Below are 115,765 nucleotides of genomic sequence, written 5' to 3' on the forward strand. Positions count from 1 at the left end.
ATTAACGAAAATTTATTTATTTATAGTTAACATTTGCATTAGAATATGCTGCTAAAAGATAACATAATAACTAATCGAACCTTTTTTTTATCAAAAAAAAACTAATCGAACATTTTTTTTCCTCAAACATAAAAATTAATTCAATGATATAGTGCTAAAAGATTAGTAATAACTAATTGAAGCTTCTTTTCCTATAAACAAATTGGAGTCTTTTAATCATAAAATAATATCGTATATATAAACTTTGTTGAAAGTATTATGTGTAGTTTGTTGAGATATTTCTGCTACATAAAATATTAGAAATTCAATAAAAATTTTAAAAAAATACTAAGTGCATAAGATCAAAAGTTTGTTGAGATATTTATGTTAAATAAAATATTGGTTTTTAAAAATAGAAAAAATAATTAAAATATTGAGAATGAATGTGGAAGTGACACATGACATAAAAAACCTTACTATATATATATATATAAGAACGGTCTAAATGTTCTTACTGAAGAACAAGACAAAACTCTAAAAATTTTAGAGTCTATTCCAGATAATAATCTGAGAAGAAAAATGATTGAGTTTCTTATAAAAGACAATTCTAGAAAAGAATCTCCTCAAATTATAGAGGCTCCCTATCAAATTAATGAAGTCTTATCTAGATTTCGAGAATCTAATAGTAGAGAAACCCCTGTTTCTACTAATGATCTAAAAAGAGAAATAAAACTCTTAAAATCTGAGATAGCCCAGATCAAAAAGGATAATATATATATACACTATTGATTGATTGATTGATTGATGTGGAGTTTGTTGAGATATTTCTCCTACATTTTTCTCCTACATAAAATATTAAAAATTCAATAAAAATTTAAAGAAAATACTGAGTGCATAAGATCAAAAGTTTGTTGAAATATTTATGTTAAATAAAATATTGGTTTTTAAAAATAGAAAAAATAATAAAAATATTGAGAATGAATGTGGAAGTGACACGTGACATAAAAAACCTTACTATATATATATATATACACACACACTATTGATTGATTGATATTGATTGATTGATTTGTAGTTTGTTGAGATATTTATCCTACATAAAATATTAGAAATTAAATAAAAATTTAAAGAAAATACTGAGTGCATAAAATCAAAAATTTGTTCAAATATTTATGTTAAATAAAATATTGGTTTTTAAAAATAGAAAAAATAATAAAAATATTGAGAATGAATGTGGAAGTGACACGTGACATAAAAAACCTTACTTTATATATATACTATTGATTGATATCTCTCCTTCCCTCCCCTCCGTTATTAAAATCCCCCCCTCCTAATTTTCGAACGAAACGGACCCTAAGGCTTTGTTTGGATTGATGGAATATGGTGGAATGGAATGGGATGGAGTGGTATGGAATAGAGTTCCATCGTTTAGATATTTAAAAAAAGAGTGGAATGGAGTGGTACATGATGGAATCCATTCCATCCCATTCCATCATCTTCCTTCATTTTTCATTGCCCCCAATTTGGGGTGTATGGGATGGAATGATGTCTCATAATTATACAATTTGGGGTGTATGGGATGGAATGATGTCTCATAATTATACAATTACATAGCCAAAGCATCAAAACTCTACATTATACAACATGTAATCATGCCGTTAAAATACTTCCTAAAATGACAAACCTCTCTCTCTCAATGTACTTGCTTTCTAAATAAAAAAACTCAACAAGTTATGGAGATAGTGGGGATAACGTCATGGACAAATTTTAAAAACAAAATTAAACATTTTTTTCTACTATTTTTATTATAAGTATATATAATTATATATATGATAGTATTTTTTAATAAGGGTAAAAATGAAATAAAAAATTTATAATGTATTCCATTCCGCCCGTTTCCCAAACAATGGAATAGAGAGTTTGTACCGTTCCGCGTAAAATACCCAAACAACCAAATAGAAACTCTATTCCTTCCGTTCCGCTCCGTCCCACTCCATTCCATCCCATTCCATTCCATTCCGTTCGTTTTAAAGTATCCAAACGTAGCCTAAAGGAAAAAGATAGAGATGGTGAATCCCTCCCCTCCTAATTCCAAGTGTGACTAAACCCATATTCTCTCTCTCAGCGCTCTCACTATCTCGATTTCTCTCTCTGTATGATTTCTCCAGGTTCATGATTCTTCTTCTTCTTCATTTTATTTGCTCTATTTTTCGTTGAAATTGTTTCATTCATTTTCAATTTTGTTGTTATTAGGTTAACAAAGCTTGCTTGAAATCTTCCAGATTAACGAAACTCTTTTCAGGTTTGTGATTTTCTGTTTCTAATATATATTCTTTGGTTATTTTTATGCAATGGTGAAGCTGTTTTTATTCTTCCCCTTAAAATGAGCATATTAGATTGTATAAATCACCCTTTTGATCATTGTTTTCAATTTTGTAATCAAAATTTGATTTTGCTTTTGTTTTGTCATCTGGGTTGTTTTCTAATTCTTATTATCAATCAATATTGTGTTTCTTTTTATTTTTTGTTGTTGATTTCTTGAAATTGTTGTAGTTGTTAGGTTTGAAACCACTCACCCTTTTCATCTTAGTTTTCAAATTTGTATTCAAAATCTGATTTTTCTTATGTTATGTCAAAGCAGCTTGCCTGCAATATATTATTACAGTTGCTGGTGTTGAATTTTTGTGTTATTTAGAAAGAACTGTTTGAAAAGAGTTGTAATCATTGATCAATCTTATGGAATAAATTGACTTTTTTTCTCTTGCATTATTGAATTTTCTATTAAGAATTGTTATTATTACATATAAGAAAAATGCTACAATACTCAGTTTAAATGGAACAGAGTTGTTACTTGTCACTGATTATTATTATCTCAATATAATTTCATGAAGAAAGCAACCTTAGTAAGAGGCTCCATTGTCTTTAATGGTTTATGTGTTGTTGCTAACAAAAACTAATTTAATAATAATTACTTTAAGGTTGTCAACCTCATAACTTATATATATATATTTTTTTTAAAATTTTCTACTATCTTACAAGATTTCTTTCTGTAAAAGGTTACTTTAGGATTTTTCTACTATCCTAAAAGTAACTAATTTAATACCAATTACTTTAAGGCTGTCAACCTCATCACCTATATACTTTGATTAGTTTAGGATTTCTTTATGTAAAAGCTTAGTTTAGGATTTTGAATAGTTTTAGGAAATGTGAGGAAGGATATGATGGATGACTAACATGTTATTTATCCTCTCAAAAAAAAAACATGTTACTTATATTTAGCCTTCTGTTGATCTAATCACGTCATGATTCTAATAGCAGCAACAATTGTGGATTGTGGAGTGTATAGACAATGCTGAAGTATCAGCTTACATTCAAGTTTTCTACCACTTCATTAACAGCTCCCAAAATAGCTAGTATGATTTCTCAAATAAGCTTATATAATTGAAATAGAAATTTAGCTTTGGTATCAGCTTATAGTCCTCAACCGTATTTCCCTTTCTTCAAGCAATTAACATTGATGTCTAGTTATGAAATAGTGGATAAGTTTTGGTTGAGTTTTTTACTTGTTGATGATAATGCGAACTTCTGTTAAGTGGGTGTTGGAATTCATCTTAATTAGTGGATAAGTCTGTGTTTGGCATTTTAAAAGTACTTGTTGACGAGACTGTTTGGAATGTTTCCATCGTAGAAGAAGTCTGTGGTTTTATTTAAGCTGTGTCTTTGTACTAATATGACTTAGCAGAAGAAAAGTACACTCACCAACTCTTCATTTAGGCTGGTAGTAACATACATATTTTTCAAGCCAGCACATTTTTGTTGTATACAAGAAAAAGGTGGATGAGTTTAGTTTTGTGTCTTGCTTTTCTAAGGACATGGAAAACTAGAACATCTTTTGCTTCTATCATCACTTCAATTTTGGAAACTTTTTGTTCTGGCTAAATTAGGATTCTATTTTGAAAAACTACACTTTAATAGACCATGCATAATAGACCATGTTATAGCGTTGTGATAGACGCTATTTGACAACATTTTGCACTACGGAAATTTGTTCAAATTCCACTATGCTATAAGTGCTATATCTATCTGGTTATAGCTGCTATTTAACAACATGGTTACTTATATCTGCTTATGGTTGAGCTTATCTACGGACTTAAGTACTTGTGAGACTATTTGGAAGAGTTTATGAAAACAACTTCTAAATTATTTGAAAACAATTCGACAGATGTTGAAACGGATGAGCAATAACAATGGCTACTCATGGCTATCATCCTTAGTGAGGCACTACTCTAGAGTTCGGCCCCCGAGGCCCGTTTCAGTTGATAAAGTAATTACCAGTGCACCTGGAGATCGTGATCGTGTTACTGCTGTCAACTGGATTAAGTATTACTTTAAGGGCTCGTCCGGTTCTGTCATTGAGTCACATTTCAGAGAGGGTCTAGTAAGTATCTATTGTTTCTTCGTATTTGCATTTTTTATCCTCTGCCTTACATTGGTCGTATTGTTTTTTGAGAAATGGTTTTTGTACAATCAAATTTAGATAATTTTTGAATCAATTGTTGAAGTGGGTAATGCAATTCAAATAATAGGTTAATTACATTCAGTCGAAACTCATTAGCCACTAGTGTAAGTTCATTACCTGCGAATTTGGACGTGGTTAATTAATTTTCAGGTGTTCAATTACATTTAGATTTGAATGCTTGACTATTGTGGTTAATCACTTCCGAATTTGTGGTTAATGAAGTTACGTTTATGGTAAAATGAGTTTTGACACCTAGTATAACTATTAACTATATATTGAATGGAATTAACTACATATTTGAACCACGTTAAGCATTTAAAATGTGTTGCAAAAGTTGTTAATATGTAGTTGTTTAAATAACATGCTAGCAGAATTGATAAGAGGTTAATCAACATGACCTTGAGGGATGTAGAAAGTCACAGTAAGCGTACTAGTAGACGCCAATGGGGTTACATTCAATTGCAACCACCTACCTAGGTGTTTACATCTCTAAAATATCAAAATAATAATAATAATAATAATAATAAGTGATTTAGAGGTAAGGTGACTCTGATCTGGTGGTTGACTGCCTTAGTACTGCACTATGAGGGAAATGCTTAAAAAGTTCTGCATGCTTTGCGAGTTGGAATAAGATAGTACGATCTACATTTTCCAGTGTTGTTAAATAGCAGCTGCTGAGGCTCTATGCCGCTTTAGCGTTGTGGAGTTTGGAAAAACCTCTATTGCTCGGCGATACGCTATTTAGTACAAAATTTTGTAAAATAGCGGCTATAATGGCGCTATAACACTATTTTGTAGAAGAATTATAACAATCTGCCATCTTCAACGCTGACATTTTCTTTGTCAATTAATTTTTATATCATGCATTAAGGCCAAATATAGATACAGTAAGTAACTGAAAATATACTTGCATACTTTGTTGATGATTTCCTATTATAGGTGCAAATGGAAGACCTGATTTCTGATGACTCTTTCACTCTCAATAAAGAGCTGATGAAACCTACGCGAAAGGCATTTCATGTTTACATCTATCCTTTTAGCGCCATATCATGTGACAAACTTTGCTTTGTAATCTGTCTTCGTCTGTGTAGTTGTTTAACAATAAATATATGTCTATTGCTTATGATTTGTTTTAGGTTTAATAATACTATAACTATGCAGCTTAACTACAGATTAGACCCAATGATGTGATGAAACCCGGGTCCAGAGTTCATGTCCCAGTATCAATCGCTGAAACTAGGATTTCCAAAAGATATGATGCTATACCAAGTGGAACCCTATATCCAAATGCTGATGAAATTAAGTATCTACAGAGGCTTGTGATGTACAAGGTATGTTTTTCATCTTACGCCGCATTTATTTCCATTTTACAGTTTTGCGTTGCCATTTTTTTATAAGCTTTTGTTACTCTTCTTATTATTCAATTCATTTCAATATCTTGTATTCATTGCCTATTCAGGACTTCGAGATTATTATTCTGAATAAACCTCCGAAGTTGCCGGTTAAGGTCTGAATGTCTTTTTCACACTTCTAGATATTCACTGAGTTGGAGTTTGCTATGAGATTTTGATTTCCTGCTGATTATCTTGTTAGGGGAATCTTCTAGTTCATAATAGCATGGATGCATTGGCAGCTGCAGCACTGTCCTATGAATATGACGAGGGTCCTAAACTGGTAAACTACTCTTTTATACATCATTGACATTGCTATGATATGCAAACAATTTGATTTGCATTTGCAACTAAATGAATCATCATGCACCATATGAAGTTTTTCTCGTATAGCTATGCTGACACTTGCATTTTAACTGAATGATCAAAGATTAAAGTCTGCTGAATTTTGTGAATGTCTAGGAGAGAGAGATATAACTTGGCTCTGAAATTTGTTTAATAAAATGACAAGGTCTGTGAAAATGCTAGATGAGTGGAGAAGAAAAACATTCATTATTTATAAGAATAAGAACTTGGGATATACAAGAAATGTGATGACTACATATGGCATTAACTCACAAGTCATACTTCTAGACTATGTAAAAGAGCAATTGTCCGGAGATCAATGTAACCAAACATAAAGGCACCATTTGATTTGTGAAGGTTACCAAACTTACTAGGAAAAGTCTTTGGTTGTTATGGTAAATTACCCTTGTGCATAAATTGATCTCCATAAAAAAAATCTTGAAATTTATAAAAATTAACATATTGGAAGAGTGATTTGATTAGTAGTTGTATTGTTTGTGGGCTTGGGCATGCACCTTGTTTGGATTGAGGCATCGTTGTTTTGTTTCATTTTTCACTAATAATTACAAAAAATACAATTGGTTTTATTTTGTTTCTTTTGTTCAATCGGCCTCTCAATTCTATTTTGGACTCTGAAAGTGCTATAGAAATGGTTGGTGTCTACTGCTCATTTACAAGACTGCACATGATAGGAGCATAGGGCCATTAAACGGGTCTGTAGTGGGTGAAGATCCTCTCCATTTTAAGTTCTCTCCATTTGTTCCATTACCAAAGTTTTGGTGTATAAATGTGCAATTAATGTCTTCAATTCTTGAAATGTGTGCATTTATATCATATATTTACTTCAAAACTATTGTAATTGACATTTCCGTTTTATTTAGGAAATGGAGAGGATATTCACCCGTCTGTAGTAGGGGATGAATTAATTGAGGAACAGGGTACAATAGGATTTGGAGTTTGGGAAAAAGAGGGTGAGTAACAGATTGGACATGTGGCATAAAGGGATTAGGGGAAATGGTTTGGGAATTAGAGGGCGTAATTGACTTGGAGAGGCATTTGGGACGTTATCAATTGGGCGTAAAAGACAAATAACGAATTGGCTCCCTCTCAGTCAAAGGGAATTTCGGCTTTCATATTTACTTCTCCTTCATCTTGTAAGGAGCTAGCTCCAATGTTTGCCATCTTAGTCTTTAAATATCAGATACAAAAGTTCTTGGTCATTTAATATCAGTTTGTGTCCTGTCAAATCAATTCTTATGTTAGTTTTTTCAGGTCCACCGTCTTGACAGAGAGACCAGTGGCATCCTTTTAATGGGGAGAACAAAAGATAGTGTATCTCACCTTCAATGGTTATTCAGTAACACAAACAATGCAAAATCTTCTTGTAAGGTGCATTTTCTACTTCAACTGTTGTTTTCATACACGTCATTTTCAACAACAATTTTATTTTTCCATTTGAACTTTAACTCTCCCTGGACTATTTTAGGCTTGGAATGATGCATGTGAAGCTACATATTAAAGATATTGGGCAATGGTCATAGGGACTCCCAAGGAGAAGGAAGGCATAATTCATGCTCCTCTTACTAAGGTTTGTGCACTTTCTCTTGTTTAGTTTTTGTGTGTTTACATCCAATGATAGTCTGTAACATGCTTAATGTCATTGCTATCTTCCAATGTGTTATTGATTGTGTTTATATATGCGATCTTATGTCAGGTGCTTATGAATGATGGGAAGACAGAGAGGGTAATGCTAGCTCACCATTCGAGTATAGAGCCTCACCAAGTGGCTGTAACTGAGTATCGGGTGCTTGGTCCAAAGATAAATGGATGCTCATGGATTGAGCTGCGTCCACTAACTTACCGGAAGCATCAGGTATTTTGGACGCTGTTATAAATTCTCTATTCAAATGAACTGTACTGGTAAATAAAAACATGGAATTAGGCATAGACATACTTTTTATACCTGTTTGAATATAGTTAGGACTTAAACTTATCATAGATTATCATTAGAATATGATGTGGAATCACTAAAAGGGGTGGCTCACCGAGTCAACACTAATTATAAAACAAACTAATAGAGTAGTTGGCCAAACACTAACAGTCTCTTCTAATTTGTAGCTTCTTGCAAAGTTAAAATAAATTTATGCATCTCAACATTTTTAGAATTTCTTTTCTCTCCTTTACTTCTCCATAGCCATTTATAAACTTATAAGAACGTTTTTGGAAGTTCGAATGAAGTACTATGTATCTGAATTGAGAAGCTTTCATAAGCCTTCAGTTATCCGAATTGCCCTTTTTCATGAGGCCATGGCTGTTGGATCTTCTATTTAAAGTTTTATGTAAAATTTTCATATCTACTTGTACTATATATCTTTTAGTATTATTAAGATGCCCCGGTTAATTGAAATTATATTCCCTTTCTAATTTAATAAAGAGGAAAATTCCAAAGTTGTTTATTATTTGGAAGAAAGTATTGGCTTGATTCAGGCTTGTCTTGTCCTTGGTAAAAAAATAAAAATAAAATCGCCACTTTCAAGTGGCATTTGAGATTAGCAGTGAGTTTGGCGGAATAACAATGTGCTGCCGTGATTTTGACAAAAGCTACACTCAGGAACTTCAACAAAATCACAAAGAGACCCTTTTTTATAAGTAGCTTTTCACACCGTAAAAATTGTTAGCGACAGTTATACTATATTTATAGTAGAGAAGTAGGAACAGTACTATAGGCACTAGAACTAAGTTTTGTCCTTAATATATATGGTGATTTTGCTGAGTTAAAGCAACTTGTTCCTAACTTAATTTGATTTCTGCTCCTTTTTTTACCAGCTACGTGTCCATTGCGCTGAAGCACTTGGAACACCGATAGTTGGTGACTATAAATATGGCTGGGTTTAGGACTCAGGTTTAATGTTTAGGGTTGAATGGGTTTAGGGTTCAAGATTAGGGTTAGGGTTAGGGTTTAGGGTTAGCGTTTAGGGTTCAGGGTTATGGTTCAGGTTTATGGTTTAAGGTTGAATGGTTTTAGAGTGTAGGGTTTAGGGTTTATGGTTTAGGATTAAATGGGTTTAGGGTTTATGGCTTAGGGTTAGGTTTTAGGGTTAATGTTTAGGGTTTAGGTGTTAAGGTTTCGTACTTAGGGTTTGATGTTTAGGGTTTTGGGTTTTGGGTTTAGGAATTAGGGTTTAAGGTCATTTGATTTAAAACCTTGGGATAGTGTCGAAAAGACTAGGATCCCATAATTTTTCTCTATCCACAAACTCATGTGCCCCACTTGAGTCAAATGTCTTTATTTTTAAAAAACACTTCCATTGTTTCCACTTAATATTCATCTAAAATTTCAAAAAAAATCTTGCAGCCTCATTCAAGGGAGGAATAAACTCAAATGCTTTCTACACAGATAGAGATGTGTTAAGTAAATGCAGCGTTAGTAATAAAAAAAAATTGGGTACATAATGATTTAAATTAAAAAGTGGTTATAATACATTTAATTCTGCCAACATTTCATTATTTTCCTTATCAGGCATATCTTTCCAAGATTTGTATTTTAATTGAAGCTTATTGTTTCCTTCGAACAAATGTCCCTATGAAACGTGTAAGAGTCGTCCCTTCTGGACCAATTGGTCAATGATACTTGTCCAACTAAACAAGTATGTAACTGTCAGGGTCCATTTCCCATACATCTAAAATTCTTGTTGGACCTATCTTTTTTTAGGTTGAACATCTACAAGTAAAACAGAAGACGTCATAATTCAAACATAAACTATATATAGAATAAATTACAAAAACAGAAACTATATATAATTAAGACCTTTATTAATTTCTAGCTCTTCTTCCTCTATATCAGAAGGAATAAAGTAGGAATCTTCAGACTCATGCATGCCAACTTCCACATGACATAGGTTGGGCTTAGTTTCTTCTAACATTACTTCCTTGGACATGAGTTGAGGTTGTATGAGTTTCTTCAGCATTACTTCCTTATGCATGAATTGAGGTTGGATGAGTTTCTTCAGCATTATCTCATTGGGCATGAGTTGAGGTTGTATGAGTTGCACTAGATTATAATGCTCATGTGATAATTGAATCCAAGAGCTTGTATTGGATAACAATACGTAGAAAAACACAACTTAGTTGTTTTTCTGGTGGATTTGTCTTTTGCTCACATTCAATTGTTAAGGAGTATATAAATTAAATAAACAAATCATTTTGAAAGTTTGTTTCAACTTCCTTTGCCTAGTCTCGGTTGTTCACATTGAATTGGGAGAGGTCCTTAAGTTTTGCTCAGGAGTGGTATATTTGGCAGTGGCCCTTATTTTCTTTTTGCTCAGGTGTGGTTTTGGTGTTTGTCTAGAAAGCAAAATATTGCTTGTATTTTCCAACAAAATATAAAATAAAAAATTTTGCTTGTATTTACTCTTTTGTTTATCAATAGTTGTTATAAGAGCATGAATATCGTCTGACCTTTGATAGTGGTTTCACAAGGTTAAATTGAAGTTTTCAAAGTATATTGTGAAATTAGTGAAACCTCTTTTAGAGTTTTGGATGAATAGTATGAATATTTAAAAAAATGTAATTGAATGGTTTAAATAATTAAAAAATGTAAAGTAATATAATACATTGAGTGGGGCCCAATTATACCACCAATATGGATGGTATGAATAGTGCTCTAATGGAGTTTCCTTGTCCGCTTCTTGCTATGGTGAGGTGTTAGCGTTTCAACTCTCAAAACTATAATTTGCTTGTAAATCCCTTTCACCCACAAAGTACTTCTTGTTCTTTGTGGTGTATATTTTTAATAAATTCCTTAGCGGATTAAAAAAAAAAAAAACCGATAGATTGTGTACATCAATATAATTATAGGGTAGTAAAAATATACAAAAATGCTAAACTGCACGGCATCAATTTGTCGTGTACTATAGCATTACACACAAATATATTATTTTTTTACGCAGGATTGTTGGAAATAATTTAGAATCCGTTTCTATGGACAGTATTCGATTTAATGTAGTAAACTATATGATTGAATGAGAGTAATAAATTAATCTATCGAGTCACTTGATAAATATTCAAGTTGTCATAAGAATAACCAACCTTTTGCCTTAGGAATTGCACATTTTGAGTGTTCTTTAATCTTTCTCACGTGTAAGCCTGACTCCATCACCTACTTTACAGATAACGTGCTGAATATAGTATCTCCAAACAAGAATAATGTGATCTTTTTTATTCAAAAAAAAAATAATAATGTGATCTTTATCTATGTCCACCCCTGGTTTGGTTCTACAGAATATTCTCTGTAAAGGCTAATGACAACGAGGAAAAAACAAAGGGTGCTCACATATGTAGGTGTAATAATGCTTGTTTTGTACTCCCTCCGTTCCATATTACTTGACCTAGTTGACTCTGTTACGTATCCCAATGCACAATTTTAAACTTAAATTTCTTTAATAATCTAGTAGAAAAAATTACGAAAATTTGATATTTTGAAAATATTAATCGAGACGAATCTAACAACATCTTATATGTTATATTTTGTTTTTATATATTAGTAGAAAAATAGAGTCAAAGCATAGTACATGAATAGTGCAAATATTCTAAATAGGTCAAGTAACATGGGACGGAGGGAGTATTTGTTTTGCATAACTCAACAATTTTTTATAGTTGTTGTAAGTTTGGAGATTAATTAAGTTTTTACATACGAATTGTTCTATAAATTGGGAATGAGTAGTGGCTTGATTGGTTTGAGAGTTGGAGATTCTGGTTTTAACCGCAAACCCCAGGTACTGTTTAAGGAATCCAAAAATAGAATTTTCTGTCTTAAAACTATAAACTGTCACTTTTCATCAAGTAATAATTACATTACTTTTTAACAAAAACTTGATTCTTTTGGTGCTTAACCAATGCCACTGGGGTACTGGTTAACATTCTCCATAGTTTAATTAACCAGAAAATAATTAGAAGATTAATAATTTTTAATAGAAATTTGTTGAATACACACTCAAATTTGTTTAATAATTTACTAGCTGATTTTTTTTTCTTTCTATTTGATCTAATGATCAATACACACTCAATTAAATTAAATACACACATGGAGGGGGAATGTTTCGACTCGAGTTTGAATATGGTCCTTCAAATAAAATGTTGTCACAGTCAAACCAAAATTGCAAGAAAGAGAACGAATAAGTAGTCCATGATTATCTAAGTTAAATATTAGCTACTCCCTCTGTCTCTTTTTATAGAAATAATTTACAAACAACGAGGGTATTAAGAAATGAGGAATGCTTGTAAAAGTTTTGTGAATAGCGTAATTGATAGATGTTTGTGCTAAAGCATGAGCATTACCATTTGCTTGTCGCCTAGTAAACACAACTTTGTAGTTGCTTTTGAAAGACAAAAGGGTCCTACATTGAGAGATAATTGAACCATACTCGGATCGATCCAACATTGAATGATGAAGGTCATCCACTACCCTTTTACAATCAATCTCTATAATAACACAATCCAAATCCATAGACATGAGCCACTTAAGGGTCTGTAGCAGCCCCCATGCTTCCCCTTCACTAGCAGCCATAAAAAATGAACACCAAGTGGAGAAAGCCTTTTTGAATTGACCCGTTCCATCCCTAAGGCACGCTCCAACGCCCACCTGCTGTTTTGACTTGAAAATGGCAGCATCAATATTACACTTAACATAGCCATTTGATGGAGGAACCCAGCTGTATAATTGTTCCGGATCTGTTCCGCCTGGTACACTCTGACTATTACGAACAAACAACCATGAATTCAACACTTCACTTGCTCTCGCCATTACTTGCTTAATGTCCTCTAACGTCCCTTCCCAAATTTTTGTATTTCTCCGCTTCCAAAGACTCCATAAAAGTATGCTAAAATTGCTTAATTTGTCCCCATCAGTAACTTGACATACCTTGAAAAAGAGTTCTGTAAAACTGTCTACAGTGGCCATGACAGTTTCCAAAATGTCATATATGCCAATTCTTCTCCAACATGCTACACTAAATGGACATTCTAAAAAGACATGGCAATTATTCTCCATTTCATTATCACATGATACACAGCTTGGAGAGCAATGAACACCTTTATGCTGCAGTTGGATCCGGTTAGGTAAGCAGTTTCGAACCAAACGCCAAAGAAAAGACCGAACCTTAGGGGGGACCTTTAATGACCAAATACAATTCCAATTCTCTCCAAATAACAATGTCTTGCTCTGTTACATTTAGCAGAGGTATTCCTAAGATTTCAGCGGCATCCCTCGGTTCAAAAATGTTCCTGATTAAATTCTCATTCCAACTACCATCTATATAATTCATAATTTGACTTACAAGCATATATTGAGACTGTGTTGGTGCTGCTGTTTGGACCTGTGGATTCTCCATACATCGCAGCCAAGGATCATTCCATATACTAATGAGGTGATCATTTCCAATCTTCCACTGATGACCTTCAGCTAACAACATTCGAGAAGACCAGATGCTACACCAGACATAACTGGGGTTGTGCCCTATCGCTACCCCGATAAAATTCTCTCTTGGGAAATATTTAGCTTTAAAAACTATTGTAACCATAGCATCCGGGTTGGTCATGAACTTCCAACCTTGTTTCCCCAACATTGCAAGATTAAAGCCATGTAAATCTCGGAAACCTAAACCTCCGTACTCCTTTCGCATAGTAAGTTTCTCCCATCGCATCCATTTAATTCCTTTGCTGCCATTTTCCGAACCCCACCAAAATGAATTCAGCATTTTTTCAATCTCATATTTAAGGACAAATCTTTTTTATAAAGTAGTCTTATAAAAATGGACGGATGGTGTATATTATAAAACTTCAAAATAAAAATATTGCAATAAATTGGGATCTAAAAAGTTGTAATATGAAGATAGGAAAGTATAAATTGGGAGTAATTTGCACTTTTGTTTTTGTTCTTTCAGAAGTTTTCTTTATTTGATGCAATTAAATCTATGGTGCTATAAATAATAACCAATGATGTTTGTATACCTATTTTGTGAGAACTTTTGTGACAATATTCTTTTTCTTTATTTTTATTGATCAAAAGCAATAGAGAAAAAAAGGAAGAGGAAAAGTAAAAACACAAAGTAAGTATAAGAGAGACTTTAAATCTTAACTTGTCATATTGTGCTAGTGTAGTAAATTCTACTCTACTTGTTATCCATCCGTTGGTAAGATGATTTTTGAGAGTAAGAACACAATATTAGGTTATAAGTTCATTGTGCTATTGAAACACAACTTTGGACACCAACACCGTATACCTACCGCTACTAAATACACCGTTAGTCTTTCTCTCTTCCCTTTCCATCTGTTTCTTCTATCTCTCTCTTTCTACATTTGCTAGAGAGTGAGATACATTTTAAATTTTGCATAATAACCAAGTCTAATCACTTCCATAACCTAACAACATTCTATAAATAGTCCTAATTGTTTTCTTTAAAATCATAATCAGTTTATTATTAATATTGTTCCCAACAACACAACATAAGCAATAGACTTCTTAAATCTTGTTTTAGGCTACAAAGCTCTGTTGGTGGCATACAATTGTTGACTCTGATAAAGAAAGTGATGGGATAGATATGAAAAATTGATGATGTGATCGAAAAATAGTTAAAAAAAATTATATATTGAATATATGTTTGAAAATAAAGAGTGTATAAATCTCATATGGATAAGGCTAAATAATGTTTTAAGGACATGCGTTAAGCATTTAAAAATTTATAAATTTTTATAAAAAAGTGGTATAATCATTACATAATTAAAAGTAACCTCTCCGTCTTAAATTAAATGAGTCATTTTATTATTTCACACATATTAAAAAAAAGTGTACAAGTGAAAGAACGGAAATATAGTTTTAAGTGACTTTTTTAAGTATTGATACATTTGAGTTATGATAACATGACGCAAAATAATAGACACATATACGACACCGCTGTATTATTATATTTTTTATTTTTATTTTTAATTTTTTTCCTTTTTCTCTTTCTTTCCTTTCCTTCTCTCTCTTGTATTTGTCTCCATCACAGTCGACGACCAACATCCTTCATGTTTTCTATCACACCTCACTTCTCATCGACAACCAACCATCTACGCCATCTTCGTCGTTCTCTCTCGCACACACATGTGAGACCTCTTTAAAACCGTCGAGTTCTCACTGGAGAAGACCGGCCGACGTCGTTCTCGGTATCTCACACCTGATTTCTCATCGGTGACCACTAACAACATCGGCGTTGTTCTCTCTTTGCTGATCTAACCGTCGTTGCTGACTAATCATATAGTAGTAACTCCATTGTCTTCAACACAACAGTGGTTGTGTGTGGGTGAGAGGGCTATGAGGAAGGAGAAAAAGATAGAGGAAGGCATGTGAGATTCAGGCTAAATGGGAGAAAGAAATGTAGTTTGCAATTACTCCTTTACCCTCGCTTATATGTCAAAATTACAGGAATACCCTTAAACTGATACAGTGTTTGTATTGTGGCTATTTTTATGTTTTCAATTATCATTTCTCATGCATTTACCATTATCATAAATGTAAAGTTAAAGATATGGAATCAGAAATAATGAAAATAATATTAATTAAAGTTATTTTTTAAAAAAAGTAACTAATATTCTATGAAAAGTGAAATGAATCAGTTAATATAAAATGATTGAATAACATTTTATACTTGTAAGTAAAAATTTCTATCTGGTTTAGGGTTTGTTTATGGGTCTTGTTACCCTTTATTTATATACTACATCCGTCCCAATTTAATTGACACAATTTTGTTTTTCACACATATTAAAAAAAATGTATAAATAAATGGGAAAGTGGAATATATTGTATTGGGAATGATAAAAGTAGTATTATTTAGTGTTATATTGTATTGGGAATGATGAAAGTTGTATTGAAAATTGAAATGGGTCAGTTATTTTGGGACACTTTTTTTTAGAAAATGGGTCAGTTATTCCGGAACGGAGAGAGTATTTGGCATGGGAACCTAGTGGGATATTTTTATTCAAAAGAATATTTGGGGAATTTCATTGACCACTGAGAGCATAAAGAAAAGTATGGTGATATGATATCTAGTAGCTAGGATAATACTTCAGTGACATAATGTTACGGTGACATTAAATCTGGGTCACACAAAAGTTTATGTTGTGTGGCCCAGATGTGTTGTATGGGTGACATTAAATCTGGGTCACACAAAAGTGTGTGTTGTGTGGCCCAGATTTAATGTCACGGTGACATTATGTCACCAAAGTGCCACTGCTAGTAGGTAGGATATCTGACATAGTAATAATGATGTAAATAGTGTACTCTGTTCCTTCAATCCTTATTATCGCATCACTCGGTGTGTACAACGAGGTTTTTTATTTAAAGATGGTTTTTTTTTTTTTTTTATTTACCAAAGAGTACAACGAGACTTAATAATTTTCTTTACAGAGAATTCCTTCTAAAAAAATCCTTAGAGAGAATATTAACCCACTCTTACCTTAATAATAGATCTAAAATAAGAAGAGATAATATTAACCCACTCTTACCTTCAAAACAATTATTCTCACCTTATAAAATTTATTCTAATATTTTTGGTGTATTTTGGGAGTATGTAACATATGGTCATACTGTGGTCATACTGATGCAGTTATATTTGCAATGACTTCCACTCACCTAGGGTTCGTGGAACATGTTCAATTAATTACTACTATATGATTGTCCGTTCTTTTTAAGGAATTTAGGTTGGTTTACTATCTTAAAACTTTGCGGTGTTTTCCTTTTAAAGAGCTTTGTTCTAAATATAAATGGGGTTAATCAAGTTGTTTCGGTTCAAGTGGTAAAAAACTCCTTTCAAGAACGTACGTACGAGAGGAATATTGGGTTTGATTTTTAGGAGGAATAACATTTGACCAGTCCACATGTCTCTAACTACGAATCAGATTAATCGCTTATCATTAGTGGGTCGGGTACGAAACCAAAAAAATAAAAAATACAAACGGGGTCCAACAAGATGGTGTGGTTGCACCCGTGAGATTAACGAGTTTTCATTAAAAAAATTATTTATTATTCTATGAACATCTCATATTCCACATGCTTGTACCTTAATAATTAAATGAATTATTTACTTCTTCACTTGTATATATATAGAGCAGAGGTAATTGATCAAAGCACCAAAACACACAAACAATCTTCATACTCATTAAGTTAACCATGAAACCCGTTTTATCCCTCACCCTTTCCTTATTCCTATTTGCTTTTATCACCAATCTCTCACCAAGCAACGCTGTTCAACCAGTATTTGACAAACATGGTAACCCTCTTAACCCTAGTAGCCAATACTACATTTTACCAGCAAGTGATAACCCTAGCAGTGGAGGACTAACCCTAGACAAAGTCGGTGATTCAGAGTGTCCACTAACTGTCCTACAAAACAATGCTATAACTGGTTTACCAGTTAAATTCACCATACTTGGAAACATCACTAGTAACATCGTGACAGGTACCGATCTTGAGATCGAGTTCACTAAGAAGCCAGATTGTGCTGAATCATCAAAATGGTTGATGTTTGTTGATCATAATACTCAACTAAGTTGTGTTGGTATTGGTGGTCCTGGAAACTATCCTGGTGTAGAATTAATTGGTGGAAAATTTTTAATCTTGAAACATGGATCTGGATATAGGGTTGGATTTTGTTTGGATACAACTGGAGATTGTGCTTATGTTGGACTACAAAAGTTCAATTCTGGTGAAGGTGGATCACGTTTGATTTTGACTGTAACTGATGCTTATTCTGTTGTATTTGTTGATGCTGCTTCTATTAATACTATGTCTAATGAAGGTAATGCAAATAGTGCATTGCCTATTTAGTATGGATTCTAATGAATAAGTGGAGTAATTGTATTTATTCCCTTCTTAATGAATAATTTCACTTTCTTTGATCGAAGAAGTTTATCTTGTATTCCATTATCCTATCTTTTATTTTTTTATTTTTTTTTGTTGATGTAGCATATATAATTAAGACTTTGTCCAAGATTTATGACATAGAGTGATAACTTTATCTTCTATTCCATTATCCTATCTTTTTGTAACTTTAAATGACATTATTTGAATACCATGGTGTGTGTTTGAAATAAAGTTGAAGTCCTAAAACATCAAAAGAAAAAAAATGGAAGGAGTACTCCTTTTTCAATCAATTTTGGTGGATAATGACTTCATTACAATTAACCCTAGAGTACTTTGTGTTGGAATTAGGTCTAAATAAAAATCAATTTCACAAGATATCTTGAATACATGACAAAAGTATAAATTATTAGTTGAAGTGTATAAAACATTGTACATGAATTTGATCGGATCAACAACATCTTTGATATATCAAAGATATAGATTAAAAGTATAAATACAAAACAAAAGTATAAATCATATGCTTATCTATCAACTTGATGTTTTTATTTTCTAAAAGTATAATTTGCACTAATCAATCTTTAATATTTGCCATGAGAGCCACGCGGCGGGGTTATCATATTAAAAAGAATATTTGGGGAATTTCGTTTGACCACGTTAAAAGCAAGAGCATAAAGAAAGAAGAAGTAAAGAACATCTCATTTCTGAATTCTTACATAAATAAATATGGTGTGGTTAGGATATCTGACATAGTGACGATGTAGACAGCTCGATAGTAATAATGTCTCCCACAATCCTTATAGCATCACTCAGTGAGTACAACCAAACCATATAGTTTAGCTTAAAAAATATTTTGATTTTTTTTAAGGGTTAATTATGTTTTAGGTCCCTATAAATATGCGCGTTTCTAATATTAGTCCCTACTTAAATTTTACTCCCTCCGTCCCGGAATATCGGACCCATTTTCTAAAAAAAAGTGTCACAAAATAACTGAGTCATTTCAATTTTCAATAAAACTTTCATCATTCCCAATACAATATAACTCTAATTAATACTACTTTCATCAGTCCCAATACAATATATTCCACTTTCCCCTTTATTTATACATTTTTCTTAATCTGTGTGAAAAACCAAACTGGCTCAGATAAAACGGGACGGAGGTAGTATTAAATTTTTGGTCCCCAACGTTTTTTTTCCGTTAGCAAAATAGGTCTTCGCTGTTAATTGTTGCTGATTGAGCAAACAGTGAAGCACACATGGATGCCACATCTGACTTTTTTTTGTTGGGTTAAATATGTTTTTAGTCCCTATAAAATTGAAGCATTTTAAGTTTAATCATTACTTAATTTTAAAAGTTGTTTCAATCCTTACAAAAATACTATGCACTCAGTATTAGTCTCTGCTCAATTCAAATTTGTTTAATTTATGCTTAAACTCTTAAGTTTTTTAACAATTTTTTGTAGACGTGCTAAAAACATTACTAAAAGTTCCTCCGCAAAAAATTATCGCAAAATTTGATTTATATATCCAGATTTTATTAATTTTATCTTTAACTTTTATCGTTTTCAAAAATTCATATTTAATTCGGTTCATGTTAAAAAATTCTAAATTTTAGTAATTGAACCTTTCATAGTGTTCTAAACTTGTCTCAAAAAAACCGTTCAAAAACTTAAGAGTTTAAGGATAATTAAACAAACTTTGTTTTAGCAGGACTAAAATTAGAAGTAATTTTTTTTTGTAGGGACTAAAAAACCTACTAAAACTAGTTATGATAGTATTTTCATCATGAAAAGATATTTTTGAGTAGTAATTATTCCAAAAAAAAAAAACTATCAATTAAGCAACAAAACCACTCATGCCCGACAATGTAAGAGAAGTCATCGATAAGATAGTGAAAATCGTGAATATTTTTGGCATTGGGATAGCCATTCCACCCATTTCGTCAAGATAAAGAAGACGTAGTCTATCATAACTAGTTCCTGCCAAGAAAAAAAAGGGCAGCGCCAATAAATCCATGAGATATTATTTGTAAAACTGCACCGTTGAGCCCATTATCACTTATAGAACCAAGATTACTGCTCTCCCCCTGCACTTTTCTCTCGCACCCAGCTAAACTGACCAAAATACCCCAACGTTAGTTAACTAACATCGTTTTTCTCACAATCACATAATCACACATAACGATCCAAACGGTCCAAATTACACAAATTCGCCGGTAATGACCCGTAATCACTTAAACACACTTAATGACACGTAAACGATCCAAATTACACAAATTTGTCCATAAATTTCTAAAATTACATTATCTCACGTAAACGATCAAAATGACCCAAATTCATCGTTAAATTACAAAAACACAAATACATTAAAAATCAACAATACAAACACAAATTCGGAAAACATTAACTCTGCGTTACTTAAGTTGCGCAGGGGTATTTTGGGCATGGCTGCAGGGCGCGAGTGTTTTGTGCTGGGGGAAGAACAGTAGTCTAGAACCAATTCCTAGAATTATGAAACCCATATTAATTCGAACTAACCCATATGCTCCCATTTCATGCAAAACTAGTGGCAGTATACAAGATGCCTACAGATCAACCAAAGAGTAATGCTTCGTTCAATTCTACAAAACCAGATCGTATTGCGAGGGATGCATCCTACTTATAAACACCTTTTCAAGTTATAGTTTAGTCCTTACTTAATTTTAAAATGTTTTTTAGTCCCTGCAAAAAAAATTACTTCTAATTTTAGTCCCAGCTAAAACAAAGTTTGTTTAATTATCTTTAAACTCTTAAATTTTTGAACGATTTTTTGAGACAAGTTTAGAACACTATGAAAGGTTCAATTACTAAAATTTAGAATTTTTTAACATGAAACGAATTAAATATGAATTTTTGAAAACAATAAAAGTTAAAGATAAAAGTAATAATGAAATTCTGGCACGTTAGACTTATGATGTTCTAGGCGATGTTCCAACACCAATTACACAGAAACAGATGTTGAACAATATGTTTGGAACATTAAGCTAACAAAAGACAAGTAAAGCAATAAACAGAAAAGTAAAAGAGGCACAAAGAGATTGTTAACCCAGTTCGGTGCAACGTCGCCTACATCTGGGGGCTACCAAGCCAGGAAGGAAATCCACTAGTGTAGTCCTTATTCAATAGCTCTCAGCAAACACTTTGTTTGCACTAATGACCTAGGACCTACCCGTACTGACTTCAACCTAGGAACTCCTAGATATGAGAATCTAGGAGCTGTGATTCTCAGATTACAGACTCAATCAAATATGAAGTAACCTTCAAAACAAACAACTTTACACTGTGCTTCACAGCTTTGGTGCAGTGCACAAACTACCTATCTCTTTGCTTAAAAGCTTCAGAGGAGTGAACATAATACAACTCAAAACACAGCCCTAAACATGCATCAAGGTGATACACGAAAGGCTCACAAACAAAGACTCAAAACCCTAGAAATGATCTAATCTTGTAATAATGGCTTCGATAATAAAAATGGTCTTGTAGTCTTCTATATATACTGAAGCAATACGGGTCAGAACAACTTGTTGGGCTTCAGAACAAATGGTGATCAATGAGAACCAAATAAGGAAAGTCCTAATATGTAGGCACATCATTAGGAACATCTTCATACACATCCATACTTTCCTAAGTCGTTAGCACTCCTTCAGGAAATAATAAAAGTTATGATTCTGAACATAAAAACACGCGGCTTGACCAACAAGAAATAAAGGCGTGGATTCCTTAAATATAAAAAGTGTGCGTAAATCAAGGCACAGGTACAGGGCGCACTAAGCCTTGCTAGAATGTTGGAACATCGTCTGCAAAATTACATTTGAATATTTGTTTTAGACAAAAGTGAAGCCAACATACAAATATCCAACAAATAAAATCTGGACATATAAATTAAATTTTGCGATAATTTTTTTGCGGAGGAACTTTTAGTAATGTTCTTAACACGTCTACAAAAAATTGTTAAAAAACTTACGAGTTTAAGCATAAATTAAACAAATTCGAATTGAACATGGACTAATACTGAGTGCATAGTATTTTTGTAAGGACTAAAACAACTATTAAAATTAAGTAAGGAATAAACTTAAAATGCCTCAATTTTATAGGGAATAAAAACATATTTAACCCAACAAAAAAAGTCAGATGTGGCATCCACGTGTGCTTCACCGTTTGCTCAATCAGCAACAATTAACAGCGAGGACCTATTTTGCTAACGGAAAAAAACGTTGAGGACCAAAAATTTAATAAAATTTAAGTAGGGACTAATGTTGGAAACGCGCCTATTTATAGGGACCTAAAACATAATTAACCCTTCTTTTAATCTACTACTATACTTTGTGATATTGTTTTCTTGAAAAAGAATACATTTTTTTTTGAAGGATGAAAAAGAATACTTTGTACTCTTTTTTTTAGGGAAGAATATTTTGTACTCTATTCGTACCAAAGTGGAGTATAAGTTATTTTGACTATTTCATATGTATTAAGAAATGTAATTAATTTTGTATGAGAAAGAGAAATTATGAGTTGATTTACAAAATTATCCTTAATAATTGAAAGAATATAGAGTAATAAATTGTTAAGGGTATACTATAAAAAACATCATTAATGTTTCATTGGAAAAGTAACTTATAATTTGGGATAATTTTTTTTCAAAGCGACTTATTGTAAGTTTAGATTATTGTAAAATTTCCACAATAAATTATGGTTTCTCATTCAAAAATAATTTCATGTAAAATCACTATATATGAAAATCGATGTGAGTGTGTGATTTATTTTAATGAGATTTTTAGGCATTTCTTCAACAAATACCTCGAATCAAGTTGTTTGGTTCCGCACCCTCCTCAGCACTCAAAGCAAACACCTTCCCATCTAACCTCACCTTCTTCGGCTTCAAACACTTTATACTAACATGACCAGATTCTCCACATTTGAAGCAAACTATCTCCTTGCACGAATACTCAAAAGCACGGTGTCCGGTCTTTCCACACTTATAACAAGTCATAGTAGGGTTCTTACAATCAGCAACATGATGTCCCACTCCACTACAATTGTAGAATCTAACTTCTCCCCCACTTGGATTAGATCCACCAGTCACCTTCTTCTTTCTTTTATCGCCTAAAGTTCCATAAGGCTTACTACGATCCTGACCCTTGCTCCTCTTATCACTTTCACTCTTATAGTATCTTGCTCTAGCCTTTCTATCTTCGTCATAAATCTTACACTTGTTCACCAAAGTCGAAAACACTCTAATATCATGAAATCCAATAAAATGCTAAAAATCAAGACGCATACCACTTTCAAATTTGATACACTTAGATGTCTCTGTTCCCACATCATTATAATTCGGGAAAGAGCGAGAAAACTCCTCAAACTTAGCCACATAATCAGCCACAAACTTGTTTCCTTGCTTCAATTCCAAAAACTCAATATCTTTCTTGCTCCTGACATTCGCTGGAAAATACTTTCCTAAGAACTCTTCCATAAAAACTCCCCAAGTGATAGCAACCTATTCAACTTCCAACCTCCGTCGAGCGTTCATCCACTAATGCCCGACCTCCTCCTCTAACATGTGAGCCGCCAATCTCAAGTAATCGAATACCACAGGGAGGTAATCAATTACCTCAAGTGAGAAAGTCAAAAATCAGCTTTTTCAAACGTGAATTTCACCAATTAAGCACTTATAAGGCCCCTCAATTAACCCCAACACACACAAATCATCAATTATGTATCCAAATTCATGAATTATGTATCCAAATTCATGATTTCTACTAACTTTTTCATAAAATTCTAAAACACCACTTAACCACAATTAAACCTTGAACTTATCACCTTAAAATCATGAGGACAGAAACATTAATACCTAAAATCATAACAAGAAGGTAGAGCACAAAATCAACATCACTTCATCATCAAATTTCATGAACTTCATTCATTTTAGCTTAAAACTAAAAAACACTAACTCAACATAATCAAAGATGGATTTTCACACAACAATGAACTACATTCATTTTAGCTTAAAACTCAAAAACACTAACTCAACATAATCAAACATGGATTTTCACACAACAACAACATGGACTCACAAATAATCTCATACCCAACATAACAACAACAACAACTTGAGCATGGAATTGATACTAGTTCATCACAAGATTCATGAAAGTAGAGAAAAAATTATACAACCCATGACTACCCAATTGCTCAAAAATCTCATATGGTGAAAATAATCTACCCCTGTATCTCTTAACTCTTTAAAATTAGGCTCGCTCTAGCTTGGGCCACCCCCTCCTCTTGATTCCTTAAGCTCTCCTCTTATTTCTCTCTAGATATATCCTCTTGTCTCTACTCTAGTTTCTTTCCCAAAAGTTTGCAAATGATTTTCTACCCTAATTCACAAAGACTACCACTTATTTATATCCACGAGTTTTGGGGTTGGTTCACACAACACTAAATGAGCTTAATATCTATTCATTTGAGAAATTCTATCTTGGACACAAACTCAAATCAAATTTATTTGGGCACACACTCAAATGAAAAATATTAAAAGAGAATAGATTTAAATGATGTGACTAGATAATTTCTCTTTTAATTTTTTACATTTGTGTATGTGTGCCGAAATAAATTTGATTTGGGTTTCTGCACATGTAAGAATTGCTCCTATTCATTCTTCATAAAGAAAACACTACACAATTACTTCACTTAACCTCCCTTTTACTCATACACCGCTATTCTATTAATTCTTCAAAACTCTTATTTTTTAATAACACTTCACATAAATACACTTCTCTCCTAAATTGTCAAAAATACCCTTTACTCCTCAAGTTCTAATAAAAATAAACTAACCCATTAATTCAAACACATCAAATAAACAAATAAATTATCAATAATTAAAATAATAATAAACTAAAAATCGGGATGTTACAAAGTCTGAGAAGGAGATCTTCTTCACACTTATAATTTGGAAAAGAATATTAATTAGAATTATAACGGAAAAAAAGTAATTAATGTTGTATTGAAAAGTGAAATTGGTCAGTTATTTTGGGACAATATTTTTTTTACAAAATGATTGCTTGTTATGGGACGGAGGGAGTAGTATTTATGATGAAATATGGATTACTCATGAGTATTTTCAAAGTATTAACATTAATGTACTATGTTTATAAAATAACTTTTTTTATTTCATATGCAAAAATCTCTTAAAACATTTAAGTTGGGCTTATATTTATGGGAATAGTTGAAGTAGCAATAAATGTCGCAGGAAATGGAGGGTTTGAATTCTGACCCTTTTTAAATTTAATTCTGAAACTTAACAAGTTTATAAATTCAAGAAAATTCTTGGTAAATGTTAGACAAATAATATTAGAATGTCTTAGATATTAGGCAGTCTTATTATCGAGGACCAAAATGTTATGTAGATTGATTATATAATTGATTTAGAAGCAGAATCATAAAACAATTTTAAAGATATTAATTAAGTGTGAAACGTCTTTAGATATTTAACAATCGTTTTATCAAGGAACATAATGTGCTGATGTTTACCGGTGTTTTTGGCATTTTTCGACATCTTCAAAGGCTACGTCGAGTTCCTGTTCACTATCATATGTTTATATGTAAGCAACCTTTTCTCTTTTATATTTGTGAGTTCTAGTTTTTCCAGCCCTCAGTCTTTCGACCCGTCGAACTCTATTGGCTAAATGTGCCATATCTCTCAAGTGTTGAGTATCTAATTTCTTCCTAACGGAATAATCTAAGCCACCAGCAGCCATTTCGACTACCTCATGCCCAAGCGCTTGAGTAAAACATCTAGCCTTTAACAATCTGAATCTGTTCAAGTAATCATCAAGATTCAGTTGTTCTTCTCCTAACATTCGCCAATTCTTTCAGACTTATCTTAGATTGGCCCATGTAGAATTGTTCATGCAAAAGCCTTTCTAATTGAGTCCAATGTTAGATTGAATGTGGTGAACCAAGTAAATGCATTTTTTGTTAGAGAATTTAGGAAGAACTTCAATCTCAAATTGTCATTATTTTGTATATCTCCTGCCTCAGTTAGATACTGTGCAATATGTTTGACAGTAGATTCACTGGTATCACCTTCAAATTTGTGAACTTAGGAATTTTCCAACCCCTAGGAAGTTCGGTTTGTAAAACATATTCTGACAAAGGAGATACAAATTTTGGCCTATGCAAACCTACGTTCAAGCCATTTTGAGCCATTATGGTTTCAACAAAATTGGCTATGTTATTCTGTGCCCCAACATTTTGTTGTTGGACATTCCTAAATTGGCCTCTGGTTGTGCCTGAATTACTGGTTCAACAGGTTGAGGTTGAGGAACAAGTTGTTGTCTCTGAACCACAGGTTCGACAACTTACAGAGGTTGAGGATTTTGGATTTGTGGGATATTTTAGATTTGAGGAATCTGTTGATAATCATGTTGTGGAGGGGCGAAAAATCTGCTATTCTCCCCATTTGAGTGGCTAATGCTTGGTAACTTTGGTTTGTGCTTTGAATCAAAGGATTAAACACTGTACCAATTTGTTATGTTAACAAATTAACCATTCCATGACTGGCCCGCTAGATAAAAGATCAACACTCAGGCCTGCGGATGTTGTGGTGTACGGATGGGTAGGAGGAAAACATGCATGTGTGGACTTGATTGGCATTTCACCACTTGTGGGATTTGGTGTCGGGCTTTTACTGTAGGACAGGGAGCCCTAAAAGCTGCGTCAAGCAAAGTGGCCAAACATGAGAAAGCGTGTTATGACAATCAACATGCTTTTATACTTTTTGCTTTTGACACCTTCAATTTCCTAGCACCAGAGACTATTGACCTTCTACATAGAGTTCGAAAGGTCATGTATAGCAATGTCATGTCTCCTAGGTCATGAATGTTGTGTTTACGAGGATTAGTTTTGCCATCTAAAAAGGCCTAACGGCGCAGCTTATTGATAATGATATTGAAATATGCTTGTTTCTCTAAAAAGAAGTAAATCATCCTTATTTATTAATTTTATTAGGTATGCATCAACTTAACCTAATAATTTCCCTTTAAAATGCAGCATTAGGTTAGCAGCAATTTAACCTAACAAATTTCATCTAAAATGCAGTACACCAATTTAACCTAACAAATTTCCTATAAAATGCAGCAATCCCTAATATTTCTCCTCACTGATGAGCTTTTCATTTTTATCCTGTTGTGTCATCGTTTGTATATCTATACAAAGAAAATTACCCCTTTCAGCACACTTTTGGGTTGGACTTTTCTTTCCAAAAATACCCTTAATTTTAAATACAAATAGCCAATTATAAAATAACACGTAGATTAATAATCCATGTCACTAATGATCCCCGTTAACCCTCTTTTACCTCAATTAACCAAAGATCAAACTCACAAAAAACTAACAAAAAACAAAAACTCATGTTACTTTTTTATCAGCCGCTTTTATGTTGTACCTGTGTTGTTCCCCTCAATACAACCAATAAAGATTGCAAAGTATTTTCATATCCCTTCCACAAAAAACAGTATTTCCATATTATTTTATTAATATAAGTTAATCTTCCTTAGTCTTTGATCAATTGTAACAAACGTGAGCAAAAAATAATGGTAAAGAGTGGACTTTAAATCCTCTAAAAAAGTATTAGTAACAAACGTGAGCAAATAATAATGTTAAATATTGGATTTTAAATCCTCTAAAAAAATATTAGTAACAAACGTGAGCAAAAAATATTGTTAAAGATTGGACTTTAAATCCTCTAAAAAAAATATCAGTAATAAACACGAGCAAAAAATATTGTTAAAGATTGGACTATAAATCCTCTAAAAAAAAGATTAGTAACAAACATGAGCAAAAAATAATGTTAAAAATCGGATTTTAAATCCTCTGGAAAAAAATTAGTAACAAACATGAGAAAAATATAATGTTGAAGATTGGACTTTAATTCCTCTAAAAAAAAGATTGGTAACAAATGTGAGAAAAAATTAATGCTAAAGGACATACCATTTCCAATGTCGGAATCTATCTTCCACGGTATGTTTTCAGCCATGGTCAATTATATGTAGCTTTATCAAGAGGAGTTTCTCAAAATTCAACAAAAGTTGTCATTAAAGAAGGGAAAATAGAAGAAGAAGATGAGGACTTTACGAAAAATGTAGTTTTTAAAGATATTTTTTTATCGCAATCATAGCAATGTTTCTTTTACATAACATGTCATTTATACATTTATGTTATGATGTTACTAATTACGTATTAGAATAAACAATAAAAGATCATTATTTTATCTCTATTTTATATGCAATCAAACTAAAATATGTTGAGTTCATAAATAATTGTTATATGCCCGGACAATATTTTGTTTATAAATCAATATATTAATAATTTTCATTAATATTTAAAAATTTAAAAATTTTAATCAAAATTATACAAACAAACATAATAAAATAATCACATACGTTAGCGCAGTAGAAAGAGCGGACAGACGGGCACGATAGTGCCCGTCTTTCCAGACAAAGAAGAGAATAACAAGATGTTACATCAAAATAAAAGGTAGAATAAAAGATGAAATTATTCTATAATGGAATGTGTTTGAAGTTCACAAAACTCCCTAAAACACCACAAATATTTCATCCACCAAGAGAGAGAGAGAGTAAAACCTTGATTATGTTGAAATTCCATTCTAATTGGATTTCTATGTGGAGAATTGATAGAGTTGTTGTATCTGAAGAGTGGGTGAATTTGTGGGGAGATTTTTCTCTCTGGGTTCTATCAAGAGATGCGTTTGATCGTTGTCCGTTGGTGGTGAAAGTGGGTGGTTGGATTAGGGGTCCAAAACCTTTTCGATTCAATAATTATTAGATTGAGAACCGAGGTTTTAAGGCGGTGGTGGAAGATTTTTGGAGTCGTCAAAATAACACGAGGAGGATTGGAATTTTGTTGAGGGAAAAATGTAAGGCGTTAAAGATGAGATTAAAATAGAGGAATAAGGAGAAGTATGGAAGTATGGAGGAGAGAGTATTGATTTTGGTGGAGGAAATAGCTTTGTTGGATGAGAGAAAGGGGAGAGAGGAGGGTAGAATCAAGAAGTGGTGGAAAGTAGAAACTTTAAGTTTGGGGATTATTGAAGACTTTTAAAGGCATAAGACACGGTAGTGGTTTGAAGATCTAGATCGAAGTGGTTTAAATACGGAGACCTTAATTCAAAGTACTTTCATAGGTGAGTTAAGAAGGGGAGGAGTTCTAACACTATTAGAGCGTTAGTTTAACGATGTGTGGGTGCAATCACCTTTCGAGGTGTGTAAGGAGGTTGTGATATTTTTAGAAATCATGTCAACTCATTGGGAAAGGCCGAAGTTAGATGGAGCTCCTTTCTCTAGACTATCTACGAAGGAAAACAAATTTTTGATTAGACTGTTTTTGTTGGAAGAAATTTAAAGCGTGGTCAAAGCAAGTGATGGCAATAAAAGTTCGGGTTTAGATGGCTTGAATTTGGCTTTTATAAAAGAGTTTTGGTATTTGATGAAAGATGAGGTGAGCATTTTGTTTGATCAATTTTATGGTAATGAGGTATTTCCAAGATGTTTATTGGCTTATTTTTTGGCTTTAATTCCAAAAGTTGTTACTCTGTTCACTTTGAAGAACTTCCGACCAATTTCTTTACTAGGAAGCCTCGATAAATTACTTTGGAAGGTGTTGGCAGCGAGGTTGTCGGGGATAATGAATTCTATTATATCATCTTCTCAAACAAATTTTTTAAAGGTCAAAAATTTGGTGGATGAGTGTTGGTAATTAATGAAGTGGTTGATTTTGCCAAAAATAAAATTCAGAAGAAGTGTTTGATTCTTAAAGTTGACTTTGAAAAGACATATGATTTGGTGGATTGGAGATTTTTGGAGTATGTGATGGTGAGAGTGGGTTTATGTCCAAAGTGGGTGGCGTGGATGAAGGTTTGTGTGTGTGGAGGAAGTATGTATATCATAGTTAATGGAAGTCCAACGGAGGAAATTAACACGTAATGGGGGTTAAAGCAAGTAGATCCTCTTGCTCATGTTTTGTTTCTTCTAGTGGCGGAAGGTTTTAGCGGGATGATGAGAAATGTGGTGAACATTAATATGTTTAAAGCTTTTAAGTTTGGTTCGGAGGGGATGGAAATATCACACCTTCAATATTTTGATGACACGTTTTGTATAAGAGAAGCAACAGTGGAATTCTTTGGATTTCAAAGGCATTGTTAATGGATATTGAGATGAAATCCGGGTTGAAAGTAAAAAAAAATCTCAATTTCAAGTACTTTTTGCAATTCCCTAGACTCTATGTTTGCAATTCCCTAGAATTTTTGCAATTTCAAATCATCAGGAGGTATTTGTTCGAGACATGTGGGTGTTGTCTAATGAGTTCGGAGATTTTGCTTTGTCTTCGAGGAGGAATTTATTTGTGTGCGAGGAGAGAGTGTTGGAGAATTTCTTAGAGGTGTTGGAGGGAGACTTTTATACCCAAGAGGAGGATTTTTGGAAGTTGAGACCGAAGATTAATGGTTTGTTTTCAGTAAACTCTATGTAGAAGAAGGTGAGGGGATACTTTTGGAAAGGACGAGCTCCTTTAAGGTGGCGGTTTTTTACTTGATCGTATTTCAGGTGGATATTTCTTGGAAGCTTTTACTTGATCGATTTTGAATATGAATATTTCTCATAATATTGAAAGGAATGAAAACCAACTATTTATATACATGAGATCTGATCTAAATAGGAATGCAATGCTATCATAACTCCTAATGATACTAACAGATCATACTATATTAAATATAATAAATATCAATATCTCAACACTCCCCCTCAAGGTGGAGCATACATATCATATGCATCCATCTTGTCACATATGTAAGTTATCCGAGGACTTCGTAGAGATTTAGTGAAGATATCTGCAAGTTGATCCTTAGAATTGACAAATGAGGTTTTGATGACTCTAGAGAGAATCTTTTCCCCAATGAAATGACAGTCGACTTCTATATGCTTTGTTCTCTCGTGAAAAACCGGATTGGAGGAGAGGTGTAAAGCTGATTGATTATCACATACGAGTTCCATCTGACCAACCTTACAAAAACTTAATTCTTGCAGTGAATGTTTTAACCATACAAGCTCACTTATAGCATGAGCCATTGCTCGATACTCAGCTTCTGTACTTGATCGAGCAATGACTGTTTGCTTTTTGCTCTTCCATGATATGAGATTACCACCCACAAAAATACAATAACCAGAAGTAGACGGTCTATCACTTGCATCTCCTTCCCAATCGGCATCTGAATACCCAACGATATTAGTGTGGCTTCTATCAGTGAAAACAAGTCCTTTTCCAGGTGCTCTTTTGATGTACTTAAGAATTCGAATAACTGCATTCCAATGACTGTTACACGGAGAGTTAAGGAACTGACTTACAACGCTAATTGGAAAAGATATGTCAGGTCTTGTTAGGGTAAGATAATTCAATTTTCCCACTAGTCTCCGGTATCTTCCTGGATCGGAATAAGGTTCCCCTTGATCAGGAAGGAACTTCACATTAGGATTCATAGGAGTGTCGTCTGGTTTGTAATCTATAAGACCTGTCTCCTCTAAAATATCAAGGGCATATTTTCTCTGAGAGATAGCAATGCCTGACTTTGATTGAGCCACCTCAATCCCAAGAAAGTAATGTAGAGGACCTAAGTCCTTAGTCTGAAAGTTTTGAAATAGGTGTTGTTTTAAGGCTTTGATACCTTCATAATCATCACCCATAATCATAATATCATCAACATAAACTACAAGATAGATATATTGATTTGATGATGAACATTTAAGAAAGACAGAATGATCTGATTCGCAACGGATCATCCCAAACTGCTGCAAAACTTTGCTAAATCGACCAAACCAAGCTCGAGGTGATTGTTTCAGGCCATATAAGGACTTTTGCAATTCACATACCATACTACATCCTCCCTGAGCAACAAACCCAAATGGTTGCTCCATATAAATATCTTCTTCTAAGTCACCATGCAAGAAAACATTCTTGATATCCAACTGAAATAAAGGCCAACGTTTCATGGCAGCCATTGCTATAAAGAGATGAACAGATGTCATCTTCACAACTGGTGAGAAGGTATCGTTGTAATCTTGACCATAGACCTGAGTATAACCTTTAGCCACTAATCGAGCCTTTAATCGATCAACTTGTCCATCTGGTCCCACTTTTACATTAAACACCCACTTGCAACCAACAACAGATTTTCCAGGAGAAGGTGGAACAAGCTCCCAAGTATGGTTGGATTCTAAGGCTACCATTTCATCAACCATGGCTTGTTTGCATCCTTGGTGAGATAATGCTTCATGAACTGTCTTAGGAATTGAGATAGATGACAGAGCAGAAACAAAAGCAAAGTAGGAAGGAGACAGTCAGTGATAACTCAAAAAGTTGTAAACAGAATGAGGATTAGCAGTTGACCTTTTACCTTTATGAAGAGCAATAGGTAAGTCATTAGAAGGCTCGGGTGGGACCACAATAGGAAAGGAGATTGGAACAGTAGCCGAATCACTAGAATCAGTAGCAATAGTCTTTGTAGCTGAATCACTAGAATCAATAGAAGATGTTTCTGGAGCTTCAACATGTCGACGCTCATAAATATTACCGTAACGGCGGAACTCAGGGTTACCTTGTACGTAATTGTGGAGAACTTTGAGTAGAGACAGGTGGCTCAAATATTGGGTGAAATAGAGGAATAAGTATCACCTGAAAATCGGTAACATCTGTTGTAGAACAAGATGTAGTGGGTGAAGCAAAGAATGGTGTATTCTCGAAGAAAGTAACATCTGCTGAAATATAAAAGCGATGTGTAGATGGAGAATAACACCGATAACCCTTTTGGGTTCTAGAATAGCCCAAAAACACGCATTTGACAGCTCGTGCAGACAATTTATCGCGAATAGGAGTGAGATCATGAACAAAACATGTAGAGCTGAACACACGAAGTGGGACTCTGTGCAAAGGGTCATTAGGAAATAAGAGTGAGTGTGGAATCTCATTATCCAATACTGAGGATGGCATACGGTTTATCAAATAACAAGCAGTGAGAATAGCATCACCCCAAAATTTAAAAGGTGCATGAGCATTAATCAATAAGGTTCGAGCTATATCAACTAAATGACGATGTTTTCTTTCAGCGACGCCATTTTATTGTGGTGTGTGGGGACAACTGGATTGATGCATGATACCAAGAAAAGCCATGAAAGAGTTGAATGGTGCAGAACAATATTCTTTTGCATTGTTACTCCGCAAAATTCGAATTCCTTTTCCAAATTGGTTCTTTATCTCTGAACAAAATGTCTGAAAGGCACTAAATAATTGTGAACGGTCCTTCAGTAAAGTGATCCAGGTGCATCTAGAAAAATCATCAATGAAAGTGACAAAATATCTATATCCCAAAGTAGACAGCACCCGAATAGGACCCCACACATCAGAATGAACAATATCAAAGGGAGACTTGGATCTTTTGTTAGGACTGCTTGGGAAAGATGCTCTAACATGTTTGCCAAGTTGACATGACTCACAATCCAATGACTTCAAATGTGAAAGTTGAGGAACCAACACCTTTAACTTATCTAAACTTGGATGACCCAAACGACGATGAATCATATCTGGAGATGCAAAAACACCACAAATAGTGGATGATTGACTATGAAGGTAATATAGACCCTATGATACAGATCTTGTTCCAATTGTCTTTCCTGTATTACAATCTTGTATACAGAAAGACTTGGAAGAAAATGTTATGGAACAATTGAGAGAGTCAGTAAGCTTACTGATTGATATCAAATTAAAAGGACAACCAGGTACAAATAACACATAATTCAATGGTAGAGATGGCAGAGGTGAGGCCTGACCAATACCAGTAACTTGTGCCTTAGAACCATTACCAAGGGTAATACTGCGAGGTATATTTGGAGGTGACAAGTTAGAGATAAGAGAGGGATTACCAACTACATGATCGGAAGCACCGGAATCTAAAATCCATGATCCGATGCAGTGAGAAAGACAAGCTATAGAATTACCAAAAAGAGCCAAAGTGGCCGGAGATAAAATCGGTTGGACAACCATCATACCACTAAACCAAAAACCTTTGAATGACGTCCAAAGACAAATCTCTAAAAAGTGGGACCCAAGTGTTGTTGATGGTCCCCAAACAACAAAGAACAACAAGGTGAGTCAGATGATGACAATAACGATGGAAAGGCGGCGCGTCGATTGACGTTTGATGGCAGAAAACAAATCGACGCCCTCTGATTCTAATTCCAGAGCGCGTGTCTATGTCGGTGGCTCCGACAACTGTCAACGGTGGTTGTGCTCTCACAGCTAACTTGAGACCAAACAAAAGAGAAAAAAAACTAGGGTTAGCCTTGTCGGCAGAACCTAAAGAAAAACCTTGCTCTAGATACCATTTTGAATATGAATATTTCTCATAATATTGAAAGGAATGAAAACCAACTATTTATATACTGATCTAAATAGGAATGCAATCCTATCATAACTCCAAATGATACTAACAGATCATACTATATTAAATATAATAAATATCAATATCTCAACAATCGTATTTCAACAAAAGCTAATCTTGACATTCGTAACATTCTTCCTCTAGAGGATTTGGGGAATTGTGTGTTGTGCGATAGTGAAGGGAAAATCATTTGTTCTTGTGCTGTGATATGTAAGGTGTGGACATCGATTATGCATTGGTTAGATTTTACATTTATCACTCTTCCGAATTTGTTCGTTCATGTGGAATGTTGGAGTAGTGAGGCGTCAGAAAAATTGCGATAAGGGTATTGGTTTATCTGGCATGCGACGAATTAGTTGATTTGGAAGTGCGTAATCAGATAATCTTCAAGAATACAGTTAAGGAGGAGGAATTTGGTGGAGGAAATTAAGGCTTTGTCTTGACAATAGACATTGGCTAGATTTAAGATTCCAACTTTTTGGGTTATGAGTGCTTTTGGAATCCTAAAGATTGCCTCCTAAGATGATATGGAGTGGTTATGTTGCTGCGTAGTGGTTTTTACTAGGCTTGTTATTGATTGGAGGGTTAGTTCACAGTGCCGGAGGGATGTGTTCTTGGAATAGGCAGCTTTCTGTTGTGCACCTTTTGATAGGGGGCTTCTGTTATGCATTGTGTGTCTGTTCCGTTTTATTTTTGGGGGTGGGGCAGTACTCAGCAGCAATGTGGTTTTGCCGCTCTAGATACTATAAGATTTATAAAGAATTTTGTAGTATGATGTTGCAGTGGTCTCGAGAGAAAATCTGTCATGGACACAACCACAAATTAATATTACTTAGGCACTCACACATGAAATGAAAAAAATTAAAGAAAAAAACATTATTCAATTGTATTCTCTTTTATTTTTCTTTTAGTTGTGTGTGTGCCGAAATAATATTTATTTGAGCTTGTGACCAAGCAAGTATATCTCGTATCAATAGTTAGGTTAAGGGAGGACTGGTTTTCGAGCGGAATGGTTTTGACTTTGAAATTTTTTATGCTTCAACCGTCAAACTAGACCTAATTCAATACATTGAGTCTAAATTCCCCAACAACAACTAAGTCTTATCCCATTAAGTGGAGTCGGCTATATGAATAAAACGGCGTCAAAATGTTCTATAAAAAATAACGTGTTTCGTTAACTCATTTATCTTTAGATCTTTCATACTAGTTTCTCTTAACATTCAAAGATTATGTCTTTCTCCAACTCTAGCAGTGGAGAACTAACACTAAACAAAATTGGTGATTTAGAATTTCCAGTAATAGTCTTACAAAATATTGCTGCAACAGGATTACCAGTTAAATTCAGCATATTAGAAAATATAACTAGTAATATCTTGTCAGGTACCGATCTTCCAAATGGTTGATGGTTGTTGATCATGAATCATGATACTCAACTAAGAGCTTGTTTGGCTATTTATATTATATAATATAAAGAAGTTTGCAATGGAACAATCAGAGGAGGCGTCATTTTTGGAATAAAGCTAATAAGCTGACCATTGCCATATATATTTATGGAGATACGATCATCACAACTCGATAGATAGCTTTACGTTGACTTGGGTACCACGTTAAATTTGCAAACTCATGTTCATGCCCAAAAGTAACAGCTTAATCTCCCAAATCCGAATCGAATTTTGCTCCCCACCCAGCACATTTTGCTCGCACCCTGCAGCCTTTCCAAATTTACCCTTGCGCAAGTTAACTAACGTAAGTTTAATACTATGCGTTAGTTAAGTTACGCCACGTGAATTAAGATGCGCAAGTGTAAAACTATGTGTTAGTTAACTAACGCATAGTCACGTATATTATAAAACACTACGTGAGTTAACTCACACACTACTGATATATCAGTACAACATTAAATGCTGTACTGATGTGCATTGAATGCAGTTTGGGTCCAAACCTTAATATGCTCGTAGTTGAACCTACTTACGCCAGTTTAACAACATTATGGGATAATACGACACAATCGATCAAAATTGCACTAAAACTTCGTTTTTTTCACAATCACATAATCACACATAACGATCCAAACGGTCCTAATTACACAAATTCGCCGGTAATGACCCGTAATCATTTAAACACACTTAATGACACGTAAACGATCTAAATTACACAAATTTGTCCATAAATTTATAAAATTACATAATCTCACATAAACGGTCAAACATTACACTATTAAACTTAAATAATGATTACACTTCAACGAATCGGACAAAAAGATACAAAATATTATTCTCAACCATTACCCTAAACATGAAATCAACGTCGCTATCATCTTTGAGAAGTTGTGGATAATACTCGGTCTTCCAGAAGTGCTCTTCCTTATCCTCCCCCAAGTCCAGGCCTGACACATTTACTATCACATCACATGTTCTATGATTTGAACCAATATGGATAAAGAAGTCATCAAGCTTTCCTTCAACTCGTCCAACTTGTCGGTGGGGTTTACAGTGAACCAAGCCCTCTTTTTCACATCTACATAACGAACTTCAAGTTTAACCGGATCTTTTGCATCTTCAGACATGTTTCACCTCTCAAACTTCACAAAAATATAATGAAAAACAAATATGAGATAAATGAGATAAAATAAATAGTTGAATAATTAGAGACAAAGTAAGTAATGCAAGCAATAATTGGTGTGACATAACCGGTCACCAAAAAAATAATTCATTTCATTTAATATATATAATATTAGTTACATATTGGCCACAAATATACAAATTACATAACCGGCCACCAAAAAATATGTCGGGGTGTAATACCACCAAAAAATAGGACGAACACTGACCGACCTATAACTGTCCTAACCTATAATAATCTATCTAAGAGGTCTAGTGACGTTCCTAAATTGTCGTCCTCTTCCATGTCTTCCGTCCATTCAAATTCTTGTTCCTTTTTTTTGCGGGGTGGGAGTATCATCACAAACAATTGGATTGTGCTCATTTGTTGGTTTCTTTGGAGGCTTAGGCTCCTTAGACATGAGTTCATTGAAAGTGTTTTGTCTATCCAAAGACGCAAAATGCCAATTCTCCGCCTCACCAATCTTGTTGTTCATCCACCCCTTACAACTCGGTGGTAACGGACAACCTTCCTTCAAAATCACATGAAGATAGTGGTCGGGAATTAAGCAAAGACACATGATGTTGGAATGTGGATTAAGTGGAGGAGCACTTCGGATTGGGAAATATGTCTCACATACACCACCCGTTTCGGGCAAAGTCAATAGAACAACGGGTTTTTTGTAGCAAGAAACAATAATGTGACCCATATCCGGAGTGGTCATCCACTTATCTTGAGGCGCAACACCAATTGTACGTTTAGGAGGGTATAAACCATTCAAGATTATGTTATAACGCTCCTCCGTGTCATATATCGGCATGTAGTCACTCTTATGATTTCTCAACTCTTGAATAAGTGCTTGACAAACCAATACATGATCTTCCTCATCCATCCCCAAGTGCCTAGCTATCACCCGGAATCCACAATGACCATCCCCTTTAACATTCACAATTTCTTCAACAAAAGGCCTCATGATATTTGGAATTTGTGAACTGTATGGGATATTCCAAAACGGTTTTGAAGTAGAGGATGAAGCTTGTGAGCGGGAGTAAGTGCCAAGGCGTGCATCTTTCCTCTTTGGAAGTGACCTCTTTGGTTGTGAATGTTGACTATCCGGATTTTGAGAATCAATGGTCTCCCACTTAGAGGGGATTTGACCCGTTGATGACACTTTGAGTGTAGTCCTCTTCCTTTTATGTGCTCCCTTGGTTACCACCTTTTTCAAAGGCGGAGACAAAAATGTGGTTTCCGGAAATGCAATTTGACGCATCATCTCTTTTATGTGGAGCTTCATATTGTAAGGGCTTTTCTTGAGAAGTTCTTGAATACCATTCCACTCCTCCATCACGAAAAAATCATCATCAATCTTCTCTCCTTGTACACACAACCTTTTCCAATGATGGTATATATCATCCAAGACAAGAGGCAATTTTTGCTTGCTCTTCATGGCAATAATACACGCACAAGGTAACCCGTAGGATGTCTTTTGAACACAACCTCAATCTTCCTCACCAAATCCGAATGTCTTGGAGAATTTCAATTCATCATAGACAACCTCAATCTCAATCTTTCTAGAAACATAACCCTCCAACTCTTTCATCATCTTGATCTTTTTGTATTTGTGCTCAAAGACCGTTTTGTTCCTCCCGAATCTACCTTGTATCTCACCAAATTGCACCGCCAACATCTTGTGAATTTCATCCCAACATGATGCCAAATCACCCACGCTGATCCTCAAATATTTTTTCAAAACTCCATGAGCGGATTCAACAATGTTGGTGGTTCTACACCCTAGATGCAAAACTTTATCTGTCCATGCCCTTTCAAATTTCTCCTTAAGGTTCACAACCGTTTCTTCGACATATTTAATGAATTCCGGAAATGGCATGCATACCTCTTTGAATTTCAATAAATTACTTGCATATGACTCCTCCGTAGGAGATTCAACCAACTCTCTCCAAGCATTCACCACTTTCTCAACAACATCGCTATTCTTCATCTTGTTCTTCTTCAATTCTTTCTTGTCAAGTTTTGCACCCATAAGAGGCTTTGGCACCACTTTACAATCCGTGATGCACTTAGACCTTACATTCTTCCCAATATGAAAATAACAAAGCATGGTGTATGTTTCAGGAAAAACTGTGCCAACGGCCTTCATCAAAGCACCATCCCTATCGGTGACAATCACCTTAGGCATGTTGTCTTTTGAGTACAAGAGACCTTTCAACATGGTAAGTGCCCAAGCAAAGTTATTCTCTAGTTCAAAATGAAGAAAGGCGAAACCAACGGAATACGTCATTTTTGTAGAGGTGCAACCAACTATCTCAAACAACGGCATTCGGTAGTTGTTGGTTTTGTATGTAGAGTCCATGACCAAAACGGTCGGAAAGGTGTTGAGCAATTTACTTGACTCTGGATGAGCAAAAAAGATGTCTTCAAGAGTGGTTTCCTCACTATTGCATCTTGTGTAATAGACGTACTTATGCTCCACCAACTTCGAAATCAAGAATTGCAACTCCGTCATGTCACCTCTTTCCCCCTTGCGCCATCTTGTTCGCACATTGTACACTTGCTTGATTGTTGTCACACTTTCGTTGTTGTTTTCCTTCAAATTGGTGAGAATATTCCTAGGCACCGTCAAGCTCTTTGTCATTTCGATAACTTTTTTCTTCTCCTCCGCACGAAGTCTACCCACAATTAGGTGTCCTTGTAACTTTCCCACCTCCAAGTCATGGTTGTGCATTCCACAAAGCATTGCAAGCCACCAATCATTTGTATCTTTATCAAAGAAACCTTTCAACCTAAACGGACAATTACATTTCCTTGAGCCAATGCCTTCAATGTTTGGTTTCTTCTTTGTCTTAGGTGGCTTGTATACCCCACTCCTTTCACATTGCATCGTCAAGTACGACCTTTTTATAACGGATTTATCTATACAAACACCAAATCCGGCCTTTACCCCTTGTCTGCGAACCCAAGTAAGTAACTCTTCTCGCTTTCTCCATCTTGCATTTGTTGTAAAAAATGAGGCGGTGTCACGAGCTTCACAAATAACACCGGTAGGTACCGGTTTAGGTTCTTCAATTTTACCAATTCGAGCTTGAATTGGAATTTGGACTTTAAATGGTTTCAAATTAAAGTTTGGTTTGACATCGCCGGAACCTACGCCAGAACCTTCACCGGAACCTTCTTTTTTGGCCGGTTTCGGTTCAACGTCATCATCCGCGACTTTGTCAACCATCTCCATATATATATATATATATATATATATATATATATATATATATTGAATACAAAAATTTACAAAGGAAGAATAAATAAATTACTTGCGGAACAAGCTAACCAAGAACAAAAGTGGCGCTAAAAATTCAAAAAACATGACTGCACAGTGGCGTGACTTAAGTCACGCATGGCTTTAACACTTGCGCCAGTTAAGTCGCGCAGCAAGTTAACTTGCGCAAGTTAACTTGGGTACCTAGCCCTAGTGCCTACAAAACCAGACGAACCAAGCTCAAAAACCAGCAAAATAAGATGAGTTTAGATGGTACAGTACCTGATATTTGATGCTTGATGAGCGTAGAAACTTGCTTCCTGACGATTTGCAATGATTTGGGATGATGATTTTGACCTAAAAAATCGCACTTTTTGGGGTTTTGAAGGTGGAGGGAAAGAAAATGGTGGTTGGAGTTCGGACTGATGGGTTTTGTTCGAAAACAGGAACATTGCGTGAGTTAACTTACGCAGCGTGAGTTAACTTGCGTTGCGTTAGTTAACTTGCGCAGCGTGAGTTAACATGCGCAAGGGTAATTTTGGCATGGCTGCAGGGTGCGAGCAAAATGTGCTGGGTTTTTGCCAAATAAGTGATGGATCGCTTGAACATGGGCTCTAGTTTTAGAGTAACTTACAAATTGAAGGAAATTGTACCCTATACCCCAACACATGTACTTTCACCCCTACATATTTTCAAAAATTCCAATTTTATCCTGTTTATCATTAACCTATTACACATTAATTTCCCACCCTTACTTTTAACATTTGCCATGAGTTCACCCCACATTAATTTCTCACCCTCAATTTTTCCTCCTATAATACATTATCTTTCTGAAATTTTTCCAGAACCTCCTATATTATGTGTCCAATATTTTTTCGGAAAGCTTTGCATATCCTTGACACACATGTACACAAGAGCTAATATTTGTAAGTATGCAATTTTGTTGTTCAAGAATTAATAATATTTAAAACCATTCCTCTTCTAACAAAACAACTACACAATAGCTTATACACAGTAACAAATTAACAAATATCAATTCTTAAAGAATATAATTAGAACAACAATAATTCCCAATTTGGGTATCAATTTTAATGGTGCAGTAATTCCCATCACAATTTCTTTTTATTTAAAAAGTTTGAGAATAAAAAAAAAAAAGAACTTAAGAAAAAAGTGGCTGCACTGAAGAAACAATTCTGAGAAGCATCAATCGGAACGATTCCGAGAACAATGATTCAGAGATAAATTTAGGTAATTAGAACACGATTTTGTGAACGATTCTGATAAGCCACTAACCTAGAAAACCTTGTAAACCTAGAAAACCTCAATCAATAATTCTGGTAAATGATTAAGAGAACAAACACATGAACAAATTAAGAGAAAGAACACAACGATTAAGAGAACACATGAACGAAGGCTTATTGTTTGTTGGGAGAAGAAGCACCAAAGTGTTTTTACAGGAAAGGTAGGTGGGGTGAACTTTTATCGTTTTTTCTTGGAATCGTTGTTTCCAGCAGCCACGTTTTTTTTTCATAAAAAGGTGGGGTGAAAAGTGAAATGGTGATTGTGTTTTATTTTAAATGAAGGGTAAATTTGGTAGTTTATGTCAAATGTTGGGGTGAAGGTATAAATGTAGGGGTGTGGGGTATAACTTCCCAAATTGAAGTGATTAGCATTAATCTTACAAAAAAAAGTCATTAGCAATCATTTTTTTTTTCTTTTGGTCAAGTAGCCTAGTGACTAGAATTCACCTTTTTCAAGGGGAATAAATGGGGTGTCTAGGGTTCGAACCCCGACCCCTGCATATAACAATTCATGTCCCTGCCAACTGAACTAGACTCACGGGGACTCATTAGGAATCATTTTAATTAAGCTTTTTTACATTATAAAAAACATGATAGATTAGCTAATCATTTTAATTTTTGTATTTGGTTTTCATTTGTGGTGGTCAAATCCCTTGGCTTGTTTGGGAATTGGCTAATCTTTCAGACTTTGTGTATTTTTAACTTTGGGGGGTCTTCTTGGTACACCTTGTACTTTGAAGATCCCTTGGTTTATTAATATATAAGCTTCATTTTTGATTGTTCAAAAAAAAAACATGATAGATTGAAAGAAAATATTTTTGAATTAGTGGAGAATTAAAAAAATTATAACATAGTTTATCATCTCTAATATTTTTTGGATTAAAACTTTTTTCATTATACAAAAATATACATAAATAGAACGTTATGTTAGAAAATTATTTTCTAACATAAATTTGCTTAAATTTTGTTAAAAAAAGAGATATAAGTAATGCTCAAAGTATAGGATACTACTCTAAATCAAAGATCGGTGTTACGAGACTCTTTTCAATACAATTATAAAAACAATTAATTCAAAATAGATAGCAATCTTATCGACAATACTCTCAAAATGAACTATCTAACTTATTCCTAATCTATCTATATATAAAAGTTGTCCCAAGCCAATTTTGAAGCCCTAATTTTTCCAAAACCCTAATGGCTACAATTACTGTTTTACCCTAACTAAATCGTTAATCTATTTATCTATAAAAGTTAACCTGAAAGCTTATTTTAGCCCTAATTTTAACCTAAACCCTAATGCTTAAATTTACTGTTTTAACCCTAATTCTTAATTCCAATTTGTTTAACCCTATTAACCCTAATTTTTCCAAACCCCTAATGGGTACAATTACTGTTTTACCCTAACTAAATCGTTAATCTATTAATCTATAAAAGTTAACCCGAAAGCTTATCTATCTATATATAAAAGTTGTCCCAAGCCAATTTTGAAGCCCTAATTTTTCCAAAACCCTAATGACTACAATTACTGTTTTACCCTAACTAAATCGTTAATCTATTTATCTATAAAAGTTAACCCGAAAGCTTATTTTAGCCCTAATTTTAACCTAAACCCTAATGCTTAAATTTACTGTTTTAACCCTAATGCTTAATTCCAATTTGTTTAACCCTATTAACCCTAATTTTTCCAAAACCCTAATGGGTACAATTACTGTTTTACCCTAACTAAATCGTTAATCTATTTATCTATAAAAGTTAACCCGAAAGCTTATCTATCTATATATAAAAGTTGTCCCAAGCCAATATTGAAGCCCTAATTTTTCCAAAACCCTAATGGCTACAATTCCTGTTTTACCCTAACTAAATCGTTAATCTATTTATCTATAAAAGTTAACCCGAAAGCTTATCTATCTATATATAAAAGTTGTCCCAAGCCAATTTTGAAGCCCTAATTTTTCCAAAACCCTAATGGCTACAATTTCTGTTTTACGTACCCTAACTATGAGAATGATGCTTGATTATATTTTGCTTTCTTTAGTCTTTAGATATACATTGATGAATAATTTGGAGGCTTATTACTTATCATGTTTTTTGGTTCCTGTAGGAATTTTGGAAGTTGTTTTGATGTATTTTACTTTTTCACATGCCCTGAGTTTTTCATGTCTCGATAGAGAAAAGATATATGATAATAGAGTATGTTGTTTTTACCCTGACATATCACAACCAAAACCTGGCATAATGTGGTCAACTAAAGCTATATTTGATGAGATGCTCTACATGTTTTCTTTAATCTTATTGTTTTTGACATGTTTTCTTATCCAAAAAAGGGGAAGTCAAGTCATGATAGTTTGGTCATTTTGCCTTTGATTTAGCCTGTCTTCGAGTTGGAGTTGTTCTGTCTGAGTAGTGTGTTGTAGTTTTTGCAGTGTTGATATATGCATACTGTTTCAGGATTTTGGTTGCTGTATTGTATCTTCAGTGGGGAGTTGATGTATCAATCAAGAGAGACGTAGCTAGCAGACTATCCATATCACTGTTTTTCAGCTTGCCGAATTCATTTAGACTGTTGTATTTTGTGAGAGGTGCCTTATAACTGTGCAACTCATGCTTCTCTGTGGCAGAAGTTGCCTCTGTATAGTTTGCTGAGTATAAGTGATCAAGTTTCTTTCAATTGAGGCAAATAATGTGTCTTGATGAATTTTTTTTAGTGGCTTTGGTGTTATAACACTCTTTTTCCCACATTGTAATGGTGTAAGTCCGTGACCAACTTATTGGTGTTGAATACTTATGTAAACTATAGTTATAGTTATGCTGAAATATTCTAATACATTAATTTTACTAACTATATAAAGAACAACCATCAATTCTCCTAAAAAAGTCATATTGTTTTAAGCCAAGAGCACTCCCACGTGATTTTTTATAGTGAAGTGATGTCATCTTGGATCAGTGGCTTTCACATTCTTATAAGGGTTCTATTGTTGTCTGATGTATCAAATTATTTATTTTTTAACAGCAAGTGAAGTATCAATTTATTTCCAAGTTTTCAAAAACTACAGGTTTTGCATATTAGGTATGTTCCTAATCAATTGGCACACTTTTAGTAAAATTGAAAGAGAATAAAGAGTAAAATACAATTGTAGTCCACTGAAGTGTGTTTATGTCACATTACTAATTCAATCTTAAAAATCATAAATCACTGATATTGAACAATGCATTAATAAGCTTCCTAGACACACTTTTGCGACAAGCTATTGGTTTTTTTTTTTTTTTTGAAACAACAAAATAAGCTATTGGATGTATAGAGAGTGAACTGAATTGGATCACAGAGGAAACAATCAAACATGTGGAGGACATTAATATGATTAAGTTGTGATCAAGTTGTCTAAAAAATATCAAGTAGTGATCACGTTCCTATTACCCCATCCAGCAAAAACTTATAACTTAGACTACTTTTGTAAGATAAAATCTTATATTAGTGTAAAGTTGTGATAAATTTATTTTGTTTCATGTCATTATATTCGATTGTCTTATTGCGAATATAATATAAATGTCATACATGTTAGTCGCAACTAGCAATTTAAAAATCATTTGTTCAAAAATAATCTTCATCTATATCAGACCCGTGCGATAGCACGGGTGAAAAGTCTAGTCCTAGTTAACATTCCTAATAGCACTGCCAACCCTAATTCTACTGTTTTTGGGCGCCAATCATTCCTGGCCATTGGATCACTATCATTGATCAGATCTTAATGTTGGTTTTCAAAGCCTTAATAATAACACACCACTCAATGTTGACTTTCTGATAGATAACACACCACTCACGCGCCTAGGAAAATTGATGTTATTATCACACCTCTCCATTATCTGTTCAATACCGATGCAAACTCTACAGAGCCCCATGCTTCCCTCTTCTTCTCCCTCTGTCACATTTTGATTAAACAATCACTCCATGCCTTTTCTCCCGCTCTCTCACTTTTCTCTTTTCCCTAATTTCTCTTTCCCTTTTGTTCAGATGGGTTTTTCAGATCGCAGCCACACCACCACTTCCGACCAAACCTACATCGCAACCACCGTCCATCCCTGCCACCAGATTCTTGCGGACCTCCATAGTATCACCACCATCACCCTAGCAGCACTAACTCCGGTCTTTTAATCTCCTCCGCAGCCGTCTTGATTTCGACCCAACACTTCCTTCTTTGATCAAATCAGAACCTCTGCTTTCTATCTCATTTTCGCTCTTCTCTCTCAATCGCTGCTTTCACTACTTTTCTTCATCCTCATCGCCTCCAATTTCGGCCCCCTCACCGGAAATCACCGCTGTCAACCTTGCTGCCGTCTCTCCCTTATTCACCTCTAGGGTTCGACATTTCTTCATTTCTCAAGGTAAGGAATTCTTTAATTTTAATGCTTTTATAAATGACAAAACTTATGAAATCTGTTTAAATTTGGTTTATTAATATTGATTTAACTATCATCTTTTCTATGCCATCATTTTCCAACTTCGCTGGCTTTGAACTCGGTGGCTGATCCATAACTCAATGTCAGAGTGGCGACCCATTTCGGCGACGATTCGATTTCGACTGTTAAGGTAATGCTTAGAATGCTTCAATTATGGTATTTTATGGTTTGTTGTGAAATTGAGAGTGGCTGAATCATTTGTTTTTTTATCGGTTTGTTGATTTTACAGTTTATGAATTTTCAAATTAGGGGTTAAGATAAGAGTAATAGCATTTGTTTAATTTGATTTGATTCTGTTTTTTAAACAATCTTCGTAAGAATGGCATTTCTGCATTACTTTTGGTTACTAAACATATATGATATTAAATATGTCATTCTTTCATTGACAGATCAAAGTGATGATGCTTTTTTTTTGTGTTATCATCACACCTCTCCATTATTTGTTCAATACCGATGCAAACTATACAGAGCCCCATGCTTCCCTCTTCTTCTCCCTCTGTCACTTTTGATTAAACATTTTCAAATGAGAAATATTGCTTTCCTACCATGGTTTGACGGGTATGAGTCTCCCATCTTTTGTTATTGTAATTTATGTATTGTATATCTTCTTGATGTTGTTTTTTTGGTTTTTTCTTACCAGCACCTTCGATACAAGGTTCGCTTCATCCATTTCTTCTTCGCATTGCACTTTTCCGATTTGATTGCCAACGAAGTCTTCGTGGAATCTTGATGTTTTCGGTATTGCGTTGTTCTTTTTTTTTAGGATTTTAATTTCTGAATAACTTTCTAGAGTAAATTGGTGATATTCAATTGGAATTCGGTGAAATTGTAAGTATCGGAGTGTGAGGATTGGAGTACGATGGTTCAGATTGAATACTTTGCATCAGTTTTAGGTACTCCCTCTCTCACTATTTTTCTCTAATTTCTATCAATTTGTTAAGGTTTAGAAATCTCTACCACCACTTTATCTTTGCAAAACATTTTTCTTTTTCTCTCAATTCAATCTTCAATACCTCTTCTATTAGGTCAGAATTTATATTACTCGATGGTTCTATCAAAATGGATTCTACGTTAGAGCTTTCCTTTGGTCACTTGGCAAAGGAAAATTGACCCTTTGTTCTTTGTTAGTTCAATTCTGAATGAACTAACAAAGATAAATTCTGAAGAGCTTATGTTTATTTACCCCATATCTAACTAAATTCCCACAATTTCGACACAAAAATTAAGTGTGCAGTTTTGAAATTTGCAGTCATTTAATTGACATCTAATTTATAGGAATGAATATGAAGTGTTTTTGTTTCTCTTGCAAAAATTTCATACTATACTGATACATCTGCTAATGGTTACTTTGGAAAAGTTTTGTAATTTTTTTGTCATTCTATAACATGATATACTTAATTACAATGAGTTTTACTTCTCTATTTAAGAACTTGGGCATCTTCATTGTTGCTTACTTGCTTTGGTATAGATTTATTGAGACATACATGCCTGGAGATGATTGATTAAATTCATCTGGTCAAATTGGATTTGTGATATGTCACAACTCATTGTGTGATTAGTTTTAAACTATCTATACATGTTGTGATTAGTTTTAAAGAATGCTATAGTAGACATTAAGTTATAATAGTTTAATCTTTGTTTGTTTATCATCTTCTACAAGTTTCATATATGGAACTAATATAAAGTGATGATGTAGAACCTTGAACGAAGGATGACTGCTATGGAAATATGATAATGTTCCTGCCTGGTATGAGTTAATAAGAAACTAAGACTTCATTCCATATATCATATTTCACTTAAAGGAAGAATGAAGTCAGTGGGAAATAAATAGGATTTTGAAACTTCTTATGAAAACTTTTTGTGCCTGATTATTGTTTTTGATGTGTCAATATATATATATATATATATATATATATATATATATATATATATATATATATATAGAACTTCATTCAGTTTTTGATAGTAGGAAATAGCTCAAATCAGATGATAAAATAAGCACGCTGGAAATTATGTTGAGAATAGTATTTATTAGTGTTGTTTTCACATGTATACATATTACCTCTTTCTTAAATGTTGATCAGATGGTCATTTACATGGTTTAATAGGATTTGTGAAACTTCTTATGAAGACACTGTTTTTTTTTTTTGTTATTGTTCAGATTTATGGACCAAGCTTTTTATGTGAAAGGCATCATGCAACATTAAATTCTGGATTTGTGATGATCAATCCATTAGGCAACCATCAGACAAAGGTTTTATTTTATACAAGCTTTGACATTGTTTCTTTTTTGTTCAATTTCTGATTTTTGGATTTTCTATTTGAAGATTTTGATATATGTAATATAGTACAATACACATTACTTGAACATGCAAATTTGGTAATCATTTGAACAGCGGTTGAGAAAGTTTCTTTCCTAATTACTTGAACGTGAATTGTGGTTTGATTAGCAAATCAAAGGAATAAAAAAAAGGCAGGTTGTATGTCATTTTCTTTCCACATTTAAAATTTCAATATTTGTTGGAGACTAACAAGTGTCCGTATACCCATGTTTTTGCATTGTCTTTTCATGTTAATGTAGACTGCTACAAATTGTGTTGTGCTGAAACATATGCTAATGTTAAAATAAGCAAGAGAAAAATATTTTACGGTACTGTTTTTTTTTTATATTAAGATTTTATTCTACTATGATTTGGTTCTAAAAATTAATGTATGCTATGCGATCTGGTGGTAAAACTTTTTTGTTTAACTTATAAACAGAGAAAAGCAAAGTTATCGGCATGCTCTGCAAGAGAGTTTCAGTTGTAAATTGCTTATGCTACATATGTAACATTACGGATTCAAATGAAATTGAAACTTCCTAATTGATGGTCGAATAGAATAATGGTAAGTTATACTTCAAGGATGATTGACATGGCATGACTTGAGTGAGTACTATAAGATGACTCAAAGTTACCAACAACTAATTGACTGCATTTGATGACTGATGTAACTTCTGGAATTCTGGTATGCATTTAGTTTCAAGTATTTTTTTTAAATTGTAAATCGTCATATGTTCTAACACTTGCTTTTAATTCATATGAAAATATACTTAGACTTGGTTTGGATTTTGTCGAACTGCTCTGTTAAATAATGAGACCTAACTGATTTTGGTGGATTCCTTTGGCTATAGCTGGAAATGTGTATTGAATTCTCCATGATTCAAAGATGACTTGCACAATTTTTGGAGTGTGGGCTAATTTTTGCAAAGTATGAAGGTTCTTTGAAGGATTGTCTATCATGTTTGGAAGCATCTAATAACAATGTCATACATGTGAGGACTGCCCCACAATTTGGTCTGTGAACTAGATAGTCACACCCATAGGAAATGGAGTATTCAACCTCTTTTTTAGACAGAACAATATTTTAAGAGAGACTATTGTGTATGTGGATTGGTGGGTACTGTTGGTTGGCATGTTTGGGTTTAGGTGCTGCAGCAGTTTCAGCGGCTGTGGTGGCTGCCTTTTGCTATGCCTCCATGTCCTTTCTGTTATAGTGTTGGCTGTGATGGAGGAGTATTCGTGGGTTTGCTATTGTTTTGATGACTATATAGTTGTTTTCATGTTTGGCTTTTTGTTCTCATTTATACCTCAACATCATGTTATTTTGGCTTTGGCTGGGTTGCTGTTTTGCTTGGATTTTTTGGCAGCTTTTTCTTTGGGGTGTTGGGGGGTTTGTTTGCTGTTGTCCGGTGATCCGCCTATATACTGCACCTTATTTGTATTTTGCCTTATTGACTTTATCCGCAATTGTTTTTTGTGTCTTGCCACCGAAATTGCAACTATGTCTTTTTTTTTTTTTTTGTTTACAATATAATAATTTTATTTAATGTTAAGTTTAAACAATTTTTCTTATTGTAGAAATATTAAAATCATAGTGTTTAAAGAAATTTTTCTAAATTGGTAGACATGAGAAATTATTATAAATATATTAGCTTCTCCATTGTTTATGACCCGGGCGGTAGCACGGGTAAAAGTTCTAGTAGAAGGTAAATACTAAGGAAATGCCACATATTAGTTTATGATTTTTACCTTTATCATTCTTTTATCATATTTAATCAAGGAAATAATACTTGTTAAAGATTTAGGTCGAGCATTCCCAAAACAAATAATAGAGCGAAGCACAACACATAAGCAACAAATATATGAGATAACGTTAACGTTAATGATTTCCATTTGATCAGAACTGAAATTACAATCCATGAACTGAGTTTTGTCTTTTCTCCAACAAATCTAATTAAGAAAAAAACATCATTATATTAAATAGGAGAAAAGTATGCCAAATAAAATATGCAATTAATGATAGAACGAGATAAATAACCTGGGATCCCATCAATATCGATTCAATTATGAAACATATTCGATGGATGAGTGGTTGATTGAAAGTGTAACACTCATTTTTTTTATGTTTTTGAGAGAGAGAGAGAGAGCTTATGAGAGAAATTTCTTGTTGCGTATATACTTGACGCCATCACCTAATTTTAAGCCCGTTATAAATTTGTGGTTTAGTTCACTTTTTTAGGGGTCCACGACTATGTGATTAAGAAGGGAAAAAGTAGTAGGGTTTAGGGATTGATCTGTCCGGTGAGGATGGGTGAGAGGCAACAATGGAGGAATGTGCTCCAATACAGTGACGATGAGTCTTCGCGGTGGGAAGAAAGCTGCATGCAAGCACGTTAGCACTCCAACGCTCAAGTCAGTAATGGAACTGAGAAAGAGTGTGTAGAAAGTGTTGTAAAAAGTGAATCATACCTTGAGGGTGAAGTTAAGTCACCCTTATATTTGTGCGCGTGAGAATAACCCTCTCCGGGTTTTGTGGTGTGTGATTATGGAGCAGTTAAAGGACACGTGTAGGGTGATCCTCGCACAGAGGCGTGCTCGGATGCAGTGCGGTGTACTGATGTTGGCACGCTCCTTCTGGCGTTGAGCCTTAAGGTGGTGAATGTTTAGTCAATATGTCTTCATGGGATTGGCCTTTTGGTCAGTCTAGAATAGGGATAAAATGTAGAAGACTTAGTAGGATTTAAATACATAGATAAAAGAAAATAAAAAAGATAAAGAGCTTTGCAGGAATTTAATTGTCCTTCCTAATGCGAGATTAGGTTGTTGGGATTCAGAATTATAAAAGCGATTAAAGAATCCTTGAATCCCCTCTTCTTTCTTTGTTGGAATTAATACGTTTAATTATTAGTTTATGACATGTCTTTGATTTAAGAAAGTAGGATATAATTAAAAAATAAGCAATTTACTCGTATTGCAATTTTTGTCCCTTTTTGGAGCGTTCTTCCGGCTTAAAATGCCTTGGAACTTGGGATGAATTTTCCCTAACTCGTATTGTCTTCAAAATGCTTCTAAGAACCATTGATCTTCATTCTCCAAATCTTCGATCCTTCATGCGATGTCTTGTTTTGCCGACTTATATGATTTCTCACTAAAAGGAATCAAAACATCTATGGAGTTGCATGATTTAAGATAAAAGTGAATTACGACGACTTGAATGAAAATAATACAAAATGTTCCTCAAACCATTTACAACTCCTCTAAATGGCCTCTTATTTTCCTTCAAATACTAAGAAAATAGCTAAAAGCATAGCAAAAAATAACGTTATTTGATGCTCTGTCATCAACAACCTTCTTAAAGTTACCAACCTTGTGACAAATGAAGTACATATACTTTGATTTATTACACCCCTTTGACCTTGACTTATGCCTAAACTTTCCCTTTTGTCTTAAAGAATTCATGCCATGACCAATATCATTAACTTTCATATTATTGAACTTGGTTAACTCCATGGTTCTCTAAGCCGCTTCAACCTCTTACAATGTGTAGTATGGCCATTCCTTCTATAAAATATAGTATCCTTAAAATGCTCAAATGATCAAGGTAAATGACATAGAAAAAGACAACATTATCCTCATTATCAATCTTCACTTATATCTTTTCCAAAAAATCAAGTATCTTGTTAAATTCTATCAATTGCTCTATAATTGGTTAGATTCCACAATCTTAAATAAGTAGAATCGTTGCTTCAAAAAAATTATGAGCCAATGAGTTGGTCATATACAATGACTCTGATACAAAATTAGCAAGTGTACTAACTCATTATCAACATCTACTCAAGAATGTCATTATTATTATGGATGTTTGTAAAATGGGGGTTGCACTGAGGCAATTGGTTTGGATTGCAAATATAAATAAAATGGTTAAGGTAAAATTGGTTTTAGAAATAATATGCAGAAATGACTAGGTCAATCGATTCATCTGTTCATCACTCATTAGCAACTTGTTTCTTAAGTTTAAGAACGCTATAAAGTTTAAGACAAATTAACAAAATAGTTTAGGTCAATCCCTTGATCCTAAGCCCTCTTTTCTGATTATAATTCCCTAATCCCTTAGGTAAACCTATAATCATCAAAGGTTTTAAGTCTGTTAATTCAATTATCACAACCTAACAACGCTCCATCCCTAGATTGTCCGTTAGATTGAACAGTATAGATATTTCCAAGTTACACGCTAGTGTCAATAGTCATATAAACTCTTGAATCAATTATATTGGGTCAGAATCATAAAAGCATTAAGAACGATTTATACTGAATAAACCAGAATGACATTCATAAAGATTAAGAGGTACAAGTTACATAAACATGAGCTAGAAAAGAATCATCTCTTGACCTAATCATAAAGGATCTAGCTACTCATGACTAAAGCACAAATAACTAATGTAAACGAAGGATTTATTACATGAAATTGGTAACCGGATATGAGTTTTGATGGTCTCTCACCTTCTCTCCAGATCTCCAGCTCCAAAAGTCAGTTTCTTTCTCCAAAATTTCGAACCCCTGGCTCAAAGTGTAGCTTGGATTTTATTAAGAAAAAATCTGATTCGCAAAAATCATAGTACGATGGCCTCATTAACTGCATGTCTCCATCAGACGCTCCACCAAATCGTAGTACGATTCTTGGAGATCGTACTACGATGTTTCCAGTAACAAAAGTTCCTCCAGGACGTTCAAAATCATAGTACGATGATTACTTTGCTTGTCCAGTTGAAATACGCTTTCTGTAGCTCATAACTCATGCATAATCACCTAAACTCGACTAAAATTACATAGAAATCGAAGCAAAAAATGATATATGACCTAGTGTCATCACAACCCCAAACTTGCATCGTTACTTGTCCTCAAGGAACTTACTTTAAAATGAAAATTAACAGTAAAATAGCATTTACCTCAACAATGGTAATATCAAAAGTTCAACTTCTAGTTAGCATTAGTGGGCTAACTTGCTTTCCAAACGTCCATTCCACAACTTCACGCAATATCATGATTGAAACGGTACACACAGTCGACATACTAATCACTATATTGCCAAAACTTGAAAAGTTTCTAAACATCAATCAAAGTTACATTACAATACACACTTTTAAGGACTTTCAGGATGTAACAGGGCTAGGTCACAGGTGGGATTATTTGGGAAGTAGGCTTAAAATAACAATTTGGAGTTAAGCATTTCCTACTTACTTTGACAATTTGGAACACCACAACCTGAAATAATTTGCTTAAATTTGAGAACTAGAGAACACAACAGAAGTTCCGGATCACTCAATTTACAAGTCTTTGTCTCAATTTAATTCATAACTATATACACACATTTTTTTTTAGTTGATTTTTTTTTGTATCAACTTGATTGAATTTTTTTTTTCGTCTTTGAATGGAGACAATGTGATCTATTTACTCATATTCTCTATATCCCTCACCCCAAACTTAAAATGTTGCTATCCCATGAGCAACCCCAAACTTAGACTTTTGCAAACACATAACAATTGCTTAACTCCAAAAATTGGGTTAAAATCATAAGGTCTCTAGGCTTATACTATGGTTTGTCACCGAAACAACGGGGTCTAACCTATTGGCTCAAAGTTGGCTTAAAAATGGAAAAAATTCAATGCAACAGGTAGGCTTCAAAGACTCAAGGTACAAGCACTTTGCCTTAGTGTGTAAGAAATGTAACCAATTGACATAAAGAAAATTCGCAAGTCCCATAAATAGTATCAACATGGAACACTCATATTTGTGAATATTGTAAAACAAAGATTTGGCTTTGGAACTTACTGACTGAGGTTTATGGAAGTTGCGGTTGCCTAAACATTCACACTGCCGTACACTTCACCAACGGAACCTCATGCAAGCTCTACCTCCTTGAACTTTTGATACACCATTGATGAAAAAAATGCTACTAGACTGGTAAAATTCAAGACAAAGCAAATTTGTTAATAATAAACAAGTGCAGATGCAATTACAAAACATAGGGGAATACATAACTCATAACACTAGCAGCTGTCACAACACTAAATATTTTTTTTCTCTTTTTTTTTACTGAATAGAAATACCAGCCAAATAAACGAAATTAGAAAATATTGTGGGTTGCCTCCCATCAAGCGCTTTCTTTTACGTCATTAAGCTTGACGCCTCAGCCACTGTTAGGGTGGCAAATATGAAAGAAAGAATATATCATCTTTCTTCTTCCTCTTGTTTGGTAGGAATTCCATGAACTTCATACAATGCAGCAAATGCTCCCATGATCCAACTGCTAGACTTCTGGAATTTGAGCTATCCCACCATAAAGAAAAATAGATATACCTTTGCAAAGGAATGGTTTCTTTCAACCCCATTGATTGAGACTTCAGGTAGAGACCAGCACTCATCACTTGTGGATTTTCTTCCACCACAACAACATGACACTCAGTCTCCATCTCAACCAGCTGCTTCTCAAATTCATTCACTTTCCCAACAAGATCACCACACTGAACCTCAAATTTATCACATGAAACTCGATTTGATCTTAAGAATTCATCTAAAACATTTTGAAGTTCAGTGTTGTAATCAATGTTGATTATGTCTTTCTGACCTTCCTAATTTCTACTCTGATGATTCGCCCCATAAAAATCACTTATCACAATTGATCTTGAGATTTTATCATCCCAATGTTTTATCTTACGAGAAAGCAAATACTTTTCATACAACATGGCAATAACCTATTCTGTATCACCTCAGAAACGAATTCACCGCCGTATGGCTGACTGGCGATTACTAGCGATTCCGACTGATTTATCTAGTTTTCTGAAAGATTCTGATTTGGAAGAACTCAACGGGACCCCTTCGAATTCATCAAAGAAAGACAAGCAGATCATTTATGATGAAGAGGGGTGAGCTTAAAGAGAATGATTCGTCTTTCCCAACCAAAAATGTTGATGGTATACCTAAAGAGTAGTCATAGATTTCAATCTCTCTCTTATTAGAAGATACAAAAGGCAACTCTCCAAGTAACCTGGCTCTGATACCACTTGTCACGGCCTTAGCACTCTGCTTTCTAACGCAACCGTGCGCTCTGCTCCTCTTTCTTTATTTTCATAACCTCGCATCACACACAACAACAGGCATGGTTGCGCACCAACCATAGCCGGTCCTTGCTTAGGATGCCCACAACCATCGAATAAACTTTTTAGCAGCAAAGAACAATGAAATAGACATGAAGAGCATAATTCAAAATATATTTTTGTTTCAAATTATTTCAATATATAGACAAAAATTTAAATGACGAAAATCCTAAACAATAACGAAATTATACCAAGTTGAAATGATTCAACAGTCCCTGGAAACGACGCCAAAAACTTGATACAAAACTAGCAAGTGTACTAACTTATATTGAAGTAATAAAATTTATAAGATTCGTATCCACAGGGACTGTTTCAACTTCTACTCGGGAATGTCATTATTATTATGGATGTTTGTAAAATGGGGGTTGCACTGAGGCAATTGGTTTGGATTGCAAATGTAAATAAAATGGTTAAGGTAAAATTGGTTTTAGAAATAATATGGCGAAATGTCTAGGTCAATCGATTCATCTATTCATCACTCATTAGCAACTTGTTTCTTAAGTTTACGAACTCTATAAAGTTTAAGACAAATTAACAAAATAGTTTAGGTCAATCCCTTGATCCTAAGCCCTCTTTTCTGATTATAATTCCCTAATCCCTTAGGTAAACCTATAATCATCAAAGGTTTTAAGTCTGTTAATTCAATTATCACAACCTAACAACGCTCCATCCCTACATTTTCCGTTAGATTGAACAGTATAGATATTTCCGAGTTACACGCTAGTGTCAATAGTCATATAAACTCTTGAATCAATTATATTGGGTCAGAATCATAAAAGCATTAAGAATGATTTATACTGAATAAACTAGAATGGCATTCATAAAGATTAAAAGTTACAGGCTACATAAACATAAGCAAGAACAGAATCATCTCTTGACCTAATCACAAAGGATCTAGCTACTCATGGCTAAAGCACAAATAACTAATGTAAAAAAAAGGATTCATTACATGAAATTTGTAATCGGATATGAGTTTTGATGGTCTCCCACCTTCTGTCCAGATCTCCAGCTCCAAAAGTTAGTTTCTTTCTCCAAAATTTTGAACCCCTGGCTCAAAGTGTAGCTTGGCTTTTATAAGAAAAAATCTGATTCGCAAAAATCGTACTACGATGCTTAAAATCGTAGTACGATGGCCTCATTAATTTCATGTCTCCATCAGACGCTCCACCAAATCGTAGTTCGATGCTTGGAGATCGTACTACGATATTTCCAATAACAAAAGTTCCTCCAGGACGTTCAAAATCATAGTACGATGCTCATAAATCGTAGTACGATGCTTCCTTTGCTTGTCCAGTTGAAATACGCTTTTTGTAGCTCTCATAACTCATGCATAATCACCTGAACTCGACTAAAATTACATAGAAATCAAAGCAAAAAATGATATATGACCTAGTGTCATCAGACTCCAACTTGGTCCACATCGACGCTACAATAGCTTCCTTCACGACATCACTCAAAACCTTATCTCCAAGACAAAATAGCACATTTTTCCTTGTCAATCATCTCAAACTTCTTTGCAAGTGTCAAGTTATTTGACATCGCAGTCTCAACCTTTAAAGCTTCTACACACTTCTGTTGTGTCAAAACTGCTTGAATCTTCACCTTGCACAACCCAAAATCATTATTTCCAGCTAAATTCTTGATACCTCATTTAGAACCTATGATGCGCACCTGAATTATTTAATCCTTTACCCCACCGTGGGTGCCACTTATTGTGAATTTGAACTTAAATCACACCAAGAACTTAAATGTGCAGAAAAAATATATTAATAGAAACCAAGGTCCAAATAGTCTCAAGAAGCAACAACAATATACCGCAATATAAATGTAACTCAAATCCTCAAACATATTCAAATCACAATGTTAAGAGAGTAGAGAAATATACACACCGATATTTGTTTAGCCAGTTTAGTCCAATTTGACATACATTTGCATAAGAAAGCAACTCTCAAATCCATTGTGAAATGTGTTACATAGAGATTACAAGAAATTAGATCCAAACTCATGGTAAATAAACCCTAATTTCTACCCATTTTCAAGTCAGTAAAACCCACAATATCCAAATACTAAGATAAAACAAAAGAGATAGCTTTGATCATTCCTTCTAATGAAATGTCAACTATTCAAGGTGTATGAAAAGTGTTTCCCAACCAAAAAATCTCAACTAAAGACGTCCAACATTTAGCCTCTAAGTTCACTAAAAATTATTTCCTTTTGTTTGTCAAGATTACACACAAATTGCCCTGCGATTTGTTTTCATCGTGGCTTGATGCTTCATAGTAGGGGAGTTCGCGGATTGGATTGATTCGGTTTTGGGAGGAAAAACCATCCGATCCAATCTTTTCGGTTTTGTTATTTGTTCATCCAATTGGTTTTGTTTTAAAATCAAATCCAATCCGATCCGATCCAAAAAAAAAAAAAAATCGGTTTGGATTTAAGATGTTGGTTGTTTGTGTTTATTTGGGGCGAGTAACCCTGTACTCTTCCCGAATTGTGGGATAAATACTCTTTGTACTTCTTTCATTATCTAATAAATTTTGACGTTTAAAAAAATACCACGGAATAAAGTTTACACCGATGAGGATTTGTTTCACAAGCCCCAAAATGATAATCCAATTTAACTAAATATTTTAAAAACAAAGTATGCAATTAGACAAATGCATCATCCACTTTGTTTGTTTGTTTGTAAAATAACATTATTCCTTCTAGAAGCTTTATTCAGGAAACGATCAGAAAAATAATCATGTGCAAGGTCAACTACTTTAAGTTTGTTTATCTCCACAATAAACCAAAAAAGACTAATTAATTATCTCAATAATTGGTGTCTAATTTGCAAAATGAACTACAAAAGACAACTAATGAAACAAATTATTATGGTTAGATATAATAACAACACATTTTAATTTAAAGCAGACAATTAGGCACAAGATAAATAAATTAATATGGTGATGATTCCCTTTCTCCTGAAGACATGCAAAAGAAATGTGTTATGTCATAACGTAGGTCAAATTACTATATATAATAACATCTTGGGATCCACCCAACTACAGTTATATAATGATAAACTAAGAATATTTTTAAAACCATTTATTCAACTAATCTTCTTTAGGTCATCATAATAGAAATCCTTCTTAACAATTTCACATAACTCTAAAGAACTCACACAATAATCACTATTTTTCCTTTCAAAGATGGCTGATGAAACGGTTGTGCGGTTTGGTATTCTTGGATGTGCTCAAATCTCTATCAAGTTATGCAAAGCCATAAGCAAAGCACCAAATGCCACACTCATAGCCATTGGAAGCCGTTCTCTAGAGAAAGCAACTGCTTTTGCGGCGGAGCAGGGATTGCCGGAGGTGGTTAGGGTTTACGGGAGCTATGAGGCTGTTTTGGATGATAATGAGGTAGATGCAGTCTACATCCCTCTTCCGACGGCCTTACACATGACGTGGGCTATTAAGGCCGCCGAGAGGGGGAAGCATGTGTTGTTGGAGAAGCCGGTCGCGATGAATGTGTCGGAGCTTGATCGGATTCTTGAAGCTTGTGAGGCTAATGGAGTGCAGTTTATGGATGGTTCAATGTGGTTGCATCACCCTAGAACTGCTAAAATGAAGGAGGCTTTGCGTGATGAGCAACGTGTTGGTCAACTCAAATGGGTATGTTAGCATAATTTGATATATGTTTGATCATTTTATTCATTTTTTTCATTGCATGAATAGATTATCACTGAATTGCTCTAGTTTATATTATGTTTTTTTGTTTAATAAGAAAAAATTTATTTGGGGTTAAGATCCTTTCCATTTGTTAAAATAAATGATTTATTTGAATACAAAGGGCACTCATTACAATAAGACTACATCAAACACTTCGAACACACCAAATAAATCTTCCCAACCAATCAAGAAAAAAAATTATCTCTCCCCTCCCCAGCAGTTAGGATCCTCTCCAGGGAGCGGGTCCAGTGTGTTGAACTTTGAAAATTCGCATCAATAATTCTATATTTTTGCATACTGACCATCTTGAAGACAGTGTATTTGCTAACAACTTTCCTTAATTACACACCATTACCTCCCTTGATTTCTGCCAAATAACAAATTTAATTGGTTGAGACCTTTTCTTGATAAATTCTTGATAAAAACTCTCTAGATAAATAGCAATGCTCTTTTTTATTTTGCACCTTTGACTCAAAAAGTTGCATTTAGATCTCAAATATTTCTCACCTCATTTATGATGATTTAATAGACATTAATTGTTTGCTTTAGTATTATGACCTCACATTTTTATGTCAAACGTTTCCTTATTTATTTGCCATGAAAAAATAAAGGGTAAGAAAATGATAAAAAATAATAATATAAATATCATAATTTAAATAAACAAAAAAATAAAGAGAAAAATTACTATACTGAAAGTTGATATCTTATACACATGCGCGCGTTAAAAAGGTGTGCATCTACTAGTCAAGAGTCTTGGATACGCCACTGCCCCTCCCTACAAATAAACCAATCAGAACATATGTTTAACGCGATCCACCACCTTCAAATTATTCTCTACTTTCCTATTTAAGGAATATTATTAAGCTAGCTATAGATGCATTCATGCATGATATAATCAAACTTAGTTAAACAAAAGTTAGATTGGTTTTGGGTTTAATTAATTTTAAGGTTTTAAATTGTGCTTATTATTAAAAAAGGTTTAAATTGTGGACTACATCACAATTATATTACAATATTTATTATAAAAATTAATATATAGGATCTCTAAGGCGTCAAAATAACGTATTGAGGAGATTGAATAAGAGAGATTAAGGGTTCAACAATTGGAGTAGAAGTAAGCAGGTAGTATATTTTGTGGAGAGTTGGAGTGATTAGAAAGTCAAGTGGTTGTTTCAACCCTTCCTATCACATTTTTTTTTTCGGTTCTATTTATAAAAGACAATTTAGTTAAAAATAAATAATTGTATCTATTGCAAATTTTAAATCTGATACATTGATTCAAGTGTCTTTTATAAATAGAATTAAAGAGGGAGTATATTACACACTAACTATTAAAATAAAGATTAAAATCACTAATATTATTACATATTAAGATTTATATAAGTTTTTTTTTTTTTTGAAGGGAGATTTATATAAGCATTGTGAGCTTCTTGGAAACAAAGTGTATTTTAAAAAGTATGAGAACACGAAATAGCAAATGAAGACACAAAAACAGAAGACCAAAAGAACTTTTTTTTTTTTGAGCAAAAAAGCCAAAACAACTTGAGAAGAGGAATAATACTAAATACATGTTACAGAACTTAATTACCCAAACAAATCCAGCTCATACACAGCAAATAGACAGCTACATATAATATGTGGAAATTTTTAATTCATGATCTTGCTAAATGAAGTTTGAAACATTTTGTAATTTTTTGGATAATGGAATTCCTATACACATGCATGAAAGGAATCATATGAGTGTGAATGCGTGTGTAATGAAGAGTAAATTAATTGAATAATAAACAAGTTGGTTTAAATAACAAAAACTGCACAAAGATTAATATTGGTTCCACGCTCAATATCTCTCCTTTTCAGGAAAAAATGGACTATATATTCAAATTATAAACAATTAATGTAAAAAATATAATGGTATTTTTCTTTAAAGCATAAACTATATATTAAATGTCAATTTTTTTTTTCTTTGAGTGATAAAATATATTAGATGCTACTTCCTATGCCAATGTGATGATCTCTTAGGCTTAAGCTTTGTTTGCGAGTTTCAAGGGGAAGGGACTAGGGAGGGGAGGGTTTGGGAAAAAAGGAAGAAGTAAGTGGAAGAAATAGAGAACATTGGGAGGAGAGAGCTTTAGAGGGTTTATTTTTCTTCAAAATATAAAACTCTCCTCGTTTGAGGGAACTCAAAAATTGTATTGGAGGAGGGTTTTGGGGAGTTTGGGAGGGTTTATATAAATTCAACTTTAATCTATGTTGTTAAAATATTCTTAAAATTAAAAATATATTATCATAAAATATTAATTTATCACACTCTGAAAAAATACTCTTTTAAAAAATGTGAAAGATTTCTCAATTTCCTCCTATATTTCTCACCCCCAAAAGCTCTTCCTTCCCCCTCCTCTCCAAACTCCCAAACAAAGCCTTAGGTGTGTGATCGATAAACGTTCTTTGAAGATTGGGGTTTGTCATAACCCTAATGAGCTCTTGAAACCCTACTCACATAAATTTGTTTAATGATAATAAAGAGTTATGTTAACTTATGCTCATAGGGCACATGTTAAAAAGTTAAAAAAAAAAAGAATTAATCAATAAATACACAAGTTAATAAGATAAAATTTAAAGTTTCCAAAATTAGAAATACACTATTTTTAAGATTTTATTTTCACTTTTGGTTTTTTATTTTGTGCTCTTAGGGCACACGTTCCTCCAAAAAAATATCAAATAAATTATGTATTTCTCACAATTTATTTTGTTTTTCTCATTACTTTGCTGTTGAAAAATAATTAATTTTTGTAGGCACGTTTACGATGTTTTTTTAAGATGTTTTTTAAGATGTTCCACCCTTTTTTTAGATATTTGCTGTACTTTGTTTTGCCCAAAACAAAGTGTAGATACCCAATTTTGGGGAGCTTTGATCAAAAGAAATGGATAAATCCTAGTGAGTAGGCCTCTTTTGATGTCAAATGTTTGGCAATACTTTACCAGACATGATAGGATCAAGCTTAAGCAAATCGATAAGAATGTGAAGCTTAAACCCGACAACATTTTTATTATACTAAATTAAATTAATACTATATAATTTATGTAGCTTTTTCTTGGTAACTAAGTCAGGCATCATTCAAAATTCTATAAGAATATGTGATGAGAAAAGGGTGTGGTGGGTCATTTTCTATGGGTTTTATAAGAAAATATGAACATGTTCTCACGTGTGTCTAGCATTATATTTTCGTCTTAAATAATTAGTACGGAAAATCCGAAAGTTAAAAGATAGGTTGCATTCTTATCGATCTATGGGTCAAGAATTTTCTTAAGAGAATTTTGTTTAGAAAATGAGCTATTTCAATCCATATACGAACCAATCATTCTAACAAAGTGCCTTAAGATATTGTTTAAAAAATTCTTGAAAAAATTGTGAAGATGATGATCTCATCTCCTTCAAAAAAAGAAGATATGATACGAAGTTTGGATAGCCCGTAACTATTTTGTGTTCTCCAGTGTAATTCTAGATGTGGAGGAATTAATCCAGAAGTTCCGGTTCTCACTATGAGTAGGTGGTGGAACAAATTATTTGCTTAAGTCGGTAGTTGATGTGTGGGGAGACTTGTTTGGATGTTTTTGAGCAGTGTTTTTTGGGAATTTTTCCTGATTTATATGTTTTATCTCTTTGGTTTAGTTCATTAGTTGGCTTGGTCCATTTTGTTTTTGGTATGAGTCATTAGGAGGAGGGGTTTTGTTTTTTTGTTGGTATCTGTGTGTTGGTTTCCTTTGGTGGTGGTGTCGGTCGTTGTTCACCTTCGAACACACGTTATACATTTGTTGCCTCTTTCTTATTTTAATATGTATTTCTATTTTTTTATTAAAAAGAAACTTGAACTCAACAAAACTTGAATTTATTTAATTTTTTTATAAAACTTTGTGTTATATTTTTTGTTATTATTTTAAATTATTTTAATTGTTTGACAAAAAAAAAAATCCAATTGCTCACATATATTTCATGTTCGTTTTTTTTTAAGGGATATTTCATGTTGGTTGTAGAAGGGTTGAGTAGTTATTTGTATGACCTTTGATTCACACTAGTCTCTAATTTTTGTACGCATCTCTCGTAAATAAATTAAAACCTTCAACAACAAAAAAAAATATATATATTCATACCAACTATAACATTCTACGGCTTAAAGAGAATGAACTTTAAAATTATTTAAATTTAACTTGAACATAAAGTGTCTTAGAATGTTAACACGGTCCAACTTGATTTTTTTGAAGGGATGGTCCAACTTGATAAAAGATCATAAACATTTGAATTTGTCACATTTTAATTGCTTGATGACTCATTATCGCTCAAAAATACATATCAACTTAATTTAAAACTTTACTAATAATTTACAAGAGGATATTACAAAACAAGTATTTACAAATTTGTTCTTGAAAGACAACAATGGCTAGTAATGATGAATTGTTGGTAAACAGGTCCCTTCCTAAATATCCCATTGCTTAAAAACCTTAAATTCTTTATCACTTGAACCAACCTATTAAACCAACCAATTTAGTACACGTAAACTACGTGTACTAAAAACTTACTTAATCTCATTATTTATTGCTTAATTTTTATATAGTACACTACGAGTAGACAATATTAATCTTAAGATTAAGTTAATGATTTTTGTTTCACGACCAGAATTTTTTTTAAATAGCGACGAAAATTTAGAGATGGAAAAACACAATCCGTCTCTAATTCTATCGTTAAATGTCAGTGATGCATAGCTTGGTAACGAATTTCAGTTTTTTTTTCTCTAATTTGTGTCATTATTTCAATATTTTTATTAGTGTTAATCTTAAGATTAAGTTAATGTTTTTTGTTTCACGACCATAAAAAAGTTGAAATAGCGACGAAAATTTAGAGACAGAAAAACACAAAATTCGTCTCTAATTCTATCAATAATTGTTAGTGATGCATAACTTGGTAACCAATTTTAGTATTTTTGTTTCTAATTTCTATCATTATATCAACTTTTTTTTATTAATGTTTGTTTTCAAAATCAGATACATAGTTGCATGACATACAATCCTGGTCCTGAGTTCCTCAAAAACAGCATTCGCATGAAACCAGATTTAGATGGTCTTGGTGCTCTTGGTGACATAGGTTGGTACAGCATCCAAGCAATTTTATGGTCTGTAAACTATGAGCTTCCGAAATCAGTTCTTGCATTTCCAAAAGCCACATTCAATGAAGACAATGTAATCATATCTTGTGGTTCTTCATTACATTAGGAAGATGGAAAATCTGCCACATTCCATTGCTCTTTCTTAACCTATGTAAACTTTGATGTAACAATTTTGGGAACAAAAGGGTCGCTTCGACTTCACGATTTAACACTTCCTTTTGAAGAGAGTTTAGGGTTTGGAACATTTTCGGAGGCGTCGGAGATTGATTATGCAAAGATTGAACAAGGTAGGTGGTGTCCTAGGGCAAATGAACATGTTGTTGAGACAAAATTTTCTCAAGATGTTTGGATGATTAAGGAGTTTGCTGATTTGGTTGGTAAAATTAAGAGGTTGGAAATGAAACCTGAGAAGACATGGTCAGTTGTTAGTAGAAAGACTCAAATTGTGTTGGATGCTGTGAAGGAGTCTATTCAAAGAGGTTATGAATCTGTTGAAATTGTGGTGAATTAGGTTAAATGAACTCAAAGATGATTTGGAAATGTGGTTGGATTGTGAATTTGTGGTTTTGGAATTACATTGTGATCTTTGAATTGTGAAAAATGACAAAAATATTATTTTGATAAAGTCTTGCAATTAACTAATGTTAAAGTTGTAATGTGATTTGTGAATGATTCTAAAATTTGAAGCAGTTTTCTAAGTAGACAAGCACTGCATAAATCATTAATCCAAATTACTGCTGCTATGCGGTTCACCATATCATGAGAATACACAAATGTCAATTCATTCATGTTAAAATATTCATATCATGTTTAGAACAAGTGCTGATTTTGTTACACGAAATTAAACTCTATTTGTTCTTCACATATGTTCACTTCTCATATTTTTTGTATCATGGTTTCATGGTCGTACGAGGGCTTGCTGGGTTGCGTCTGTGATTTGTGAGCTTTTTGTTAGGATAGATTATGGCTAATCACTAGGATAAATTTATAACGATGTATCTCCATTTAGGTTATACCTGGGTCAGGTCTAATGTCCTCCCGATCTTTATATTTTTTTTTCTTTTCATTTAATATAATGTGTCCTTTTCACTAAAAACAAAGTGCTGTTTGACTCATTTACTCTCTTTATTACTGTAGAAACATTAGAATCCACATTAGAATCCACTATGACAACCATTGTTTTTAAATGAGAGTGGACATCTATTCTTCAATAAGTCAGAAATAACAATACATTATGAAATAATTTAATTAGAACATTTGCTAGTGTGAACAGAAACAATAGATTTTCTATTTCCTCTAAAGAATTTTTTAATTTCCAAGTTTAACCTTGTATCTCCTATCTCTATCCAAAGAAGAGACTTGGTTCAATCAGCATGTGGATTGTGCATCCATTGCCAATATACTTTACATCTTTTGAAGTTGATGTTGGAAATTTAGGTCTTAATAAAAACAGATCTCATAAAACATAAAACATGTTCAATAATTATGAATCAATAGCGGAAGCAAACAAAGCATTGAACATGATTATGATCGGATCTACGACATGTTTGATTTATCAAGGATATTAAGAATTAGGGTATTAGGAATACCTGGCTTTCATGTAGCCCTCTCGACAACGGCAATAAGGAGAGAAGGTGATCTGAAACAAACATCAACATCAACACGGTTAGCGGCGGCTGATTTGGTTCTTCCTCAACCGGTACCTTTATGCCTCAAGTTCTCTTCAGATGGGGAGAAGAGAGAGTTCGCCGTGTACGGTATATTGGGGACCATAGCCTCTTTTATATTGGATGGCCATTAGGGTTTCCCATTATTCCGTTAATGGGCCATCCGGACATCCACTCATTGAGTCCATATCAACTAATTAAATATTTAATTAATTATCTAATTAGAAATCTAATAGCCTTATTACTTAATTTGATCACTAATCAATTAAGGCTCACAATTGATAAATAGCTAATATAATTATTATTACGATATTTGCCCACATAATGATATTTGAATATTATTAAATAATAAAATATTCCAACAGTTGAAATACATGCAAGTTGTTAGATTTTCACTATAATCTAAAGGAAATTCGATGAATAACAGAGGGAACGAAATTATGGAATGAAGCACATAGCACCAGCTATTGCTCTTCCTTGAAGATGATGAGACTCTTCTAAACTTTCCACAATCTTATTTTGATTGTGTAAATTTTTCAAAGAGACTTTTCACTTTAGGCTTGAGGAACATAACAAATGAACTGGACTCATATATTATATAGGGTTAAATAAGTTTTTCGTCCCTATAAATATAGCGAATTTTGATTTTAGTCCTTAAAAAATAAAATAGAATGTTTTCATCCTCACAAAAATTTTTATTTTGTTTTTGGTCCTTAATGACCAATTTATGTTCATATAAATGTCAAGATTATAACTCTTTTATGGTCAACCTGTATCCATGTTAATTATGTCCGTTTATCATGTGCAACATTTATAGATTTATATTATGTTCAAAAAATGTCAAAAAATATCCATTAGGGACCAAAAATAAAACAAAAATTTATGAGGATGAAAACAACTCATTTTATTTTTTAGGGACTAATATCAAAATTCATTATATTTATAGGGACAAAAAACCTATTTAACCCTATTATATATAACTTTTGTCCATCAAGAAGTTATTGAATGTGCAACAATTGCTTCTCATTCCAAAGGGAGTTCGGTAGTTAGTGTTGGAAATCAAGTGTGAGTCATTATGTCCCACATCGATTAGAAATGGAGGAAATGTTGGATATACAGGAGAGGGGACACATACATGATGCCTTAAGGTTTTGGGTTGAGATGTGGTGTCCAAGTCTCGTAGCGGTCATCGACTAGACATTTTCGTTGTAGTTCAAAGATGTTGATGATCGGTGTGGATCAATTAGAAATCTGTCTTTGGACTCATAAGGTGAGATTTTGATCCATGTTTTGAGTGACTCCACCATGGGGCAGTGTCTGTGGGCACCTCTGTCTATTTTATGCACGTTTCTTACTTTCACACTTTTCTTACTGCATGAGAAAAGCATGTGATGCGAAACCATTCCACCTTAACATAGGACCATGTCATATCAATCAAAATCCGTTTTGATACAACATGTTTTGGTCAAAAAGGGTTATTTATTTTCTTGGATTTGTTTTTTTTTTTTGAGAGATTTTTCTGGGATTTGTTAAACTTCTAGTCCTTTAATTTGGACTGACTAAGTATATGGTAAAATTTATAAATGATTCTTCATGATTTTAGCAAGAGCAATACTACGTAGTTTCAACAAAATCACCATGTTATGGTGGTTTTTCTAAACTCACCGCTCATCCAAGTTTAGACTATAGAAAGTCACTACTTAAAAACCCATTTGGGTTGGCCTGGTGGTATTGGTTTGGGTCTTGGGAGTGTGCTCCTCCGCAAGGTCTTGGGTTCGATTCTCTTCGGTGTTATAATCTCTTCGGTGTCAATTTAGGTGGGTTATTTAATGTTCTCTCTTAATGTTCTCTTATTCATTTACTCATTTACTAAATGTGTTTGTGATAGTTTTTTTTTTTTTGTTGGTAAAGTGTTTGTGATAAATTAAAAAACAATTGTAGTAGCATGTTATATCCATATTTATCAATTTAGGTGGGTTATTTAATGTTCCTCTCTTAATGTTCTCTTATTCATTTACTAAATGTGTTTGTGATAGTTTTTTTTTTGTTGGTAAAGTGTGTTTGTGATAAATTAAAAAACAATTGTAGTAGCATGTTATATCCATATTTATGTGCGATGATTAATTCGGAATTTTCAAACTCTATCAATTATTAAATCGATCCAGTAAGGAGAGATCAGATGAAGCTATGATCAAATGAAAATTCCATTAAATGTAAGAAATGTTGTATCAGATGATGAGCTTCTTGTATATAAGCGTCTTGTAATGTACATGATACGACCCAATTCGAGTATGGATCACACTCCAGAATTTAGAGAGAGAAACTAGAGATAAAAGAGAAAAAATTCATTATATTTTTCATTTGATCCTCATAATAAGACATACAATACTTCTATAGACTTGCGTATACTCGTAATAAAATAACTACAACACCTATACAATAGCAGTTCTTAGTAACTAACTAAAAAGACCCCTTCTAGAAACTAGATGAGTCACTATTTCTTCCCTAGAATAAGATGAGTCACCCATGACTCTCTCTTTGGGCTTGTAAGTTATTTGGGTCTTCTTATGATCGTATCAGTAAGCTTATGCGCTATTGTGAATTGGTTCGCATAAGTTGCCGCTATAGTTCTTTGAAATCGGTTAACCGGTTAACCGAGATAACTGAAGATCGAAGAAAGATGAATGTCTGTTGCAAAATAACACTGATAAAAAAGAAAAAGTGAAAGAAAAGTAATGATATCAAAAAAGAATTTGATAAGTGAACACTAGTTTGTTGCAGGTAACTATTATAATCCATCTACTTTTTCGCACTATAATTAGTTTAACTAATTAAATGTAAGAGAATTTGAGTAATGGGGTGGATTTTGAAAGACTCACATTGGGTAAAAAAAAGTTATTTTTTTAAAATTTATTGATAGCTTACTATACTTAATTATGTAGTACTAATACTATGAACCGAGTCGTACCAGAGCTATATGCCTTCATACTTACTGAATTCTTCACATGTCGTGTACCGTGGAACTATACCCATATCGTGTATCAATGCGAATTGCAAATTATTTTACTATGGGACAAACAACTACTCAACTAGTTTAAATTAGGGAATAAGAAGTTGGAGATCATGATTACCAGATGATCATAGAGCTTTCACTTTGGCTTTGCTTCAAATGATATCTATTATCTTCACACTTAAGAAAACATCATAGGATAAATTGTTCTCTTTTATTGCTATCACCAAAACATAGAAACATCAAAAGAAAGTATTGTACCTGGACCAACACATAGTCCTTGAAAAAATTATCATACGGTACGTTCTTTAGGAAACACATGCTGATGTTGGGGTACATGTTCCTCTAGATGCACATGATCTAGTGGCACATGTTCTTGTTCAACTTTCCATTGTTGTTGCTGCTGAAATTCTTTCTCTAGCTATGGATACTGCTCATTCATTTGTTGGTGCAACTGAGACCTTCGATCTTCTTCGGCAGCCCTAAGTATCGATGCATGAGCGGGTGAAAAACACAATGAAACGATAATTTCCTTCCTAATCATCAATGTGTAGAAAACACTCTCCTGCGTCATTTTACATGACCAAACATAATTTTGTATCGAAAATTCAAAAGAGTCTCCTTTGTTTTGTTCATACAATGTTTATCTAAGCATGACGCTAAGTCATACCGTAGAAATTCACATACAAACTTTATTTAAAAGCATTCAGACTCTCAAAACAGTCGTAGACAAATTGTCACAGACATGTTCAAACATTGATTTTCAGACATATTTTGGAAAAATTATAACTCATTGAATTTGCGTCTGAATAACATGAATCATAGATCCATTTCGAAAGTTTCGACGAGCAAAATATATTAGTTAGCACAAATAAACACGAAATATCACAAAAATTTATCATTCTCCTCTTTTATTTTTGGACAGTACAAAAATTAATATTTTTCAAAAACTCGATGGATTAATTAACAATCTAACCGTTTAATACATGTATATCAAATAAACATAGCATTTTGAACATTTTCAAAATTAATAAATTTTTAGGGCCCGTTTGTTTCATATTTTTTTCAAAAAAAAATCTATTTTTTCCCTTAAAAAAATCACTTTTTTCATTTTTAAGTGTTTGTTTAGGATTTTTAGAAAAATGATTTTATCAAAAAAAATCTATTTTGACCCTAAAATGAAAAGCTATTAGGATTAGCTTTTCTCAAAATCTATTTTTTTCAACAACAAGGAGATAACACATGTGCATGTTAGAACTCATTTTTTTTTAAAATGGTTTTTTATGGATAGTAGGCAAACACAAATAACTTCAGATTTTTCTTAAAATCACTAAAAAAAAAAAAAAGATCTCTAGAGATTCTGGATGCGTTTGTTTCAGCTTTAAACAAAATAGATTTTGTGTCAAAAGAATCTAGAGATTTTTTTTAGAGATTTTAAAAAAATCTGAAGTTATTTGTGTTTGGCTACTATCCATAAAAATCCATTAAAAAAAATGAGTTCTAACATGTACATGTGTTATCACCTTGTTGAAAAAAAAAAATAGACTTTGAGAAAAGCTAATCCTAATAGCTTTTCATTTTAGGGTCAAAATAGATTTTTTTGATAAAATGATTTTTCTAAAAATCCTAAACAAACACTTAAAAATGAAAAAAATGATTTTTTTAAGGGAAAAAATAGATTTTTTTCAAAAAAAAATCTGAAACAAATGGGCCCTCTATTGACACAAAATCTATTTTTTTAAAAGCTGAAACAAACGGACCCTTAAAATGATCTAGATGCAAATGTTTTTGAAAAAAAAATGCTCACTAGGATTATCAACAACGCTCAACAAAGCAAACAAGCAAGAAAAACATAAGATATGTGTGTAAATGATTGACCCCACAACGCTAACTTGACCACCAAGTTTTATTGAAGTAATGGTTTTAAAACCTAAATAACTTTCTGATGAAATTTTCATTTACGTAACTTGGAAAAATAAAATGAGATCATTTCCCCATTACGGTCAAAGTATAAAAACTCTTATTTAAATTTGTGTGACTCTCGTGGTCCGTTGAAAAATTTAGACAGTGGGTATATTTTACCCTTTTTCTTAAAAAATGGTAGAAAGTTATAGTTTTCAAAATTATGACAGCGTCAAGATATTTCATAAATTCTTTTATTAATAAAGAAAGTATCAACACAATTTTCTTATATTAGTTCGAAACACATACAAAATTTACAATAAAAATACACCCAACGGGTAGTCAAACAATAACAAAAGATTAAAATAGACATAAGATCCTCGAATAATCCATTGCACTAAAGTACAGGTCTTACACCTTGCGTATGGCCTCATGCACAAGATGCGTGAGGCAATAGCGAATTCCACGAAAATGCAGTAAAAAATTTCAAATTGATCCATCTTCATATTTCTAGTACCTTGGACAATAAGAAATCACTTTTTCACACTAAAACATGAGATTTGAAGAAATAAACAACAATCTTATGTTCCAGCAAGTTCTTAAGGGGTGAGAGGAAAATGAAATTAAACTTTGTTTTTTTATTTGTTCGAATTAAGGGTATATTAAGAAGTTTATGGTTTTTGTAAAGTAGGAGTCAAATTATAAGGATATGATGTAAAATTTCCTTTTGGAACACTTTCGTGAAAGCATCAACATTGCAATCTTGAATATCCTAACTTTCGGTAGTTTTGTTTGCATATCCTACATTACCATGTGACTTATATTTTGAAGGATGGTCTGTGTTTGGTGGGCCATATCTTGGCAACATTTCCAAAAGTAGGAGAAAGGATTTTTCATTTTTAAATTAATTAAATAATAAACCAATGCAAATTTCTTTTAGTTTAATTAAAATCTCAGATTTGAACCTGAATTTAGAAATCAACTAAATTAAAACTCTTAATTGCCGTCTATTTAGGTCCGACAAGCACGTCTGAGGTATTAATCTTCCTAGCTACTCGAAGAAAACTTGATCTTTTTTATTCTTAACTTCGTCATGCATATACCAGCTCGAGCCAAGAACAACAAGGTTGAGGCATGAACCTCAAACCAGTAATAGATCACTTGGGAAGAAACCCGAATTTTAACAACAAAAAAAAAACTCACAAATTGCTTGGGAATGCATATACGATTCTAACCATTTTTCAGAAAGTATAAAGTTATAACTTTAAAGCCCGATCGAGATAAAGGTATATTAATTTATTGGATTTATTAATCTTATTCATAATTTTTAATTTTATATATATAATATTGTACTAGACTTTGTTATTTATAGTAGTCTTATAAAAATATGTAAAACTTCATTTAGATTTTGTTTAGTTCAAATTGTTAACAGTATTGGGTTTCCATAGAGAATAGAGAAGAACACAAAACGGCTATGATTTCTTGGAATGTCAATATTTTAACATACACAAGGTTACAAGACAACATATAGAAAACCTAATGCACTATTAACTTAGTAATATAAAAGCCAATAAGCTTAAGACCAATATTTTATTATCTAATATAAATTAATTTTGAATTATTTTTAATTGTAGTCAAGATTAAGAAAAAAATGTATATAATGGTATCGCTTATTATAAATGTATATTTTATTCTTTTTTTTTTTTTTGAGGGAAAATGTATATTTTATTCTCTAACCTTATATTGAATTAATTTTGAATTATAAACGAGCTTAATAACAAATTTATATCAACTGCTGCTCAAACCAGTAAGAATATCGTTTCAATAAGAACCATATATCAACAAGTTCACCCTTACTAACTTTTCATTCACTAAATCATTGGAGAGAACTTAGTGAATTTAACTTTGGTCCATGGCTCAATCTTCTTCGTCTATTAATTAGCCAATTTGAGTTGCTATAACAGCCCCTGACATTGAGTTAGCTATAAATACCACTGAGCAAGAAAAGAGCCACAAAAAATAGTCCCACATCAACCAAAATATGTAACATGGTATTGTTTATAAACTTTCAGTGTCTTCTAAAAATAGAGTTGCAGGTGACCCTTGGTGAACATATTTCTTGTTAGCCACTGGTCCATCAAACTTTTAATTATTTAGCCGATTTTTGTTTGTCTAGATTTATGTCTTTCATTTTCCAAAATGCAAGATTATTTTCTTAATTTAATATTGTTATATTTGTAATCATATAGTAGAAAAATTCTCCAATTTTTTTTTTTTTTACAAAAATAAAATATTATTTATTCATTCATATTGATTGAGTAGTACACCATTCAACATCGATATAAACGTATAGGATGAATCTGCGAATAAACTCAAAATTCAAGTTCAACAAAACAATATTGATTGAATACATCATTGAACGTCGCTAAAAACGTAAAGAATGAATTTGCCAAAAATTCAAAAAAAATTAAAGAATAGCATACAACGGAAAAATGTATGCAAATAATAATATGATAAAATTAAAAAGACTGGAATACACATGTCTTTGAATCTGCAACGTTAATGCCAAAATCAAATATTGAATAGTCGATCTTTTAAATAAAAAATGGACACCGCAACAAGACGAAAAATCAAATAGTATCGTTTATAACTTTGCATTATAGTCTTTAAGAAGTCCTTTAATTGTAGTCAAGCTTACAAAATCTTTAACAAGTCGAGCTCAAACCATTAATACTATAGGTCAAACTCAAAGCTTTAAGCATTTGCAACAAATTAAGGCTTCCTTATCTGTATCCCTTCATTTTAGGGTCTGAGATTTTTTAAGAGGCTCATTCTAGGGTCTGATAATTTTGTATCATTATCAAATCCTAGACTCTAATATTTTCTTACACATAGGCAATTAAGAATGAAAACTAATTCAAGTCATGCCATACACATGCATATGGAGATGGTAAAAGTCACCATCAACCCAACACAAAGGCAAAATAAAAGATTCCTATAACATATCTCTCCCATGCCCTCCATGATATGAATGACACAAAAAGAGGAAAATCGAAAAGTGGGTCCAACACTTCTTGAATTGGTCCCATATTTGCTATACCCAATCAAGTAATTGTTTTTGAATGAAATTTTCAATGTAGCAATAAGACGGTGTGACTTTCTGACTTTTGGTTGGCAAGTTAGGCCACATGCTACTTTTGGAATTTTTGTGAAGGGACCATATGATATAGTGTTGTTATAAGCAAGGAAATCATAGGATCTACAACTTCAATAACACCTTATATATAAATCTTGGTGAATTAGCTCCAATATGTATCATATGAAATATCAATAGACACTTCAACTCCTAAGAGGGACTTACATGAAGAGGCAGAGAGAGTAATGCAGCCAAGGATGACTTGCCGGCAATATTGGCGAGGGTTCATGTGATTTCTGTCTCGTTGTGCCGGCAAGTTGTCCTTGGCTATGTTAGTCTCTCATCTTCTTATGTCAGTACCTCATTTTAGGTCAGTCGTTGTTTTAAATTGTGGTTTCCAACTGCAATTTCAACAACAATATTACTAATTTTTTTAGGTCTCTGTAACGACATCACAACTGCAAATTTCGCTGCATGGCCACATTTTGCCTCATTTTTCTCCAATATAAATGTATCTATACGAGGTCAACCATTGGAACAGTATTATGAAGTCCTGATTCCCTTGCGTAGAGGTAAGATAATGCATCTCTACTAGATTATTTAACCTTTTTTGGTAAGTGACGAAAAACTTGGTTAATATATATAATAGTTTTAATATGTATATGTTAAATGTCCCTTTCTCTTTGGTCTAGTTCTTCTTGAAGTCGATGTTTCAACTGAAAGATTTATATATAATTCGATAATGTAGCGTGAATAATTAAGCTAAATTGACTAGGAGATGAAGATTGATTTTTATATATATCAATGAAAGTGAGAAGGAATGTATTTGAAACTTTGAGTAGGTGTGCATATAAATATGATTTTAAATTGTGGTTACGATCGCGTTATGATATATCTTGATGTTTTGAAAAATCATAATTTAATACGCTCATATGGTTTACTTATTCTAAGATCTCAACACAAATCTTGGTAGGATAATAATAAGGTTCAAAAGGGTAAATATATAATAAAAAAAAAAGTAAACAAACCTTATTTGATAATGAAGTTTGGCCAATTACGTTTGATGTCTTTGACCAGTGTACAATGTTTACTGCAAATTCAATACTTCAATTTCTTTATATTATTTCAAACTTCGGATTTATAATGTACAATTTGTATTAAATACTATGGTTTAAATAACATTATTCATGTACCAATTTATCAGTAACTTATGAGTCTTATCTAACAAAAAAAATTTAAAAAAGAAAATCATGTTACGTCATATGTTATCCATGTAATTTTCATAGACCAATCAAAAAATATATATTTGATGTGAACTAATGCGAGACTATGAGTGAACAGAAAAATATATTAATTAGCTAACTGCTTATAAAAAATTGTATGCATGATTTTCTTACACTGTTCGAAAGTGATATTTATCTGTTTTCTGTCGTAGCCATGTGCAAATACTATGGTTGCATGCACAAGTTGAACTTTTAGTACATGGGGAGCATTTCAAGGTGGACCACAAAGTCATACGTTATATGTCTGCTTGTTGTGTGCAATTTGAAGTCTACCAAATTTTGCATAATATACTATGTAATATGTACATTTATGTCATAACCATGTAATTAAAATGATTTTTTCTTTTAGATTTGCATAAATTTTCTATTATAAAATGATCTATTATTTTCTTAACTAAAATAAAACTAGTGTGAATTCAGAACTCAAAATCTGTAACGTGCTAATTTAAGTATTAAGAATTTAAAAACATTTTCAACTCAAATGAGTGTTTACTTTAAGATTTTAACTTAAAACATCACATAAATGACTTCGAATAACTTTCTTTAGAAGAAAAGTTTACAAAACATTACTTTTACATAAAAGGCACCATTAAAAATATCACGGATAATTAGACCCTAAAATAGACTCTGACTGTGATCTGGCCCCTGATGTATAGCTATCAAAACGGGCGGCCTGGCCCTAACGAGCTTCGGGCTTTATCGGGCCAGGCCAAAAAGCCCAGTTGAAAAACGGGCTTGAAATATACTACCCGAGCCCGGCCCTACACGGGCCGCGGGCTAAACGGGCCGGCCCGTATTAAAAATTACATATTTTTTATTAAAAAAAGTACTATAAAATACTCCTATAAATATTTTTATAAATAATATTTTTAATATGTTTAAATAATGCCTAGCATAAAAATAAATTAGATACGTTATAGTTATAGATATTTATATATTCGATCTTTAAAATTATAAATAACGAAATGAGTAAATATAACTTTATATTACATTTATATTTGTGTTAATTCATTGAATTTTCACTTTTATTTTTACTTTGATAATCAACTAAGTAAAGAATTATTTGAAAAATGTATATAATATTTATAGGATTTTTTTGTTATGCGGGCTAACGGGCTACCCGCGGCCCGTTCGGGCTAGCCCTAACGGGTAACGGGCTTTTTAGGGCCGGGCTAAAAAGCCCTATTAAAATTTGGGCTCAAAATTTAAGGCCCAAGCCCTATAATTAATTGGGCTAAACGGGCCGGCCCATACGGCCCGACCCGTTTTGACAACTCTACCCTGATGATACTTTGAGAATTACTTATACCTGAAAAATAGAAATAATGTGGGGTGAGATATTAATTATCTCAGTGAGCTTCCCAACGTGGGATAAAACACAATCTTGTCATTGAACAAGATTATTCATAAGATGAAAATATAATGGGACAACTCACATGTGATCAATTAAAATACATCAATTTATTTCTTTACAATCCTTCTTCTTTTCCTCCTAGATTTTCCAAAACCTAGCTTTTCCTTTCCAATTTTTCGTTTCTTCAAGAACCCTAATTTTCATCCTTCTCCTTCTACCTTCAATCCACTCTCTTCTAAACTTCTTCAGCCTTAGAGTAGATTATTTAGCTTAATAACCCATTTTCATGTGGTTATGATTTAGAAATTTGAAGTAATTGGTGAGATTAGGGTTTTGTGTGGAAAGGAAGGTAAAGAACTTGAGGGAGTAAGAGAGAAAGAAGGTTACTGTTTTTTTCTTATTCTTTTTTGGCTTAAATATGTTATTGGTCCTTGCAGTTTCACCATTTTTTGGCTTTGGTCCCTGTAGTTTTTTTTGTTTGGCTTTAGTCCCTGCACTTTGTAAAAAATTTGCCATTGGTCCTTCTGTTAACTTCAACTTAAAAAAATGTTAAAACTAACGGTGTGCCACGTGGCCCAGTTATTTCACGCCACGTGGCACAGTAAAAGACAAAAATTTTAGAATTAAAATAAATAAATAAAATAATTGATTTTTTAATAGTTTTTATGTTACTATTATTATTTAATTAGAAATAAAAAATTAAAAAGAAAAGATATAGAAAGGAAGAAATGAACGCAGAAGGAAAAGAAGAAGGATTGTAAAGAAATAAATTGATCCTTCTTCAACATAAGATTTTATGGCATCTCAACAAAAACCATTGCATTTTAAACTTAATAATTTTTTATTATAAAAGGTTTATATACCTCAAATACTTATCAATTGAGCTAGGAGTGTGTTTGGATGAGGTCATTAGGAAATTTTAAAGAATTTAGAATTTTAGGCAATTTAAATGATTCAATTTAATTACTTTCATTTCTCAATACATTTTTTTGGATAGAGTAATAAAAAAAATCTTTGTCATCATTTTTGGACAAATTTTATAATTTTTTATTTTTTTGGTCCAAATTTAAAAATTGAAATTAGGGATGGATATGAGTAAAGTTTAGTTCTTGAATCCATTGAATTGCAAGGCAAAATATCCATGTCTCACCTTCTCGAATTGATATGATTAGTATTGAAGTTTAATTGTCTTTGCTAACATATAAAACTCGCCTTGATCGTTCCTCTCTAATATATACCAAGTACTAAAGAGTTGTGGTTATCGTTAATTTGATCCAGTTATTTTGATCTAACTGGTTTTCAAGTCAGACAGTCGGACATCAACATAGACCCTAAATAGATTAGGTTTCTCTCCATTGTAGTACACTACAACTAGCTAGTTTTGTGTATACATCAACTGTATAAGTGTTCATGGTTCAAAGGTCATGTTTGGAAATGAACTAAACATGCTAATCTATAGAAGTTTTTGTACTTGACTGACTTGGATGATAAAATTCGAAATGTCTGAAACCCTCTAAAGTACAAGTTTTAACACAGACTATGACCACTTCAGATTACATAATCCAAATTATTCTTGGAATGGTTTCGGATTATATAATGTGAAATATATCAGAATATGGATGGTGAAATTGTCAATAAGTCTGGCCGGTTCCAGACTCATTTAACATGTGTTTTTCCCTTGATTGGTCAGCATGACTGACCACATACTTCACTTCCTTTGGTCGGTCGTTAGTATGCATTTCCCCTGTAAATCATCGACTCATTCATCACAAATTCTCTTTCCAACTCATATTCTCTCATTTTGTTGCATGCATTTCTTCTAAGTAGTTTGTGAAGTCAGTGTTCCATCTTTTGTCTTTCATAAAAATGTCCTTGTCTTCTTTTAGTGATAGTATGAATGGTCAATATCGATGGTCCACTTCTCAAATTTGCACCAAAGATCAGTCTGGATGTGTCATCTGTCTGAATTTGGGGTAGCTCATCACAATACCATTCTTCCACTTTGTCATCATCTTGTATTAATATCTTCTTTCTCATGAGGATGTGTGAGAGGGTTGAAAATATTTTCCTCCTCCTCCCTTCATTTTCTTGTACCACTGATTTAATATTTAAGTGTATAATTTTTTTTTTGGTAATAAGCGTTATCTTAATGTCAATGTATTGTGAGTTATTGATCGAATAATATGTGTTCAATTCTTGATAATTTGTATCATGTCTCTTTAAATTTATGCTCTTTTTTGTTATTTTTTTAATTTCTATCATTTTAATAAGTTATGCAACTGTTTTGAAAAAAACTGTTAAACACGATTCACATTACATAATCTGAAATCCACCAAACTAAAGTTTGTATTATATAATCTAAATGAGGGTATTTTGGGAAATCAAGAGGGTGGGTGAAAAGAAAGAATGGTGAGAAAGAAAGACTCCACGGATACTTGGTACATGTCCTAAAAGAATAAATTTTCTCCACTCAAACGTGTATTCTTGAAGAAAAATAAGGACTTTTTTTGACGAGACATGTAGTTCTGAAATGAGTGATGATATTTGTACAATTATTTGATGACAACTTTTGTGACAAAAAGGAAGAGAGATGATAAGAACATGATATGAGTTTGAGATTTGGGTGGGAAAAGTGAGAGAGTCATCATTGTTGTTGCTCCTACACACTCTAAAAAAAGAGGCAGGTATGTATGAAGTTTCTGCCCTTGATCATCTAGCTGCTAAGGTGGACGCATTTTTTCAAAAATTTGATAAATTAATTGTAAGTGTTGTCACATCTCCTTCTGTTAAGCCTCCTTGTGAAATATGTGGTATTGCTGGTCATATTGGTGTTGATTGTCAACTAGGTGTGGCTGATGTTGGTTCCGAGCAAGTTAATTATGCTCAAAGAAATTTTCAAACCCCTTTTGGACAACAGCCAACACCACCCGGTTTTGTAAACAACCAGAGAGCCTTTCAAAAATCCAACTTGGAACATTTGCTTGAAAATTTTGTGATGGGTCAACAAAAGCAAAACCAAGAACTTATAAATCAAACCAGATTTTTGAATGACTCTTTCATAAAATTGACCTCAAAAGTGGATTCTATTGCTACTCACAACAAAATGCTAGAGACTCAAATCTCTCAAGTAGCCCAACAAGTGGCCTCTTCCTCAAAATCCTCTAGAATCTTTTCGGGTCAACCTGAAGCTAACCCAAAAGGCCAAATGAATGCTATTACTCTTTAAAATGGTAGGCAACTAGAGGACGCCATAGGAAAAACCAAGACAATTGAGGGTGAGAAAGAGAGTGACAAGCCACAAAATGAGGAAGCCAAAAGGCCAAATGCACCATCACAATACAAGCCCAAAATACCATTTCCACAAAGGCCATGCCAAATCAAACTTGGATGCGCAATTTAAAAAGTTTGTTGATATGCTGAAAAAAATCTACATTAATGTTCCTTTTACCGAAGCCCTGTCTCAAATGCCTCTCTATACAAAAAATTTGAAAGACATTTTGTCAAAGAAAATAAAAATAGAGGATGATGAGACGGTGGCTTTAACAAGTGAATGTATTGCTGTCATACAAAAGAAATTTCCTCCTAAGCTCAAAGATCCCGGAAGTTTCTCCATCCCTTTTGTGATTGGAAATTAAACCATTGAGACAGCCATGTGTGACTTAGGGGCTAGCGTAAGCTTGATGCCCTTATCCCTCTTTAAGAGGTTTGGCATTGGTGAGTTGAAACCTACTAGGATGACCTTGCAGTTGGTTGATCGTTCTATCATCTATTCTGCCGGAATTCTTGAGGATATCCCCATTAAGGTGGGAAAAATTTATATCCCGACATATTTTGTTGTAATGGACATGGAGGAGGATTCCCAAGTTTCAATCCTTTTAGGTAGTTCATTCCTTGCTACTGTAGGTGTTGTTATAGATGTGAAGAATGGTAGGTTAGCATTCCATGTAGGTGATGAGAAAGTGGAATTTGAGATTGCAAATTTGATGAAGAATCCCTCTATTCATGACTCATGTTGTATGGTTGATGTTGTTGACCGTTGTGTGAAAGAATGTTTCCTAGCATCAAAGGCACATAATGTATTATATGACCCAGTTTGAAAATACTCTTGATCGTCAAGCTAGTGACGTTAAAAGAGCGTTGCGTGGGAGGCAACCCACATGTTTACTTGTGTTTTTTTTCTTTGTTTTTGCAGGTTTATGGAAGAAATAAATGTCCAGCATGATAAAAAGAAACATGGTTTTAGAGAGAGGAAGTTTGGTTATGTTTGTTTGCAAGAAAATGCCTAAGAAAGATGTGAGTTTTCCTACCTCTCTTCTATTTTATTTACTTTTGATTTCATTGAGGACAATGCTTGTTTCAAGCATGGGGGGTTGAATAAATTATTTTGTTTTTCGTTACTTTTGTGTCTTTAAGTGTCTAGTTTCTAATTTCCTTTTGTTTGAGTTTTTATTTGTAGACTAAGTGAAGGGCAAATTGTAAGCAACATGTTCGTTTATGTTTGTTTAAAAAAAATTGAGTAAATTTCTTCCAAAAGGCTGAGTTTAAGGATGATTATGTACATGTAAACAAAAATCTCACTACTAAAAAAAACGCAAGCAACTACCAAAAAAAAACAAAAATCTTGTGTTTTGAGTGTTCTTACTAAACCCACACCAGTTTCAATGTGAAATTCTCTCTTGAGAAAATCACAAAGTTGCAGATCTTTGAGTAATTGTGTGGGTAGGTATTTTAAGGAACACAAATTTCAGTGGTAAGCTAACCCTAAAGAAACCAAGACCAAAACAAAGAAATAGACACATAGTTTTAAAACTCGGCTCGGTCATCGACTCGACAGGGGTACTGGGTCACTGGGTTAATGGTCGAACCATTGAGTCATTGGTCGAACCGCATGACTGAACCGGATTAAACCGGATAACTCGGATGTATAACTCGGTCTATTAAAAAAATTGTGTACCTGTATAAAACTGAGCTGGATCAGATTAAACTAATCACTCAATCTCAAAAAAAAAAAAATCATAAAACCTACCAATTGTCAAAATCATCAAAATTAATCACTTTACATGCACATTTCATACCTACACAAATGCATACCATATTTAAATGAATATTAAAAATATATATTTAGAGAGAAACAACAATATTAAAAAAGTATTCTTTCAAAAAAAACAATATTAAAAAAGTATGTATTTTACAACTTGAATAGAGTTAACGGTTTATTATAATTTGAAATAGTTAAATTAAGTTTTATTATGAGTTAAATTAACAACTTAAATCATGGGAGCAATGGCTATGGCTTGTCTTGGGGAACATTAAAATATAATAAATAAAAAGTAACAAATATCACAAGAAAGCATGTGGTGTATTGGTTAAGCTTTCTGCCTTGGTTGTTGTTGGTCGCGTGTTCAAGTCCTGTCCAAGCCAATTTTAAGATTTTTTATAAAAATATTACAAGTGCGGTTCATTGACCCGGCCGATTTTCAAAAACCGCCGGGTCACCGGTTTTTACCGAGTTTGACCGGTTCTTTCCGGTTCACACCGGTTTAATAACATTTCCGATCCAATACTTGGCTCGAACCGGTCAGGTGTCCGGTTCCAGGTTCAACCGGTCGAACCGGCCGGTCCGAGCCGGGTTTTAAAACTATGAATAGACATAAAACTATTTTCTCAATGGACCGTTAATGTACAATTAAGAGCTCAAACGCCCTCCAAAAGGGCCAAAAGCGGCCTTAGGCAAGACCCCTTAAGGGCGCCTCCTCTAAAGGCTTCTGGAAACATCTAGAACACTCTAAAAGCATCCTACACGACCGACCTTATAGATTCATCACTTCGCCTTGTTCCAAGACTCGTGCTTGGGGGGCTGTGAACCGTCATAATATTCCTAAAGGGCTTAGACGCCCTCTAGAAGGGCTCAGACACCCTCCAGAAAGGCTGCCAAGGCCCAGGCGCGTCCTCCTAAGGATGTCGCCCTCCTTAGCTTCCAGAAGCTTCCAGAAACCGCCCAAAATACATAAATACCCCCGTTGCTTGGGAGCCAAGCAACCGAAACCCAAGCCCATAGCAGGCTATAAATACTACTCTTGAGATCATTCTCAGGGCATCTGATCATCAGTCTAAACCCTAGAATCCTAGTATTCCTTACCGTACTTTTCTGCAAGTACAGTTGGCGCCGTCTGTGGGAAAAGGTAAAACTAACCTTGACCACGTTTCTGAATCGCAACTCGTGATTTGGAAACCCTAAACCTGAAACTCTAGATCGTAGCCTCTAACTGCGATTTAGAATCAACCACAAAAAGCCCTTAATCGCATCTCTCATGGCGATAAAGAAACCCTTCGCCGTTCAAACGACACTCGTAAACCTAAAACCCCGCCAAACAATGGCTGACGACAACCAAGCAAATCTTCAAAGTCGCCTCAAAAAGACAAATTACCTCGCCACCAGGGGATGAAGCCGAAGGTCCAATCAATCTAATTTATATTTGTTTCTTTTATATTTTTTAATTCATACTTCATCGTGATTGTATGCAGAGGTAAGTCCCATTAAATTCGACTATCAGAGGTAGGTCCCGTATAATTTTATAAGGCATAGTGCACTGTTGGTTCCAAGCAATTGATTATCGACAGGTATTTGATTTGCCATGAACAAAAACGACTTGGCATATAGCTCTATTGAACCGATCAAAAATATTTAAGGGCTTCGATGATACAAACCGAGTTTGGATATTTGTTTCTTGGTTTTGGACGGGATCGCAGGTTTTATGTTTAATTGCTACTTGTGATAGTTTTCCATTATTAAGAGATTATTATTTGTCAGGTACGCCCAATATTCAATTTTACTCATGTCAAACATGCTAAGAAGTTATCAAAGTTTTCAACCCATATATGCATATATACATTGTTTTTTCGTTTGAAATATATGCACTAAGAGGCAATTGGTCTCTAGTTTTGGCAATAATCTAGTTTTTGAGGTAAACACCAGATAGGGAAGCGCATACATGATCAAAGAAATGACAACCGAGGCAGATGAGGCGAGGAATTTAAAAATAAAAAAAAAAAGGTTGGACGAGGACTCCCACGAAAGCGGCGGGAGTTTTGATAAGCAGTTGACTTGGCGAGGAATACTCACCCCATCCATATCAGATAAGAATATTATTTCTCAACATATTTACACTTTCGATTTGGAATACATTTTCGCTCAACATATTTTGAGATGATCTGTTTACACTTTCTGATTTGAAGAGAATTTATTGCCAAATATATTTTGAGAAAATATATTTTGAGAATATTATGTTAACGTAGTATGAATGTTTTGTTTCAGAGGAAATTAGCTGGTTACAATTAAATATACAACTTGATTAAACCACATGAAGAATTATTTTATAGTTATACTATATAGTTATACCATAAAACGATTTAGAACAAGTTTTTGTTTCCTGTTTATTCAAATATTCAAGTTATATCACTATCCAACGCATTAACTCCTTTTTGCTCGATGTGGTTGATTTATTACCACCAATACTAATCATATTTGTACTTTGTTGTGTCATTTTTCTCTTCTGTTTTTGGGAGACATATGGTGATCATACCAGGGATTTCAAGCGTGAGCAGGACCCATCTCTGGTGATGCCTCTGGAATCGGAGAAATTGACGAAACAAGGTCAGACGAAGACCTCAACAAAGCGGCGTAAGGTTTGAGGAACAGGTTATAAAGTGAAAGTTGCACAAATCCAGTGTCCGGTGAAGAAATTCTGCCGGGTGATGGTTCGAAGTGATTCTGCTCTCGTATCCGGAAAACAATTTGAGATGTTCTCGTGGAAGGATAGAAGTCAAAGAGAGACCGCCCATGAATGGATTACGAAGACATTGTGCTCGACCATACTGACCACCTACACAGATGAAGTTGTACTTTGCACCTTTGCCGTTGATGTAAGCAGTAAGTGTCACCAATTTCAGTTAGCAGTGGAGCTGCTCAATTTTATTTATTTGTGTATACTCTATTCTTAACCGTGTAGAGAATCCAGAGATGGAAAGGAGTAAGTTTATATTATGATTGGTATAAATCTATTAAACGAATAAGTGGAAGACAAAATGTGTGCTGCAATGCCTATGTGTTTGTTCTTCTAGAGTACATAATCCTCTATATTAGTTATGCCGTCTCCTGTTGGATAGTCTTTTTGGCCTTTTTATGACTATACCTTTTGTATAACTACTTGAACTACTAACTTCTATATGTTTCTACATTTATTGGTCACTTAACAGTCTGATATTAAACAAAACACCCGAGATGATATTAGGTGACCATATTAAATATTATTGATTCGACTTCATGTCATTAGATTCAAATTCATGGCATCTTGCATATATACAAATAATGTTATAACTAAAGAGATTACCAAGTTCAGCATAGGGCAGGAACTACAAAGGAACATGACAAATGATCAGCGATAAAAGCAAGTAGAAAGGACAAACCCAGAAGAGGATCAGCACACGAAAAGAAATCAAATGGAGCATGGCACACATCTTTAATTTTTGAGATTAATATTCTCACAATCCAGGTGACATCGTTACAATTCAATATACTAGAATGCTATATACACATATTGGTGGAAAAATTTGGTAGTAGAAATTAATGAATTTCATTTATCTTTCGACTAGTTTTGGATGCATATATACACAATATGTAGACAATCAGTTTTACCAATTTAAGTTTGCGAGACAATGGCAAATTTACGACCATGACAATAACAACAGGAAACGATCGGGAATGGACGTTTAGTAAAAAAACTGGGCGAGTTAGTAGTCTAATAAGAAGTAGGCGAGTTAGTAATTTGATGAGAAGTAGGCGAGTTAGTCCTCATTTGATAGGAGAAGAAATAGAATAATAAACTATGATTATATTATAAAACAAGTTCTCATTAGGAAAATTGTTTAAACTACTCTAGGTACACGTAGCAGAAAGTAAAGTGTAGTATTGTTAAAAGGTCGCATGTTAGGGATTCTGGCGAGGAAAGCCTTGGTATTTAAGAGGTCCAAGGATCCACCTCTCTTTCCTGGGAACCCCTTTTATGCACCATTTACTTTGCAAGCTGAACAAACTATTTAGTAAAATCATAAATAATGGAGTAATAAGCTAGATTGGACAAAATCGACACACATAGAAGAATAAAGTTGAGTAGAAAACTTAGTTCCAACTTCATAGAAGGAAATATATACATAGAGAGTAATGGAGTGAGCGAGTTAGTTCGGATTTAAGAGGAGAATGATAAGGTAAATAGGCAAGATATTTAATTAGAAGAATGAAGAGGAAAAGGAAGAGGAATACAAAGTATAGGCGAGCTAAATAAAAGAAGACAAAGAACAGTTAGTTCCCGTTGAATATAATTGCATCTGATTAATGACTCCTTTATTCATGATACTGATTACTTTGGAAGCGTGGAAGAATTTTTATATTTCAGATAAATCAAGGATGTGATACTAACAAGCCCACCAAGGGCTAGATGAACGAAATGAGAGAACTCGCCAAACAACACGCCATAATTAAAAGAGCATGGAAGCAATAGTTCCGCTATTGAAAACATAAAGATGAAACACGAAATTATATTCTAAAACAACTTTTTCAACCTTTGAGAATTGTTTTGCAGGTTTTTAATGAGCCACCTTAATCTCTATAAATACTTTGCCATTTCAGTTTGTTATTTTGTCCAGGTGCTACTACTACAATATTCACGGAAATCGACGAATCAACTAAGCGCCCTAAACGTCAACCTTAAAAAGGCTCTGGCAGGGTTCGACATCAAAAAATCTGCAATCTACTAAGCGCCCTAAACGTCAACCTTAAAAAGGCTCTGACGGGTTGAAATTCCTAAATAATACGGTTGAAAATCCTAAATAAAGGTTGAAATTCCTAAATAATACGGTTGAAATTCCTAAATAATACGGTTGAAAATCCTAAATAAAGGTTGAAATTCCTAAATAATACGGTTGAAAATCCTAAATAAAGGTTGAAATTCCTAAATAATACGGTTGAAAATCCTAAATAAAGGTTGAAATTCCTAAATAATACGGTTGAAAATCCTAAATAAAGGTTGAAATTCCTAAATAATACGGTTGAAAATCCTAAATAAAGGTTGAAATTCCTAAATAATATGGTTGAAAATCCTAAATAAAGGTTGAAATTCCTAAATAATACGGTTGAAAATCCTAAATAAAGGTTGAAATCCCTAAATATGAAGACTTCCCACGATGGAAGGATAACAAGGTTGAAATTCCTAAATATGCAAGCCTCCCCACGACGGTCGACGGAAGAATCGACAAGGTTGAAATTCCTAAACAAGCGAAGAGTCCCCAAGGGGGAGCACCTCGATTCAACAAGTTATGAAGACTTCCCAAAATAAATGACTATCTGTTTTTGAGCAAGGATTGAAACAAAAATAAACAAGAAGCTAAAGTACTTGGGGACCTCTCCCATATAAGGGACATCGCCCAAAAAAGAGAGAAAAAAGGCTCGAAAATTTCGCTAAAAAGCAAGAAAGCGCCAATCTGTGATTAAATATGATCTGAGTATGAATTAACCACTTTGCTCTTATGAACCTCGTGTTTAGGGTTTATGAATCTTTAGAAAAATATAAAGGGGCGACCAAGCCAGACAAAGCTCGCCATAATATTCCTAAATGATAGACGTCGCCCGCCCCTCTGTTTCTAAAGCAATTTTATAACAAACCATTTCGCCTTGTTCTAAGTCTCATGCTTGGGGGGCTGTGGACTATTGACTTCATAATTAATCACTTCGCCTTGTCCCAAGACTCGTGCTTGGGGGGCTGTGGACCGTTAATGTACAATTAAGAGCTCAAACGCCCTCCAAAAGGGCCAAAAGCGGCCTTAGGCAAGACCCCTTAAGGGCGCCTCCTCTAAAGGCTTCTGGAAACATCTAGAACACTCTAAAAGCATCCTACACGACCGACCTTATAGATTCATCACTTCGCCTTGTTCCAAGACTCGTGCTTGGGGGGCTGTGAACCGTCATAATATTCCTAAAGGGCTTAGCGCCCTCTAGAAGGGCTCAGACACCCTCCAGAAAGGCTGCCAAGGCCCAGGCGCGTCCTCCTAAGGATGTCGCCCTCCTTAGCTTCCAGAAGCTTCCAGAAACCGCCCAAAATACATAAATACCCCCGTTGCTTGGGAGCCAAGCAACCGAAACCCAAGCCCATAGCAGGCTATAAATACTACTCTTGAGATCATTCTCAGGGCATCTGATCATCAGTCTAAACCCTAGAATCCTAGTATTCCTTACCGTACTTTTCTGCAAGTACACTCAAAAGCTTGACTCATAAGTCCTCATACAACTCGCATCATATAATTCCGATCCAATACTTGGCTCGAACCGGTCAGGTGTCCGGTTCCCGGTTCAACCGGTCGAACCGGCCGGTCCGAGCCGGGTTTTAAAACTATGAATAGACATAAAACTATTTTCTCAAAAGCTTGACTCATAAGTCCTCATACAACTTGCATCATATAAAACCAAGACTAAAATGAAGAAACCTGAATAAAACTACTCTTCGAAAGCCTAGACTTATAATTCATCAGAAAGGCTTAACACTGAAGTATGTAGTAGTCACATTCTGAGCAAATGGAGCTCCTATAATCATGTATGCACCCCGCTTGATGTTGCGTGCTTCAACCATCCTCTTCCATTGGCCTCCTATCCTGCAAGTGCTTTGGGTCAATGTTCCAAAGATAGCGATGCAATCCCATCTGTTGCCATTTTCATCTATGAGGGTCGAACCGGCCGGTCCGAGCCGGGTTTTAAAACTATGAATAGACATAAAACTATTTTCTCAAAAAGCTTGACTCATAAGTCCTCATACAACTTGCATCATATAAAACCAAGACTAAAACGAAGAAACCTGAATAAAACTACTCTTCGAAAGCCTAGACTTATAATTCATCAAAAAGGCTTAACACTGAAGTATGTAGTAGTCACATTCTGAGCAAACGGAGCTCCTATAATCATGTATGCACCCCGCTTGATGTTGCGTGCTTCAACCATCCTCTTCCATTGGTCTCCTATCCTGCAAGTGCTTTGGGTCAATGTTCCAAAGATAGCGATGCAATCCCATCTGTTGCCATTTTCATCTATGAGGGTCAATGTCGTGCCACTCTTATCCAAACAGAGATAGCAAAACCCAAAGGTTGCTAGCTTCTACAAATTCAGAAAATTAAAGAATTAGATACAAATATTATGTATTTCAATCACTTTCAAATTCATGTATAAATTATCTTACCATAAAACCTGATTTGATATCAGAATCTTCCAGATGCTTTGATATCATGATGGTATGAAAGATGGTCAATCAAAGCAGGAAAACCATTAAAGAAAGCATCAGGGTTGATGTTCATGTTAATAGCAAACCTCATAGGAGGATCAAACAAAGGAAATAAAATCTTCTTCTTAATTCTTGATACCATTTTCTTGATAAGGAATCTCTCAAACCCAATAAAAACCATTATCATCCATGCACCAAGACTGGTCTCGTAAAATTCACATACAACACCTATCCCTGTCGTCAGAAAAATGCAACCACCCATCTCTTCAACATTAACGTCAAACTCATTGCTGTTAGTATCGACGAGGGTAGCGTAGTGATCAATCTGATCACCGAAATTAGAACCAAAAGAGGTAGGCAGCATGACAAACACCCATAATAGAAGCATGCAACATGCAATTTCGTTAGCATTCGACTTAAACTGAATCAATGATAAAAAAAAAAAAAGCATAGATTTAAAAGGAAAATGACACAGACAACATCAAAAGGTAAGTCAGTGATGCTTGTATTGGAATTGTGTGGAACTTAAATTGCATTGGAAGGAGAAAGGTGAATGCTGGGAAACGTGCATTTTGGCAAAGAGAATTTAATGTGATGATTAATCTGATAGAGGGAATTTAAATTTTAAACTCAACCTAGAAAGTAGAGCGTGCAACAATTAATGAGAAAATAGTGGAGGGAAATACTTAAGAGATAATTAGGTTTAATTTCGGGTTAATGATAGCTTGACAGGTTAAGCATTATAATTAAGAGAAGAGATACAATTTGAACAAAATAAAAATCCACAAACATAGCAATTTTATGAAAAGACTACATAGAAAATTTCAAGGGTCTTACATTCAAAATCATGATAAAAATAGTTAATCATTTTCCTCAAAAAATAATCTTTTTAACAAAGAAAAATAACAATGTTTCTCAATCCAAAATTTGAGTTTTGTTGCATAAAATGTTGACCAAAAACAACTAATTCTACTCGGTGTTTAGTGAAATATTGTTGGATCCATCAACAAGAATTGAAATTTTGGAGGATAATAAAGTATATATCACATATTGGGCCAAAAATCACAAAAGAAGACATCATTAAACACTTCAAATTTTATATATATCAACATTGTTAAAGGCTAAACACGCCAATGAAAATAATAAAATTATAGTTATATATAGCTGATCCTATTTTTTGTAATAAAAGCTTAAGTCTTCATTCAAACTTAGAGGACACCAACTTTTGGTCTTAGAAAATGTACCACAATTGAAATTTCACATTATAATTTATCATTTGAAATTTTAATATCTATCTCTCTTTTTAAATCTTAATCAACCATTTAATTTTTCAAAAAGAGATAGACAAAAAATTCAAATGACAAATTTCAAGTGAAATATTATCAAAAGAGGACTAATTCCTACTTTGATTAGAAATGTAGTTTCTCAAAGATGGAGACTGGGTGAGAACATCTGGTGCAATAGTTGTATTCTGAGCTCCACTCTTTTGTTGGATTCTTCTCCTAGCAAGATACCCTCTAACCCATGGAGTAACATCCTCATTGACCTTGATCATGACGAAGAAGATAATGCGATATATGATAATCATGCTTAAAATGACCGATAAATCTATCCATTTTGATCTGGTCACAGTGATTTGGAATGCGTACTCCAAGATGTATTCGCCAGCTATCTTTGGCGCATCAGGTGTTTCACCGTCGAATAACAAACCCCTAAGATCGTTCTGGTATTGACCCTGAAAAAACAATCATTTTATCATCAAACTTCTTGTTACCAACGGAGAAGAACAATTTTGTCACATTGTATAACAAGATTTATCAATGATAAATAAACAATAATGTTAAATTGCAATTGTAGCACATGTCTTTCAAACATTTGACTTGTGTTAATTTTGTTACCTGTAATGCCCAATAGTGGAAACTGATGTATGACATTGGATAACGCCAAACAGGCTTTGGGATATCATGTGGGAGCCTAAAGTAGCCAGAGACCAACATGAAGATACCCTGAAATTTGGAAAGTAGTAATAAAAAATATAATTAAAAGGTATCATAACAAGTGTGGATTTTGTAACAAAACACTTGGTAAATGTTTGTTTGTAACATGGTATGTAGCATTGCATGCAATTAGTAGAATGTCATTTAGTATAATCACTATCAACAATTTTAAATATCACAATTAAGGTTGCATCAGCCACGTTTGACTGCTGTTGAAATTTTGGGACCTAACTCGTTTCAGAACTGCAATCCAATGCAATAATAAATATTGTTGTGGCGACAATTTAAAATCGACGTCAAGACCCCTACACTACTTTTTCGAGGTATTGTTCACTTTAGGTTGCAAGAGTCGCAGTTAGTTATATCCTTTGTAAAATATTCTTCAGTTGGTAGTGGAGAATAGCTATTGATTATAAACTAAACCTAGCGTTAATTCCCAAACAATGCAAGACTTTTTTCCGTCAACTAGAAAGCATCAATGATCAAATCTAAAGTCCACCATAGTAGGGGTGGACAACGGGCAGGTTCGGTCGGATGCGGGAGAATCCGTCCACCCCTACACCATACCACTAACCAAAGTATTGTCCACTTTGACTCTTGTGTAAGCCTCGCGGTTTTGTCTTTTGTAAAAGACGCCTCATAATGCAGAGAAGTGTCAGTGTTCTTTATAAACTATTCTTAGTCTCGATTCTCAAACAATGTTGAATTTTGTGTACTAGAACAACTAGAAATTTATATATTAAAACAAAAATATGGAAATTTGTAAGCTGATTAAAGTTAGGTGCATACTTGGATTCCTGCTCCAATGATAATGCCCATGAGGAAGTTAGGAACAATACTAGCAATTGCCATCATTAAGCTTTCAACAACTGTGACACTTGCATAAAGGGCCAGCACAAAGAAAACGTAATGAGAAAATCCAGGATGTAGGTTAACCATGAAGTAACAAATTGTTCCAGAGAGAAAAGTGATTAATATGAGGAATGGTGTTGCAGATAATGTGTTGCTAATAACAAATGCAGTCACACCATAGTGTCCATTTAGCCTCTCCCTTTGAAAAACCTGTAATTGAAATAGATCATCAAATTATGACATTACACTAAGTTTTTTAATAATAATAATAATAATAATAATAAGTTTAATTACTCAACAAGACATGAATTATTTTGGAATTTTTAAATATGTCCTTAAAACGAAAAATCGTATAATTTTTACGTAATTTTTAATTAGTCCTATAACTAAAAATTTCTAAAATAAACCCCTAATAAACTTTTAAATCACTTGCAATCAAGTTTCTAAATTTAGGGACCAAAACACAAATTATTTAAAATTTTAGGGGTTTAATTAAAACTATTTTAAAACTTATGAGAGACTTTATTATATGTTATTCAAAACATTCAGGGTGTCTTTAAAAAAAATCTCAAATAATTTAAGGATTTACAGAAAAATGATGCAAAAGGCGCAAAATTGTACCTTCATATCTTCAACAAACGAAGGGAATCCACCAATTGACATGAAGGTGACAAATCCAAACACAAAAGATGCACATGAACCCCTAGCCTATAAGGAAGAAAACACGAGAAATATCGATCTTATAAGAACTAATTTCAATATGAACAAATATTACATTACATGAATTAAACAAAATACTTGTAAAAAAAAAAAATGAATTAAACAAAATAACAATGGACAATAGTAAATCATTCCACATTTAAGGAACTAAAACCAAACAATTTTTTTATAAGAACTAAAATAAATAAATAAAAAACAAAATAAGAAAACAGATATATTTGCAAGAATGAAAAAGATACTTTACAACTTTGAATTTCTCTAGGATTATAAAAAGAATGTACCAGAATTGAGTTGTAGCCAGTTCCAACATTCAAGTAAATGGTTCCAATGCAGATAGTGACAACAATGTAGATTACAAGCCTAAGCCAATAGTAACCAAAGTCCCTTGACATGTTAATGAATGAACGTTTGGTTAATATGTAACATTGCAACAAGAAACTTGCTTCACTTCCTCCTGCTTCAAGCACTGTCCCTCTCTGCATACAATATGTGAAAAATCATCTAATTGAAAGAAAATAGAGGATACTCAATTTCATAAAACTGCTTATTTTCTTTTATTTTCTTTTAGTGAATCAGCATTTCGGTATTTGAAATTGGAAAATTTCAGCAATTTAGTCCTTCGAAATTTGCGAAATAGAAAATTTATCTTAAAAGTTTTAAACTACGAAACATAGACCCCTCTAGGATTAGGCGTGGGACAATGTACAACATATGTCGGTGTCTAACTTCCTATGACACTTGTATGACATATGTCGAAACCAATTAAAGAATTATACATCGACTTGAATAGTAATTTGTTGCATCAAGAAAGACAGAAATTGAAATTGTGCTGCAGAATTTGGAAAATGACTAAGATGACTAGATTTGTTCAATTTAAGGGACTAAAGTGTTATTTTGTAAAATTGAAGGACTAAATTAATGAGTTTTTAAAAAAGTTGGAGTGTGCTCCTCTAGTCCTCTCAAAGTTTCAGGTTTGATTCCCTCTGGTGCCAATTTCGGTGGGCAAGTCCATAGGCCTTAAATGGGGCCCCAGCAAGCCGGTGGGATTGGTCCTCTCGGATTAATTAGTCGGTCTTTGGATGGGATAACGAGTTTTAAAAAAAATAGTTAATAAATAAATAAACGAGCTAGGGCTTTAAGTAGGCTGAGTCGTAGGACCCTGGCAGACGGCCTGATCTCCCACCCCTAACTGACGGTCACTAAAATGCTGATTTAATTTATTTTTCATTCAAAGTTTTTATAATTGAAAAGTACTTACAACTTTGGATATGTCATCAACTTTTTGTCTTGCAGCATAAGAGTGTTGAGAAGTCCGGTAGTGTTCAATAAGTGTTCTGATTGCTTCAGCAGTAGAGATCTTGTCTAGAGGGTCATCACTTGCCTCAAACTGATAGAGTAATATTTCAATTTAAAAATTGCCAAAGGAAATTAGTAGTAACAAAAATGTAGAAGCTTATGAAAATTGAAAAGTTTATGCTAAAAAAGTGAAACCAATGTTGTCACATATAATGAAATTAATAACAAGAAAAACACTTATAATGTTATGAATCACGGATACTCCTTGGATTAGGCGTGTCTCGGTGTCGGATACGTGTCGTGTCCGACACCTACACGACACCAACACTTGTAATTGCACTGAATTATGTGATTTTTTCAAATTATTTACTGTGTTGGCGTGTCAATGTATGTGTCGTGTCCGATGTCCATTATCCGTGCTTCATAGATGTATCATTTGGGTCATAATGTATTCTACCGGCCAATGTTTTTTTTTTTTTTTCCATTTTTCCAATAATTTACTTCTTTGAAGAAGAAAAAAAAAAGTCCAATATTTCTAAAAAAAGTATTTTACAACCAAAATAAAAAGGATTTAATCCATATATATTGTCAATATAAATATTTTTTTATGAATGAGAATGTATTAAATTAAATTAAACTAAGCTAAATAATTAGATTTATTAAGTATTTACCAAATAGAAGTGTAAAAATTCAAAAGGAATATAATGAGTCATAAAGAAGAAAAGAGCAATACCCTCAATTTCATGGACCCTTTAAGAGTGGCTTGGACCTTATCAAAGTCAGAATTGATGCATCTAAGAAAATGATCAGAAGGGTTCCTCAAAGCAGGGCATGGAAATCCAGCTTGTGCAAAAAACTGCAAACAAAATATCATTTAATAATCATTAAAAAGTTTCATATCTTCTTAATCATAGCATACTTAATGAATTTTGCATGAATAATATAAAATAATGAGTAAATAGTCATTTTTTATCTCTAAATATGTGAGACAGTGTCACTATTGTCGCCCTTCAATATATCGAAATTAGAAAAATAATTTCAAATCTGAGAAAGACAAGTTTGAGAATCAAATTAATTAACAAATGATGCATTCGAGATCCATTAACCTACAAAAGAGTCTTTTGATATGTTTTTGTAATTTTTAATATATCCAAATCGTCACAGTACCACACACATTTAAGGATCAAAATAACCGTTTTATATTTATTAGAAGATATAACTTGGGTGTGAGCTTATCACCTCATATGCATCTGAGGCTTGGCCAAAATAAACAGTTTTGCCACCAGAAAGCAAGTACAATTGGTCAAATAGTTCAAACACTTCACTGCTAGGTTGATGAATAGAAGCTATCACTGTTCTTCCATCCCTTGCCAATGCACGTAGTGTTTGAGTCACAAAGAAAGCTGAAGCACTGCATAAAATCATAGTTCCAACATATTAAAAAACTTGATATCAATTCAGCAAAAATTTACAGTTTCTTCTTTTACTAATTTGATCAATTTGTAATATAAGAAAAAAAATCATAGATGGTGATACACATGAATTTATGTTATGACTATGAGCTAACTAAAAATTTAGGGTGGGGGATCCCCGGACCAAGGCAAGAAGACTATAGGGTTCAAAGAATACATACAAAGATATTTATGTTTATCTTAGTTCAAGTCCTACAAAGATATTAACGGAGCTTGAATCCAGGATTTTCAATTCAAGTCTTGTTTTTTAGCATTAGACAAACCAATCGATTTCATTAATATTAAGACAATCTAAAACATCGAAAAGACATAAATTCTAAGTTGATTTTTTTTCCCTAAAGAATGTTGCTTCTTTTTTTGAAAAACAAATAATACAAGTTTTAGATGATTTTGATTTACATGATTATCATTTGTAGAGACCATAAAAAATTGGGATGAAATTTTTTTTTTGAAGAAGCTAATTGAAGAAGCTAAATTAGCCCACCCAAATTGGCACCAGAGATAATCGAACTTGACACATTGAGGAAGAGCACACTCACAGATCCCAAATCAATACCACTAGGCCAACCCAAGTGGCTTAATTGGGATGAAATTTTTCCAACCCTACAAGTATGTTATTTTTTTCGATCCTAAAGTGCATTTCTACAATCATGTATCATTTTATAAAAACGTGGTGAACTTCAATAAATCATTAGTTTACAAAATATCAATAAGAATTTTCAAGAGATAATCATTTTACTTCACAAAATATCAATAATGTAGAAAGATGGGCTTGGGACCATCATTTAATGCGTCCACTTTTTTCATTTCTACAAATATTCAAACATATATCAATTTTATAAGAAATGGTCCAACAAATACATCTAAATAGAAACATTAATCAATGACTAACTCCCAAAAAAATAACAATGATAAAGAAAATAAAACAAAGTAAGACAAAAAATAATGAAAAAACATGTATTTGTTATTTTCATCTCAATGTCTTTAAAAATAATTATTCAAATACTTTTTTTATTCAAAATTTATCATTGCTAAATATAAATAAAATACAATGTTTACCCTTCACCTAAATCACAAAATTGTATAATCAAAATTAATCATAGAATAAACTCAATTTTTTACTTAATTAAATAGGCAATGCTAAAATAAATTAAATAATAATTCTTTTTATTCACATCAACTTAAAAAAAAACCCACTATAAGTACACTATATTTTTTAATACATATAAAAATTATTAAAATAATTATAATTATTATGAAGGAGGCAAGTAGGAATATAGTTGGCAGTTAGATGAATTTATGTGAGGAATCACTAGTCATTAAAATCATGTTATTATACACCAACAAAAAAACTTTAGACAAAGATAATAAATGCAAAAACAGTGATATGTAACAACCTGTCAAGTCCACTGGTTGGTTCATCAAGGAAAAGCAATCTAGGTCTCATCAATATTTCCAATGCAATACTAACTCTTCTTTTTTCACCACCACTTATCCCACGTAAATGCCAATTACCAATAACTGTGTCGGCACAATCTTGAAGACCCATTGCAACAATTGTGCTTTCAACTAATGCTCTTTTATCTGATCTTGACATTTTATCTGGTAATCTTAACCTAGCTGAGTACCATATTGTTTCTCTTACTGTTAAGGTGCCAATCAAATTGTCATCTTGTGTCACATAGGCCTATAGTTTGGAGAAAATGTGCAAAGTAATGTTAGTAAATAGTTATACACTTTTGGATTTAAGGGAAAAATAGAAAAATTAGGTTAAGGGTAGATAATTACTAAAACATAACATATGGACAAAAATTATTTTTAGTTTAGGGCAATTCCATTTAGGTTTTAATTACTTCACCTAACTAACTAGTGTCTTAAGCTTCTTTTTTTTTTACTAAAAATGTCTTATTATTTTTCCTAATAATCAAGTTATAAACATTTTTAATGAAAAATATTTAATTAATAAAAGATTAGGTTAAGTGTAGGTAATTACTAAAACATAACATATGGACAAAAACTATTTTTAGTTTAGGGCTATTCCAATTAGATTTAATTACTTCACCTCACTAACTAGTAACTAGTGTCTTAAGCTTTTTTTTTTTTTTTGCATGAAATGTCATATGATTTTTCCTAATAATCAAGTTATAAACTTTTTTAATCAAAAATATATTATATAATTAATATATATTATAATCTTTAAAAAAATAACTTTCTTTAATAATTTTCATTATTTTTTTTTCTAACTGAACTAATAATCTTGAGTTTGAATCATGTTTTGATACAACAACATTAAAACTCTTGTCAGGGTATTTTGAATCATGCTTTGATACGACAACAACGTTAAAACTCTTGTCTGAGTGGTTTGATGAAATAATTATTTTTTAAAATGTTTTCCATTTTTTGATGTAGTAGCATTAAAATTCTTGCAAGAGATGTTTGGTGTCCATGTGCTACTATAGAGTTGGATAGTTGATTTATAAAATAATTTTTTTTATATAATCGATAAATTCGATGAAATAACTATATGATTTGCATTTTTATAAATAATATGTTCAAATCTTTGTGTTCACACAAATATTGCTTGAACTTCTAAACCAAACAAAATCTAAAAAACACAAATATGACTACTTAACAAGTAATAAAACAGAGTAATTATAGTTGTGCCCAAAAAAAAGCAGAGTAATTATATATCATCTCAAAAGTTCAAAATCAAACATAATCTAAAGGAAACAATGAAAACAAACGTACAAGTATAAAGTTCCTCTATTTTCAGAAAGAAAAAAAAAATAGACACATACATGTATATGATAAAGAATAAAGAATAAGAATATAAATCAGAAACTATGAAACACGGACATGGACACGTACATCAGACACTGATATGCCGACATTGTTAGTAATTATATGTGTTGGTATCATGTCGATGTCGGATACAACACATGTCCGACACTAGATATGTCTAATCTAAGAGTGTCCGTGTTTCATATGAAACAAAAATTAGAGAGAGAAAAAAAATATACTCACAGCAGTTCCAAAAGATAACTTTTCTTTGCGACCATTGAGAAGAATAGTACCAGAAAGAAAAGCATTAGAAGCTAAACGACTAGAAAGTGCATCAAGAAGAGTTGATTTTCCAGAACCAGAAGGTCCCATGAGAGCAGTGAAATAACCTGGTTCAGCATAACCAGTTAAATTCTCAAGAACATTTTGTATTTCACCATTGCTTAGGGTTACCATAACAGTTAAATCTTTCCATGTTAATCTTGCTGAAACATCACCAATGATATCTGGTTTTGCTTTTTCTCTCCATAGGGTTTCACTCAATGGACTCAAAGATGGTAAATTTGATGGTACTTCATTTCCTAATGAACTTGGTTTGTAAGTTTGTTCTATCTCCATTGCTTTATTTTTTTAGAAATCTTGATACAATTTTTTTATAAAGTTTTAAAATTTATCTAAAAGGGTATTAAAAGATGAAAGATTTGATTATGAAAAGTTAAGCATTTGGTGAGAAAAAAACAAAAAGAGAAGAGAATTTTGTGGGTAAAATAGAAAGAGTGTGTGTGAGGAATAGTTTGTTATAGAGAGAAAAAAGGATATATAGTACTAAAAGGAGAAGAAAAGTGTGAATGGTGGTGAAATTAGAAATGTATGATTTGGGAAATGTGATGAGAATTTTTGACTGAAAAAGAAGATGATTGAATGAATGAAGATAAAGGTTTAAGATGGCACATGCAAAAAGAACTTGTTTGTTTATAGAGATAATAATAAAGATTTTTCTATTGTTTTCTTGAAATGAAATAAGAAGTGATTGGATCAAAGAGCCAATAGTTTTTTAGGACCGATACAAAGGATGACCACAAAATCAACACATTCTTTGTGAGCAGTGTTCATTGTTTGGGAGCACAATTCTCAAAGGAAATTTTGGAGACAAGATGTTTGTTGAGGTTTGAGAGTAGTAAGTTTAAACCATTCTATCAAGCATTTAATGAGAACAGCTAGATGTTGGTTGATACATTTAATTTTAAACCGACCCCATTTATACATTAGGGGGATATTTTTATATATACTATGTGCTCCTTTTAATTTTTGTTTTTATTTTATATATGAAAAAAAAATTAGAAGAGTCAAACTTCAGAGTACTCCCTTCATCCCTCTATGTAAGCATTATTTGTATTCTTCATATTTCTTAATAAAAGTTGTTAGTGTAATTAATGTGTCTATTTTGTATGTTAATATTACTAAATTGTCAAAGAGTGTGTTGAAGTACATCATTGGAAAATTTTTGGATCTATGATGTGGTTAGATGTTAAAGAGTGTGTTGTTAGCCTTTTACTTTCAGTCAATAGAGTGTATTGAAAAGTTTTTTTTTTAACAAGTATTGAAAAAAATGTGTTACGAGTATATTGTTAATTATTTTTTTTTCTAATCTGTGTCTAAAATTCTGTTTTTTTTTTTTGTTGGTAGATAGACGAGATGGTAAAGTTATCAAAAATTCACACACACAAAGTAGAGGTATCGGAATTCGAACCCGGGGTACGACGTCTAGCCTAACAATTTTGGCATTTTTACCAGTTGAGCTAGGACTTATGAGACAATTAGTTATTTGTTTTTATAGCTGAGACAGGAAGAAATGCTATCAAAAAAAAAATCTAAATTTAAATACCAATCACAGCTAATGTTAACAACAAAATCAATTATCATGTGTCAATTTCGTTATCTCAATGTTGACCTTCTTATCTCTATCTACCCTATCCATTCACATTCAAATTTTGTGACACAAAAATTATGTGTTTGTAGGAGCATGTAACATGTTAGCCTAATTGATTTAGCATGATCTTTGAAACCAACCCGTTTCTTTATTGATAAGAAAACTAGCAATGGTTGAAAGATGAGATTAATATAAAGGAGGCTATCCACGTGAATGAGTTCATAGGTGGACCAATTAATACAAGTTTGATGAATGAGTTATATCCTTGCCATTGTTGCCTTCAACTACTTATAAAAAAAATAAGTCCTTTTTTGTTCAATCTAGAGGTTGGCAGAAGTTGGAATTAAGTTGAGAATTGATTAAGCTATAAATTATAGATACGGACTAAAAGCCTTTCAATATGTGTACCATCTCATGTTTCTTTATATAGATACTTATTGAATGTATCTCTGCATGTGGGACAAATTAACACTACCGGAGAAATAAAATTGGCAATAGAAATTGGTGATGAAAAAATAAAATCCCTTTCTAATATTTAATTAATAAAAAATTTATTCAGTTTATAATCTAAGCGTCTGAGATTTGTATATGCATGTTTCTATCCCATGTCTTAAACGAAGTTGAAGCCTTTAGATGACAATTTAAAATATTAATTCTTTTATGTTTCAAATTAGCGTAAAAAGAGTAAGGCCTCAATCTAATGCGCTATACATAGGCATGTTAGACCATGTAGGATTGACGACACTACACCTTTTAAAGCGCATATAATTTTAGTGTGATCAGTATATGTAACTCAACATATACCGTCCCGCGAATTCATCACTTAAATAAAACCTTGGCTCGTAATTGGTTGAGTACTTGTTTTTTAATCCAACAAAAGAATGAAGAAGATTCAGATAATCTTAACCGCCGTTAACATACCAAAAATGAATTTGTACAAAAGAACAACTTTTTTAAGGAACAAAAGAACTATTTATTTATTATTATTATTACCCCTAAAATATCTATTTATTATTATTAGTTGAGGTGAGAAGCGCCGCGTACATACACCATTTGGCTGTTGAAGCTTGAAGGATCACCACGTCCACATGGAAATTAAATTGCATAGAAACATTTTATCAACGAAAAATTGGCTTCCCTTATAAAGAATCAAAAAAATAGTTTGCAAAGAAACAATTGAAAATGCGTTGTTTTTCTGGTTAAGATATGGTTTTAGGACTAACCACGTGTATATCGATAATGCAAAATGAGTTTTTCAAATTTGAAAAATATTTCGTTGGACACAACTTCAAATCAAAATTTTATAATAGATCCCTTAAAAAAAAAATTAAAATAGAAACAATTTAGGTGTGTCCAAATAAATTTTTTTTTTTTTGAAAAAACTAAAATGGAATTTATTAAAATTGCAATTAATCTTAACCATCACAAGGAGTGTTAGGTTAGGAGTCTTACAGTAGCAACATACAAAGGATAGATAGGAAGCCCCCAATGGAAAACCCATACACCCGTGAATCAAAGAAAAATCCAAAAAAACCTATAGGAAACGCCTCCTAACAAAGAGTAATCTCTGAAATCAATAAATAGAAATACCAAAACAAAGCTAACACCACGATCAACGAAACAACATAAACAAAATCCTCAAGCATCGTCGCAACTGCCACAAAAACAACTTCCACCACCCACATTTTGCTACTCGCACACAACCCCTGAACACCAACTTAAAAACCTACACCACAACCAACAACATTTGAAAAACAACCGAGAATAAAACCTCAAACACCACCATTACCTTTCCCACGCATCTTCACCCAAAACACACCTCACAAACAACCGCAAAATCCAACCAAAAATCCTTGTACCATCACCAAAAACCACCACAAACACCACCACAAAAATCAACACCATTACCACCACCGTCACCAAAACTACCATTGACCACCACAAAAATCACCATTAACCCTCACCTAAAAGCAACACCAACCACCACGTGCAACACCACCCAAAACCATCACAAGCACCACCACCAAAAACCACCACTAGCCCCGCCAAAAAAGACCCAAAATCAGCACCACCAAGAAAACCACCATGAAGCACCACAAACTAACACAACCAAAGATCCATCGAAACGATAACAGTTCATAAGTGAATCCATCACCACCATCGTGACCGATCCATCACCACCAATGTTGCGAGCAAACATAGCCTCCACCACAACCAAGAGAGAAAACAAATCAAATAGTCTGAGACCCACAAAATCCAAATAACCACCGGCAATCATCGAACGACGCACCACAAAACCCACCAACGTCTCAGCCAAACGAAACAAATAAAAAACACCAAAAACACAAACAACCTTTACGATGATAGATAGCAACTGTACGTCGGAAAGGTACGGTGGTGCGGAGGACAGAGACCCTCGTCGCACCACCATCCATTTGATTTACATGATGACAGCGACGGATTTTGAATTTGTGCGAGGAAGAAAAGAGTGTGGCGGTTCTAAGTTTAGAAAGAAAAGAGTATGGCAACTATCTCTTATGTGTGTCCAAATAAATTTTATTTGGAGTTGTGTCAATGCATGAGTTGTTCATGAAGTTTTAATCAATTATCATTGTTTTTTTAATAACAAATATTGGGTTTTTTTTCTTATCAGAATTTTAATTTTGAACCTCCAACTTCTTAATCCTTAACTCAAATGCAACCCCCTAACAAATACCATTGATTATTCCCATAACAATTGAAATGTTAAAACAAAAAATTGAAAGAGTTTTTTTTTTTTGACAAAAAAAAATTGAAAGAGTTAAAACTTCATAAATTGTTTATCCATTTTCAAAAATTGAAAGAGTTATATAAATTGTTTATCCATTTTGTACCAAAAAAAATTGTTTATCCATTATAATATTGTTTATTATGCCAACCAATAATTGTAAAAAAATTGTGAAAAGAGACAATTTATTTTTGTTGTATAGCTTGACTTAAAAATTACATATGTATTATTTACACTATTGTATTGCAAAAATAATAATTCTTAAATATCATAGAACATCTATATAAATATTAATAAGGTAGAAATTTGATTTTTAAAAGCAAAGAAAGAAAATCGATGAAACCAGAAACAAAGAAAAAAAATTAAAATTGAAAAGATATATTTCTCACCCCAAATAAATATTTTGACTTTGAATTTTCAATACGAAGAAAAAAAAATCACCCTAAGGCTTTGATAGTGATTTTAGAGGGGAAGGGATTTTGAGGGGTGGAAAATACGAGCGAAAAATGATGAAATCTTTCGAAAAATTTAAAAGAGTAGTTTTGTAGAGAATATAGAAGAAAATGAAGAATATGAAGAAATCTTTCACATTTTTTAGAGAATGATAAACTAATGCTTATGATTCATATATTTTAAATTTTAAAAATAATATAACAACATAGATTAAATTTGAAGAATTCATATAAACCCTCCAAAACCCTCCTCCAATACAATTTTTTAGTTCCCCAAATAAGGAAAGTATAATATTATGAAGAAAAGTTAACCTCAAAGTCCTCCCCTCCCATTTTCCTCTATTTCTTCCACTTGTTCATTCCTTTTCTTCCCAAGTCTTCCCTTCCTTCCCCTCCAAACTCACAAACAAAGTTAAATGAGCTATATTCAATTGAGATAAAAGCATCTCCATCGCCAATTCTCCATCAACCTTCCCACCAAAAGTAGTGATGACTGAGAAGTCATTTTCATCTATTAAATCTATTAAAATGGAATTAAATCAGTGATAGAGATAAGCTTCCACCACCGTTTCGTAATGACTTATCTTCGTCGTGGAATTTTTGTGATACAAAAGGTGGGTTGTCCACTTTCAACTAATTTTTTTTTTCATACGCATGAATCAGAAATCAAATCACCGATCACATGTTTAAAGGTCTCAATTTTTTTTACTGCTTTGACCAATTTATTGTTAGTATTAAATATTATTATTATTATTATTATTATTATTATTATTATTATTATTATTATTATTATTATAAATAAGAGAATGCAACTGAGTGCCCTTAGGGCATTAGTTGTAGTACTAAAAGTAGTAAGTTTATATTAAAAAATTGTGTAATTCTTGCATTAACAAAAATGAAAACTTGTATTTTCGAGTCAAAATTTTCTTTAATGGAATCTTTAAACAATACCTTTAAAATCTATTTTAATGGAATCTTTAAACAATATCTTTATTACTCTCGTTAGCAAGAGCCAAATAAATGTTTTGTTCTTTATTAAATTGTTATAAATGTTAAAGAAAAATTGTTTAGTATCACTAAGCATTTTACAAGACAAAAATTGTTCACTGCTTAAAATATTTGTCACACGAGACTTCAAATCTCACCCGGTCATTTCATTTAATCCAAAGGTTTAAAGTTATCACAAAAATAATCCACTGACGTCAAATATTTTGTCAATTAACAAGAAAACATCATCATTAATTTATAATCACCCCCTTGTATGCCCCCGTAATAATTCATTTGGTTCGTCCTCAATTATTTATTTATTATTTATTTATAAAAAACATGATAATGCTCATACTTATAAGTCCCTCATAAAAAGCAAAAACTCAAACTTATGGTTGTTTGTGTCATTCACGACTGTTATTTCTATCTTTTTTAATAATTGTGGCTTTTTTAAAGAAGTTAAAATGAAATTATATTACCAAAGAGCTAAGTCCTCCCAGCACAAGGTGTGCCAGAAAGAGAAGCCTAAAAATGAAGTTACAAAAATAAATAAATAAATAAAAAAGAACACCGAAACAAATTACAAGTTAGGTAATAGAATTCAAGCATAAAATTGGATTAAGCCACTAAGAATGGTAATAAAAAGATAAAGTAGCGTATTTTGCTTTCAACCACCAAAATATCTGAAGCTTAGTTTTGTCAAACAGTTCATGTAAAAAGTGCTCCTTGTGCTTGAATATTTGGTTGTTGCCCAAACACAAGGTAACCAAAGGAGATTCATAATTGTCCGATGATGCTTTGAAGATCCTCCTAAGTTACCAAATTGACGAGGATGGTCAAAAATGAGAGTTGGAGTCACCGTAACATAACCGAGCCAAAGCAAAACCATATTTCAAATTGATCCAAAAAAAATCAAAGTGCAAAAACAAAAGATTGCTATCCTATGAAATCCACAACCACCAACACATAAGAGTTGCTGATTTTGAAGTAAGTTTCGCCGCAATATATTATATGTTGATGGAATTCGATTATGAAGAAGACGCCAAGAAAATATACTAATTTTAGATGGAATCGCTTTATGCCAAATGATATCTGAAAATTCTTGAATTGTACCAATTTCCAAAGATGTTAAATAATAATAAGCTGAGCTGACTGCAACACAATGTTAAGCAACAAAGTACTACACTCCTGCACCTGTTCCTCCTTTCAAGCTAATAATCGTCTACAACACTTTCCACGTCTCCCCACCCTCCTCCCACCCTAAGGATCAGTTTGGATTGATGGAACTGAGCGGAACGAATCATAATGGAATGGACACTACTAAAAAAAAGCCATTTTGGGACAGAATTTCGGACGGATTAGGGACGGAATTTGCGGACGTTTCCCACGGAATTCGGACGAAATCATGTTTTCGGACGGAGTTCGGACAGATAGGGCGTCGTCTGAAAAAGCCGCGTCGCAAATTAGAATTCCGTCCCAAATTCCGTCCCAAAAATATTTCAGATGCATTTCAGACGGTTTTCACACTAAATCTGAAATCTAAGTTTGTGGTATACTGCGCTAAACTTCGGACGATTTTCAGACGGAATTAAGTAGAAAATTCCAACGGATTTCGGACGGAATTAAGTTATTAAAACTTCCTACGAATTTCGGACGGAATTAACCAAATATTTAAAAAAATAAAATCTAAAACCAATATTCAATAAAAATAATTATCAGAGTGAAAATATAATCAATCTCATAAAATGTACTACTAAAAGTCAAGTCATTTCAGTAAAAATATAACAAGAGTATCACAATGTACTAATACAACTCAACAACTCTATTCATTTCAGTAAAAATATAATAAGAGTATCACAAAATGTACTTAATACATTTTAACATTTCCTTTTAAAAGAAAACTCAACATTCATATTAGCTAATAGAAATTTTAATAATAAATAAAATAAAACATTCCCCAGCATTAGATGATCATCCTCTTGCATCCATAGGAGCGAATCAAGCTCAGTTGCATCATCAATTACCAAAACGACGCCAAGACTTCATCTTTAGTACTCCTACATAAAAATTAACATGATCAGAAAATTATCAAAAACAAATGAAAGAGCAAAAAGGAATAAACCCTCAGAAAAACCATGGTAACTATCATGAGACTTATCTATAACCACTCAATTTATTAAAACTCTACTAAACAACAAAACTCGACCCAAATTAACAAGCTCAAAGACAGGTACAAACACAATACTAACAGCTGCATAACCATCATAGCAGTTGAGAAATAAAAAAGGATTAATGTCTGCAAAATCAGACTCATAACCAGCAAAATAACTCCTAAACCAGCGAAAATAAACCTGCACAAAACTAGAAGAAATTGAGCATACCAAAGGAGAAAATTGATGACAGATATCTGAACCAAAAACACCAGAACAACATCTATGTTTGATTTGAAATTGTGCACCCTACATCATCTAAGTTTGACATGTATGGTATGCGTAAAATGTGAGAATTGGATATGCCACTTTTCTAGCTTGAACCCTCTAAATTACCAAAACTATCGAATAATAATCTGTGGCGGGGGCAATGAGCATTTGTTATCCCATATTTTGGACTCAGGTTTACATACAAGCATGTTAATTGATATCTAACACTTTTATTAGTGCTTACCTAGTCAACTAATATCCGACAATTTATCCTTAGTACTAACTTGAGAAAACTTGAATTCATTGATTTGAGGTTTCAAATCGAACATGTCAAGTAGAGATTCTGCTAGATCTGAAACAAAAAACAAACAAATAACTAAGTCAAATACAACTTATGAACGATGACTATAAAATTTCAATTTGAGCAGAGAAAGCTCACCATAAAAGTCATCATAATAAAAAATAAAGAATAAAAAGTAGATAGAATCACAAAGTGCACTATAAAAGCTTATTTCAATATGAATCAATCGCTAAAGATTGATGGATCAAGTTTGCAAAGACTAATTCTCTAATCTCATCTTAAGAATGATCAACATGTCAAAGTGACACTACTAAAAAGACCATTGCTGGCCTCACTTTTATATATATGTTTTGTAGAGAATCAATGGTATACCATGCAAGAGAAAACAACAACAAATTAATACCTGCAACACCAAAAACCAGTGTACCTAATTAGATTACAAAGCATGATAATGTGATCGAACAAGAAAAAAAAATGAGGTTTTGTCAAAGAGGCAAACTAACGTTTTGTTTTTGGCATACATAGTTTCCTACCAGAAAGTTGTAAATAACATCTAACTCTATAGTTTAAAGACACAGGGTTGGCTCACTCTCAACTATAAGACAAATCAAATGGACCAAATCTAAACCTGCAATGGTTTCAAATTTTGGACCAACCTCGTATTTCTTTTCTATAATTAACTAGCACTGTCACAAACTACATCCTGTAGTTTGCAATTCAAACCCTATTATTATTCCCAGCTCATTATAATGTTACAACGTATTCAAACAAGACCTTTTATATAATTAGTAAAAGTAACACCAAAATCCAGTATACCGTTTTATGTCTTCATAGGAAAAACCCAACAACAAATTAATCTAACAGTCATCAATAATTAGCAACAAATAACAAATTTCAAAACAAAATTATAAAATTAAAAAGGAAAAACCCAAAACACCACAAATCAGCCCATTTATCATACTAACATCAGTTCAATATGATATAAAAAAACCCATAACATAAATGAACAAATGACCACAATTTAATCAACATACATCCAGATTCCCCCAAATCATCATATCACTAACCCTAATAAGTAAAAAAAATACCTTGAATGAAAAAACTAAGAATCTGAAGAGATAGAGCCGAAATTGACTTTGGAAGAGCCAAAATCTGAAGAGAGGCTTTCCCCAATCTGAAGAAGAAGAGCCAAAATCACTTCCAACCTGAAGAGGAATAGCGGAAATATGAAGATGAAGATGCAAAATCTGAAGCAAAACCTGAAGAGGGGGAGTGAAACTGAGAAAGTGATTTATCAAAGGAGGGAGAGAGAGCGGTACAAATTTGGAATAAATTTTTTAGGGATTGAAGAGAGAACACGCGATGGAAAGCTTTAACACAATAGCTGGATATGAAAAGAATTTATCAACACGGGCCGTCTGAAATCCGTCTCAATGTTTCACACGGTTTTGGGACAGATTTGTTTTTTTAAAAGAAATTCGTGCGAAATTCGTGGGAAAAAACTTTGTTTGAACTTGTCATGAAAATTTCACACGATTTTGGGACGGATTTGGGACGAAAATTCAGCTCCGTTAAAACTGTCCCAAATCCGTCCGAAAAATTCACACAAAATTGTATCCGTCTGAAAATTCCGTCTGAAAACACTGTTTTTTTAGTAGTGGGAGCGGAACGGAATGAAATAGAACAGAGATTTCATTCCATTGTTTGGGTATTTTTTGAAGTGAGAGAATAATGTTTTCATTCCATTGTTTGAAAAATAAGTGGAATGGAATGAATTGTGACTTTTTATTCCATTTTTACCCTTATTTAAAAAGACTATTATTACTTTTTTTTAGGGAAAAAGACTATTATTATTATTATTATTATTATTATTATTATTATTATTATTATTATTATTATTATTATTATTATTATTTTGACAAAATTATTATTATATAAAACATATTATTACTAAAATCTCATCACCTTCTACGTTGTAATATTTGAGGACATGCAAAACAACAAAGAACAAATTCAAATTATTACTAAACGTGTATATATATGAGATTTTTTTTTTTGTTAAGAAAAGAAGAAATTGAAATTCATTTCAGAAATTCAAGAAAGGAATTCTATCAAAAACAAAAATAAAAGAATGTAATATCACCAGCTCGGCATGTCTGGCGAAGCATATGGGTAGTTTGAAAGGAATATTGCTCGAAAACGGAATGATGATAAAGGGAATACATGATAAAAAAAAAGCATCAGCTCTCAACTAGAAAACAAACGTTTCAAATTAAAAATATGTATAGTAAAATGTTTTAATTGAAAAAATTTCAAGTAGAATGCATTTGAGAGAAATAGCAAACAATACAATGATAAAATGAAGATAAGGGTAAAAGGGTAGTATTTGAGTTATAAAGTCTTTTTGGTGGTGGCCGGGGTTCGAACCTCAGACCTTGCATATTTTATGCATTGTCCATATCAATTGAGCTAAGCTCACAAGAACTGAGCTATAAAGTCTCATACCATTGCATACACTCCAAATTGGGGAAAATGATAAATTGAAGGATTAAATGGTATGGGATGGAAATTGTTCCTTTATGTTCCATTTCATTCCATTCATATTTTGCAAATCCAAACAATGGCATATAACAACTTACCACTCCATTCCATCACTTACCACCAATCCAAGCATAGCCTAAAAGATTCATCTCTAAAATTGATACCAATTTATTCTCTGCTAACTCAAAAAGACGATTGAATATATCTTCTAAAGCCCCCTCCAACCAAGGAACCCATGAAAACAATGAAGTCGACCCATCACCAACATTACAACCTAAATTATCCAAGAACCAACTCCCAACACCTATATCATCCCCTGATCGAATGCTGGAAAGATTCTTCCACCGAATATAGTCTAACCTTCTACCAACAACAATCCTACCTCCAACCTCCCCATAATGAGCAACGAAAACTCTATACCATAACATATTTTCCTAACACCCCCCCCCCCCCCCCCCCCATAAAAAGAAACTGAATATAGATTCGATAGAGGAAATAATACTCGCTGGAGCCTTGAAGAAGGGAAAAAAATAGAGCAAAAACAATAGCAGAAACAAATACCATTAAAGCACCCAAATAATTCTTGCATTGTTGTTTCCTATTCATGCACAATTAATTTGTAGCAACCATAGAAGAGAATCATGGCCATGAAAGAAAGGCAATGCAAAATTTCACCATCTGAATAACTCAAAAATGAGGCATGTGACAAAGTTATATTGTGATATGAAAAAGATTGAATAACTTATAAATTTAAGATGATTTCAACCCATCGATTGTGCTCAAGTCGTTAATAAGTATTTTTTTTAGAACGAATTGGGAGAAGTCGTGAGTTCGATTCCTAAAAAAACAATTGTTGGTCAGACTTTACTTACCTCTCGACCGAACTCAAAATTAAGATGATTCCATAAAAAAAAAATCGAGACTACTCAAAATATTTGATCTTGCCAAATATTTTAGATTATTTTATTATGAGACCATGTTGAAACAAAGAACTAAGTAAAATACCATGTGTCGCCGTGAGCTTAACTCAGTCGGTAGAGACAATGCATAATATACACAGGGATCGAGGTTCAAACTCCGGATACCCGACATATCAGGGATGACAATTGGACCCAGACCTGATGGGTACTCGCAAAAAAAAAAATACCCACATTGTGTAGAGTAAAACTCTGCTTTCATGTATCCGAGGTTGGGTTCAAGTTAATTATACTTGGTCCAATTCCCGGTTCAATTAGTCAAACCAGCCAAACCGACCCGAATGTTGGGTTAATAAACTAAACCGAGTATATAACTCTAACCCGACCCATACCCAACTCCAAAAGGATATTATACTTCGTTTCCTTCTCTTTTCTTCTACCAAAGAGACTGACAGAGTAGCCGCCGACTTCATCTCACCATGAGCAGATCAGGACAACCACCAGATTTGAAGAAGTAAGAAACTAATTATTACTCTTACTACTCACTTTTCAATCATCGTTACTTTTTTTTTTCTCGTTTTTCAATTTCTGTTACACTTAATCGGTGTATTAATATTAATATTTTTTTTTTTTGTTTTGATTATACAGGTACATGGACAAACAGCTTCAGAGTAAGTTTCTTTAACCTAATTCTTATTTTCCTTTTTTTTTTTAAAGTTTTTCATATCAATTTAGGTTTTTGAGTTTTTTATTTTAGAAGAATAAACCATCAATTTAGGGTTTGTTTAGATTGTGTTATTTTTGAGCTTATGCAAGACAACTTAGTGTGTGTTTGGTTGTGTGGTGGAGATAACTGATTTTGAAATAATTTATTTTGTAGAATTGATTTTGGTTAAAAGAAAAAAGAAATTCTCACAAAAAGTGATTTGTGTTTGGATACATTCATGTAAAAGTGATTTTAACTATAAAGATGTGTGTGAAAATCAATTCTAGAATCAAAAGCTACAAATCCTAGCTTCAAATAGAATCAATTCTGGATGCAAAATCAATTCTACTTGACAAAAACCAAGTATGTTAGAATCAATTCTACAACTCCAGAATTAATTCTGGTCACTCTAGAAGTGGAACCAAACATACACGCAACTAAATAAGCTTTATGTATTATTAATAAACTTGTTAAGGTATGCAAAAAATGGCTTATGAAGATACAATTTTCATTAGCGAGAAATTATGTTTGTTCAGTTGTTTGCATAAACTATTTTTCATAAGTTAAAAAAAATAAGTTAATCCAAACATGCCTTTAGTCTGTTAAACTATCACTTTAGCTTCAATTTAATCTCTACATAATGTAAATATAATAAGGTGTTTTTGAAATATATTAAATTTGTCAATTTAACTTGTGTTATTAAGATGTTAGAGACTCAATTGACAAAATTTTGTCATCCAGAAAGGTTTAGCGGCGCAACTTGTTGCCTGCTTGCCTTTCATTCCTGTGTTATTTTCTACTATAGGTACATTATTTGCAAATTGGGAGTAAAATTCAAATATTCAAATAAAACTAAATTGTACACTTTAGGAGTTTAAATTGACGAATTGCGTATAGTATAGGATTAAGGACTACTTATTGTGTTTATATCGTTTAGAGACTAAATTAAAGAGAGAGAGAGAGTGATAGTTTAGGTATGAAATTGTTGGTTTATTCTTTTTAGATTTACGAAAATATCTTTCTTAAACTTCATTTTTTAACGTTCTTGGAGGTTTAGATGGTTCTTCATTGTTTGCTCGTTTGTTTAGTTTGAGAGTCATCATTCATGTCAACTCTAGGAACATGAACCTTCAAAAACTTGATTTTTACTGCAATTTGAAAATGAAGTTGGAGAAAATCTGAAATTAGAGATTGGAAGACTGAATTGAGGATTATTTTTCAGAATTGCTAAAATATATCCATTAAACTTCGTTTCCTTTGTTGTTTGCTCTTTTGCTTAGTTGATGTGATTCATGCCAACACCAAGAACGTTAAAGAACTAGGGTAGCTTTTTACATCAATTTAGATTTTTTCTAGTTAGTTTGTATCACAAAACTATGCTTCTTAAACTTCATTTTTGAATGTTCATGGAGTTTTTTATGGTCCTTTATTGTTCACTCATTTGCTTAGTCAATGAGATTCATGTCAAACTTATTTGTTCTGGAATTTGAAAATGATGAAGTTGTGAGATTAGGGATTTGAAGATTGAATTGAGGACTTCTTTTTAGAATTACCAAAATATCCTTAAACTGCATTTTTTTTTTTAATGTTTATGAAGTTTTCGATGGTACTTCATTGTTTGCTCTTCTGCTTAGTTGACGTGGTTTATGACAACTCCAACAACGTTCAAAAACTCGGGCAGCTTTTTACATAAATTTTGGGTTTTGTAGTTTGTGGGCAGACTGGGCGTTTTTTTAGAATGGCAAAAGTATACATCTTTAACTTCATTTTTTTATAGTTCCTGGAGTTTTAGATGGTACTTCATTTGTTTTCTCATTTGCTTAGTTAATGAGATTCTTGCCAAACGTTCAAACATTTGATTTCTTCTGCAATTTGAAAATGAGGAAGTTAAATAAAAGACGAGAGGATTATATTGATGTACTTTCATAGTTTAGGGACTATTAACGGATGGATTGAGTATTTGGGTGGAGGGATATTTTAGGGACCTTTTAGCAGATTTTAATAGTTTAGGGATCAATTTGATTGTTTATTTATAGTTTGTGTGAGTGATTGTGTCAACAATTCATATTTTTATAGTTTGTGTGAGTGATTGTCTCAACAATTCCTATTCATAACTCAATAGGGATGCATCGGGTTGTTTTTCTATTTTAATTTTGTTATGCTCTTTTTTATCTACATGTTTGTTTATTACTTGTGAAATTTTCCACTGTCTGTCTGTTTGTTCTCGACACACACACACGCACATGTGGGTTATTTAGGTGTATCTATAGATAGTTGTGTTTTATCGCTGAAAACAAGTCTTACATGTATCATAGTCTGGTTGTGATACCATATTATTGAGATACTCACTTATTGTTAACTTGATCAATAACGCTCTTAACTAACTATTAACAAACTTTATCTCTAATTATACTGAAATGTACTTGGTATTTCCTTGCAGTCAAGCTGAATGCAAATCGAATGATTGTTGGTACCCTCCGTGGCTTCGACCAGTTTATGAATTTGGTTGTTGACAATACTGTGGAGGTAAATGGCAACGAGAAAAATGACATAGGGATGGTGGTAAGTAACTCCTCGAATTCGGCATTATTATTAACTTTAATATTAGCAGCTAATAGAATTTGAGCGTGGTTTTTATTATGTTGTTAATTTCACTCACTTTTTTTGCAGGTAATCAGAGGAAATAGTGTTGTCACTGTAGAGGCACTTGAACCAGTAGTGAACAGGATCGGATGATTTATGTTTCTAATTGTAAACATTATAAGTAAATTTCAAGGTTTCAAGAGTAAAATGTAACTGTGGATCTTTAATATGGCCATGTTAGAGACTAATCTGATTCTGTAGTTCTTTATCTTGTTGATTTGTGAGGACCCCTTCAGTGTTTTAGTGGTTGATTGATTACAACATTAGCAATTCTCACTTTCTTTCTATGCTATTTAATCTAAAATCACTGTTGTTTGTGGAACTATTACAGGTTACGGTTAATGTTTTGTTTTAAGGAAATCATTTATTGGAGAGATTAAGGATATCATATTTGTTTTTAATGAATGTCAAAATCTTATAAAAAAAAGTCAAAATCTGCTCTAATTGTTTCTGAATACTTCCAGTTGACTTGTTAATCCATTTTTCAATAATTTAGAAATTTAGAGTGTGTTCGGATACGTTGTTTTAAAGCAATTTTATATTTAAAGCATTTTTGAAATCCTAGTGATTTTTGTCAATTCCACCTATTTACCGAGAATTTGACAATTCTCCATCTCTTGTGCACGATCGTTTTCTTCGTTCACTCTCCTCACGTTCTCTTCTTGAAATGCTTCTCCTCTGATTGCCCTTCTTGTGGTGCTTCTCTCGCGTTTAGACCGTTTTACAACAGATCGATCAAAAACAGTACTCGAATTACCTTTTGCAGAACAAAGAAATGATCCAAAGAGGTACCATGTTCATTGGTGCTAGATCATTTGTTATCTTATTTCTGTTGCTTTCTGCTGGACTCATGATATGATTTTGCTGCCATTGAATGAATTTACTATGCGAAACAATTTGCATACCGTTGCAGTGCTCATCGATGTTGAAGCAGAAAGGTTCTTTGCTGTAGTAGAAGACAAGTTTTGAGCTAATTTTTTTTGATGTAGTGGTGCGATTCAGCGACTTTGCAAGCTTCATTCATTCTTCGTCTCTAAAAGTGTATCTTCTAGGTCCTCAAAAGAAGGCCTTAGATATAGCTACGACACTGAGGAATGTTTCAATTGTTTTGGGGGGTTTGTATACAAACTAATTTCATATCTTAGGTAACTAAATATTAATCTTACGCAGTATCATCTTTAATATATTTGGTCGATGGAAAGTAAGGCACAAGAAAGTAAAGGTTTTAACTTGATATTAAAAGTAAAAAGGCAGTGAAAATTATTGACTTTTGAAGATAAATGCTTCAAAACGAAATGATTCCAAAGTAAATTGATGGAAAGTAAGGCACAAGAAAGTAAAGGTTTTAACTTGAAACTTAAATTATAGTCCATTCCAATGTCATGGTTATGTATTTTGGCCTTTGTTTTGGCTGTTGTGCTGTGCCGCGGTTATTGATTTTGGCTGTACTGTGTTGTAGGCCGGTTTTTTTCCTGCTGTTTGGGATATTTGTCGGTGTCTGCCTTCTAGTTTTTTGTTTTTTCAGTACGGCGGTTGAATGGTGTCTGTTCAGAGTTTTTGTTTTGCAGTATTGCTGGTTTTAGCCTGCGTGGCAGCTGGTTTTCTAGGCGGTTGGGGTAGTGAGGCAGGGGTATGCTAGAGTTGTCAGTTAGTCGTCTGTCTGCAGGTAT

At 33.2% G+C, this 115,765-nt stretch overlaps 6 protein-coding genes, 3 long non-coding RNA genes and 4 pseudogenes across 18 annotated transcripts; 7 read left to right on the forward strand and 6 right to left on the reverse strand.

Annotated features, from left to right (window-relative positions):
• Window positions 1-2,092: 2,092 nt before the first annotated feature.
• On the forward strand, window positions 2,093-9,129 carry LOC146917078 (RNA pseudouridine synthase 3, mitochondrial-like; annotated as a pseudogene). The gene is made up of 10 exons (XR_015016654.1): window positions 2,093-2,147; window positions 4,202-4,417; window positions 5,438-5,509; window positions 5,671-5,829; window positions 5,958-6,005; window positions 6,092-6,172; window positions 7,507-7,623; window positions 7,721-7,822; window positions 7,949-8,107; window positions 9,061-9,129. The product of XR_015016654.1 is annotated as an RNA pseudouridine synthase 3, mitochondrial-like (transcript).
• Window positions 9,130-12,442: 3,313 nt separating this feature from the next.
• On the reverse strand, window positions 12,443-13,282 carry LOC146917079 (uncharacterized). The gene has a single exon (XM_085721815.1). It carries the CDS (start codon window positions 13,280-13,282, stop codon window positions 12,443-12,445), a length of 840 nt encoding a protein of 279 aa, XP_085577941.1.
• A 4,114-nt stretch (window positions 13,283-17,396) lies between these two features.
• LOC146917080 (kunitz-type trypsin inhibitor-like 1 protein) lies at window positions 17,397-18,173 on the forward strand. The gene has a single exon (XM_085718889.1). It carries the CDS (start codon window positions 17,438-17,440, stop codon window positions 18,092-18,094), a length of 657 nt encoding a protein of 218 aa, XP_085575015.1. The 5' UTR covers window positions 17,397-17,437; the 3' UTR covers window positions 18,095-18,173.
• Window positions 18,174-22,951: 4,778 nt separating this feature from the next.
• Window positions 22,952-23,635, reverse strand: LOC146917081 (uncharacterized). The gene is made up of 2 exons (XM_085721816.1): window positions 23,446-23,635; window positions 22,952-23,397 (listed from the first exon to the last, which is right to left on the reverse strand). The coding sequence occupies exons 1-2, from the start codon at window positions 23,633-23,635 to the stop codon at window positions 22,952-22,954; spliced, it is 636 nt and encodes a 211-aa protein (XP_085577942.1).
• A 13,951-nt stretch (window positions 23,636-37,586) lies between these two features.
• LOC146917082 (uncharacterized) lies at window positions 37,587-38,714 on the reverse strand. The gene has a single exon (XM_085721817.1). It carries the CDS (start codon window positions 38,712-38,714, stop codon window positions 37,587-37,589), a length of 1,128 nt encoding a protein of 375 aa, XP_085577943.1.
• A 51-nt stretch (window positions 38,715-38,765) lies between these two features.
• On the reverse strand, window positions 38,766-40,510 carry LOC146917083 (PKS-NRPS hybrid synthetase cheA-like; annotated as a pseudogene).
• Window positions 40,511-45,647: 5,137 nt separating this feature from the next.
• LOC146917084 (uncharacterized) lies at window positions 45,648-50,127 on the forward strand. 8 transcript variants are annotated; one of them, XR_015015459.1, is made up of 8 exons: window positions 45,648-46,424; window positions 46,684-46,852; window positions 46,935-46,949; window positions 47,058-47,187; window positions 47,991-48,041; window positions 48,691-48,944; window positions 49,055-49,300; window positions 49,467-50,127. It is a non-coding gene; the product is annotated as an uncharacterized LOC146917084 (long non-coding RNA). The 8 variants fall into 8 exon arrangements; XR_015015457.1 differs by lacking the exon at window positions 48,691-48,944 and adding an exon at window positions 48,456-48,548 and having other exon boundaries at window positions 45,649-46,424; XR_015015456.1 differs by having other exon boundaries at window positions 47,058-48,041.
• An 8,709-nt stretch (window positions 50,128-58,836) lies between these two features.
• Window positions 58,837-65,321, forward strand: LOC146917085 (putative oxidoreductase At4g09670; annotated as a pseudogene). The gene is made up of 2 exons (XR_015015462.1): window positions 58,837-59,425; window positions 64,520-65,321. The product of XR_015015462.1 is annotated as a putative oxidoreductase At4g09670 (transcript).
• An 8,895-nt stretch (window positions 65,322-74,216) lies between these two features.
• Window positions 74,217-75,999, forward strand: LOC146917086 (uncharacterized). Its single transcript, XR_015014113.1, has 2 exons — window positions 74,217-74,928; window positions 75,792-75,999. It is a non-coding gene; the product is annotated as an uncharacterized LOC146917086 (long non-coding RNA).
• Window positions 76,000-80,262: 4,263 nt separating this feature from the next.
• Window positions 80,263-81,280, forward strand: LOC146917087 (uncharacterized; annotated as a pseudogene).
• Window positions 81,281-90,375: 9,095 nt separating this feature from the next.
• On the reverse strand, window positions 90,376-99,591 carry ABCG11 (white-brown complex-like protein). The gene is made up of 10 exons (XM_085718891.1): window positions 98,675-99,591; window positions 97,048-97,337; window positions 95,418-95,589; window positions 94,912-95,034; window positions 94,141-94,269; window positions 93,164-93,358; window positions 92,784-92,870; window positions 92,100-92,372; window positions 91,212-91,319; window positions 90,376-91,048 (listed from the first exon to the last, which is right to left on the reverse strand). The coding sequence occupies exons 1-10, from the start codon at window positions 99,047-99,049 to the stop codon at window positions 90,707-90,709; spliced, it is 2,094 nt and encodes a 697-aa protein (XP_085575017.1). The 5' UTR covers window positions 99,050-99,591; the 3' UTR covers window positions 90,376-90,706.
• A 6,722-nt stretch (window positions 99,592-106,313) lies between these two features.
• LOC146917089 (uncharacterized) lies at window positions 106,314-108,916 on the reverse strand. The gene is made up of 3 exons (XR_015014114.1): window positions 108,377-108,916; window positions 107,232-107,339; window positions 106,314-106,624 (listed from the first exon to the last, which is right to left on the reverse strand). It is a non-coding gene; the product is annotated as an uncharacterized LOC146917089 (long non-coding RNA).
• Window positions 108,917-111,184: 2,268 nt separating this feature from the next.
• Window positions 111,185-114,420, forward strand: LOC146917090 (putative small nuclear ribonucleoprotein G). The gene is made up of 4 exons (XM_085718892.1): window positions 111,185-111,260; window positions 111,395-111,417; window positions 113,893-114,014; window positions 114,123-114,420. The coding sequence occupies exons 1-4, from the start codon at window positions 111,226-111,228 to the stop codon at window positions 114,186-114,188; spliced, it is 246 nt and encodes an 81-aa protein (XP_085575018.1). The 5' UTR covers window positions 111,185-111,225; the 3' UTR covers window positions 114,189-114,420.
• The last annotated feature ends 1,345 nt before the right edge of the window (window positions 114,421-115,765 follow it).

Source organism: Medicago sativa, chromosome 6 (assembly GCF_051527215.1).
Source record: "Medicago sativa cultivar Bolivia chromosome 6, Bolivia_mono, whole genome shotgun sequence".
Classification (NCBI taxonomy): Eukaryota; Viridiplantae; Streptophyta; class Magnoliopsida; order Fabales; family Fabaceae; genus Medicago; species Medicago sativa.

Excerpts from the sequence above, each read along its gene's own strand:
- LOC146917079 (XM_085721815.1), bottom strand. The coding sequence starts at position 13,282 with ATGGAGAATAATTGCCATGTCTTTTTAGAATGTCCATTTAGTGTAGCA.
- LOC146917080 (XM_085718889.1), top strand. The coding sequence starts at position 17,438 with ATGAAACCCGTTTTATCCCTCACCCTTTCCTTATTCCTATTTGCTTTT.
- LOC146917081 (XM_085721816.1), bottom strand. The coding sequence starts at position 23,635 with ATGGAAGAGTTCTTAGGAAAGTATTTTCCAGCGAATGTCAGGAGCAAG. Across the intron at positions 23,398-23,445 it reads GTGTATCAAATTTGAAAGTG|TGTTTTCGACTTTGGTGAAC; the intron begins GTATGCGTCTTG and ends ATGATATTAGAG.
- LOC146917082 (XM_085721817.1), bottom strand. The coding sequence starts at position 38,714 with ATGAAGAGCAAGCAAAAATTGCCTCTTGTCTTGGATGATATATACCAT.
- ABCG11 (XM_085718891.1), bottom strand. The coding sequence starts at position 99,049 with ATGGAGATAGAACAAACTTACAAACCAAGTTCATTAGGAAATGAAGTA. Across the intron at positions 94,270-94,911 it reads AAGGGTCCATGAAATTGAGG|TTTGAGGCAAGTGATGACCC; the intron begins GTATTGCTCTTT and ends TTACTCTATCAG. Across the intron at positions 92,373-92,783 it reads CGTTTGTTGAAGATATGAAG|GTTTTTCAAAGGGAGAGGCT; the intron begins GTACAATTTTGC and ends TTTCAATTACAG.
- LOC146917090 (XM_085718892.1), top strand. The coding sequence starts at position 111,226 with ATGAGCAGATCAGGACAACCACCAGATTTGAAGAA. Across the intron at positions 111,418-113,892 it reads CATGGACAAACAGCTTCAGA|TCAAGCTGAATGCAAATCGA; the intron begins GTAAGTTTCTTT and ends ATTTCCTTGCAG. Across the intron at positions 114,015-114,122 it reads AAAATGACATAGGGATGGTG|GTAATCAGAGGAAATAGTGT; the intron begins GTAAGTAACTCC and ends CTTTTTTTGCAG.